Source organism: Rhamphochromis sp. 'chilingali' (genome assembly GCF_963969265.1).
Source record: "Rhamphochromis sp. 'chilingali' genome assembly, chromosome: 6".
NCBI classification, from domain to species: Eukaryota; Metazoa; Chordata; class Actinopteri; order Cichliformes; family Cichlidae; genus Rhamphochromis; species Rhamphochromis sp. 'chilingali'.
This window is the reverse complement of record NC_137933.1, coordinates 9,848,364-9,992,542: the sequence shown is the minus strand read 5'-3', so window position 1 is coordinate 9,992,542 and position 144,179 is coordinate 9,848,364. Positions and strand designations below refer to the sequence as shown.

The following is a 144,179-nucleotide window of genomic DNA, read 5'->3' as shown; positions in this document are numbered from 1 at the left end:
ACCAATATAACATCTCCACATTCACAAATATACATTTCTGACATTCAAAAACAAAACAAAAACAAATCAGCGACCAATATAGCCACCTTTCTTTGCAAGGACACTCAAAAGCCTGCCATCCATGGATTCTGTCAGTGTTTTGATCTGTTTACCATCAACATTGCGTGCAGCAGCAACCACAGCCTCCCAGACACTGTTCAGAGAGGTGTACTGTTTTCCCTCCTTGTAAATCTCACATTTGATGATGGACCACAGGTTCTCAATGGGGTTCAGATCAGGTGAACAAGGTGGCCATGTCATTAGTTTTTCTTCGTTTATACCCTTTCTTGCCAGCCACGCTGTGGAGTACTTGGACGCGTGTGATGGAGCATTGTCCTGCATGAAAATCATGTTTTTCTTGAAGGATGCAGACTTCTTCCTGTACCACTGCTTGAAGAAGGTGTCTTCCAGAAACTGGCAGTAGGACTGGGAGTTGAGCTTGACTCCATCCTCAACCCAAAAAGGCCCCACAAGCTCATCTTTGATGATACCAGCCCAAACCAGTACTCCACCTCCACCTTGCTGGCGTCTGAGTCGGACTGGAGCTCTCTGCCCTTTACCAATCCAGCCACGAGCCCATCCATCTGGCCCATCAAGACTCACTCTCATTTCATCAGTCCATAAAACCAGTCTTGAGATATTTCTTGGCCCAGTCTTGACGTTTCAGCTTGTGTGTCTTGTTCAGTGGTGGTCGTCTTTCAGCCTTTCTTACCTTGGCCATGTCTCTGAATATTGCACACCTTGTGCTTTTGGGCACTCCAGTGATGTTGCAGCTCTGAAATATGGCCAAACTGGTGGCAAGTGGCATCTTGGCAGCTGCACGCTTGACTTTTCTCAGTTCATGGGCAGTTATTTGGCGCCTTAGTTTTTCCACATGCTTCTTGCCACCCTCTTGACTATTTTGAATGAAACGCTTGATTGTTCGATGATCACGCTTCAGAAGCTTTGCAATTTTGAGACTGCTGCATCCCTCTGCAAGATATCTCACTATTTTTGACTTTTCTGAGCCTGTCAAGTCCTTCTTTTGACCCATTTTGCCAAAGGAAAGGACGTTGCCTAATAATTATGCACACCTGATATAGGGTGTTGATGTCATTAGACCACACCCCTTCTCATTACAGAGATGCACATCACCTAATATGCTTAATTGGTAGTAGGCTTTTGAGCCTATACAGCTTGGAGTAAGACAACATGCATGAAGAGGATGATGTGGACAAAATACTCATTTGCCTAATAATTCTGCACTCCCTGTATAAAGAATCCAATATGTGTGGAGCTCTGCACCCCTTTTCCTAATTTTACTGTTAGTTAAACCAGTGCTGCAATGATACACCAGTGAACATAAGCTCAGTTTGAAGGCGAGAAACTGATATTATTAAAGGTCCTGTTAATTTGTGGTATGCTGCACAGACTTTCCAATCATAAAATCTCAAATTCAGGATTTTTTCTTTACCATCCATCCTAAAAGCAAAAGACAACCCAACTGCCAAGAGATGGAAGAGCAAGTCTTCAACCCACACCTGACCTATGTACCACTACTAAATCATTTACAGACCTTACTTGAGTGACCTGTGTCTTTAGCATACTTTCTAAGACATTTACTCTCATTTATTTTGTAGAAAGGCAAATAGTTTTAACTCACGCTACAACTAGTTTTAGTCTACTAGAATCAAGAAGTTACAGCTGCCAGGGAGTCAAATGCTAAATTTCTCCTGTGTCACTTTATCAAGATTGATGTGGCAATGTGACACTTTTGGCCCAGTCTAAAAACAAATAAATTTGATACCTTTATCACAGATCATTAACCCAATATGTCATATTTTGTCTTCCATCAGACTAAAAATAGCTAAAGTTGAGAACACCAAGATAAAGGGTAAAAAAAAACTCACTTTTTGTGTTTTTCTAAGTTTCAGTTTTCATTGGCCATCTGCTCTCAATAAACACTAGAACCAATGTCAATTTTACACTAGCCCAAGCAACTGAATTTTCAGTTATCTATAACTGGACATTTGTAGCAAAATGATGTTCAGGGAGTATAATACAATATTCATTAACGTGCAATCATTTAATTACTAAATACAGTTCAGAGCTGGAGCAAAAGGGAATGTCGCTTATTTAAGGTGATTCCAGCATAGTCCCTGTGCCACACAATACGTTTATCATAACTGCAGGTTATTGTAAAGCATTAAAATCCATTTAATGGTTTTTGAAAATGGTTTTTGAATTCGACAAATTAAAAATATTCACTTAAAATATCTGTACAAAATCTGTACTAAATTGTGTGCCAATACATCCAATAACTCTTGTGATATTGATCTGAATATCTGAAAATTCTGGCCCTTTGATCATGTTAGACACACTTGGGGGATGTCCAAGTCAAAGCATTGATCCCATAGGCATAACTTAAAAAAAATTCTTGTAGGGATAAAAAAAAATCTCCTTTGATGTTATAGCACTAGTCTAGTTCACTTCATGTTTTGTAATCTATCGGTTGTCTTTCTGGACCTAACAAAGTGATCGGTTTTGTTAGCTATACCTGTTTACTGCTTGTTAGTGCAAATACCTAATCAGCCTATATGGTAACAAAGCAACCCAGTGCATTTGGGCATTTCAGAGAAGTCTGAAATAGAGAAAATATCCAGTGAGCTGCAGTTCTCTGTTATTCTCAGAGGTCAGCAGAAAATGGTCAGACTGCTTAGACTTGAGAGGAAAGCAACAGTAACTCAAATGATCATTCATTATAGCCAAGCTATGTAGAAGAGCATCTTTGAATGCATCACATGTTGAACCCTGAAACTGATGGCAACAACAACAGAAGGCACACTGAGTGTCACTGCTCTCAGCTACGAATAGGAAACTGAATCTCCTTCGTCTGGGTTCACTAGAATTGGACAATAAAAGACTGTCAAAAAATTGTGCTTTGTATGAAGAAGCAACGTCTTTAAGTATCAAGCAACTTAAAGAAGTCCAGACGCTTTTCTTTCCAAGTTCCTTAGACTACGATGACCTGGATGACTGAGAACCGTCACAGACATATGAAGAGCCTGGGTTTCTGCTTCAACATTCAGATGGTAGGGTGAGAATTTGAAAGCAACATGAACGCATCGATCCATCCTGACTCTTTCTAGTGGTTGTGGTTTAATGATGGGTGGGAGATTTTCTTGGTACACTCTGCGCTTCTTACCAGCTGAGTAGTGTTTAAATGCCACAGCCTACCTGTGTATTGCTGCTGACCTAATGCATCTGTTTAAAACCACAGTTCATCCATCCTCTGCTTTCATCAGGATAACACACCATGTCGCAAAGCTCATATCATCTTAGTCTGAACTCGTTTTTTTCAACAGTTCACTGTGCTCAAATAGCCCCCAAAGTCACAAAATTAAATCCAGCTGAGCATATCTGGGATATGCTGTAACAGGAGATTCCCATCATGGATGTCCAGTGGCAGCAAATGTGTTATGTTATCATGTCAATAAGGAAAAAAGTCTCTGGGGAATTTTTCCTGCACCTTGTTGAATCTGTTCCAAAAAGAGTTTTCTACTCTGAAGGAAAACAGGTATTAAATCCAGGTATGTCCGGGAAGGTAGTAAAAAAGTGAAGTAGTAAGTGTCCAGTGACTGTATGTGTACCGATTCATGATATAGAATGTTTACATATGTTATTAAACTTGCTGTAATGAATAAACCATCAGAACTTTGAACAGAGAGCAAGGAATGATGCCGAGAACTGTAGTTGCCAAGTTTTTAATATAGTCATCAATGTTGTCATTGCACAGTAAAGTGCTTAGCAACTCCCAAAGCAACTTAAGCATCTAAATTCTGAGACAGCTTTAAAAACAACAACCAAACTCATTTTATAGTTGCTACAAGACACCCTACTGTCACAGTTTAATTTTGTCAATTTAATTGCTTTTCTTTGGCAAGGTTACCTCTCATGTTTGAATAAAAGATTGATTCCAAATGCTGTTATTACAGTAATGTCTAAAAAAAAACATAATCCCTCCTTAAAGCTGCAGACACTTTGCCACAGTCCACCATATCTCTTAAACACAGACAGGTGAGCATGAGCAAATTTTACATTTACTGCAAATTTGTGCTTTAAAAGTCTCTTAACATTATGAGGTTTAAAGAAGCATTTCTCACCTAGTCCTTACAGAATGTTTTCATCCTGCACAATATTTGTGACTGTGTCAGTAATACAGTTTGTCTCATCCAGATGACATTTTTTAAACTTTCAAATTTAGGTCCATGTTTACACTTAAGTGAGATCATGGAGCACTGTGGTGACATTACAGAGTTAATGACAGATATTTGATATCAGAAACTTTCTTCTGTCTGACAGTGGTACATACTGTGCATGGGTCTGTTCCTCTTCTTGCTCCTTTCTCAGGTTTCTGCTGTCTTAGGTATTCACTAAGCACGTGATCAGTTTTGGTCATGTTATAGATGTATTCATTGTTTGTTGTTTCACCCTAGATCGAGGTTCTGAAACTCACTAGTCCTTCAGCTTAGCATACAGTCTTACATGGTGCTGGACTCCATGCATGCTATGAGCTTTCATATTTAGATGTCATTGGCTTATATGTCCGCTTATGTTTATAATCCCAGCAGGGTATCTGACGCCTGACAGGAGCTGAGGCAGATAATTGGCCTAGTTGAACTAGGGAATCCTTAGGGATCAGGATTGTTGAACCATCAGTTAGCCATTCTGGATATGTCTAATTGTGCTTCCAGGAATCTTAAAAAATATTCAGAGAAAAACGTCAAAGAATATGCACACAGTATTCTTTGTTTTCTGCATCAGCCAAAGGGATTTGCCATTTGATTTCCTATTCCAAGTTCATCTTGGCTCATTCAGTATAAAATATAAAACTATCCTCTAATTTATTCACATTGGACAGGCTAGCCATTCACCCAATGCCTGAAGGGAGATTTAAAAAGTATCACCCTGTGGTCTGTCACAGCATTTTATCTGGAATACTTTAATGCTCCTTTTATTACTTCACAGCTTTTTATGTTTGTTGTATTCATTTTTCCTCCCAGTCCTTTGGCAGCTACATTTGTAGTCTGGCATTCTTAATCCTAAGTATAACATATAATATTCTCAGTTTTAAAACAGAGAAATTAATGCACTTGTATAGTTCTTCACAGGTATATGCATCTGACAAAATGAACCAAAAACACAGTACATGTGCTGTTAGATGAGCTATGCTAACATTTATGAATTATGCCAGCTGTTACCCTCTGTCCAGTCATCAGTAATAAGCACATCAATTAGCAGTCTGATAATGTAAATGATATACAATATCACAATAAAAAAAATACAATTGTCTGACCCTAACAGACTGGCCCACATAGTGCAGCTACTTAGCAATGAAAGCTTCAGATTAACCTATCCAGGTGTTCCAGCGGCAAAAAAATCTAGATCTAAAATCTAGAGAGACAGTCTAATTTGCATTTGAAGTTAATGAGAGGTTTGTTCACACTTCAGAGTGAAACTTCTAATACTCACATGATAAATCATGTACACGCAATGTACAGGCAATAGTTGCACACTAGAAAGCAATGTTCAAAAGCATTGTGAATCAGTGCCTCAGACAGGCTACAGCAGACAAAGTGTTCAGTAAATCTGCCATAAGAGAGGCAACAGGAACACTATACAGAGTGCACACCTTCATTCAATTGAGAGATATCTCGGAAACTGTATTACAAAGAACACAGACAGAGAGGTCCTGTTTAGGTATAATATGATGAAAAGGAATGCTCTGAACCTTCCAGTGTCAGAAAAATTGTTTTTCTTTTGAATATATTTCTTTCCCATTGTCTGTTATTTAATCAAATTTTGTTGTTGCTTCAATTGAAATGTCACTTGAATCAGTTTTAGTGCCTAACAATGCTATAAGGCAGCGGTCCCCAACCTTTTTTGCGCCACGGACCTTTAAGGTGTCGTGGATAAATACAACAAAATAAAAGTAGTATCACTACTGAAAAATAGAAGTGTTATTCATAACACACGTAAAAAGACCCAGGAAAACCGAGTTAATGATAAAAATGATAACAAAATAACGCTGGAAACCGATAGAAACCCTGAAAACCATACATTTCACACCTGAGCCTCAACTCTCGCTGCCCGGTACCAAACGACTCACGGACGAGGCTGGGGACCGCTGCTACTTGGTAAACCTTGAGAATGAGTTTGGGAGTTTGAGCAAGGCGATGATGTAAAACAGGCAAATGTTGCTAAATAAACTTGGCATAAAAAGTAAGCAAATGTGTGTTTGGTTATTATTATAAATTTTTTGTACAATGCATCTTGGCAATACATCTTATACCTTTGGAAAGTCTGTTTATTCCCCCTTAAACTGTGCATTTGTGGGTTGAACTCTAGAGTCGAGTATGTGGGCTGTGCCCATGAAAAAGCTAAATCTTCTTTGCTGCTGCCAAGCAGCTCATTCTGCTTTTGACTCTCATTTGGTGTTGTTTATTAGATTGATTGGTTGTGTGAAGACACAAGATATGCTGACTACCTAACAACTTCTTCATTTAACAAACAGCAGCTTCAGTAGCATGTGGAAAATATAATACACACAACACACAGCCACACCAGCCCGGTACCTCCTCCTCATGCTGGTAACCAGTTTGATCACTTGCTACTGTTGGCCAGCCCATTCTTCAACCATTATTGTTGCAAGTCAGCCAATGAGGTTGTGTTGGTCACTCCAGCACAAACAGGAGAACCAAGCTCTCACATGGGTTCAAGTGTATTCAGTAAGTACAGTGGTCCCTCGTTTATCCCGGGAGTTACTTTCCAAAAATAGGTGAAATCCGCGAAGTAGCCAGCTTTATTTTTTACAATTATTATAGATGTTTAAAGGCTGTAAAACCCCTCACTACATGCTACACTTTTCTCAGACAGGCATGAACATTTTCATACTTTTCTCTCTTGTTTAACCTCTTAAGCCCCAAGCCTACCTGATCTCCTGCCTTTTGCCCCCGTATCAGGGGGCGTTGGGGCTTAAAAGGTCAAACACTCTCAAACCTTCAACTCCAGTATTATAGAATGAAACCAAAGGTCAAACCCTGTTTTTTTGGGTCCACAACATGGAAATAGAGCAGCTAAAGGTGCGAAAATGTGACGTCGCCAGCCATCGACTGGCTGGTCAGTAGTGTCACTCAATGAGTCATGAGAGACCTTTTCACAAAAATCAAAACCGCCATTTTTGAAACCCGGTAACGAGGGAAATGGCAACAAAAAACAACACTGTGGTCCCTCAAGTCTGACAAAAAGCCACAGACCGAGCAGCAGGTATATTCTTGCCTTGAACTCCACCTTTGTTGTAGCATTCATGTCACATATTAATTACGCTCGGATGTGTTGCTATCACGACAACCACACACCTCGGAAAACCAGTTGATCTCAGGCTGGTTTTCCGGGGTGTGTGGAAAACCAGTCTAGGAGAAACCAGCCATGGAGATCTGTGGTGAGTCGATCAAAAATCTAAAAGAAATCTAAAAGAAAAGGGGCCTAGATGTGATGCCAATAGGGCACCTGATTGTCAACACCTGAGGTACGAGAAACTCAAAATAAGAGTCATAAGCAGAATAAAGCTGTTTGGCATTGGCAAAGAAGATTTGGCAAGTTTTTGGCATCATTTACAGGGAGATAACTAGGTTTTCCAACACCAAGGTTTATTGCCAAGAAGCTTTTTTACAGCAAAGGATTAATCAACCAAACACAAGTTTCCTTATTTTAAGTTTTTAAATAAATAATATCAAATATTATATAAACAGTACTGTTCCACCTCTGCTCTGTTGTTGTCATGTTTAGGTCTGATTTTTGTGATAATATTGAGTTTTGATTTTATTCTCATTCTTTTTTCTGTCTCTAGTGTCTCGTGTGTTTCCCTGGATTTGGCTCCCTTCACTTCATCTGTGTTTGGGACTTCTTCTAACCAGGCCCTATTCCAGGAAGCATGTTCAACATTTTAAACTAAATTTAAACTCAACTCAAACTTTATTAACTCTGACATCGTCTACTCATTTCAGAAACTTGGCGTGTATAACTAGAGAAAAGAAAGCCATCATGAGCTGTGGCCATGATTCACTATGGTAATGTGTAAAGAAAGAGCAACAGCTAAATTTTAATCCAGTGGAACAAGGGATCTCAATATGTGTCACTAAGGAACATGACGTTTATCTTAAACAGGATGCAATTATTAGTTTGATGAAAATGTAGATAATAGAAGCTAATATCAGTCTTCACTGATTGATGATGGCTCCCTCACAACAGTAGAAGAGATATTTTGCTGAGTGGCTGTTAATAATAGAGAGCGTTAATAAAAGAAAATTAATGTTCAATTAATGTAAAGTTTTATAAATAAAGAAAATGTGTCAAAAAAAAGTTTTTACAAAACTATGTGCATGATAGCCTCCTAGATTTGAATAATTTCAATATGAATTTGGAAAGATAAGCCATTTTGAATAAGGAATAGAGATCGTGTCTGGACAAAACGAGGGCACAATGAACAGACCCAGTATGTCTCTATTTTCCTTATCTATTTGAGATCTCTGTTGCTGTCCAAATGGACTCTGACCAAGGCACAGTTTGCTGTCTGCATATAAGAGGTCACTTTAAAACATGTTTAGTTCGGTTTTATAGTCTTAAAGTCATTTCAGCCTCGACTTCACTTTAATGCACACACCATCTTGATGATCTCACCTGTGACAAACGTTTTTCCATCAATGTGACTGATTATAATAAGTCAGACTCGTTTCCATTAGGTAATAGACTCCGTCAGAGCTGCCCTTTATCAGTGATTCTGTTCGGAATTTTTATGGACAGAATTTCTAGGTGTAGCCAAATAGCCGAAGGCTTCCACTTCCGTGGTCTCAGAATTACATCTCTGCTTTTTGCAGATGATGTGGTTCTTTTGGCTTCATCGGATGATGGCCTCCAGCTCCCACTGGAATGGTTCATAGTAGAGTGTGAAGCAGTGTGAAAGAGAATCAGCACCTACAAATCTCACGCCATGGTCCTCAGCTGGAAAACATTTGAGTGCCCACTCCAGGTTAGGGAAGGGTTCTTTCCCCAAGTGGAGGAGTTCAAGTATTTTAGGTGTCTTGTTCATCAGTGCCAGGAGAATGGAGCAGGAGAGTGACGTGGATGCTGTAATTGTCTGCCGTGGTGAAGAGAGAGCTGAGTGTAAAAGCGAAGCTCTCGATTTACCAGTTGATCTATGTCACTACCATCACCTACGGTTACGAGCTGTGGGTAGTGACCGAAAGAATGAGATCGCGGATACAAGCGGCAGAAATGGACTTCCACCGAAGCGTGGCTGGCCTCTCCCTTAGAGATAGGGTGAGAAGTATGGCCATTTGGGAGGGGCTCAGAATAGAGCTGCTGCTCCTCCACATCGAAAGGAGCCAGTTGAGGTGGATGAGGCATCTGCCAAGGATGCTTCGTGGGCGCCTCCTAGGTGAGGTGTTCCGAGCATTTCCCAATGGGAGGAGTCCCTGGGGCAGACCCATGGAGGGATTCTATCTCTCGGCTGGCCTGTAAACGCCTTGGTGTTCCCAGACAAGCTAGAGGAGGTGGCCGGGGAGAGGGAGGTCTGGGCTTCTCTGCCTAGGCTGGCCCCGGATAAGCGGAAGAAGATGGGTGGATGGAGATAAGTTTTATTTAAATAAAACGTATTTATTATTTATCTTTTATATTCTAACTGGGCACTCAAAACATGTTTACAAGCCTCAGTCACCCAATTGCGTACTCGCTGATATATGTAAGGGTTTTTTTCTTTTTTTCTGTACCCAAGCACCTTGTCCAACATTCACACACACAGTCACACTTCAATGGATGTATTAGGGGCAACTCTGGGCTTGGTATGTTGCCCAAGGACATGCAAACTGGAGAGACCCGGGATCGAGCCATCGATTTTCCAGTTGGTTGATGATCCACTCTACCTCGTGAGCTGCAGCCGCCACGACAGTGATTGCTACAGTAATATACAGTATGGTAAATGATCCAGTGATGTACAATAGATGTTTCCAGTGCAAGAAAATGGGCCTAACAGCTCTTACTACTAACAGTTACAGACTGCAATGCAGTTGCTTTCTCTGTCCTTACGTTGACGACTGATTAGTAGAAAAAATAAAAATAAGAATGTCGACATGGGATTTCACGGATTGCAAAAATGTAAATTTATGCAGATTAATTCGCTCTGCTATGCTCTTTGATGGCGACTTTCTGAATGAAGACATTAAAAATTGTGTCAGTCAGAAGTTTCAGGTGCAACAGGAGGGAGGAGTCAGAAAGAAAGTTTGTTGAAGAAAACCTTCCAGGGAGCAGGTTAAGTTCACAAAGTCTGACAAAGTTTGTACAGTTTTACTTAACTCTCTTTCTGGAACAGAAAAACCCAGAGTTTCCCTCAACTCAGCCTTAACAATCAAGGTTGTTAAACCCGCTTCTTGGAATAGGGCCCTGGAAGAGGGCCCAGTTCTTCTTTATATGTTTCATTCTCAACAGCATGTATCACTCACTCTTCAATGCTGCTCCAAGTGACCTTCCAATTCATACTTCTTACAAATGCTCTACATTCTGAAACAGCACTAGATATTTATAGCAGCCATGAGAATAAAAGATAATTTAAAATACTATTTATTCTAAAAATCATTTTCAGTAGTGTGCTTACAATAGTTGATAGACATCAAAGGGCAGTGATCTCAGGATTTCTGTTGTAACTTACAGTTTTGTTCCCTTGTATTCTCCCCTACATATTCAGTGAAACTGAGACAGGCAATGGTGTGCTATTTAGTGGCTTTAATGACAAACTTTCAACTACAAATTTTCAAATGAAGCTTGGCAGGGTGTGTACAACAGAACTCTAGTTGATTTGCATTAACATTAAACATAGCTTACAGAAAAAATAAAACTAGCATAAATTTAAAAAAAAACAACACCTGTGAATTTCAGCTGAGGGGCATTTTTCTGGCACTTAGTCCTGTTAGCTACTCGTTTTACTGTGGTTCAATTTTTTTCCCATTTTAAAATAGAGTATCCAAAATGTTTGAGTTTGAGTACTCAGTCAAGGGAAAAGTTAAACTGAAAATCAGTTGAAAAATGTACAAGAAGCTGCTAGCATTATTTATGAGCCACTGGACAAAGAGAAGAGGTCATGCTGATAGACATGGTTATGCCACATTAGTCTTCTATCAGCAGGCACCTTCAGAGCCACAGGCTGTCCAGATACACTCTGCTGCCCATCGCATTATATAGTTTTCACAAAGTAAGTTAGAAACCAATTAGGTTTTTGTATGTGTAAGATCTGAATCAACAACACTTTTGAATCATACATAACACAGAAGATCATAGTTAACTTATTTCAAAGCATAGCTGATTGTATTTTTTTTTTTTCATTAATTTGATTCATTGTACCCATCCAAACTATTTGTTTTGGTTTAGGAAATGGTTCTGAATAAAATGTACCCTTTCTCAACATTAACAACAAGTTTAAAGGTTTTTCTACACACGAAAAAACAAAGGTTTTGAAGGGAAACTGGATATGTTGCTGGACATGGAGGTGCAGGTCATGAGATATGCACCACACTGGTTGTTGTAACTGACAGGAGCCCAGGGTGCTGCAAACAAAAAAAATCATGCCCACCTTTGTTGTCTATAAGGGATCCCTAAGAAAATGTCTAGATTTTAAAAAATTGCTGCTCCTTTAAATGTGACATCAGTGACAGTGTGAAGTTGGTACACACAGATAAAGCAGGTGTAAGCACTTACAAAGTTGTTTGGAGAGTAGAAACTCATTAAATAATGCTCATCTGCACTGGCTAGACACATGTCAGAGAACATTTATAATACCATGTCACATATTCTATATTTCATGTTATTTCAAATTATGAAAAGATAGTCTAATATGTAAATGTCATTTTTTGATTCATATTTTTAGCCTTTTCTACTCCATACAATTGAAATGCTCTCATGCATTATATGACTGCCACTTTGTCCTCCCAGTCTGATTAATCAATCATTTATCTTAATCATCTTGTTTTCCTGTCTTGTTTTTGGGGCTTTTTTTTTGTTAACAAATCTCTTTTGCCTATCAGCTGTCCAACATATTACCAAACATTTAAAATCTCCTCATGCACATTTAAAAATAATTAATTCATTAATGCAGCCATAGGAATCCTCCAATCACAGTGTAATTAAAATATAATTGTAAAGTTCTGGTTCCACGCTCAGTTTCATACTTCATCTCTACCACACACATATATGCATGCACATAATCACAAAATAGATGCAACATGCATCACGTAATGGAAGATTTTAAGGAAAAACTTTTGCCAACACCAAAAACACCACTTGATACACTTTATTTTTGGTGTTTAAGCCAAAAATAAAGTGTATAAAGTGGTGAAACATTTCATTTCATTAAGTAAAATAATTTGCATTATCTTCAAAATGGCTGATGTGGCCTTTTTTCAAAAATAATTAATACAATCTGAGACACTGATATGAAGCCATAAGGAGAAAAGTGATTGACCAAGTTGGGAAAAATGATAAAATAACGTACACATGATAAGACAAAAAAGTATACCTCTGAGGTCTGCCTGTCCTACCCCATTTGATAGGATTAACTTTAAATTAAATGGCTTTTCTAACTAAAAATGTCATGGTTTAAGGGGCTCTGGCAGCCAGCCCTAATATAAATTTCCATCTGTAAGGCTTACAGCCCCACAAAGTTTCAAGCAAACTGGCAGAAGCTGACAGTCTGTTTCTTCTCTCTGTGTCATTGTTTGAAATCCCAAATTTTGGATTTGTAAAAGGGGGAAATATTTGTTTGAGAGTGCAGCGTAGCCATACTCAGTAGGCAGTAGAAGGAGAGTGAGATGACATAGCAGGTGGAATCAAAACCAATTACAGCTTTTGGGTATTGGTTTTAGAAGTTTTACAGGTGGCAGCTGCAATTGGGATGGCAGAAGAAAGCAAAATAAAAGGCTGGATGGAAGGAGCAAGGGATGATGTAGATGACAGAAGAGGGAGTGTGCTCCTAGAAGCGCCTGTGAAAATCAGTGGCCCCCTGGGAGACCAGCTGAGCTCAATTACCAGGAGAATACAGTTGCAAGGGGAAGCCGAACTGATACAGCATCGATCTGTCACACAGTGACAGCAGGGAAGAGAGCACGGGCAGAGGGGGAGGGGTGAGCAGCAGACTAGAAACACAGGGTGGAAAAGAAATGAATCTGGAAAAGGGTGCAAGCCAGAAGACACATAGGGGCAAAAAGAGGCACGAGCAAAACAAATTCTACTATTTAGGGTGAATTACACTACCCTAAGTATGCTATTGTCGCTGTAGTTTATTTATTCCAAACAGTTTTCTCTAAACCAAATGAATCATCTGAATTATTAGATTGTATCTGGAGTATGATGGGGGAAGTAAAGCAGTCGCTTGCATAATGCTAAAAGATGAAAAAAAGCACATTCCTCGTGTTCCATTGCAAATAATAGTTAAAATAGGAGAGACACCCATTAGCATCTCTGCACTATCTATCTGAAAATATTGCTAGACCATAACAAGAATCATTTCATGACTGCTATTTTGCTGTTCCAATTTTCTCAGTTTATTTTGATATCTGCAGGTCTTTTTATTTCCTCTCTTGAAATGTTGGTGCCAAACACACTATTGGGCTTAGCAGTTTAACACATTATGAACTCAGATTTCTGTCAGATTTACATATTTTCTTTTTTAGCTATTAGTAACGAGTGAATTGTAATGTTCATCCACATAAATAATATATTTCAGGTGTGCTGTTTGTCCAGGAGACCAGGTGGAAGGGAACCAAGGCCACTGAAAGTGCATTCAAAGTGTTCTACAATGGTGTAGACAGGAAGAGAAATGGAGTAGGGGTAATGTTGAAGGAATGTGAATAGTGTTGTGGAAGTGAAGAGAGTGTCAGACAGGATCAGGAGTTCCTCAAAGGGGTGGTGTTAAATGTTGTCATTGGAAGAGAAAGAGGAAATATGGAATAAGTTGGATGAAGTAGTAGAGAGCGTCCTCAGAACGGAGAGACTGGTGATTGGAGATGACTTTTGTGGACTTTTGGTGTTAAGAAGAGAAATGCAGAAGGACAGATGGTGGTGGATTTTGTGACAATGATCGAAATGGCTGTTGTGAATAGATACTTCAAGAAGAGGGGGGAACATATCCTTTGCAGAAGGTGCTACCTTTAAAAAAATAGGAGTCTGCTAGGTGGTGTCAGGGGAGACTATAGCTAAGCATCATTGAATGGTAGTCTGTTGGATGACTGTGGAAACAATTGAGAGGAAGCGAGCCAAAGATTAAATGATGGAAGTTAAAGAAGGAAGAATGATGTGCAGAGTTTGCTGAGGAGTTGAGACGGGCTCTGGGTGTTAGGGAAAGGTTACCAGATGACTGGGATAGAAACTGCCAAGAAGGTCTTTGGTGTTGCCTCTGACAGAGGAAAGAGGACAAGGAGACTCGATGGCAGTTCTGGAAAGAAGAGTTCAGCAAAGAAAAAGTGAGATAGTCAGGGAGGTGAAAAAAGTAGACAGGAGTACTTTGAGGCTAGGCATACAGTAAAGAGAAACGTGACAAAGGCTGTATTAGCTATGCGGACAGACTGAGCTGAAAAGATGGAGGGCAGGTGTCTGTAAGAAAATGTCTTGGAAAGAGGTCGCTGCACTTTTTAACCAGTTAACCAGAATCCTGGAAAGTGACAGGATGCCTAAGGATCGGAGAAGAAGTGTACTGGTATCAATTTTTAAGAGCAAAGGTGATGTACAGAGCTGCAGTAACTACAGGGGGTAAAGCTGATGAGCAATACCAGGTAACTGTGAGAAAGAGTTGTTGAAGCTAAGCTAAGAAGAGAGGTGTCAATCAGTGACCAGCAGTATAGCTTCATGCAGAGAAAGCACACTATAGATGCAATCTTTACTTTGAGACTGTTAATAGAGAGGTACAGAGAAGGCCAGAAGGAGTTGCATTATGTCCTTGTAGATCTAGAGACAGCAGGTGACAGGGAGGGGAACTGTGGTGCTTACTGGAGAAGTCAGTACTGGCAAAGAATTATGTGATTGGGGATGTAGGACATGCAGGTTAGCGAGACAGGGGTGAGGTGTGCGGTTGGAAAGACAGATGGGGTGGTGAAAGAAGGTGTGGTGGGCTTGCATCAGGGACCAGAGATCAGGCAGAAGTCTCCGTGGACTATGATGTTCACAGATGACCTAGTAATCTGTAGTGAGAGTAGGGAGCAGGTGAAATAAAGTCTGGAGAGATGGAGCTATACACTGGAGAGAAGAGGAATGAATACCAATAGAAGCAAGACAGAATATATGTGTGTAAATGAGAGAGAGACATGAGGAGAGGTAGTGTTGGTAAATCAGTTTAAATACCTGGGGTCAAACATTTAAAGCTGGTAGAGTTGAAGGTGTTATTCATGATTTTATGTCATGTTATGGATTGCGTGAAGGAGGACATGCAAAGGTTTGGTGTGACAGAAGAGGATTCAAGGGATAGGGTGAGATGGAAGCCGATGATTCACTGTGGGACCAGTCGAAAGAAGAAGAAGTGATTTTTTTTTATTCTGTAATGTTTGGCAGCAGTTTATGTTTAGAAGGCAAATAACAGAGCCAGTACAATGTGATATGTCATATGGGAACTTCGCACATACCGGGAGAGACAAAGTGCACACAAAATGTAAAAGTTTATCAGAGGGGGTTCAGAAAGAAGAAAGGGGAAGGGGAAAAGTCAAGAAGAAGAAGTGAATTTTTTACAGACCCTTAAAAGTTGACATGTTAACCATTCATTTCTTTGAAAGGGTTTCATAATTAAAAGTAATTATCATAGCCCCTATGAATCCACTGCAAGTAATACAGAATTTCAATTAATGCCAAGAAAATCTCACAGTACAGTAATAACATACTTCAAAGCAAAATGCTTGGGGCAATTCTGTTTGTGTATGTTATGCAAATGCCCACAGGCACATTTCCTGTTTAATTTTATCCCATCAATTGAATCTTACCATCTCATTAGCTTTTCATGCTTCCAGCTCTCCACTTCTGCCCCTACAATCCCACACTGCCAATGAAGAAATGACCATGGGCCTTGTATTCTTAGAACTTACATGCGCAATTTTTTTCAGCTATATTTAATGAAATTAATATAAGTACACTGTTGGGAATGATGCCTCAAGGAGTCATCTGAGAGCAGAGTCCATGTCTGTTTAAATAAGGGATTCTCAATAACTTCATCAAACTATTCTGACAATAAAAAGAAATCCATAATTATGAAAAAATTGAGTAACTGGGTAGCACAACATTACACAATCATCTACACAATAATCTTCTGTATTTTTAACATTATTAATATTAACCACATCTCTTTTTGAATGTCTACAACTCCAAGGACAAAAATCTGTGAGTGTGTCAGATCACATTTTGTGCAAATTTACAAATGTAGGTTGAGGAAACTGGGTGTTGTTGATGTTTTTCCATAAAAATAATACATTTAAAAACATTGGCCGAGATGGTGCTTTGCTGAAAGCTACATAAATTGGAATCAGTCATACACTTACAGTTAGGCTGAATAATGGTGATCAAGAACAGCACAACACTGTAATAAGTCATGGAATTCACCTGGATGTTAGTCCAACAAACACCAATCACCTTACCATTACTGCAGTACCCCCCTTGGAAGCAACACTTCAAGACAATATTGGGCTCCCCAAGCAGAGCAGCACACTCAGCCACCTAAGTGATCAAGGGGCTGATTTACAAAATATTTTTAGATTCATACTTGAACTTACTTGCAATCCTTAGAAGTTGCTGCCGTTAAAGGTAACAGCTGTTAACGGGTTGTCAGGTTTGCAAAACCTAGCAAACTGTGGTATGGACGTGGAAGGGTTTGGAATGGGGCCAATCACTGTCAGTGCCAGTCAGTGCTTTAGTGAAAAACAGCAGACATGGCACACACCATTGTAAACAACATGTTTAAACAGAAGCTTTAAAAGGTTAAAAAAAACAACAACACTTGTTTAAAGAGGTTCTGAGAACCCTGTTGTTATGTGCACTATATGCTATACATTACCATACATTACTTTAATAGATCTTTTATTTCTGTTCATGCACAAAGATGTGTTTTAGCTATTTAGGTAATGCAGACAGATGTCCTTTCATGCACTCCTCCGAAAAGTCAAGAACACGCACACAGTTCTGTGACAGTGAATTTGCGTGTAGGTAGAATGCCGACTGGTTAAAAGGTACAAAAACATGGCAGCAATTGCAGTTTTTATTGTATTTAGAGCCATGGCTACTTCCTTCAAATGCAGAACATGGCATCCTGTTTTAAATTTAAGACATCTTGTATATGATGCTTAATTCCATAAACCTTTATTTGATACGCTTTTCTCTTCATGAATGACAAAGAGCCCAAGGCCTTAAGCTTGCTCCAGACTTCATACATCTCAATATATTTGGAAAAAGCAAGATACACTGAGGTCCAAACAATCTACTACCAACATTAGTGGTGACAGATATCACAGACACCACAGTTCCTCCTAAGTCCCTTGTGCAGAGCAGTGCTGTCAGCATAAAGAAAAACCTACACAAAACCTACACAGGTAGGTAGCTGTTTGAAAAGATGTGATTGAAATCACATCTTTTAATACTGTCTTTTGCCACTGCCTTTGTGTATCTACCTGGAGTAAGAAAAAATTACTCCAACAGTTAAATATGTAGTTCAAACCCACACCTGATCTGCAAGAATTAACGCAAGATGCAGTTGTTAAATGTCACATAAGGAGGTGCAATGGACAAATCTAAAGTGCTGACTTTAGGAATTAAGTAAAAGATAATCCAGCTGTAGAGGGAAGGAAGGAGGATACCATAAGCAAGTCTCTTAAAAATATAAATGGAAGTGAGCATTGCTAAACGAGAGAAAGAAATACTTAAAAATTTTGAATTACATGCAAGTCTGTTAGTCACTGCTTAAGAGCTATCCAGCACTGAGCAGAAACAAGGTACAGTAGTGTTCTGTTATGCAGCAGTAAGTCTTGGATCATTACCATGTGTTGTTAAATCGCTATTCCTTTGTGAAACTAAGCAGGTATTTTGTTATCCCTCACCAAGACCAATAGATGAAAGACCTAGAGCCTTTAAAAACTTAACCAATGCACCCAAGAACTACTGCTTACGACTTGTTTGTCACTTGCAATGTGCATGTCTACAAGCGCACTAGCTATTTTGGAACATGTATGTGCACTGCAATGTACAAAAAGGGTTGGCAGAAGTTGAATATGGTGGTGATTAATAAATCCACTCTTAGCCAGTCTCATTAATGGCCTCATCGTTCTGAAACAGCTGTGCCAATCACAGTGATGCATGGCAGCAGCTCAACAACAGCTCCAGGAAATCAGATTGGCATCTGGATGGTGCAGAGCACAACGACCTGAACACACAACCCCTGCTATCTGCAGCCAGAGGCAGATGGTGTGAGGGGGGGGGGTTTATTTAACGTGTATCATAATGATAGATATAACTAATAAAACATGTTGATGAAGCCATTTGTATAAGTGCATCAATCAAAGCTATTTCAGTTTCAGTTTGCAGTACATCATAAATTTAAATATCATAAATTACTACATAATACAATTTGACAGCAGGATTTCCCTTGTAAAGCATTTCAAAAACAAAAACATGAAACAATACATTGACTCAAAAAAAATGGAGAAAGGGCAGACACACAGTAACCGTTTGCCATTGAAATCCATCTTCTCTCCAGTCCATCTGTGCATGAAGAGCAGAATGCAGAGAGGTAAAGGATGTTGTAGATGCCCAGTTAGATAAATGTCAGCACACTGAATTTTCTGGACTACTTAATTTTTCTTGAATATATACCTCTTCAAAGGAGTTGCAAATTTGTCGTGATTGCAAAATTTGTACTGTTACTTTCAAAGAAATAAACTAGGCTTGCAGGCTTTATAATCACTCAATTTAGGTTTTGCATGTGACCTCATGCACATGTCGCTCAAGAACTGTCGGCCATGTTATTGTGATGTCAAACCTTTTATACATACTTTACATAGAAATTATTACTATTCACAATGCCTATATTCTGCTGCATGGTGACAGTTTCCTGTTGTTTCAGATAGAAGAATACAAAAATATATATTTATAGCTAAACAGTATAAGAGTTACAAGTTACTTGACTTTTTAAAATAACCAGCATCTGTTTTATCATGATTACTTAGTTTTTATACTTATATTTTCATTAGCTCTTTCTATTTTTTGTCTTCCTCATCTACCTCATCTGCCTCCTCCACCGCTACTCTTACCTTTTCATCTCCATCTCATCCTCTTCCTCCTCATCTTAAGCCTAACTCCTGAACTCTAGTTTGGGGAAGAAATCTTAAATGAACATAGTTAACTTAATCTCAAAACTGTCACAATTAGTTATTGTCAGCAGATGAGACATGTGACCCTCACATTTCTGGACAGCTGACAAGAGATAGTTAAACAACAACATAGCGTTACAAGCTAACGTTGTGCCAGCTAACATTAGACTCTAGCGTCCTAAAACTTTAAAACTACCTTCCCTTTGATCAACACTTTTATTATATTCTCACATCATGAGAATTTATTTGCTAAGTGTGGTTCTGCCCACGTTAATAACGTTTCAGTAATAGCAATGAATAGCCGCAAACAGGTGTGATCAGAAATGACCTACACTGACTTGTGTAAAGGATAATGCACAGAGACATGTAAATGTTTTAATTCCTCTGAGAGTATATATGCACTTGTTCGTTTACTCATAGCTGTCATAGTGTATCTCATCTACATAATGGTTTGCAGGTTTTCCACTATGTTTCAGGACTATTAAACATCCAAAATGGCCGACAAGTTAAATGTCAAGCGGTAAGCGGTCACATGTCTGCAAAACCTCTATAGACAATGCTTCAATTTTTATAGCATTTTAATGATAATCATGTATCCACATTCACTTTCATACTCAATACACTTCAATACTTCCAGTATTGTGCTTCACTTCCCAATACTGTCTGTCTGGTGATGGACTAAAGTGGTCAGGTGTTCACCTTACAAAGAATCTATTTTTTTTTAACCATTAATACTGTGGCTGAACATTTGTTTACGACAGGAGTCCTCTGCTATTTTTTTTAGATATATCCTTCAGTTATAATAAATCCCAAATTTCATGGCAACCCATCTGGGTTATTGTAACAACCCAGTTTGAGCCTAAGTGGCGGCGCAGCCAGCAGATCAATGAGATCAATGAGATCCACAGAACCATTCAGCAAGCATGGCCAGACATATTAAAAAGCCTTGAAAAGTGTTTGTTATCCATGCTACAGAATTCATAAACCAAATCCTTGGGCAAACAAATCAGTTTATTTTATACAGGTTTCATGAAGAAATTATGCGGGTCTCTGTTCAGCCTCTGCTACATTACCAAGGCACTTCCTTATGAATCAGAATGTCATGAGCTTTCTGTGGACCCAAAGGCAAAGGAACGCTGCTTCACCAAGGATGATCTTCAGCTGTTTGACTCACTGCTGCTTCATATCTGCTCATAGCCTACAAGAACTGTGGCATGCATAAGACTTGCATACTACAGGGTGGGCCATTTATATGGATACACCGTAGTAAAATGGGAATGGTTGGTGATATTAAAGTCCTGTTTGTGGCACACTAGTATATTTGAGGGGGCAAACTCCTCAAGATGGGTGGTGACCATGGTGGCCATTTAGAAGTTGGCCATCTTGGATACAACTTTTGTTTTTTCAATAGGAAGAGGGCCATGTGACACATCAAACTTATTGGTAATGTCACAAGAAAAACAATGGTGTGCTTGGTTTCGACCTAACCTTATTCTTTCATGAGTTATTTTGAGTTAAGTTTCTCTTTGTTCACAGCCATTGACATGTCGAAGAGGTTAACACGTGAGGAGCGGATCGAAATTGTGTTGATATCTCGTGAACGCAGTAACCGGGTCATTGCAGCAGATTTTAATGCAAGACACCCTACGAGACCACCCATCTCCCATGCTACAGTTAGCAAACTGCGTGCTAAGTTTCGTGAAACTGGTTCAGTGTTGGATTTGCCAAAATGTGGACGCAAGAAAATTGTCACTAATGAAGAAACATCAGTGGCTGTCCTAGCTTCATTCAGCAAGAGCCCACAGCGTAGCACTCGCCGCATGTCACTGGAGAGTGGCATTAGTCGAACATCCCTTCGGCAGATATTAGCTACTCACAAATGGCACCCTTACAAACAGTTAAAAATAACGTATTTTCTGTAAAACATAATAAACAATACCATCATAATATTCTTCATAACACTTCTGTGAAGCTACTGAGTTCATTTTTTCTTACCTTCCTTTCTCAGGAAAAAAAAAAAATAGGAGCGAAGCCCATCAAATTTCCTTTTTCCAATCTGAGAACAGTAACTGTTACGCAACGTAAGTTGCTCGCAGGAGTATAAACTTTATTGGCATCTGTTATATTTGGTTTTTCAGAGCGCTGCAGTCTACACCACACACTCCTTGACATCTTGCCATTCCTTTCGGACACTACTATAGATGGACATGCAGTGGCACCAGGGTGTTCATTTTTATTCTTTGTGCTGATGATCTTTGAACTTTACAGACTGTGGAGGCATTCATAAAATTATATATATACATACATATATATATATACATTTTTTTTTCGATACAAAAAAATGTTCATGCCTTTTTAATTTGTCATTTATTAAAATTATAAATATATATTTTAACTCAAAAGTACAGTTTTTAAATGTAATGTTGCTGAAACAACAAAATTAAAAAAAGAATACATCTATCTGATCGAGAAATCACTCATGTTTGGAAAAGAGAGTTTATTACAGAGAAATGGCTCTTTCCAAAATAAAAGCTATACTATACGCTTCTTCTGGGCTATATTCTCAGCAGCATATTAAACATATCAGGTCCCCATAAGGAGAATCATGTGCTAACAGCTGTCTAAATGACTCGGCTAAAGTTTGTAGCATGCGCGCTTGTTGTTTTTGTCTGCTTCCGCTTGTCTTTGCACTAGGATGATGTCAGCGTAAATGTGCAGTCATATTCGTTGTGTTCCCACTAGTGCTGTCAGGTTAATCTCGTTGAAATGACCTTTTTTTTTTTTTTTTTTTTTTTTTTCAGTGCGCATGCGCCAACCAGCGTGCAGCCTGTTACAGTCGCTCCTGCTTTTCTCTTAGTTTAGCTCTTTTTTCTTACGTATTCTTTTTTTTTTCTGACTTGTATTTTCCTCCGTTTTCTATCTCTTACTCAATCATGTGGATTGAGAGAGTTTTTGTTCTTCTGGTGGCCGTGGAACTGTTACTTTTATCATGGAACGGGACCGCGGCACATCTCCTACACGCACGGACTGTTTACTCCAGAGATCAGCTGATCGCCCTGATGCCGGCCGGCTCGCTGGCCAGGCCCGCAGAAGTGCCCGCAGAAGTACCAGCTGAAATTTGGAGGAAAACACATCGGGGATGCAGAGGTCAAGGACAGAAGAGAAGAAAAAAGGTGACGGTGAGACAGCGGAGGCTCGAAGCGAGGAGGAGGTTTAAACCGTGTCTGCCGTCTATCGTGATGGGAAATGTGCGATCGTTGGCAAGTAAAATCGACGAGCTCTCAGCACTGGTACGGAGTCAGAGGGAATACCGAGAGTGTAGCCTGATGTGTTTCACCGAATCATGGCTGCACCAGGTCATTCCCGATGAGAATGCTTCCGTGGAAGGCTTCCACACTGTTCGGGCGGACAGGGACAGCATCGCTAGCGGTAAGCGTAAAGGAGGTGGGCTTGCTGTTTTAGTTAACAACCGGTGGTGTAACCCTGCCAACATAACAATCAAAGAAAGGATTTGTTGCCCGGACACTGAACTGTGTGCTGTTGGACTCAGGCCGTATTATTTACCCAGGGAATTCTCTCACGTCATCTTGGTGGCTGTTTATGTTCCCCCCTCTGCTAACCCCACAGCTGCATGTGACACTATCCACTCTGCCATAGCTCGGCTACAGACTCAGCACCCGAGTGCCTTTATTGTGATCTCGGGTGACTTCAACCATGTATCACTGGACAATACACTACCAACATTCAAACAATATGTGGACTGTCCCACCAGGGGAGAGAAAACTTTAGACTTACTGTATGCTAACGTCAAGGATGCATACAGCTCCTCCTCCCTCCCCCCACTTGGTAGGTCAGATCATAACCTGATTCACCTCACCCCCCGCTATGTGCCAATTGTGAGGAGGGAACCTGTGACCACCAGGACTGTTAGGAGGTGGTCAGAGGAGGCAATAGCGGAACTACAGGGCTGTTTCGAGGTGACCGACTGGGAAACACTCTGTGAGCCTCACGCCGAGGACATCAATGGGCTTACTGAGTGTATCACAGACTACATAACTTTCTGCACCGACTCCATTGTTCCAGCTCAGACTGTTCATTGTTACCCAAATAACAAGCCGTGGGTGACTAAGGACATCAAAGCCCTCCTCAACAACAAGAAGAGGGCTTTCAGAGGGGGCAACAAAGAGGAGGTGAGGAAGGTCCAGGTGTTACTAAAGGACAAGATCAGAGAGGCTAAGGACAATTACAGGAGGAAGCTGGAGTGGAAACTCCAGCAGAACAGCATAAGAGAGGTGTGGAGGGGCATGAAGACCATCACTGGATTCAGGCCAACCAACAGCAGGGGAGCTGAGGGAGGTGAGAATAGAGCCGACGAGTTGAATCTGTTTTTCAATAGATTCGACACCACAGTGTCTGCTCCCACCCCCACAACCTCACCTGCAGTCAGCCTGGAATCCAGAGCCACACCACTGTGCCAGCCTCTCTCTTCACATGTTGCCTCCTGTGAGAGTCCTGACACCCCTCCCCCACCCATCACCTTCACTCAATACCAGGTTGAGATGCAAATGAGGAGACTTCACTCAGGCAAGTCTGCTGGACCAGACGGAGTGAGTCCCCTTGTCCTCAAGGCCTGTGCCCCCCAGCTGTGTGGAGTCTTTCATAAACTGTTTATGCTGAGTCTGAGTCTGCAGAGGGTCCCGGTGATGTGGAAGACATCATGCCTCGTCCCTGTACCAAAGACGCCTCGTCCCAGTGGCCCCCAGGATTACAGGCCCGTGGCACTGACCTCCCACATCATGAAGACCCTGGAAAGGCTCATCCTGGACCAGCTGCGACCCATAGTAAGACCACATCTGGATCCCCTTCAGTTCGCTTATCAGCCTCGTCTTGGAACAGAGGACGCCATCATCTACCTGCTCAATCGTGTCTACACCCATCTGGACCAGCCGGCGAGCACTGTGAGGGTCATGTTTTTTGACTTTTCCAGTGCTTTCAACACCATCAGGCCGACCCTCCTGGGTGATAAGTTAGCAGCGATGCAGGTGGATGCTTCTCTGGTGTCCTGGATTGTTGATTACCTGACAGGAAGACCACAATATGTACGTCTCCCACAGTGTGTGTCTGACAAGGTGATTAGCAACACAGGGGCACCACAGGGGACTGTCCTCTCCCCCTTCCTCTTCACCCTCTACACCACAGACTTCAGCCACTGCACAGAGACCTGCCATCTTCAGAAGTTTTCTGATGACTCTGCGGTGGTTGGATGCATCAGCAGGGATGATGAGACAGAGTACCGGGCTGTGGTCGACTCCTTTGTCACGTGGTGTGAGCAGAATCATCTGCAGCTCAACGTGGCAAAGACCAAGGAACTGATCGTGGACTTCAGGAAGACCAGGAAACACTTCACCCCTGTTTCAATCCAGGGGGTCAGTGTTGACATTGTGGAGGACTATAAATACCTTGGAGTACACATTGACAATAAACTGGACTGGGCTAAAAACACCACAGCACTTTACAGGAAGGGCCAGAGTCGTCTCTATTTTTTGAGGCGACTGAGGTCCTTCAACATCTGCCAGAAAATGCTGAGGATTTTCTATGAGTCTGTGGTGGCCAGTGCGATCCTCTATGCTGTTGCATGCTGGGGGAGCAGGCTGAGGGTCGCAGATGCCAACAGACTTAATAAACTGATCCGTAAGGCCAGCAATGTTGTGGGGATGGAGCTGGACTCCCTCAAGGTGGTGTCGGAGAGGCGGATGCTGTCCAAGATAAAGACAATGTTGGATAACACCTCCCACCCACTCCATGACATGTTGGTCAGTCACAGGAGCTCGTTCAGTGAGAGACTGAGATTACCGAAAAGCACCACTGAACGACACAGGAAATCATTCCTGCCTGTGGCCATCTCCCTGTACAACGCATCCACTTAACACACTGTTTGCTGCTACAACTACACATGTTTCTTTTCCAAATATTTATTTATAAGTGACTTATGTATGTATGTATGTATGTATATATATGTATATATTGTACTATTCTTAGTTAGCGTATTGTCTGTCTTGTCTTAATGTTGGTTTAAAATGGAGCACTGTAACAAAAAATAATTTCCCCCAGGGATCAATAAAGGATTCTGATTCTGATTCTGATTCTGATTAACGCCACAACACGGCAAATCTCCATTAACGAGCTACCCCTGATCGCTTCGTGCATGGGGCTAGATGGCCAACACGTTAACGAGCTAACTGCGCTAACACACTAGTTCCCGCCCATGTAATTGAGCATTGCGTGGCACATCCAACATACTGTTTTACTTTAGTCCATGACTAAAGGGTCATACTTCACATGAAAACCAAAATAGCTCCAAACACCAGATCTGAATGAGGGTGGGGGAGGTTCAATTTGCCATGTTGCAAGAAGAGCTTAACTTCTGTCTCGCTAGCTTGCCCTGCGCTCTTTCTTCTGACGATGCTGTCTGTGTTGAGCGCTCAGCGGATCTGCGTTCGACAGTGCAGCCTAGGCGGAGTAGTCGAACGCAGATTCACTGAGCGCTCAACACAGACAGCATCGTCAGAAGGAAAGTTGATAAAATAAATTGCAAATTTTGTATTGTTCGATACATATGCGTACCGAACCGAAAGCACTGTATCGAACGGTTCAATATCGATACGAATATCGTTGCACCCCTAATATATATATATATATATATCAGAGGTGGGACCAAGTCATTGTTTTGCAAGTCTCAAGTAAGTCTCAAGTCTTTATCCTCAAGTCTCAAGTCAAGTCTCAAGTAATGTCAGGCAAGTCAGAGTCGAGTCTCAAGTCACTGGTGTAAAAGTCCGAGTCAAGTCACAAGTCTGAAACTTTGAATTTCAAGTCCTTTCGAGTCTTTAAAAAAAAAAAACGAAAAAATAATGTTGCAGTTATGCTAAATGTAAATATTAGACCATGTAATTTTAAAATCTGTGTTTTTCTCAACACATGACAAAATAGTGAACTTAGAAAATATACACAAATTGTGAAATTGCACCTCTTTAAAATGCAGCTCAATTAAACCTAGCTCCAAGAATAATTTTCACCGACAGTTCTGAGATAAGCTGCATGTTATTCTTGGATGCGGTTGTAGGACCGGCTTTAAAAATCGCATGACAAAAATATCATACATATTAAAAAAAACTGAATCACCAACGTAGCCTGGACAACATTTGCTAGTTAGATGAAGTCAGCTATCTCATCGTAGCATATTTATATGCATATTTATAATCATACGGTTCTTGGAGTGAGTGCACACACTCATGAAGTTTAGTAACTTCCGGTCACTGCAACAAGCCCAGGTACAGTTTACCGACGGATGGGTGCAGGACCTTGAAATGCACCGTGTAGAACGAAAGACCATCGTACGTATCATAAGTTTACCAGTCTCACAAATCGTCGTCATAAATACACATTCCTTAACCGTTTATTAATAGGACCTTTGAGATCAACGGTAATTAATTTGTAGTGGAAATAATTTCTGGTACCTGAAGGAAACGGTTTCCAGGGCCTAATCCGTGGATCGACTTCCTTCGAGGCGTGGACGTCTATCAGCAGAGAATGTACCTTAGTCTGTAACACAGTCAAATATATTCTCAAGTAATATTCAAGCATGCCATTCAGCGTGTTAGTACGAGCTCGGGAGCAGCTTGGGAGAACAAGAAAACAGAGACTGCTTTAGATTGTCTTCCCAAAGTGACTCAACTTTATTCACAAGTACAACAGTTTATATAGAGGGTAAAATTCATGAGACAGCAGATTTATCAGTTTAAACCAGTACAGACCAAGATAAGGCAGCGTCTTCCTGCCCTTGGGTGAAGAAGCATCCTTTGTGTAGTGTATCAGTTCAGCTACAATTGTGATTATCTCAGCGACATATTTTCAAGGCACAAAACGAAGAGTTCTTTCATTAGTGAAATCTGAAACAAACCATTTGGCCTTCAACAGGCGTCTAAAAGATTAAGAAACTAATGTAGCTGAGGGAGTGATCTCTGTGGTATTTCAACCTTGTACCAGCCTGTGATTCTCACACATCAATTCTTGGGTCAAAGAGAAAAATAACTAAAACAAAGGGGCCTTATTGAATGACAGAGTTTTCCTGTATAATGTCACTATAAAACAATATCCAGTAAATGCTCCCATGGTACTAAAATACCTAACAGTACCCATCACAGAAATGTAGCAGTGACAATAATACTGTATGCTGTAATCGTACTGGGCAATTAGTGATACAAAAAACCTGTTTTATCCTGTGAATAAAAGTATATGTTTTTGTCAATGTACCATAATAACAGAAGCGAAACGCAATATTGTGTCAGGACAATTCACTATTTATGCACAATAAACAAAGGAGCATAGCGCGACAATTTCTGTTCAGCGCCAGACTTGCTTGTAACCTATATCACTAATTATGTTATGAAAATGACGTATTAACTACTAAAAGACACTGACCTTTGTGTAAATGCTTGGAGCAGACTAACCTGTGAGCTGGAGGGTTCTGGGATGTTATATTTGATCTTTGAATGGCTGCAATCCAGGCCATCCGTCGCGTCTTTGTTACTTCGGAAACATGGCTCGAACAATTTCTCTTCAACGACGTAATCCGATAACAACCGATCTCTTTACCCGTCGGCTTCCTGTGGCTGTCATGCGACCGGCTATTGCAGTTAATAATACAACAGCTTCTTGACATTTTTGTGTTTCTTTTTATCGCTGTGTGACTGATTTCAATTGAAAGCCTGCGTGCGCTAGTACCGCTTGCCACGAGTTCCCAGAATCCTTTGCGGTTCTACCCGTGAATGACGTCACATTTTCAATCTCTATATAATATGCATGTTAAATTTTATATTTGGGGTAAAATATCAAGTCTTTTCAAGTAAACCGGTTCAAGTCCAATTCAAGTCCCAAGTCATTGGTGTAAAAGTCCAAGTCAAGTCACAAGTCTTAGAACATTTTTTCAAGTCAAGTCTAAAGTCATAAAATTAATGACTCGAGTCTGACTCGAGTCCAAGTCATGTGACTCGAGTCCACACCTCTGATATATATATATATATATATATATGTAGAAAGAGAGAGAGAGAGAGAGAGAGAGAGAAGATAGATATAAATATAGATATAGCTATAGCTATAGATATAGATATTTGCCTTGAGGGCAATGCTGAATGTGTGGACTTAATGTTTGCTGTTGACTCTGTATTCAACCTCAGTTTGTTAGGATTGGAATGTTTTTTTGTTCTGTTTTTTTTTTTCATCTGTTGGCTTCTCACACTTTGACAATGATCTTGATTGGCTATGAAAATATGCAGGTATGATTTTGAGATGTTTTCCTCACAGATTGTTTCACGATGTGACAAGTTTGACAATCCATCTCACTCCACTGTCTCTCTGGGGAACTTCCAGATTGCTCATTATTTTTCATACCTGTGCTGAAGCAACTCAGGGGTTCCTTCAAGGGCAATTACTGATTTTGATGTCAGTGCTATAATTCAGCGAATAATTCTGTGCGAACAGAAACAGTCAAACATTATTGACGGCAGATGGACAATAATTAAGAGGACAAATGGGGTTTTTAACTTAATTGCTCATTAAAGGGCTACTCTGTTGAGTATTAAAATTGCATTGTAGTTGTAAAACCTCATGCTGTCAGAGCACTGATGCACCGTAATAGTCAGGCACACACACCAACCAATAGAGGTTTCCACATCCAGACAAAATCAATTCCTCATCTTGAAGTACAAATTGCAGAGTATTTGGCCTTCAACCTTTAAATCTGACATCCTGACACACCCATCTCCTAAACCAGACAGCTTCAATGGCTCAGATCAGCTACAAGCTTAATGCAGCATAAGCATCAGATGCCAGTGACAATCCTGTGTGGCTTTCATTACAATGTCCTCAAGACAGACGTGATTATGCGTGGAAGTAATACGACATCTTCAAAAAGGCGGTGTGACTTTGAAGAGCAGCATTTGTTTATGCATGAATTGAGCAAATGGACATTATATGCTACAACAATAATCCAAGCTTCTGCTGACAACAAAGCAAGCACTAAATGGGAGGAGGTACAAAATGTGTGTTTTCACATAATCTGAATTAGCAGCCTGTCCAGGTTTATACAAACAGAATTTTGTCGTTAACCATCACAATACTTCAATATCCTGAAAACTGCAGGAATAGAGATGGGGGAGGATTCAATTCCAGGATGTTTACCCAATCTGTGTGTGCACTGCACGAAGTGCGAGGCTATGAGTGTGCATGTGTACATCCGAGTCAATACACCTCCTGCTTAAGCATAGCTGTGTGCATAGGTTGTGTATTTTAATGTGCACACTGCTTATTCACCAAATGCTCAGAAACTCCAACTCCATTTTGAAACACTTTTGAAACAATAGAAACATTAGAAAGCTAATGAGTCTGTAGTAAGACATACAGTTAAAGAGCAATGTATGAAATAATATTACACAGCCAGTTATTTCATAAAATGTAAAAATGAAAACAGAAACAATGCAGTCATATTGCATAGCTCTGTACACCATGAAGGCGTATGAATGTTATTATGACTATGATTACGATCATGATTATTACCAGCAGCGATAGCAACTGCATAACTCTATTCTGTCAATATGGGCTAAATGTCTCCACACCTTGCAGAATCTATGTCATAAGGACAGTCATGAATGCAAAAAGGGGACCAACTCCAGTACTAGCAAGGTGTGTCGTCACTGATTTCTAGAATCGATTCAATTCCGATTCACAAGGTCCCAAATCGATTCGATCCACGATTCGTTTAAATTCGTCAGAAATATTATAATTCAGATCAGTACATTTACATATTTTTGTATCTATAAAAAGGAAGCTGACACACGCAAGACTTTATCAAAGGTGTAAGCATCACAGCAGATGCCTTTGTGTCAAAGTAGCTGAAGATAAAACACAGAAAAACATGAAGGTGATTTTTCCTGGCCTGGGATTTTATACAAATATTCTGCAGTACATCAAAAACAAAAGAAAACCATTAAGCAACATATGAACGTTACCTCTGAAGTTACAGCGGTTTTATTAGAGACACAGCTAAGCGTTTTGCATTTTGCATAATTTTAAAAAGTTTAAATTTGTTCAGTATTGAACAGCAGAAATTAGGTTTTCTTTTCGGAAGTATGTAAAAGGAAACAAACAGCGGCCGACAGCACTGTAAACAACGGTAGACTTGTGCGTAACAAGCAAGCAAATAATGCAGAAAACAGATTTTTAGACGGGAAACTGTTATTGAAGTACAGAGAGAGAGAGAGAGAGAGCTGTGTATGAAGTGTGATTTTATCGTGGTGGAAGCAAAACAGGAAAAGTCAGAGGAAATTCATGACGATGTTAATGTGAAGCGTAGTTTGGATCTTCTTTTGCTGCTGGTTCGGTCAATATTGTTTAGAGAGAGATAAAACTACAGCTTTAGAATCAGCGCAAAAAGGCCATAAACACAAAGCGTGACTCGCCGACAGATCAGAATCAGCAAGCTGTCGGCTTTCAGCCCCGACCGTGTCCGTGCCGTCAGGTGAGAAAGGCGACATCTCACTGATTCTGATCCGCGGGTCCGTGCTGTGTGTTTACGTCTTTGTGCAGAATCGGTGTTCCTGCTCTCATTTACTGTCTTAACTGTTTGGTGGTTGTTGAAATTTTGTGAGGTTTCACCTGAAATTCTGGCATTTCGGAAAAAATAAATTTATATTAAAAAATCAATTCAGGATTTTAATGAATCGGTTTCACGTTATCCAAGCCAGAATCGATTTTAAACGATAAATCGATTGTAAAAACCCACCCCTAGTCGTACATACTGGTATACTGGTTATAATAAAAATATAATAAAATTCAGTTAAATTTGTTATTTCAACCCACTACAGCAAGGATCTGGGGAGGAAACTGCATTTACTCATAATTTCAAAATTTTGAAACAACTTGTAGCTGTCAGGAATTAATGTGAAGAGGACCAGATGACAGAAAAACAACCACAACAGACTTCAATCCTTTTCCAGAGCTTTGATTATATTTCTCTTACAGAAACAAAGGTTCAACACTCTCACCAACAGCACATCTCAACATGAACATCCCAGCCCCTGCCCCCCAAAAACCTTCCTTAACACACCCACATACATCTGACTACAAAACAAATCCCCAGTTAAATAATATAGATACTAGCTAAATCAACTCAAACTGAAGATTCAGCTCGCTCCCACCCTCAGCTCTCATGTAACAGTTTACCCCACTAATAGTTGATAATTAGGAAATTCCTTTCAGGTGCACATCATTAGGACATAATCATGTGTGCACTCCATGGCTGTGTCCCAATTCAGGATCTGCACGCTTGAAGTACGCATTTTAAGTGCGATTACGTCACCGCCACGCGACGATGGCTGTCCCAATTCGAAGTGTACTTCAAATGCATACTCCAAATGCGCCGTCGATTTCCCCAAATATCAAGCGTGGTCCGGTGCACGCTTCGTGGTCCCATATATCCCACAATTCATCGCGTGGCGGTGGGCGTGGATAATTTTGCCGCAAGAAGGGAGCGGCCGAAGAGTGAACTATCAAAAGTAAGTACTGAATATGATGTCACTTATTCATGTGCGAATGTTTAATAATGAAGAACATTAAAACATTACTGTTGGCCACATGTCAGCAAAGTTATGTGACATTAGTGATGATATATATATATATATATATATATATATATATATATATATATATATATATATATATATATATATATATATATATATATATATATATATATATGAGAGAGAGAGAGAGTGAGAGTGAGTTGAGAGCTCTGCCCACCCGGGGTAAGTCTTCTGACTTATCCCACTTTAATGAACGGTAGCCGCTAAAAGAGTAGTTACTGTCGCTGTGTGTGTGTGTGTGTGTGTGTGTGTGTGTGTGTGTGTGTGTGTGTGTGTGTGTGTGTGTTTAGCGCGCCAGAGCGGAGAACACGGACAGGAAGGCGAGGACGCCGCCGGGTTTCCCCCTTCTGCACCGCTTGCCTAGATTTTTAATTTTTAGTGACTTTTATACTGTGGCGGACGCCACTGGGTTTTTAATGTTGTGTTCTATTGATTTCTATTGTGTTGTTCCCTGGCCAGGGTTGTTTTAATTCATTTTACATTTTTAACTGTTTAAATATAATAAATTATATTTTAGACATACAGTTTTTAATTCGTGTGCATTCCCTTGGCTGCTCCACTGCTCTGTCCGTTTTGAGGAAGGTTTCCCTCTTTTAATAACACTGTGCAAAAATCACCTTCGCTCCGTTACAAATACATATAATATTGGCCATATTATATTTACATTACCACAGTTAGATGGTATTAGCTAATCATGAACAACATTAGCTAATTGTTATTTACTAGCTAATCTTAAAATGACTGTTCAGTACAGAAATGAAGCCCAACAATCATGTTTTACAGTCCCGTGGTCTCAGCCTCAGATACTCAACTAATCAAAGTGGTTTCATGACAAAAATGAATGACCAACAAAACATTTTTTCTCCTTTTATTTCTGTCAAACAAAGCTGTATGTAACATTTCTCGCGGTTAGTATCATGGTTGCTAGGCAACCTGAGCAGCACGACGAAGGCTAGACCGTCCCCTTTCACAAGCCTCTCACTTCCGCACTTCTCGTACTTATAGTACGCACCGTACGTAGTACGCGTAGTGCGCGTACTTCTAGCGTGCAGACCCTGAATTGGGACACAGCCCATGAATCATGGCTCCAGGAAGTTGTCCTCAAAAGGAAGAGTGGTTAGTGGACTTCAAAATAAAAGCATAACAAAATCAAAACTTCCTTTCAGACATGTGTGACAAGTGTGTGCTTTACCTTAGTGAGGGAGCTTCTTCCCCACACCCTCACACCACTGTTGAGGAGATTGTATAACATTTTATGCATTCAATATACAAGAATCTACACAAGTGTTTTGATCAACACTTATTGAATGGAATGAAAACTGATACTGAGCAGGGATACTGTTTTTGAATTCATACTTTTTACCTTGTTAATAGGAAAATTGTACTTAGTAGTCAGTATAATACTTTAATGATATAAGTTTGCATATGGTAGAATGCTGCATGTAATCATTTGTGTGTAGAAGTATATAGTTGGTGGCATATTGAAAGAATGTCTCATCCTAGGAGGTCTGTAACATTCTAGGGTGTTCACCCCCACATCCTAGGAGCATGAGAGAGGTCGTACCTTGTCTTATTGTTTTACGGTAGGATTAACGTAGCTATGTCAGTTTTAGTTTAAGTGCTTTTTTACATATAGATGAACTGTTGGATTTTCCAGACCAGCAGGTTAAGGGAAGTCGTTTATGGGGCCACACTCTGACTCCACACACACACACACACACACACCTCCACATTCCAATGTAAGGAACAAACGCTCACTGAAGTATAAATAAAGACCGGGGCAGTTTCTCAGCGCGAGCCTCAGTGCTGGAGGCTGCCCTTGCTAGCAAGAAGTTCTGTGTGTTTCTCTTCTCTGAGTCTTTACTGAAGAAGTGTTTTAGAGTATATTTCTTAACATACCTGTTTTATTTATTTTGTGCAATGCATTTATTATCAAATATCTTGAAGGGACTGACCTTCAGTTGTGCTTGCAATCTAGAGGTTATGAGCTAATGTCTGCATCCTGAAATTAAGCTAAGATACTGTAGAAACATGGTAAACATTACCCCCAGAGAACAAGAACATGTGTTCAAGCTGATATTAACATTTAGCTGTGCATCCTCTCAGAGCTGCATGCCTGATTGTACACTAAGCTCACTGCTCTCTCAATATTACGCTGGTAGTAACGATGGAATGCGAAATTATGCAGGAAGACTATAGTGCAGTTGTTCACATCCTTTTCACTCACAGAAGTCGTAGTGTGGTGAGTTATATATGCTCACTCACTTTTATAGATCACACAAACAAATTCAATTTGAGCTAATCTGAACTCAGTGCATTTATTTCCCCCTTTTTTTTGTTCACTTTTTTAACCTCCCTCCCACATCTTAAACCTGGTATTGTGTAATATAAAAGTAAGAGCAATGAAAGAGACATTTTTATCTCTTTAGGTAATAACACTAGCATTCTAACCTTACTGTTGGAGTCCTAGTACTACTGAGTTGTTGCCTTTTTTTTTTTTATCTTACCCTCCTTAGCTCTTTCTAGAACAATTTCACAAGGCAGTAATTACAAATAAGAATGCTTTTGGCGTTACTAAGCTTCTGGACAGTAACAGATAAGAGAAAGGTTCTGGTCTGAATAATAATCAGGATTAAACACACACAGCCTTGAGTTTCCTAAAAGCAAGGCAATTGACAGGGCTTGGGGGACTTTTAAATATAATTTAAATCACAAACATTATCAATATGGATGCTATATGAAATATAACAACATTTTCTCAACAGATACACAATGTATGTTTATTTCTTTTTTTTAAAAAGTCAAATATTTTCAACATTTTGGAAAAAACAAGACACCCCCACAACAACAATAACAGTTAAATAATACATAAACACACAAATGCTACTGCTACCAATCTAACTACTAATCTATTTTTGAAAATTTCACAGCGGAGTTCCATAGTCAGTATTTCCAGGAAACTCAATTAGGACCGTGTCTGTGACCTCGTTCACTGACCCAGACACTGTTCCTAAACACAAAGGACATGATTTACAGACAGCCACAATGGGTGCACACACACACACACACACACACACACACACATACACACACCGATCCTTCCTGTCTGCTTAGCCATGTGGTCGATACTCACCAGTGCATGTCACTGTGTCTGGGGAAGTGAGACAAAGGTTAATGATAGGGTAAAAAGGGCAAACCTCTCCCTCCTCCACTATGTGCAGTTTGTGCCCATTTTAAGAAGAGAAACAGGCAACACACCACAGAAAGCTAAAAAGGCACTAAAACTGATGTACAGAGGGATTTTGTTCTTTTCTCCAAAAAATCTCAGAGAAACTGCATGTACCACATAATTGCAAACAGTTTCTGGCCCATGTGACTTGATTGTCTTGTCTAAAATGCAAACACATGATGCAAATATTTGTGTGGCCACGGGGATTTTCCTGAATGAAAAGTTTGCATTGTCCTTTGTTATGTGAAGATGTTGTTATTCAGCAAAGGTCAGTCTTTAAAATGGGTTATCCCAGTGGATGAAGATGGGTTTTGCACCCACTGCATCTTAGTGTGATGCTAAGGGATGCTGTCTGAGTTTCTATTGAAAATCAGTTGAAAGTAAGTCCTGTCTGACTTACCATGAGCAGTGTGTGTCACAGCACAGGCAGCAAACAAAACCCCATATGTTGTAGTGTCTGATGAGGACATGCTGTAAAACCAGGCTTTCTTACAGGTGGCATACAATCGTGGAAAACTGCCAGAAAATGGTAGCATGGGGTCCCTGGGTTGAGCGAGGGTTGTTTTCACAAGTGAGGGAGCTCTGGTATCTTGGGATCTTATTACTGGGTGATGGGAAGGTGGAGTGTGAGGTATACAAGCTGATTGGTGCAAGATGAAGAGATATCTGGGCCAAAAGCCAAAGCTTTCAATTCACTAGTCCATCTACATTACAACCTTCAACTGGTAATGAGACTTAGTAATGACTGGAAGCATAACGTCATTAATATAAGCACCTGAGCGCACCAGTTTAGCTCACTTGGATGAGTGGGTGACCATATACCATGTGGCAGAGAGTGGATGGCTTGAGTTTGAGTCCAACCCACAGCCATTTGCTGTGTGTCTTCCCCTGTCAGGGTGGCTTGGGCATCTGGTGTCTCATGATGCCTCCCGCGTGCCTCCTTTAAAGGTTTTCAAGTAATTCCTAGCCGGAAGGAAACTTATTAGGATATTTAATCTGGTCTGGGATCACCTCTGGATGCCCCAAAAGGAACTGGAATGTATTTGTGGGAAGAAGGATGTCTGAAATACCCTGTAATGTGATGTATATTTAAAATGTATTTGTACCACCTTTACATAAATTAAGTATTTATTCTTCTTGTATCAGTTTTAGGAATATGTTTCTTCCACCTTTAAAATTGAAACTATAAATAACACTGGTAATGAAACAATTAAAATAGCTATAGTATGTAATCTTATTATGGCTATACCACAAATAATAATAATAATGATATAACAGAGAATAAATTGTGCAAAAAACATACATTTTCATGCAGGAATGTCAAGTTTTGTTAAATGACCAGTTGCAGAATCTCAGACAGGAAACTAAGGACAGGACCCAAACCAAGAATAGACACTGGTAATAAAGTATTTGGAAGATGGAGGCTTTCTGAATAGAGTAAGGTGGAGATGGGGAGGATGTAGGTTGCATGAATGAGAATCTGACTTTTAAAGAATTGGGAACAGAGACTGACTGGCTTATCAGGAAAGAAGAATATTTGATCAGAGTGATGAGAGAATTGAGTTTGACAGCGTAGCAAAGCAGAAGTGACAAAAAGAACTGAACAACAGAAGAACTCAAACACCCAGGAACATTGGCAGACCAGAAAAAATATATACTTTAATAAACTTGTGTAAAAACTTTAAAGGGGTAGAAAAAACCCCACCTTTGTATAGTTTTCTTTGTTGTGTCAGTTCTACATTAATGAATCCAGGACTACAGTCAAAGCATACTCAAGTTGGAAGTCCCTGTGCCTTTAATCCTCTGTAACTGTACCCTGCTTCCCTCACCAAGAGAAACTGGACACAGAAAATAATTTTTCTACTGCTTAGCTCATCAGCAAAGACTTACATTTGGCTCACAGCTTTTCACAATTTGCTCATGGGGAGTGTGAATTAGCGAAACAGAGAGACAGAAAGAGTAGGAGAGAACATAACACATCAACAGCTGGTCACAAAAACAGGACAGCATGGCAACATTTAACGTCGCCGCAATGTTTTTATTCCAAACAAAGGAAATTTCTGCATTTATGTGAAGGCTTTACTAACTCTCAGTCAGGCTGTACACCCCAGCCATTATGAAAACAGTGAATGAGTGCTCTCTTAACTTTCAAGTGACCAACTGTGAAACCGTGTTACACAGGTAATCGTAATTCATATTCTGCTTTGAGACCTTAATTTAACTCGACCTAAAATTATTTTCTTCATGAATGAACTTCTTTGACACATTATATCCTCCTTTGTCAAACACAAGCTTGTTGTTGTGTTGTTGTTTTTTCTCAGGACAATCCCGCAATTTTGTATTCACCCTGTCATATGAACACTGTGCCTTCATTGAAACAATGAGCAGGGTACACGTTTTAAATGCTGCTAACAGTGGTCTGAATGCAGCCTTATTCAGTTAACCCTGCTGTGGGTTGTGAAACCTATTTAAGTCAAAGAATTTCTCCTGGAATTTAAAAATTACTGGGAAAAATCCAGAGGACATTTTAATACAACAATGCCACAATGGATGCCAGGTAAAAACAGGAAACTAAGGCAAAACTGCACAGGGTCATGAAAATTGGAGAATAAAAGTTTTAAAGAGCATCTGAGGAGTCTAAATTTAATTTTATCAATATCGTTATCAATACTAACATTCAGGCTTATGGCAATGTTGGTGTGTGGGGGGCAAATTATTGGCACAGTGAGGCACATATCTAACTGAGGATCATTTAAATCCTACTGTATATTTGTACCATGGCTGACATCTCCCTTTTTTAATGTTTGCTTTTAGCAGGATAATTCAGCAGCACTATCACAAAGTTCAAATTATGTTATAATTCTTTCTTGAACATGGCGGTATGTTTACAGTGCTAAACACTGCCTCAAAAGTCACCAAATCGTAATCCAATAGAGCATCTTTGGGTAAACAGAAGTTTTGTATTATACATTTGTCAGCATGTTGCTGGAAAAGAATTAAGGCAATTAAAGCAACAAGAGATTCAACCTAGTACTAGCAAGATAGAACTGATAAAGTAGCTTTAAAGTATAAATAATAAAAAGACACTGAGGGGAGTACCATCAGGGAATATACAATACAATCCGGCCTTGATTAAATCGTTTATTATTGCATTTTCTTTTGTAAATTATTATGGTGCATAGAAAAGGATGTTTTTGCTTGGATATCTACTGTTTGCAATGTGGAAACGCTCAAGGCCACAAAAGAACAATGTAGATAGTTGAATAAAATTCTTGCAGATATTTAAGCATCAAGGGAAAAATATAAAGAGAGAAAACTCAAGATCCATGTAACAACATGTTGAGACAGTCAGTGCTGACCAATGTTAAAAAAAATAGTCTTTGTGTAGTCTTTTTTGTAAGCGTATTAGGGCTTCTCCCTCTTTAGCTCAGCATTACTTCTGGGATGAAATACGGAATTTCCTATAGTGCTCAACCCAAAGCACTTTTTTTTTTTTATAACTAAAAAGTGCAGACACCAGATTCTTTTTCAGCATTCACACTTTGATCCTGAAGCAGAGATCCATGGTGTACAAGCCTAACTATGTGATGAACTTCAGTAGATCTAGTGGCAAAAAAAAAATCAGCTCCTTTTTGAAATATAGATTGTAGAAATTAATTATTATTGTGTTGAAACTAATTTTTGCACCACAAAGAAACGCTTCTTTAGCCATTTTGCATATTCAGAAATGTTATAACAGCATTAAACACAGATGTAAATTGATTAAACTGATCCATTACATCAAGGCCTTTCAAATACTGTATGTATACAGACGTATACACAGTTTGACATTTTCTAATCATTAGTGGTGTAAGGGAGCATAAGTCTTGGGTTTATTAAGTATGTTTCACTGTAACCAATTTTGACTTTACTCTTTAGCACATTAAAAATAGAAATGCAAAACAACTTGCAAAAGAACCAAAGTCCTCTGTTTGTAACCTAGAGAGATATTTCCCTCGTCCTTGAGATATTTTATATGTGTGTGTGTATTTGTGTGAACTAAAAAAGACAAAGGATGGACTAAAACTATATGTTGACAGAGTGTTGTGCAGAGAGAAATTAAAAATCAATGTGTCCTCCTTTCATCTGAGCCATTCTTCTTTTTAATCACAAACAGTGGTGACTGTTGACCTCCACAGATTTTTCATCATGAGATGTCAAGTGAGAAAAAGTCTGGAAAAACACTGGTTTGACCTTGAAGATTTTTTTTTCTCAAGCATAATTGAAAGTAGCCATTAACTGGAAAAAACTAGCCATTAACTGGAAATTCTACATAAATCTCTATTGAAAGCAAACCATAAAAATAATCAAGATTCCTCCTCACAGGTTTTAACCCAGGAGATTTATACACCTGTTCTTTTTCATTTCAGAATGTCCAGTTCAAGGACAATTATATTAAAATGGATTACAACTTTCTTCTCTGCAGTTTTATAATAAGGAAGAGGATTTGGGTTGCTCTTTTACTGAAGTGGAACTTTTCTGGCAATGCTGTATATACCCTATATACTCTGTTTACAACCAAAATTTAGCAAATAAATAAAGAGTTGCATGATAAGCCGAACTTGTTGAAAACCTTCAAATGTTAACAGTTAAATCTATCCCCAAAACTATCTTATGGCTGTCCTAAATATAGTATTAGTCACAAACTGCAGTTTATGAGCTTTATATCAGACCTTTTTTTTTTACTCTGGCAGAAAAGGGATTCAAATTTCAATAGTAGGTGTGAACAAAATAATACAAACAAAAGTATCTTTAAGCAGGATGTAATGCACAAAGGTATGATAAATCGTTTTCTTTTTTTCCACTGCAGGCATTTTTGCAAAGAAAACACAGCTGTTATTATTCACATTAGTTAAGGCTCTGAGCCTAATTAGAGCAGTACCTTCACCAATGTCATTAGTAACATTTGTGTGTACCTTCTACATCATGTCAGAAGGGTTGCTGAGGGAAAAAAAACTGTGTAATTAGAAGCTGTGTCATCAAAGTACTGTGTGAACTCTGTTTGGTGAAACATGTAACATCCACTGTGGGTCTTTCAATCGGCAACTGAAGTCACCTTTTTCACTATCTGAGTGTTTAGTATAATGTAAAGCCTTCTTACATGACACAATATGCTAAATGTGGACTAAATGCTTTTATGTCAACAATAGCTTTCCATCAGGGCAGATGGGGAAGCTTGATAGATATGCTGAAGCAAGGCTGAATGATTGGTAATGCTGGACAAATAGCACTGGACTTTCCAGTGTGTCTTCCCAAAATATGTTAAGCTTCCAGACCAATCGTTGATTTGTTTTGCATTGTTGCTTAAGTAGTCCCACAGAAAACATTTACACTTACATTTTATTGCCCTTCGTACACCTCCATGCTTCTTTGCTTGATTTTTCTCTGACTTACTGCTACCTCTCTTTCTAGATTACCTGAGCTTTGGTTTATTAGCCTTAACCCTTCTGAGGCCCTGGGCTCATTTTTGTACATTTTAGTTTTTCAGTTACAAGCTATTTGCACTGTGTTGAATGGAATATAGCCAAATTCTCTAAAAAAAAAAGTTTGGTATAATTTTACAGAGGTGGGACCAAGTCATTGTTTTGCAAGTCTCAAGTAAGTCTCAAGTCTTTATCCTCAAGTCTCAAGTCAAGTCTCAAGTAATGTCAGGCAAGTCAGAGTCGAGTCTCAAGTCACTGGTGTAAAAGTCCGAGTCAAGTCACAAGTCTGAAACTTTGAATTTCAAGTCCTTTCGAGTCTTTAAAAAAAAAAAACGAAAAAATAATGTTGCAGTTATATGCTAAATGTAAATATTAGACCATGTAATTTTAAAATCTGTGTTTTTCTCAACACATGACAAAATAGTGAACTTAGAAAATATACACAAATTGTGAAATTGCACCTCTTTAAAATGCAGCTCAATTAAACCTAGCTCCAAGAATAATTTTCACCAACAGTTCTGAGATAAGCTGCATGTTATTCTTGGATGCGGTTGTAGGACCAGCTTTAAAATCGCATGACAAAAATATCATACACATTAAAAAAAAACTGTATCACCAACGTAGCCTGGACAACATTTGCTAGTTAGATGAAGTCAGCTATCTCATCTTAGCATATTTATATGCATATTTATAATTATACGCTTCTTGGAGTGAGTGCATACACTCATGAAGTTTAGTAACTTCAGGTCACTGCAACAAGCCCAGGTACAGTTTACCGACGGATGGGTGCAGGACCTTGAAATGCACCGTGTAGAACGAAAGACCATCGTACGTATCATAAGTTTACCAGTCTCACAAATTGTCGTCATAAATACACATTCCTTAACAGTTTATTAATAGGACCTTTGAGCTCAACGGTAATTAATTAGCAGTGGAAATAATTTCTGGTACCCATCACAGAAATGTAGCAGTGACAATAATACTGTATGCTGTAATCGTACTGGACAATTAGTGATACAAAAAACCTGTTTTATCCTGTGAATAAAAGTATATGTTTTTGTCAATGTGCCATAATAACAGAGGCGAAACGCAATATTGTGTCAGGACAATTCACTATTTATGCACAATAAATAAAGGAGCATAGCGCGACCATTTCTGTTCAGCGCCAGACTTGCTTGTAACCTATATCACCAATTATGTTAAGAAAAATGACGTATTAACTACTAAAAAACACTGACCTTCGTGTAAATGCTTGGAGCAGACTAACCTGTGAGCTGGAGTGTTCTGGGACGTTATATTTGATCTTTGAATGGCTGCAATCCAGGCCATCCGTCGCGTCTTTGTTACTATGGAAACATGGCTTGAACAATTTCTCTTCAACGACGTAATCCGATAACAAACCGATCTCTTTACCCGTCGGCTTCCCGTGGCTGTCATGCGACCGGCTATTGCAGTTAATAATACAACAGCTTCTTGACATTTTTGTGTTTCTTTTTATCGCTGTATAACTGATTTTAATTGAAAGCCTGCGTGCGCTAGTACCGCTTGCCACGAGTTCCCAGAATCCTTTGCGGTTCTACCCGTGAATGACGTCACATTTTCAATCTCTATATAATATGCATGTTAAATTTTATATTTGGGGTAAAATATCAAGTCTTTTCAAGTAAACCAGTTCAAGTCCAATTCAAGTCCCAGGTCATTGGTGTAAAAGTCCAAGTCAAGTCACAAGTCTTAGAACATTTTTTCAAGTCAAGTCTAAAGTCATAAAATTAATGACTCGAGTCTGACTCGAGTCCAAGTCATGTGACTCGAGTCCACACCTCTGTAATTTTATTTCAAAATTCAAGTCTGACTTCCTTAAATAATGTTTGTTCAAATGGAAGTGTCCTCCAAGTTATTTGGAATTTAAATATTTTGATTTCTTGTTATCACTTCAAAAAACGAATGAAGTGATAAATCTTCTTTTCTTGCTCACATTCTGTGGCTGATCATTTATAAAAGCTCTAAGGCATTCTGGCTGCTTTAATCAATTATATAAACACTAAACCCACAAAGAGAAAGGCTGGAGAGAGCTTATAAGTGCTGTGCTTTAACAATTATTTATAAAAGTGATGATAAAAATGTGTTTTAAATCATTATTGTGGTTATTTTTTGTTCCAGTTAAACACTCACAAACATCCATCCATTCATATTAAAAAATAACTTTTTTATTATCAGTTTTGGGAGAAAAAAGTAAAGACTTTCATCCCATATAGTGACAGATGGTAACAGATGGAGGCAGTAACACTCACAAGTACAGAAAGCTCTTATAAGTTATGAGTAATAGATGAAAATGGTGTGGTTAATAGAACATTGGTGTCGAATTTGAAGTGATATTTTGCCACCACCCAGTGGACATTTACCAGCAGAGCGCAAAAATATTATACTCTGCGATCCTATTTTGAAATTTATCTAAAGCATTATGCAAAGTGTTATAAATGAGTTGTAGTGTATCAGTTATCCAAATATATATAATAATATAATAAGTCATTTTGATGAATTTGAAAACAAAGTTTAAAAGCCTTAGAAGAAAACATATAATATGAAATAAAAATAAATAAATACAGTACAATTTGAGATACAATATAAACAATCTTTCATGACATTACTGGTGCCATTAATTTAGAAAAAGATATAAGATCAAATTGAGCTTTAGTATTTCAATCTTTTAGCAGTTTTATAACTTTAAATGCTGTATCATGCAAGACATTGGATGTAATTTGAAACGGTGTATTGTAAAGTAAGTAAGCTTTAGTAGACATGCAGTGTGATGCACAGCTCCCTTGTCGGATCTGCAATATCATAAACGAGTCTTGTTTTGTGTAGATGGAAGGCACAAAAAAAATATGAATGCTTTTCTTGCACTCATTTTTTTGCACCTTCTATGGTATTAAGCAGTTTTAAGTATATGACAAAACAAAATTCTTCTGATAATGTTATATTATATGTAAATAAGACAGGAAAAGAGTAATGATGAATGATTCTATATTTGACAATAAGATAGATTTAATTCATTTTATAAATTCTGCCACAATTCAATTGTGAGCAAAGTTTGATTGTTGGGCTGTGCCTGTGTTGTCAGTTGTGATGTATTGTTTTGTGTTTTGGGACAGCTTCCCAATAGCATTTACTGTATATGCTACTTGCTTTCAGTGCTTTACATTATGAGAAACTTTAATAACCAAATCCATTCAACTTTTTTTCTTCAAGGTTTTTCTGAACGTGAAGCATTTGGATTGTTACAAACTGATTAATGGATCAGTAAATGCACAACTCACTCTGTGCTTAGTCTCAGAACCTGTATCAGGGGTACTTAATCCACACTGAAGTGTGGAGACAGGTAGCTCAAAAAGTGAACCAATGTCACCATCTGGTGGACACAATCTGACAAAAAAATAATTTTCTTTTTCTTCTTTTTTACTATCTTTCGATTTTTTTGTTGATCATAAACGTCAAATTCAAGCACAGTATAGGTGTAACCAATAAAGTGGGGCCTAACTGTTGTACACTAATGCATGAAACCTAATACTTTAACTTTATAATGCAACAGTATATTGTGGTTGAAACATAATCACATAAGTGTTCTGATCTTTCTTTCTTTTTTGTTGATATTTTGCCTTTCTTTAGCATCAGTCAGTAGAGAGCATAGAAGCACATTAATATAATACAAATTCAGACCACATGTTTTCTGTTATTGTTAAAAAATTATTTTGTTACTTGATAATACATTATATAACAGTGGACAAATTGAAAGTTTATATAAAAATAATGTTGGAATGCTCATTAGACATCACGATTAGAATCTTTTATTAAAGAGCATAATGTCAAAGGCAGCAAAAACCTTATTATCCATTTTGTTGTAGTTTTGTTGGTTTTTGTTTTGTTGCTTTATTTAAAATAAAGTAGCACAAGCTAATCGATTTTAAATATCCATCAAACTGAATAATTAAAAAGTTGAGCATACTTTGAAGTGCATGGTACAACTGGAATTGGCAGGACAACGTCAAGACATAAATAGAATAGTCCATGATGCCTTTCATTTAATCCTTTCAGACAATCCTTACAGTAAACTTCACTCAACATGAGCACAACTGTGTTTCTAACTTTAGATCTATAATCTTGTGGCTATTTAAGACCGTAGGGTGCTTGTACTTTTTTACGGTGTGTTTCCCGAATATCTAGAGGGCTTCTAAATCATGCTGAATAACTTACCATACATATATTAAAGCACTATTACCATGAAGAAAACCTCAAATAAAAGCCCAGATGAGGATTAAAGTGCAAAGTTCTGCTCATTTAAACAACTTGCCAAGCTTCATTACCAGGTCTTAACTGACTTGTGACCTTAGAAGCAGAGTCATAGCTTTCAGTTAATAAGTTAAATATCCCTTTGGCTAGTGAAAGTGAGCCAGAGCAGAATACATGATGGTATTTTCAGTAAGAGACAAGAGATTTGACTATGTTGTTTGTTGCTTGTTGTGTAATTTTAATTAAGAATTTGATTGACCTGCCTTCTCAATAAACCTAAAATTAAGAAGAAGAAAAAGATGAAGGAAAACAATCAAACAAGACTTAAGTCTTGTTTGAGTTTCTTTATGGAGCGCAAATGCAGCAGCATCCCAGACTGAACCTGGGAAAAAGTGTTGTGCACAAATACGTAGTTAGGGGGATGAAATTTCCAATTATAAAAATTGTTCATAGGCACGCTTTTCCATTTACTGACATACTGTGCTTCTACAACAAAGAAAGAAAAAAGAGAGAGGACTCTTTAGGCGCCATTACTCATTCAGTTATAATGACATCATGACGGGAGCGACAGAGGCACTGCGCCCTCTGGTGGTTGGTAGAGAACAACAACAAGAATTTATTTCACATATTCAGTTTTCTTTATCTTCTGATGATCTGTACTATAGGTACTCAGTAGTGGATTTTAGTTTATAAGTCTAACTACACACTGTACCCAACATTTAATGGAAACAGGCGTATAACAACTGAACAAAAAGACTCTAGAAAGGCACATTTCATATTTCTTTACAGAGAAAGGAGTGTAAGAGCAAAGTGTCATATTGTTGAAATAATTTTTTGTTTTGTTCTAGTAGCTACCAAATGGAATGTGTTACTCTAGCTTTCAGTATTTAAATGCATTTGCTCTCTTGTAGAAATAGAAAAGGAGGCAGATGAGGTGGTTCAGGCATCTGACTGGAGAGATTATCTTGGCTGGCTTGGCTCAGTGTGCCCCCAGATGACCTGAAAGAGGTGACTGTGGTGAGGAGAGTCTGAGCTTTTCTCCTTAGACTGCATGTCTCTGTGACCTGAACCCAGATAAGCGGTAGAAAATCGAAGGATGGATAAAACAGAGTCAGTAAAGTCTTTGACATGATTACATCAGACATAGTGGTGGCATATCAACCTCTGCTGAGAATGTCTAGCAAACCTTGAGCAAGCCAACTTCCAAATTATAATAAGTCATACACAAGAAATGGGGAGGGGGGGGAATGTGTGATTAATTCTATAACTAAGATTACATTTACAAATGATTATTTCAATTCCAGTGTTACGCCCCACTTAAAAACGAAGTGTTGACTGGGGCGAGGGGTAACACAGAGTGAAAGAGAAAACGTGAACTACTGGAGAATAGATGTCATTAAACATGATTTATTGCCCGAAACTACTACAGTAAAAATAAACACAGGGAAGCTCTCTTCTTCAGGGTCTCCAAGGCCAAAACAACAAACAAAACACCCCCTTTAGCTAAAAATCAAACCAAGTACTCTCTAACCAAAACAAAATACAATGGCTGAGCTCCCTGTCTAACCAAAAACAGGAGAAAACAGTTGAAACAAAAATGGCAGAGAACCCCTACCTGCTTACACACACACACACACGCACGCACGCACGCACGCACGCATACACACGCACGCACACACACACACACACCTGCTGCCCAAAACATTATAGCTCACAGCTCTGGCAAAAATGGGGGAAGTGGCAGGGGTGTGGCAGTTTAGGATGGCAGACTATATGCCGTGGCTGACGAGCTGGAACACACCTCAGCTGTGGCTCATGAGGCAGACCTGCAACACAAGAAAAAGGAGAAAAAAAACTCTTCCACAGAGGGAGAGCCACTAGAGGTCAGCGACCGTAACATCCAGTCAAGATGGCAAAGAGTTTGGAGCAAGTTTAGGGATGCATAATTTTAATTAGGATTTTGATTACTTTTATTTCTTAATCTATCTACACAAAAAAATAAAACAATTAAAGAAGAACACAGCCAATGTAATAAATAAATACAATAAATAAATAGAAATTTAAAAATTGCATTCCCCGTGTAACAATAGCATGTACTGAAATCCACTTTCTGAGTCACTGCCAGAGTCTGTCCCTGTTGCACGTTGGGGAAGTATGCTAATCTCAGTGCAAAAAGGGATTTGCAGATAAAGTCTAACACAACAACATAATCAGATCAACAAAAGAAGAAGCCACTGACCTCTTAAAGATTCAAGCCAGCGATGAAGCAGTGATGATCTGAATTTAAAACATTTATGGAAAGGCAGCAGCATGTTAAATATGGAGAAAGTTGTATGGATGGTTGTCTTCCTTCTCCTACAACCTTCCCTTTTGATGCATTCCAAATGAGCATTAAAACAACTAAAATACAATAACCTTTTGCCGCAACTTTGAGAACTGCTATGGTTAACAGACAGAAATACATAACACAAAAATACATATCATGACGATTGATACATGCAGTTACACATAGCAAGTGAACATATTTTTCTTTTGGACCTGTGTGATAATCTAGAGTAACCTCTAATCAGATCTCAGGGATTTAAGTGTGGATCACACTGTTAAACTGCCAGCTAACAAGTGAGACATCAGCAAAAAGGGAATTCCAAGTTACATCAGTGATCTTGGGCAGATGATGCTTTTAATACCACCTCATTGTGATTGAAAACACGATTAAACACTGCTTATCAATGCCACTTTTCCTGCAATACAAATGAAAAGCAACTGGACTTGTGTCTGCTTGTATATGCTGGAAAGGATTCAAGATACAATACAAAAATATTTTTATTTTTCTGAAAAGCTTTTTAATCAAAGTTCACATTTTTATTATTTCAAGAAGAAGAAGAAGAAGAAGAAATGATTCAGGGTACACCGTAAAAAAAAAAAATCCTATAAAAACAGTAGTATTCCGGCAGCTGGGGCGCCAAAATAATACCAGAAAATAACTTTCACATGAAAATACGGTTATTTTCAGAAATGACAATACAGTTTGTTGCCCTAATTTTACATGGGATTTTGCCTTTTTCAAGTGCTTTTAAACATTAAATTAGGAACATTTTAACGTGATTAAACAATGAAATTACCTGTAAACAAGGTCAATGAATGCGGCAATATGAATAATAATACTTAAATGTACAGAAATATACAGTTAACAGTTGGTTTAAATAATAATGGATTGCATTCATATAGCGCTTTTTGAGACCCTCAAAGCGCTTTATAATTCCACTTTATAATTCCCCTCTGGCCATCACCAGTAGGTGGTAGGTGAAGTGTCTTGCCCAAGGACACAACGACCGAGAGTCTTGAGCCACGATCGCCCTAAATAGCAATAATAATAATTATTATTTGATGTAAAAAAGTTTATAAGAATCATGTTATATACTTTTCCATAGCATTACATTTGAATTTAACAGTTCAATCTTTCAAATAACGGACAAATATTTGTGAAATTATGATACATTTGTGAATGTATTTTAACAATCTAAATATGCATATGTACAGACAAATACATTTAAAAAAACAAGAAAAATATGTTTTATTAGATTTACAGTGATTTTACCTTTAATTCACATTTGAAATGTAAAATCACAGTCTATTTATGTAAATTTAATGATATTCTAAAAGAACAGTACAAAACTGTAAAATACACAGTAAACTATTTTTATTACAATTTTTTTATAGTGTACACTTTAAAAAACTCCAGAAAGTCAATAGTTGCTGCTCATGCTTTGCAGTTAAAAACTGACTGACAGTGTGTAATATCATCTAACAGGGCCCTAAAATGACAATTTAAGTGAGAAGTCACTTCACGCTGAGGTTTCAGACATACTTCTCAGTAGCTATAGTCAAAGAAAATATACAAAATGTTTGTGAAAGGATCAGGACCCACACCAGCGTTTGAGTGTCAGTCGTAGCACTTTTAATTTGAAACAGCACTATCCACTGGTTCTGCACCTTATGTTCAACTGGGAAACAGGTTTTCCCACACAACACACTCCTCCTTCCCGACTCCAAATACTAAAAAGGGGCAGAGTTCATTAGTTCATCCATCTCACCTGTCCCCTACGACCTCTCAGGACCATCCCATGAGCTTATCATACCACCCCTCCATTGCAGTAGAGCCAGAGACCACAACCCTGTCACAATATTTTACAATCTTAGAAGTACTAAAAACAGAGAAAGAAAAAACTCAAAATAAAAGGAGAATTACTTAAAAACATATAATAAGACAGAGAATAAGAGATACAGAATATTACAAATAATCCCTAGCAACTATGTAAGTAGTTCTTGCTTTGTATTGCTTATGTTTTAATAGAATTATTAAGCATCAAACAAATAATTTTAAGCTATTCTTAAAATGATGCAACATACTAATGGCAAACTTGGACACATTTAGGGATGTTTTCACTCTATAGGATTTGGCTCTCTAGCCTGTGGTGCTAATGCAATCTATAAGATGACCTAAAGCGTCTTAGTTGCTTAGCTTCTTTTTTCTAAATAGAAAAGAAGCACTGGTTAAGGATTGCCACGTGAACATGACCCAGTCAGCAGTTACATGAACACGTAAGTCAGCTTTAGAGTCAGCCGAAGCTATATGTCTGTATAGGAGCTTTAGAACAAACCTTTGGTGATTCCTCTCGCATGAAAAGTGCAATCGTGAACTGCAGCTGAGACTGCTGCTGGAAATGATTTGGCTATTTGGTTAATAATTGAAACAGTAAAAAGGAAAATAATATATCTTGAAGGATCTCCTTTGGGTCGTTGTTTTGCTATTGTCTGCAAATTAATGTGACAAAACCTAAACTGCTCAGCAAATCTGCAAAAGAATTTATGTAACAAAGCAGCACATCTATCTATTTCTTTATAGTTTGAAAAAGACTACAGAGATAAATAAGTGTAAATTTGAAGTTATTCATTTCAAAATCACTCAACAACGACATTTGAAAGGTTGAAAATTGGTTGTTTTTCGGAAAACAATTTGAGCCCGGAGTCCAAAAATAAGGGCAGGAGCACCAGCAATGTTGGTCATGATTTTTAACAACACACTGTGTTTGGGAAGTACAGATGACCAAAGTTCAAGCTTCAAACTTCCCATTGTGGCTAATATTGCATTTCAGCTTGTTGCATTGTTTTTGCCTCATTGAACCAAATTGTGCAAGCTTTTGACTTTCTTTTTTCATTTCTTTATTTATAAATTAATACATTTGAAAAAAAGACAAGATGTGTCCTTTGTCCCTTGCTATTTAACTCCCATCTATTGCTATTACACTAATATTCGCTAATTTATTTTTGTTCTTTTTACAGACACCAGTGTACTGTATGCCAATCTGAATGCACACACCTTTGATGTTAATGTTGGAATATCACTGGTGTTGCTCTTCTGAGTTTGGCCTAGACCCACAATTAGCTACAAACCTAATTAACTCAGCAAGAGGAAACCCTAGCAACGTATTACCACAGTAATCCCAAGGCCACTAATCACCTGCCCCATAAAGAAAGTAGAGCTCTGTGATTCTAGCGGGTTATAAAAAAAACACCTAAGAGTGTCAGACGTCCATTTTAAATCTGTCCAACTCGTCGTGGAAGCTGTACAGAAAGGTTTCAGGACTATGGACTGAATTACATGACAGACATGGGGCAGACGCAGCAAACAGAGAGCACTGAGCAGATAGACATTAAAATCATCCAGGATATGTACAAAAAGTTTATTTTGGAATGCCCGAGTGGATTACTTTTTCTGCATGAGTTTAAGCGTTTCTTTGGTGTGGAAGCTACAGGAGAAGCTTCTGATTATGCAGAGAACATGTTTCGAGCGTTTGATAAAAATGGGGTGAGAGAATGAAACCTGCTACAGCCTGGCTTACAGTCATATCATGAAATGTGATAAAGTAACCAAAATGTTCTCATCTAACCTCTCTTTTAGGACAATACAATTGATTTCCTTGAGTTTGTGGCAGCACTAAATCTTGTTTTCCGGGGAGACCTGGAGCATAAACTGCGCTGGTCATTCAAGGTGTACGACAAAGATGGAAATGGATACGTGGATAGGAATGAACTACGGTCAATAATCGATGTAAGTCCTAAATGTGAACCAAAGGAAAAATATTTTCTTTTTATAAAATAGAAATTTTATGTTCAGAATGATGCATCTCAGTGTATTTATTTTTTACATTTTGTCTATGATAGCGTTTACATATACTTAACAAGCTGTGGTCTTTGATATGTACTTCCCTAGCAAAGTTCCTAATATTTGCTTTTACTGTCAAGTGCTTTAGAGAGTATGCAAATGCTTTAAAAGCACTGTATCCTTGGGATTTCACTGTATTTCCTAACAGAGTAAGTGCTGAGAATATAAGTACAAAAAAAGACAACAAACCTTTTTTTTAACCAAACGTGACTCTACCAAATATACATTTCAAATTACTTATGGTAGTCTGTAACTCTAAATACGTGATAATTAAACTGTGTTATATGTTTAGCCTGATAAATCTCATATACTGTATTTTTGTATTTCAGAAGCTAAGGACAATGGAAAGAGAGAAAAAGAAAATTTTTAAGATATTTTTTTTAAGAATGAATTTTAACTATTGGACATTTCTATTTCTGATGAAGAATGTAATGGCTTCTGGTGATGCTGTTATTTATGTGATGCCCATAATATTTCCAGTTAATAAATGAATTTCTTTGTCTCTTATTCTGCTCATTTCCAAATCTTCAGTTCAATATTGTATTGATTTCTGCTATCATTATTATTATTGCCTTAATTATTGTTTTATTTACATAACGATGTGTACTAAAATTCCTAAGACCTAACTATATATTTTCTTATTTTATAAAAATCATTGCTTTTATCCAGAGCATCTATCGGGTTAAGAAAATCTCCAAGGACAACACAAGTGATTCCTGTCTTACTGTCGATGAGGTTGTTGATCGAATATTAGCAGCTGTTGATACTGATGGGGATGGTGAGCATTTTTTAATAATGATAATTAATTTGCAGTGAATGCAAATGTAGATAGGACAAGAGTGGAAATGGTGAAAAGGTGAGAAAATGAGTCGGGTTTTGCTGTTTTTTGTGTTTTACAGGTACTGTGAGCATGGAAGAATTCATTAGAGGTGCACAGCAGGACCCCTGGCTGCTTAATATTTTAAAGCTGGACATGAACCCTGCCAGATGGGTGATGGACCAAAGGAGAAAGAGTGCACATTTCTGAACTATCCAAGCAGCTTTTCCCAGAGAGAACAATCTTGACTATTATCAAGGGACCTTGTTTATGAAATGGAATTAGATTCGCTTTTGGTCTTACTGTAAGGTAGAAAATATCTTTTCTCTAAGCAATCTCTATACTTGACATATAAGAGCTCTCCTGGATGGTTATGGGATTGCAGAATGGGATCTAGAGTCATAGTTCTGTATTTCTGCCCCACCTACTTTAATGCAGAGGTACCAAAAACCTCAAAGCTGCATGTTTAGCTCTGTTTGTCCACCTTTTTTCTATACCATGTGGCCTAACTTTAACTCCCTCAGCCATCATCTTCCCTCAACTTCATTGGTGCTGTCATTATAATATGCTCTTTTTGTTCTTCATACACTGTATACATTATTTGAAATGATTTGAAACAGCTTTAATAACTCATACATACACACACACACATATAGAGAGAGAGAGATAGCGAGCGAGAGAGACAAGTACAGCCTTCTTTTTATAAAGTTTATGCTGTAAATAATGATGTAATTATTGAATCATTTGAAAATATATATATATTTTTTTTGATAACTACATGATTATTGTGCATATCAATGAAAGTGTAGTACAGAAATATTTTTTTTCTTTAAGAAAAACAAAAACATAAGATAAATAAGTCATGCTGCCATGCTGTATATATCCAACATGTATAAACCTGTTCTGTGTGCAGAGATCCACTAGTTTATGTTGTGAAGATCAATGGTGCCATCTAAAGGTGAACTGCAGTCCTCTTACCAAGTGTCATTACAAGTTGGGATTTAAAGTGGATAAAAAATAATAATAAAAGAGAGAGAGAGAGAGAGAGAGAGAGAGAGAGAGAGAGAGAGAGAGAGAGAGAAAGTAAAAAATACAACCTGTGATTTGTGTGATTTTTTTTTTAAATCAAGTATCCTAAATACTAAAGTGTTGTCTTTGATTGGCACTCTTTATTGAGACAGAACAAATGAACAAATTGCAAAGTAGTTGTCATGAACTGGTCAAAATGAGAGCGTTGGACCCAAAAGCAGACTCAATGGACTAGAAGAACTGTTTACAGGTTTTATGAACAAAAACAGAAATTCAAGACTTAGAACATGACCCAACCTATAACATTCACAAACGGCCGAGAAACGAGGAAGGTAACGAGGCCAAAGAATGCTACACGAGAGGAACACAGTCTGTTGAATCCTGGTCGCTGTGTCCGTGAGAGTATCCTGGGAAATGAACCGGGGGGGGGAGAGTTGTCCAGTTCCAAGAGAGTCACGATGGGCAGAAGGGCAGATGGGAGAATAAGATGAGTATGGAATCCTTGGTGGAGGTCTTAGTGTGTTAGCAGAGGCATTATGACTAGCGCCATGGAGTAACGCAACAGGAGGTGGATCTGCTTGTGGCTTTTTTGGGCTGTTGTCATAAAACATTCTGTTTTAAATTTTACACATGATAATGGAAAAACTAATTTAGTATGTGAATTGACCTGATCTTGTCATGAACCGGCTGTGTGGAGGCAGATGAGGACCCAAACGCAAAACTCACGGAGGCAGGAACTGAACTCAAAATCACTGCTTTATTGCAGGTTTCACAAAGGAACAGAACTAAACTGGGAATACTAACAGAAGACCGTGGGAACACAGAAAGACACACAGGTTCGGGGAGAAGACATTGACGACGCGACACTGACCTGATGGAGACATGCACATAAATACACAGAGGGTTAACGAGGGAAGTGGGAGCACACGGGGAACACAGCTGACACAGATAATCATAACGAGACAGGGCAGGAGTGAACACAACATGACACATACTGACGAGAGACTGTCAAAGTAAAACAGGAAGTACACAGAGGTTCAGACAGGAGGAGAGAGAGCACGGGGAGAACACAGACATAACAGGCTGGGGAAAACATGGAATAAAACACAAGGAGAGACGAGGGCTCACAGATACACAGGGGCACACAGGAGGTAACCAAATAAGGAACATCTTAACTAAATAACCTAGGAACCAAGGCATAAATAGGGAACAAAATACAAAAACTAAGAATACTGGGCCAACATGGCCCAGGACCATGACAGATCTTCCAAAATAGATACCAAATCAATCCATTGCTTCAATCTTTTCTATAAAACTGCAAAACTGAGAAGACACTCATTCTAGAGTCTGCACTCTTACGCATTATTCTCACACAAACTATGAATTTAACGCAATCCTTAACCTTAACTGATTGTCAAAGACATATATCAGGCATGTAAGACTTTAACCTTGAACACAATCTTACATCATTGTCTTTTGTCCTCTCTATCTGCTAACTCTTGCTATCTTTGGGAATGAAATAATATTATATTTACATTTCCATCCATTATCTTCTGCTCTTTGCTCTTTTTCTGCTTCTGTAGTGCTAGTTACATGCTAAAGATAGTAAAACACAAACTGCATCCAGGACACAAACAAATGTATAACACTGCTAACACAACTTCGACTCTTGACAAGCACCTGCACAGACCGAATGCACGAAGTTACACTAACACAATGTAAGCCAAGAGCCCAGAAGGATGTTAAAACTGAGTGAATGCCTAAACCAGCTGAGCAGTCAGACCCTGAACTATAGACCAGGTCACAAATGTACGTTTCTAGAGTACTCTGTGGGAATCACTTTATAGCACTTTAGCCTGGTTTTATCCTTGCTTTGTGTTGTCATTTTTGTGTTTATACATAAAAATTTAAATAAAGATTGTGTCCTCATTAGGAGAGGCATTTGTATTAATGTGTGGGACTGAAGCATAAGGGTTCAGGGTTAAATATATGTTAAAAAACAAAAACAATTTTCAAATTTTTTGTAATTTATTGCATTTTTTGCAATTTATGTAGTTACTATGCACTTAATGCAAACATATTATTAAAATTTGGGTTATAATGGTTGTATTGATGTATAGCAACTTGAAATGCTCCCAAAAATGGCACTATAGCATGTAAAAATATAATATAAGATCTGGCAGACTTGGTTCTATGGTAGGTCTTAAAGGGTTAATCAACTCAGCTAAGGTGATTGCATACTATTATCAGTTAACTTCCCTTTTTCTGCTGCGTGAGATATAGGCCTGTATAATGAGCAATAAGCCCTCTCTGTTTAGCAGCTTTCCTAAAATCCTCATATGACCTTAAAACACACAATGTTTCAATGTGCTCTGTATTCAAAAGCTACCTCCTTTACACACTATGAGCTCTGTTACTATAGTTAAGTGCAACAGACCTGTAACTTTCACTGTCTTTGGATTGTGCGTCATAGATGCTGTCAGCTGAAACAAAAATCCTGTTTAAAAATATGTATATGATGCCACTGGTTAGTGTTGTACATATAGGGAAGAAATCTCAAATGTGTTATAAATGCATAAGGTATGATCCACAAGCATAATTGCACACGCACTGCACAGTGTGGGGTGGTTGGTGGTTCAATTCCTGGCTGTGTTGTATAGAGCGCTTTGAGTACTTTAGGAGAGTAGAAAACGCTATACAAGAAAGAATCAGTCCATTTACGGTAAGGTTTTGTAAGTGAGTGAGAGGGATATTAATCATCAGTGACCTGTTTGCCTCAGAATCAGGAAGTGTGCAGGAACAGTCAGAGCTGTTCACTTCCTGATATAAACGCTCAAGAAGTAAACCGTCCTTCAATTGCATGAGAAGAATTCCACAGTCAAATGGCTGGTAGGTAACTTAAATTCTACTTCTAGTGCTAATATTGTTTAGGTCTGTGACAGTTGTTAAATGAGACATTTTTCAAGGTGTTGTCCCATAATGTATTCTAGAGAAAGCTGAGATTGTGTGGCTGTGAAAACAGATGTGAAGACAATTTTAAGGGAACTTCCCTAGCATCAGAGAATTTTCATGTTCCAAAAACACTTTTACTGTTGTCATTGTGTTAGAAAGAAAAAAAGAAGCTGTCTTGCCAAAATACATGTATGGTAGTGCTATATGATACTTTACAATACCCTATAAAGGCAGCTTATGTAGGAGAGAACATTGTGTCATGATTTATGAGATGAAACATCATTAATTTGCAAATTCTGCAAAAATTTGTATGACCACTAAATCACAATAATTAGTTAATACAATACAAACTCAGCTTTCATATTTTAATGTATGATGAATATTTGGATCAATCAGCCTACCTCTAGTGCAGTGGTTCCCAAAGTTTTTTTGCTAGGCCCCCCTTTGTTTTACAAGAAAAATGCTGCCCCTGCCTCCGCACCTACACAGGTATTTTTGAAAACGCAGCTGTTTCGTCCACACGTAAACGGCGTTTCGAATCACCGAAAACAGAGATTTTTTTAAAACTCCTTTTTTGCGTTTACGTGTGGACGAGGAATACAGAGTTTGTCACACAACGTCAAAGGTATGTGCCTTTTTTCACGTCATGCTGTGCACCACGTTATTGTTTACATGAGATGAATTGCAGAGTAGCAGATAGAGACAAAATACTGTTAATCTGACTATCGTCAGGTTTTACAGCTTACATATACACACGCAGTTACTGTCCCTCTATTTAGAAAGGCAGAGGCGTCACGATGTGATTATTTTACGTGTAGTTGTTTTTTTCCTGTGTAATAATATTCAACATTGCTATCAATACATTTTTCAAAAAATGTCTCTCTGTGCAAAATGGGTTCAAAAACATAAACAACTGTGGGATATTGTTTGTCGGTGATTTAGACAGGGGGAACAAATCGTGGCAGGATCAGCCTGATGTTATTTGTATCCCACTGTAACTTTACTGTATACTAGCTAACATCTCCAAAATGTCAGGAGTAGTTAGTTATTACAACAAGTGTTTGTGAACTAAAAATCAAGAATGTGGGATACTGTTTGTCCGTCATTTGGAGAGCCCAGCGCGTGCTCCCGACAAAGGGAAAACCAATTCTGCAGGGGAGACCTACCTCGGCACTTGTGCAGGTGAAGCCAAAGGAAAGACCACCATATTTCACCATATTCACCATATTTTCTAGTCTTTGGCTTAGAATGAAGTTGGTTTGGAAACATATTCAGTGATGCTTCATCTCCTGCTTTGCGTTTCTGTAGGCGCCCCGTGCTAGCAGTGTCCAAGCGTTTTGTTTCCTTTCCCCCCTTTTCACACCGTGCCCCCGCTGCAATGGCTCTGCACTGTCTGTGTAATTTGTGCCAGCCATGTTCCCAGGTATTTCCTCTTGCCCTTTCCCCACTTGTATTTGTCTTCATGTTCCTTTGCTTCTTGTCGTGATCTCCATCATGCCTCACTCTGTGTTCGGTCCGTCAACCTGCCTAGTTAATTTGTATCTGTATTTCGTTTTTTCCTTGTTCAGCAATAAAGCTGGTTTTGGAGTTTACATTTCATTTCCTGGAGTCTGCATTTTGGGTCCTTTTCCTGCCTGCCTGCCCACAGCCAAAACACCATATATGAGATGGAGGAGATGGCTGCAAAGCTTTTAGGTAGATCCAGCATCTAGTCTATGGTTTATAGGGTTGTACCACACAAGTCAGTAAAATTGCTTTATGAAACGGTGCCTAGTTGTTAACCTATTTTTGTAACACAGCAACCAATTGGGAGGTATGGGATCTATCAGGACAAAAACTGAAGTACCTTCCTCAGGACCTTCTGGCACCAGTTACTTTGTATACAAGTGTGGATTTGCAGAGGAACAAACTAAAACGTGTCACCGGCATCTCCAAAAACACCAACATCACAGAGCTTAATCTGTCCAGGAACAAGATAATCGAGTTTTCTCAAGAAATCTGCAACTTGAAAAATTTACAGACACTCTATATGAATCATAACAATGTCAGATCAATTCCAGAAGGAATCTTCCCACATCTTAGAAATTTAAAGTTCCTAAAACTCAGCACCAATCGCCTGGCAAGGCTTCCTTCAGATATAAACCAGTGTACCAGTCTTACTTACCTGGACCTTTCCAAAAACTGCCTGCAAAACATCGAACCACTAGTTGGGCTACCAAAACTGAGGGAGTTATTGGTTGAGAAGAATCAGCTTACAGAGCTACCATCCCAGCTTTTCCAGAAAGGTAGCTGTGAGCTGACCAAGTTCAAGGCCATGTGTAATCCACTAAGGTGTCCACCAGAGGAAGTCTGTGCTGGAGGGGTCATGGACATTCAGAGCTACTTCCTTCAAATGGAGGAGAACCCCAATGCTCACACTACCTGGACAGTTAAAGCAATGTTTCTGGGCTCTTCCATGGCCGGGAAGTCCACACTCTGCCACAGCCTTAGGGAAGGGAAGCCTGTGGCAGTTGCAATGAAGGATCGGACGGAAGGAATAGATATCACTCGGCTATACACCCATGAAGTCCGCTTCCTTCTCTGGGACTTTGCAGGGCAGGAGGAGTACTATCTGACACATCATATCTTTATCACACCAAGAGCACTTGTTATCCTCACTGTCAATTTGGCCAGGTGAGACAATTATTGTTTCTTTTTTTTATGGTTATTTTGTTAAATTATATGACTAATAGTCAAATAATATGACTAATGTGACTATAGTTCTTTTGTTGCCCTTCCAGCTATCTAAAAGTTATCTTTCTAAAAGAAATTCTTTCACTAGAAAGTCTTTTTAATGCTTTGCAATTGTATATTCAGTCTTTATTTTAGAAAGCAAGGGAAATCTGTGGAAGTTAACATATATATATATATATATATATATATATATATATATATATATATATATATATATATATATATATATATATATATATATATGTGTGTGTGTGTGAACATATATATATATATATGCCAAGAGTGAATCGATGTCTCGTTCACTCTTGGCATACAGGAGGTGGTCCTGTGGCATACACAGGTTGGTCAGTCTGACTGCTTGGTCTGCCAGTAGCTGGTGTTTTGCGCCTCTGGTATTCTTGCCCATGCTCATGTATTGACCCATGTGTCAGTTGGAGGGGACCGGTCCTTGAGGATCAGGACTGTCCGGCCTTCGGTTAGCCATTTTTATTGTTCCCTTGGTAACCGGCTACGGGGGGGGTCCAGGTTTCAAGCTTGGCCATGATCCTATCTTGATCTCAACGATCCTTCTCCTATCGCACTTGGGGCTTGGTACCCAATCTCGGGTGGGGGTGATGAAATCTCCCCCCTGACCTGGCATCCTGGCTCCCCCTTGCCGTAGCATTTATGTTGTACCTCGTCAATCTCTAGCTGTGAGAGCAGTCCCTTCTTTCGAATGTTGGAACAGTTGTGGATGTTGGGTATCGAAGAATCCATAGGTCCCTCATCCTATTCATGTAACCCCTTCCGCCAGGGTTACTTGCGTAGTAGCATTCCAACTACGCCTTGTTTTCGTCTCTTGCCCACCAATGCCTTCTTGTTCCAGTAGCCCACTTCTTGTCAGGGTGCCCTGGTTCCTCGACACCTGACGCGGTGCATGCCTCCATATTTATCTGTCTCGCTCATGTCTGCGGTAGGCTTGCTTAGCATAAGGGGTCTAGCCTATATATATATATATATATATATATATATATATATATATATATATATATATATATATATATATATATATATATATTAGATAACTAATACATACACACACACACACACACACACACACACACACATACATATATATATATATATATATATATATATATATATATATATATATATGTGTGTGTGTGTGTGTGTGTGTGTGTGTGTGTGTGTGTGTGTGTGTGTGTGTGTGTGTATGTATTAGTTATCTAGGTGACAGCAGCAGTGGATATTTTCAATATTCACATGGCTGCCATATGTCGCTTAGTTTATGAATGTTGTACTTACAGCTTCAAAAAAAACCCCTACTTTTTCAGTCAAGAAACAGTTTTTTTTAATGTACTTTATGACCAAACACCTTCCACCCTACTGATATTTACTTGAACAAAAACTATACATTGAGTTTAGTGCTAGTTAGCCAAGATATGACAAATGTGAAATTAATATTTGTGTATGCCAGTTATCGAGCAGCAGCATTCTGACATTATGTGTAAGTACCAATGACACCCAGCATCTTAGAGACCAATAGCAAAAAAAAAAAGACAATAATGATTCTGATTTTCTATCAGCTATAGCACTGTAGACCCAGAGTCTTTCAAAGACCAGATTTGGTTCTGGTTAAACAACATACAGCTACGTGTGCCAAATGCAGTGGTCATGCTTGTGGGAACACATTGTGATCAGTGCAGAGACCTGGAAGAGGTAATGGAGAAGAAGAAAGACATTGATGAGAAGATTAACATAATGCTGGTAAACAGAAAGATGGTTTTAAAGTACCAGAAGAAAAATCTGGAAGAAAATACAGACCCATTTCTCTACATGGATCAAGTGGATGAGATTGATTCCCTTTTAGAATACAGTTTGAAGGTAATGATTGGTATGATTAAAATATACCATTTTAAATGCCACACAGGCCCAGTGGGGTGTTACTGTGGATGCAGAACCTTTTACAGTTTTCCTTTACCTTCCCTTCAGGTGTTGGATCTTCTAACTCTTGACTGCACAAAGACTCAGGATATTGTAAGATTCAGAAGTCATATTTTGAAATGCATTCAATCAGAAAGCGCTTTCCTGTGTTCTGAGACCATCTTACCACAAAGTTATGAAGAAGTGGAACAAGCCATCCAAAACCTTGTTACACTAGAACAGATTCCTCAACATGGTAAGTCCAGTTAATGACTGTGCACTTTATTTAAGTAACACGGAGAAGTTGTTTTTGCTTTGTAATAAAAAGTATCCATTTTCTATGTCAGGTATTGTTCTACTTGAAGAACTCTGTGATTTAATAATGAACCATGTAACACAGAGCAGAGAGCACCTCCACTCCATATTGCAATTCCTCTTGCGATATCTGCACAGAATTGGGGTTATTATTTGGTATGAAGATATTGATGTACTAAGTGACCATGTGTTTATCCAGCCTTCATTCCTCATTTCTATGTTCAAGGTCAGTGGCTGTTTTTCTTTTTTCAGACCTATGTATGCACACACTACCCTTTCGAAGTACAATGGTTTCCTTTACAAGCATTAATGTGAAGATTCCTGGTAGTGTCGCTTCCACTTTAATTTTAATTCCAAACAAATTACCAATAAATATAATGTATACATGGATCAGAATGCAGTTAGGTTAAGACCAAAAAATAGCACTGGCCACGGTCAAACAAGCAGCTACACTCTTTTGATCCCTTTGCCTGAAGATTTCCACAGAATTTACAAACTACACTAAACTACTGTTACCACAGTTTCTCCTAACTTACTCTCCTAACTGCTTTCTGTGATTGCAGACCATTGTGAGACATGACCTGGTGCAGCAGCTTGAGAGAATCTCAAGAGACCTACTCATGCAAGAAGGAGCTCTGATGAAACAAAGGTTCATCTGGGTGGAGGACTTGCGGTGCAGAGGCACCCTGCACAATGCAGCCCTGCGCATCTTAGTCCGGAGGGAGTTAGAGAAACTGGTCATAGATGATGATGATTTGGTCAGAGAGGTAGTAGGTAACAAAAAGGAGGAAGGCATAATTCTCACCCTGTTGCAGCACTTTGAGGTTACCCTCCCAACTCTTGTCAGAAGCCCCATGAACCCCCAAGCACCAGACTTCATCCCAGGAGAAAATCACTGGGAGTCAGTCAGGGAGTCAAAGAGAGACCCTGATGGAGCTTGCCTCTTCCCCATCTATCTGAAGGATGACCTCATAGTATGTCAGAAATGGGGTGAGAACAAGCAGGATGATGTCAGAGTCCATGTGTACGTCCTTCCTGAGGTTCCACATGGCTTCTTTCACAGGTAGCTTGGAAAAAATTTAATTGTTTGTCACCTTTTATAACAGGGGTAGGCAACTCCAGGCCTCAAGTGACAGTGTCCTACAGGTTTTAGATGTGTCCTTGATCCCACACAGCTGCTAAATGACCTCCTCAACATGTCTTGAAGTTCTCCAGAGGCCTGGTAATGAACTTATCATTTGATTCAGGTGTTTTGACCCCGCCTACACCCTTTACAATCACAGGTCAAGGATGACCCTTGGTTTGACCACTCGTCCTGATCTGGTGGTCAGGGCAGGGCTAGTGTCCATGGTTGGTGTTGCAGTGTCTCTAGATGGCGACAAGGGCTCTGCTTGTTGTTGAGCTGCACTATCAGGCTGGCTTATCAGATCGGGTGCTGGTGCTGAAGGTGCTGGTCACGCCTTAGCGCCTCTCAGGTGTCGTCAGTTACGCCGACGTCTGCCCCTCGCCAGTGCGGATCACAAAAGAGCGGGCAGTCTCTGCAGGTCGGATGATGACAGCCGGTTTCCAACTTCTGGACTCATCCTGAAAGCAGATGTGCTCCCTCTGCGCTGCATTTGTAGTATCGCCTCTGGTGCTCTTCTCTTTCCATCCGTGTTTTTTGCACCACCGTCTGGCTTACGACGCTGGGTACCAACTGGTATACGGTGATGGGAAGCACTGAGCGCAGACATCGACTCATGAGGAGCTGCGCGGGTGATCTGAAGCCGTCGACTGGTGTGTTCCTTTGCTCCAATAGAGACAGGTAGGGATCTACTCCCTGAGCATGAGCTTTATCCAGAATTGCTTTGGCCGTTTTGACTGTTCTTTCGGCAAGGCCATTATTTTGTGGGTACAAAGGGCTTGAGGTTGTGTGGACAAAGTCCCATGTGACTGCGAAGTCCTTGAACTCTCGAGAGCTGTACTGTGGGCCGTTATCTGAGATAAGCTTCTCTGCTTTACCGTGTCTGGCGAATATGGCCTTGAGCTTTTTGATGACGGACCCTGCGGTGGTGGAGAATAGCCTTTCGACCTCAAAGAAGTGGCTGTAATAGTCCACAACTACTAAATAGTCTCGTCCACGCCATGTGAAGAGGTCTGAGGCCACAGCCTGCCATGGTCTCTCAGGAATCTGTTGTGTAATGAGAGGTTCTTTAGGGTTCGCTGCACACCTCTCCTAACATATGAAACAGTTTTCCACTGTGGCAGCAATGTCCTTGCCCATGCCTGGCCAGAAGAGGGTGTCCCTCGCTCTCTGCTTACTCCTCTCAATCCCCATGTGCCCAGTGTGGATTCTCTCCAGCATATTGTTTCTTAGGGCTGTTGGCACTGTGATTTTGTCACCTTTAAAGATGATGCCATGGAAGTGTGAAATTTCATCTCTGAAATTCCAGAAGTCCTAAAGGATATGGGGGCATTTTTTCCTGTCCTCAGGCCAGCCATCATGCACGGTTTACTTCAGAAGGGTGAGCTGCGGGTCGCATGCTGTCGCAGCCTGTATCTCTGAGAGCTTTTGGTCACTTACTGGGAGGCTGTTTATCACTGAGTGGACCTGATCCTCCATGCCTTTGCTCAGCGTGCTGTCTTGGTCGAGCAATGGTTTCCTGGACATGTCGTATCTCTGCAGCTGTAACAGCATATGCTGCAGATGAGCAGGGGCTATGGAGATTGGCTTCTTCAATATGTGCTCCAACGGCTTGTGGTCTGACTCGACGATAACTCTTCTGCCATACATGTAGGTGTGGAAGCGCTTGCATCCAAACAACACTGCAAAGAGTTCTTTTTCAATCTGTGCATAGTTAACCTCTGTCGGGGTCAGTGTCTTTGAAGCATATGCTATTGGATGTCCGTCCTGCATCAACACAGCTCCCAAGCCATACTTTGATGCATCTACCTGTAGGCATAGCTCCTTGGTCGTGTCGTAGTATGCCAGTATGGGGCCTGGTTCCCTGGTTATGAGATCCTTTATTTGCTGGAAGACTCTGTCATGATTCTGATCCCAGACGAACTCAGAGTCTTGCTTGAGCAGCTGACGCAGCGGTGCGTTCATTTCTGATAGTCGTGGTGCGAATCTGGACAGGTAGTTCGGCATACCAAGAATTGTCTCAAGCTCATTCTTATTCTCAGGAGGTGGCATGTCCTTGAATTTCTGTAGTTTCTTTGGGTCTGGCTGGATGCCCTCCCGGGTGAGTTTGTGTCCAAAGTAACTCACTTCTGTGGCCCCTATGACAAATTTCTCTGGATCGAGACGCACTCCTCGCTCCCTTGTGCGCTCAAGCATGGCACGGAGGTTCTCGTCGTGTTCCTCCTTTGTCTTGCCAAACACGAGGATGTCATCCACGATGGCTGCCACCCCATTGAGCCCTTCATATGTCTCATTGATTTTCCTTTGGAAAATGTCCTGTGGTGATATTATCCCAAAGGGAAGGCGCAGAAAGCAGTACCTGTTTTGTGCGATTTCATAGGAACGTGCAATGTCTATGCCTTTTTCTAGAGTCAAATCTGACCCTTGGCTCAGCAGCTTTTCTTTGACTTGTGGGAAACTGGTTGCAAAGACAATCCTGTCTTAGACCATTTCATCACAGTTAACATAGCCACACTGCTTGACGAGTAGCTTTAATTAACTCTGTCACAAAGTGTTCGAATGACTCTCCTTCGCCTTGGAGTCTTTCATTAAATTTGTATCTGGCAAAAACGGTGTTCGTTTTCAGCATGAGGTACTGTTCAAACCTGTCAAGATAGGTGGTCAGCCTTTTAGCTTCTTCATCAGACAGCTGCCATGTGTTATAAATGTCTCTGCCTCTTTTTCCTACCCACAGAAGAAGATAGCTGCACTGGGTCTCCTCGGGCTTGCCACTTAGCGGGCCGCTAAACATTAGCTTCACATGTTGCACAAACCTTTGCCAGGCATCGGGAAGAGTAGCTGAATCCCAGTCCATTCGTGGTGCAGGAACTCCCGACGAATCCATTTCGCGGTGTCAAAGGGCGTTTAGTTCGAATTACTCTGACACCATGTAATATTCTGTTCTTTGACTTATGAATAATATATTCTTAAACTGCTTCGTGAGTCTCCATCTTCTTTATTTACCACTCGCTCGGTACAACATAACACACCTCCACTTCCGTAACCCGCCCCACTGCCACTACGGCAAACCCCAAGGGACAATAAGCACGAAGTGCAAACATTATAAACAATACAACAGTGTTATCTAAAATCTGCAGGACACTAGCACTTAAGGCCTGGAGTTGCCCAGCCCAATCTGTAAGATAAGTATATTTTCAATTGTATGTTGGTTTTCACAATTTTCAAGGCAGAGTCTATATAAAAGACTCAAATATGTACAATGAAATTCACAGACACCACTAGCACCACAAAAAGCTCATTCAATAAGCTACAGAGAAGATGTATTGTGTCTTTATATATATATATATATATATATATATATATATATATATATATATATATATATATATATATATATATATATATAATGGCACACTTTTACATTTACACTTTCTTTGTAAATTTCTTCAGTTTCCAATGTTTTCATTGATTTATAATTCTATTTTTTTTTCTTATTCTTACTCCACTCAAAAACCTCATGAACCATAAATCTTCTGATCTCTCATGGTTGCCACATGTAACCCTTAGACTGATCATTAAGACGTGCTCTCTTTACTCGACTCACTGGGTGGGAAAGGAGCAGTGTCTCCTCTGCTGTGGAAACAGACTTGCTCTGTTTAGACAGGGGGACAACAATGGAGATTCCTTTATAGAGATACGCTGCCGAAGACCTGAGAAGGATGAAGGTAAAAAAAAAATCTGTGGTGTCTTTTGTTTTAGGACCAAAAAGAGCTCGACAGCAACAGTAGAACTACATGTAGCTCATTTCTTTTCTTAGAGTTTCGGCAGATGTGGGATCTGATCTTGGCAGTGATGTCCAAGCTGTTTGTGCTGTCAAGGCAGTGGCCAGGACTGACCCAGCAGGTACACACTCCCTGTCCAGAGAGAGGCTGTCTGCATTATTTTACCTGGAGGGACTGGCAGGAACTGAACAACACCAACCTTTACAGTCTGTAAGTGTTGTATCTCTTAAGACTTCATCCCTGATGGCTTTTCAGAATCTAGACTACAGGGAGTGCAGAATTATTAGGGAAATGAGTATTTTGTCCACATCATCCTCTTCATGCATGTTGTCTTACTCCAAGCTGTATAGGCTCAAAAGCCTACTACCAATTAAGCATATTAGGTGATGTGCATCTCTGTAATGAGAAGGGGTGTGGTCTAATGACATCAACACCCTATATCAGGTGTGCATAATTATTAGGCAACATCCTTTCCTTTGGCAAAATGGGTCAAAAGAAGGACTTGACAGGCTCAGAAAAGTCAAAAATAGTGAGATATCTTGCAGAGGGATGCAGCAGTCTCAAAATTGCAAAGCTTCTGAAGCGTGATCATCGAACAATCAAGCGTTTCATTCAAAATAGTCAACAGGGTCGCAAGAAGCGTGTGGAAAAACCAAGGCGCAAAATAACTGCCCATGAACTGAGAAATGTCAAGCGTGCAGCTGCCAAGATGGCACTTGCCACCAGGTTGGCCATATTTCAGAGCTGCAACATCACTGGAGTGCCCAAAAGCACAAGGTGTGCAATACTCAGAGACATGGCCAAGGTAAGAAAGGCTGAAAGATGACCACCACTGAACAAGACACACAAGCTGAAACGTCAAGACTGGGCCAAGAAATATCTCAAGACTGATTTTTCTAAGGTTTTATGGACTGATGAAATGAGAGTGAGTCTTGATGGGCCAGATGGATGGGCCTGTGGCTGGATTGGTAAAGGGCAGAGAGCTCCAGTCCGACTCAGCTTGTTTCTGATTTTTATGAGGCGAAAGTGGTGTGTAAGTCTTCTGATGTACTAGCAATGGTCAGAATTCCAATGTTCCGTGCCCTCAGACTTTTACCATTAGCATCGGTGCTAAAACAAATTACTGTTAGCTTGTAACAGATAGCACACAGAACTAGAATTAACTTGTTTTTCTCCTCCCCCTGTTTTATTATGTATTTTCATCTGGTTATTGTTTATATCTCTTTATTTTTTACAGTGTGAAGGAGGAAAAATTAGTTTGCCAGGGAGGCCATACACGACGAACGGAATTCATTTTTCCAAAAGGTAAATTGATGTCTTCTTTATTCTGTAAAATAAAGGGGAAAATACAACAACAACATGTGCATTGTTTATATTGTTATTAATCACCACTGTGTTTTCTCTAAAGCTGCCACTTCGCAGTGATGACTGATGAGAATGACGTCGAAGAAGACAAACACAGCATCACAACCTCTTAAGCAATATGTTTAGTGGCAAAATGTTTTTTGTGCTAGCCAATTTTATCTTCTTTTTTAGTGACTGGTATGAGTATTATTTGGAAAAGTGTCACCAAGTATTACGTTCAGGGCTGAGGCTGATTTTGTAATAAATGTTTTGTAATAGATGTATTTAAAAATACTCCAGAAGACTACTTGCATTTCTATTTTTGATATGCAGCGTTTCAGTGTTTATGTGTACAATGACAGCCTCTGCTGGCTCTTGAAGACTGTCAGCTATGTTTTTCTTTGTGAAGACAAGTTGTAGACCTTACAGTGTTACATGAAAAATTACAACTGCTGCATGTAAAACATTTAAGCTGATCTTTAATAATATGATAGTCCAAATCAATCCGGTCATCTGCAAACTCCTAAAATAGGCTTGCTACCCCTGTATTTCTCTAGTTTTTCATCAGTTCCTCAAAACTCTCTTCTACGTGCTGGCTCATGCTGCCTTCAGGGTCTACTCGTAAATGTCAAGAAGAATGTCATGAAGAATGGTTAATTGTTAAACCCCTGTAGTCAAAAGAAATGACATGTTATTAATTACATAAACTGTCGCTGTCATATAAAAAAATACATGTCAGATTATCATATATTTTTGTAGTCTTTTTTGTAGCCACTCATGCCTGTATGAAAAAAAAGTCCTCACAGCAAACTGAACTGTGTAGTCTGAGTTAAATCCAGATAGAACAGAACCCAGTGAGTTAATGTCCTATAAGTCATATAGCAGTAATTTTCTCTTCTCTTCTGTCTAAAGACGGAAATCGACTGTCTGAAGTCTATTTTTGTGTCTTCTGTTTTGGAAATAACCTGCTTAAATGTAAATCTGACACTTGTTCAAGTGAAGAATGAGGTAATCGAATTGATCAACTTCTGGACGTACACAACTTACATGTTTTTCAGAAATATTTATGCAAATGCTTAAGACCCTCCTGAAGTTCTAAATTTAGGTGATGTTTTTAGGAAATTACATCTCAGCTATGTAACTCTGTTTAAAAACGAGAGGGACAGAATTATAAGACCATGGCACCTTGGTCAACATTCACTTTAACGTTGTGCTGAGCAGCTATAGAAGTCTACATAGAGTATATATATATATATATATATATATATATATATATATATATATATATATATATATATATATATATATATATATATATATATAAATATATATATATATAATTTAATGAAGGAAAACACAAACTGGATAATTTTACAGGGCGAATAATTTCCAAATACATCAAAATCTTTGGGCGTTACCAGTTTTGATTATTCTTGCCCCACTTTAGGTAGTTACTATGTTTCCCACAGTCTTCGAAGGCAGCATCCTATCGCGGCATCGCCGGACCTCTCTCAGGTGTCTTTCCCGGGCAGCTGCACGGCGGAACGGAGAAATGAGAAAGGGGCAGCATGGCGGACAGGGAGAAGAGGAAAGCTACCCCGCCGTCTGGCCGCAACATCCAGGTGAAGTCCCCGGCCAGTTTCAGGTAGGTCCCGGCGGACACAGGGTTGGAGGGAGGGAGCGACCGAGCTGCCAGCCTGCCCACCAGGCTGGAGGCTGTGAATGAGGGATGAACCACTGCGGTTTTGCATATCCGAAGGTGCTGATGCTGGCTGGTTGGAGCCGCTGCAGCAGCAACAGTGTCTGTCTCCGCGGAGCTTTCCAGCGTTCCGACTTGCAGTGTGTTGTTGAGTCGCATGTTTTGTGCTTGGGCGTGTCTGCTCCCGGTGGACAGACACGAGCGATGAGCTCCCTGCTGCAAACATGGTTTAAATATGCCCTACTTTCTGCTAGTCTGCTTCAAAATCCTCACAGTACAAGGATACTTGGTCGTAGTGCATGTTTAATACATATTTTTTCCTTTGCTTTGGTACTCCTTTACGACGCAGTCCAAGTCTCCATCATACGTTTGCATCATTTTGAGCTTGATTTGCTGCTAAAACTCTTGATTCGACAAACCCGGCACTGATTTAGTGTCATATTTTCGGATTTTAACAATACAGACAAGGAGTAAAGCATATGCCTCCAAAAGAATATTTAAGGGACTGATTGTGTTGATGATTTTATGGAAATGTTATCAGAGCCATACGTCATCATAAGCTGACTTTTGTGGTTTAACAGTAAGTAAACTTTGATATTAAGTGGAAAGACTTTAAAACATTATTGAATCATTCTTCCTGAATTATTATTCTTATACCAGCTTAAAAATAAAACACCAAAAAGACAGAACAAAAAAAGAAAACAAGTACACTATTTGTCCCAATTACTCACTTTTACAATGCATAGATTTGCCACACAGTCAGACTGATTTTGAATAGCCTAATGTACTCAGTAAACAAAATATTCAGTAAAATAATTACATCCTTACAATAATAATTTAGATTTTGGTTTTGCTCCTTGGGTTGATTTTCAGACTGAAAAAAGCAGTCTGGGGAATCTTTGTGCTCTACAAATGGACATGTAGATATCAGCTGTTTAAAAACGGTAGGTCAGGTGACCAGTCAGAGGGATTCAACCTGTAGAGCTGAGCACTGCAAGAGATTAGCTCCACGCTGATGTCTGCTCTCACATGCTGAGTGCCTCACACACTCGGAGACCATTGCAGCTCTGCTTTAAGAGAAGCTGTGGCATTACCTCAGGGTGATTATTGTGAGGATGGAGGCCTGTGATCAATATTCTCTAGTGAGACAACAACACACACACACACACACACACACACACACACACACACACACACACACACACACACACACACACACACACATTCCTGCAAACACCCAGCCTCTGGCCCAGTCTGTCCTTGTCTCATTAGCTGAGCTGAAAACAACCACCAAACATCTTTGTTCAGGATTTCATGATGATCTGTTATTGGGGATTGAATGCTGCTGATTGGTATTTGGGAAATGTGACTGACTAGAGGAAAGAAGCCAGATAATCCAAAATCTCGGGGGCTGGCCCAGTCCCAGAGCGGCCATATGTTGTCATGTTTTTCTCTCTCACCTCCCTGCCTGTGCACGCTACAGTGAAATCCTATGTCTCAGCCCAAGCCACTGCAGTTAAGAGACCAGCTCTTTGTGTTGGAGATGTTCAGTAAGTGAGACACATAAACGCCTCACCTTTATTTCTGGTGTTTTAGTGGCGCATTAGGATTTGTGGCATGAATCTGAGTGCAACTGAATTATGTATTAGTCATAAAGAACTGGGTTATACAGAAAGGATGACACCCATTCGATTTTTATGCAAGTCAGATAAATGGCCTGTATTTGTATAGCGCTTTACTTTGTCCCTATGGACCCCAAAGCCCTTTACACTACATTCAGTCATCCACCCATTCACACACTGGTGATGTCAAGCTATATTGTAGCCACAGCTGCCCCGGGGCAGACTGACAGAGGTGAGGCTGCCAGACACTGGTGCCACTGGGCCTCTGACCACCACCATTAGGCAACGGGTGAAGTGTCTTGCCCAAGGACAGACCGACCGAGACTATCGGAGCCAGGGCTCGAACCGGCAACCTTCCAATTACAAGATGAACTGCCAACTCTTGAGCCACACAAAGTCAGATAGCCGCACAAAATCATTCTGTATAACAATAGATTTCTAGTAAAGGTTCTAGGTTTTTAATCCAAAATGTACAGCAGGTAAAATTCTTTTTGCCAAAATCATTTATTTCTATTGGTTTATCAGTATGCAAATTGTGTCTTCTGCTTTACTGAAAAGTTTGTTCTCACTGGGTGTACCCTGGATGACTCATGTTACCGCTAAGGATGGAAACTGAGTTCCCAGTAGTTCAGTTCCTTGGAATTGTTAGTCTGCTTTCCTATCGATTCTGCTTATTGGTTCCACTTCAGTTGGTGTCCTGGAGGAGGAAAGTAGCGGTGCAGTCTACAGCATGAATATAGACATAACTTTTATTTTTATTACACAAAAGGACGAGAGCACAATGGTAAAGTGCAAACTGCATACAGGACAGAAACCTTGTGCTGCTAAAAGAACTTCAGCTCTTTGCAATTATCTGCACAGATAGCATGCTAAGCTAGCCAAGAACCCAGTGTGATGTTAAAGCTGAGTGTAGAGCCCAGCCCAACAGTCAGACCCTGAACTTCAACAGGCAACAAATTGATGAGCAGTCAGGCTCTAGCATTTTTCTCCCTGTTCATGTTTCTAAAGTAGAATCACTGTGGCGATCGCATTAAAGTCTCTCTGTGCTAGTTTTCATCTTTTTGCTTTGTGTTGTCAACTTTGTGTTCATACCTTAATACTGAAAGAAACGTCATGAGTGTGTCCTCATTAGAATAGGGGTTTGTGTTGGTATGTTGGCCTGTAGCCTATAGGTTTTTATTGTTAACTGGTAAATTATGAGACAATGATTTTTCATGTCATTTTACAGAGAATAGTGAAAGTAACATAATGAGTAGTAATACATCTTTTGACTTTTAAGTAATGACCCCAACACTAATCAGAGCCTCCAGCATGCACAAACATTTGACCGCACAGCATACAGTTATTTCCCACAAATGTGATGTCTTTGATGTGTTGGCTGCTGGTGGTGACTCTCAACCCAATGACAATTGACAGGAGAATCGATAAGGACACTAATCGATAAGTGATCTTGATAATGGAAATCTGAATCTCTAAATTCATATCAGTTCTTATCTAGTAAGAGTTTTACAACTCATGATGTGGTTGTTATAAACACTGTGCACTATAACAACAACGAAACGTTTTCCTGTTAGGCAGCTTTGGTAGAACGTGTGTAAACTGTGGCATGTGGTGTTAATGATATTCAAGCTGACAATGAGCCGTGACAGCAGAGTTAAAAAAATAGTCTAAAGTGATGTTGAATTCTGCATTTGAACATCCTTTTTATGTTCATCCTGGAGATGAAGAGAAACTGTTGAAATGTTCGGGAAACCGGCAGTCATATTGTAACTGATATTAAGCAATGGACAGCAAAATGCTGCACAATGTAGTCTACAAAAAAAGGAAAACTAAAAAACTTATAAAGGCTGCATAAAATAATTAGACCTTTCAACTAGTCATCCCCAAACAGAATTTAATCTTCAGCTATCCTGTAATATTTAATGTGAAATTAGGTGTTCAGGAAGTCTCAAACCTGGATTGTATTTTTTCATTTTAGAGGGAGTGGTGTGGTGAGGGCTGGGCTATACATTTATGTGAACTTTTGTTTTAAAATTACCTGCCATGCATTATTCACATAACTCACTTGTGGCACAAGAGGGCGTAGTGGGAAATCTGTATCTGTGCAAGTGTGCGTAGTTAAGCATAATTAAGAAGATATGAAGCAGAACAACAGTATAGGATTGCAGACTACTCTAGGGTGCTTTAAGGGAAAAACTCATTAGACATCAGCCAGCTGAGATCCCTGTTGATGGATCAGGTAATGCCTGTCTTTCTCAACAGGTGCAAGTTAACTGTAATCACTTGTTAGAGTTATAAAATAGCTTTCTGTGAATAGGGTTTGAGAGTTCTAGTAAGTTATTTGATTGGTTTATCATACAGTAGCATTAATTTGATTTGGTTAACTTGTCTAAGCTGGAACTTTCACTCTGTTAGCAACAACTGGAGCTGAAATAAAGGTATTGTCATCACCCCGTTGGACAGATGGACAAGGCGGGTGGAGTGGACATCTAAGTTTGTGAATGTAATAAGTCGAGAACAAAGATACGTAGGATTTTCAAATTGATGCCATAGGTGCATCTACTAAAAACCTTGGATAAGTTTGAATGTCAGTGATCTTGACCTCATGGTCAGAGTATGCTTTCTGAAAATCTTGTGAATGCAAAAACTTGAAAACGGGACTACGTAAGATTTTGAAATTGGCAACTCAGGTGTGTTGCCAGTTGCCAGTAGTTTTTGTTATGTATTTCATTAAACTGGCTGTCATTTCCAATATTGCTCATAAAAGTTTCCACCTTAAGGGCACGGAAAATACCTTTGTAGGTCATCATTCATCTGTTTCGTGTTTAAAGAACATAAGTAGAAGGCAGCTGGAGTTTGTTCTAGGGATGTCATGATACCAGAAATTTAGAAGTTGGTACCAGTAGTATTATACGAGTCTCCATGCCCAATTCATTACCAAACCACAATTATTATCCTATGTACTGTACTTAAACAGACTCCTTTATTAAAAGGTATTTTAAAACACTGACATACTGGCATAATTTTAATTTAAAATGTTAACATTAAAATTTGCTCACAAAACACAGATTGAAATGTTAGGGTGGTTGTCGAATAGTCTAGTAACGTTACAGCAAGGATTGTAACCTGTGGAAGAAACTGATTTCACAACAGTATTGCCAGCTATGATAACATATATTTCAGGATTAAGTAAGAAGGATAATACTTTGAATGATGTTAGCATAAACTGAAGGAAAAGTCTTTACACATGATTATGTTTAAAATAATTAGGGATGTTTCCCTCAGAATTAGATTGTATTTGTGGCAGCGAGGCAGATCATGTGTGCACATATTTTAAATGTTGTTGAGCACACTCACAAATTTCATGAATTATTAAATAATAGCATATACACTAACCACATTATAAATAATAAAGAAATAATCAACTGCCTTGCTAATAAGTTTCCAATCCGTTGAATGAACTCCACAGGTATTTGCCTGTTCTGCTCTACAGCCGTAGTGAGATAAAGTGGCGAGAGCTTTTCTCGTTCCTCAGGCTCTGGTTAGATATGCCTTTCCAGCTCACTGTAGATCATGTTTACTCAGATTTACTATGCCAAGGAGGACCCTAGCTGGCTAGCAGTTTGTGAAATTTCAAATACAATTACTGATGCTCTTTCATGGTCGAAAGGATGCATTGTGCAGTTGGTTAAAAAGGTTGATCCAAATTCAGCATCCATAATAGAAAATATTTTTCAATTTTAATATGTGACAATAATGCAAAAGCAGAAGAGTTACATCATTAAGTTACTTTAACTGCAGCGTTAAGCAGTCATATTATATTTTTACTTAAAATTAACATTGACAACAGTACTTTTATGCTTACATTTGACTTATGCTGTGTCACTACTGTTGCTATAATGCTGCTGCTGCCACCTTGTTTCAGTAGATTTACATTTCAAATTAGGTAGTGTGTCATCAGGGACACTAGCTCTCTGGTAAAGAAAGTTGGAAAAGGCCCTTCATTTCTCTTGTAAATGTTGCTGCAAACATCAGTTAAATGTTGTTCAGGATTTTTTCTAGTTTTTTCTTGAATCATTGTGATTTAATTTGGAGGCTATATTGCCCACCCATACTCTTGCATTTTGCATGACTTATGTCCCGAGGAATCAGAACTCATAGGCACATCTTTCCATTTTTTCCCCAAATTACTTAAAAATCAAAAGTTTATCAGTAATCTCTTAATTATAAATCCACAAAAGTGTTTGAGTCATTTATCCATTGACCCTCTTTCTCTACTTTCACCTTTTCATTTGCAGCTTTAATGTTGGTTGATTTGAATTTCACCTGTAGTAGGAGCTAGTGGACAGTAATTGCCCTGCTTGCTGTTCCCAGTGGATGATCATTTACTGCTGTGTCTCATTTCTGCTAACAATGCATGTTTGACTTGACAGCACTCCGTTCTGTTTATACAGTACAGGACCCTCTCTCGCTCTTCTTTTTCTGTCACTCTCTCTCTCTTTAAAAGCAAGTACAGCACAAGTAAAACCTAATTTAGGAGTTACAGTTATATTTAGAGAAAGATAAGTTGCTAACGTTCCCTTAGTTTTTCTAAAAGATCCCTGCTTCGCTTGTGACATCTGGTTTCACCAAGATGGTGAAAGAATTATGACAAGGTGTCTGTTTTACCTATGGTAGGTCTTGATGCATTTTCAATCATCCAGGAAAGAAAACCTCCAAAAGTTGATTCTTTTCATCTGGACGTAGCATTTGGGAGAAACGTTTCAGCACTCATCCAAGTGACTTCTTGAGTCTCAGCTGACTGCAGGTTTCCCCAATCTTATAAACAGTACATTCGCATAATGACTGAAACCAGCCCACTGAGGAACAATGGGCTGGGAGGTCAGTTCCTTAATCTTAATTATGCAAATTCTCATGACCATTGATCAACAACCACTGACCAAAACCCACTGATCAAAGACCACTGATCAATGGCCATGAGTACCATTCACAGAGAGTTGGGGAATGGCTGCAATCACAGCATTGTAAGATGGCGAAAGATGTACCCTTAGGCCCCCTCCTCGATTCAGAGATGGTCTTTCCCTTTTCACATAAATGGCCTCCTTGACGCCGCGCTCAAATCAGCGTTCCTCCCTGTCCAGGATGTGAACATCCTCATCCTTGAAAGAGTGTCCACTGGACTGTAGGTGTAAATAGACTGCAGAGTCCTGGCCTGACGAGGTAGCTCTTCTGTGTTGTGCCATCCGCTTCACCAGAGGTTGTTTGGTTTCCCCGATGTATAAATCCTGGCAATTCTCCTGGCACTTAACAGCATACACTATGTTACTCTGTTTGTGTCGGGGGACCCGATCCTTGGGGTGGACCAGTTTTTGGCGCAGCGTGTTTTGGGGTTTAAAAGCCACAGTGACCCGGTGTTTAGAAAAAATGCGTCTCAACTGCTCAGATACTCCTGACACCTATGGGATCACTACAGGTTTTCGCTTGGGCAGCGGTTGTCCTTCTCTCCTGGATCGGCTGGAGCTTTCTTTAGATGCCTTTCCAGCTTTGACAAAAGTCCAGCTGGGATAACCACATTTACTCAGGGCCTTCTTGGTGTGCTGTTCTTCTGCCTCCCTGGCCGCTGTGTCAGTGGGGATGGTGTTCGATCTGTGTTGTAGCGTCCTGATGACACCCAGTTTGTGCTCCAGTGGATGATGAGAGTCAAACCTTAGATACTGATCTGTATGTGTAGGTTTACGGTACACGTCAGCTTTTAGATGTCCCCCATTACTGATGGAAATCTCACAGTCTAAGAAGGCTAACCTGCCACTTTTCATATCCTCCCTGGTGAATTTGATGTGTCAGTCCACTGAGTTAATGTGATCCGTGAATTGTGGTACGTCCTGAGATTTAATTTTCACCCAGGTGTCATCCACATATCTGAACCAATGGCTTGGTGGTGTTCCAGGGTAGGATAGCAAAGCCCTCTTTTCAACTTCTTCCATGTACAAATTGGCCACGATGGGTGAAACTGGGGAGCCCATGGCACACCCATGTTTCTGCCTGTAGAACTGACCCTTGTATGTGAAGTAGGTGGAATGAAGACACAGTTCCAAAAGCAAACACACTTGGTCGATGCTGAGAGTGGTCCTGTTGCTGAGGTTGGTGTCATCCTGTAATCTCTTACAGACTACCTCCAACACTTCCGTGACTGGGATGCACGTGAAGAGAGATGTAACGTCTTGCAAGACCATGGTTTCATCTGCCTCCATAATGACATCTCTCACCTTCTCAACAAAATCCAGGGTGTTCTGGATGTGGTGTTCAGAGCTGTCCACCAGCGGGTTGAGGATCGAAACCAGAAACCTGGAGATGTTATAGGTGACCGAGTTGATCATGCAGACAATCAGTCTTAAAGGTGCATTAAGGCATTTATATATACCTGGCAGTTCTTTCATCCATCCAATCATTTCAAATTTAGAGACACCTCTTTGGTTTCAAAAAACCAAAGTGGAAACAACTATATGCATATTTTATCTACAGTCCATGCAAACTGGTATTATGATCTACAGCTGTGTGTTAAAATGAAGTTTTCAGCCACACGGCTAATGAGAATATGATTGCATATACATTTACTGAGGCTATTTCTTAGCTTCAATTTACAGACATTCTGCTTACAGCAAAACAGTGGGGGGTTTTTTAAGGAAAGAAAAACAATTGTAAAATTGTGAAAGCTTGGCCAGTTTAGTAATGAAGTAATCTTTTAATTTTTGCACAATGAATGTCAGGTAATTCTCACCCTGTGTCCTTTACATTTATGCACTGACCTGCACTTTTTACCATCCTATTATGCTTGCATTAGCAATATCAAAAGGGTTTCACAGCAGCGACAGTGGTGGGATAACATCAAGTGGGAAGCTATAAAAGACTGTGAAAAGCAGACTGTAGATTTATTCTCGACTAGAGAAATGCTACATCCCTAGAACATGAGAGGTAAACGGGCACCCTGGAAAATAAGGGAATGGAACTTTGTAATGTGTCTTTAACATGGTAAAACCATATTGGAACTCATTGTGATTTCCTAACCTAAATGCTCACAACTGAAAATAAAACTGAAACGCTAGTGAGAGCGAATTTTAAGAACTTCCTTGTCAAAAGTTGGGATGTCCAAAATGGGAATGCCCCTACATGTTTTCAGAAAAAATGTTCCAGTTGGTGAAAACAAATAAACAGTAGTACAGGGAGTGCAGAATTATTAGGCAAGTTGTATTTTTGAAGAATAATTTTATTATTGAACAACAACCATGTTCTCAATGAACCCAAAAAACTCATTAATATCAAAGCTGAATGTTTTTGGAAGTAGTTTTTAGTTTGTTTTTAGTTTTAGCTATTTTAGGGGGATATCTGTGTGTGCAGGTGACTATTACTGTGCATAATTATTAGGCAACTTAACAAAAACAAATATATACCCATTTCAATCATTTATTTTCACCAGTGAAACCAATATAACATCTCCACATTCACAAATATACATTTCTGACATTCAAAAACAAAACAAAAACAAATCAGCGACCAATATAGCCACCTTTCTTTGCAAGGACACTCAAAAGCCTGCCATCCATGGATTCTGTCAGTGTTTTGATCTGTTCACCATCAACATTGCGTGCAGCAGCAACCACAGCCTCCCAGACACTGTTCAGAGAGGTGTACTGTTTTCCCTCCTTGTAAATCTCACATTTGATGATGGACCACAGGTTCTCAATGGGGTTCAGATCAGGTGAACAAGGTGGCCATGTCATTAGTTTTTCTTCTTTTATACCCTTTCTTGCCAGCCACTCTGTGGAGTACTTGGACGCGTGTGATGGAGCATTGTCCTGCATGAAAATCATGTTTTTCTTGAAGGATGCAGACTTCTTCCTGTACCACTGCTTGAAGAAGGTGTCTTCCAGAAACTGGCAGTAGGACTGGGAGTTGAGCTTGACTCCATCCACAACCCGAAAAGGCCCCACAAGCTCATCTTTGATGATACCAGCCCAAACCAGTACTCCACCTCCACCTTGCTGGCGTCTGAGTCGGACTGGAGCTCTCTGCCCTTTACCAATCTAGCCACGGGCCCATCCATCTGGCCCATCAAGACTCACTCTCATTTCATCAGTCCATAAAAGCTTAGAAAAACCAGTCTTGAGATATTTCTTGGCCCAGTCTTGACGTTTCAGCTTGTGTGTCTTGTTCAGTGGTGGTCGTCTTTCAGCCTTTCTTACCTTGGCCATGTCTCTGAGTATTGCACACCTTGTGCTTTTGGGCACTCCAGTGATGTTGCAGCTCTGAAATATGGCCAACCTGGTGGCAAGTGGCATCTTGGCAGCTGCACGCTTGACTTTTCTCAGTTCATGGGCAGTTATTTTGCGCCTTGGTTTTTCCACACGCTTCTTGCGACCCTGTTGACTATTTTGAATGAAACGCTTGATTGTTCGATGATCACGCTTCAGAAGCTTTGCAATTTTGAGACTGCTGCATCCCTCTGCAAGATATCTCACTATTTTTGACTTTTCTGAGCCTGTCAAGTCCTTCTTTTGACCCATTTTGCCAAAGGAAAGGACGTTGCCTAATAATTATGCACACCTGATATAGGGTGTTGATGTCATTAGACCACACCCCTTCTCATTACAGAGATGCACATCACCTAATATGCTTAATTGGTAGTAGGCTTTCGAGCCTATACAGCTTGGAGTAAGACAACATGCATGAAGAGGATGATGTGGACAAAATACTCATTTGCCTAATAATTCTGCACTCCCTGTATTGTTTAGTCAGAGGTTTTGTTGAAGTGAAATTTTTAAATTTTACTAATAACAGTATTATTATTTATGAAATAATACAGCAATACATCACACAACAACATCTTTTTTGCGTCAGAAATTTCACAGACATAAAGGAATGACGTCTTTTACGATAAGTGCTGCAGACTATCTGAATATACCGTGTGACTGTTTGGGCACCTGTCTACGTTTGCTTTATGGCCTGTCAGCCTTCTTATTTTGTCACTGTCACCATGCTGCCAGATCTCAGCACTGAGTGCAGTAGTTTCATGAATGATGATAAGCTAGAATCTTCTTTTAAGAAGATGAATAGGGAAAAAGAGCGATGGAAAAGGGAAAATTAGAAGTCTTCTGTGATCAATGAGCCCCATGAATAATTGAGGGTGACCGTGTTTTACACAGCTAGAGGAGAGAGAGAGAGCGAGAGAGGAGTGTCCTCCTGTGCTGATGTTTTTCCTGTTTGGACTTCCCGTGTTGTTAGATGATCTGCTAACACCAGCAGTTTCCAGCATTGGCATAGTAAATCTGAGTAAACATCAGAGAGAGGGAGAGAGAAAGAGGGTTATATAATACTACTGTTCTCTGGTGGCTTCAGCTCCTCTCTTTGGGGGGAAAAAAATCCTCCATCCATCTCGCTTCCCTCCCAATGAGCAGCAGCAGCAGCCGGGCTCTGAATCAGACGCCGCTTCCATCGACCCTGGACGAGCTGCTCCCCTTCTCGCTCTCCCCCAGCTCTCTTCCTACACTCGCTCCTCCCTCTCTGCCTCCGTCACTGCCTCTTTCACTTTCTAACCCTCTTGCTCCTTCTTCTCCTCCTCTCCTCTTGGCTGTGGATGCCCTCCTCACTTACAGCATGGATTCGGGAGGGGAAGGAGGAGAGGGCTGGATGGAGGACCAGTGGGAGAAATGGTAGGACATCTGTCTTATTCTCTCTCTCTCTTGTTTTTTCTTTTTTCAGTTTATTGGCATGCAGCAACATGGCTGTGTGTGACCTTGCAAGTGTGTAACTGCTAATGTTTCTTCTTCTTGCTATTTGGCATCTCCTCGGTACAGCATGCCCTTGAAGGAGATCGCCTTTATATGACTGTGTGTACGTTTGTACCTAAACAAGAGAGGTAGAACGTGCAGCGGAGGTTGCTGCCTTATGATGACCAAAAATAGGACCATAGAGGCAATCACATGTTATCCTGCTGCATGTGTATTACAGTGGAACTGCCGGTGTAGGAGAAGCACTGTGTAGACGGATTGTTGTCTTCAGAGTTTGTTTTCATGCAGCTGATGATGGAGAAGAGGGTGATTGTACTTGGATCTGTTGAATTGGACGGGACGGTCCTGATTGTGCTCCTGTCCTTGCAGGAGGGCGAAGCTAATGAATGACAGAGAGCATGCAGCCTCATAATTCCTAGTGGTAGTGTAAACGTGAGTAAGGAAGGGAAAAGAGTATAGTTGGAGCTGCTGTGATGACTAAATACTGGGCTGAAAGGTAGAATAGCACGATCAGAGCAACACAACACAGAAACACATGTGATCGTAGCATTTAAGAGAAGTATTATGTGGGGAGCATGGTTTTCCTGTTTTCACTGTAATAAAAGATATAGAAGCACTATTTATTTCTCATTGCTCTTTGTCAGGAGATTTAATTCCATTCTGCATATTTTTCTTATCTCTTTCTATTAACAGAAGTCGTCTTCTCACTGCTGTGTGACCTTCCTTTATGATAAACTGCAAAATGTCTTTTTATCACAGAGATTATATCAAATTCAGATCAACATAAAAAAGAGTTAAAAGGAAAATACCCGTATTTGACCTTGTTTGCCATTTGTGAATTTGCAAGCAAGCCTTAGATAAATGTAGTTCTATCAGGGTTATATTGGGTTGTTTCTTATATACATACATATATAGAGATATTTATATATTACTGAGCTGGCCAAGCACATCATGGCCTGAGCGTGAGGTCATTCTGCCCTTCATTAACACAAGCAGAGAGACAGGCCGAGGAGACACAAACATGGCAGCAAGCTGCCCTGTCACCACCTGCTGTTACAATAATGCTGCAGTTTGTCCCACATCCTTAGCGATATAAAACTGAAACATCCGTCCTGCAGTGTTGTTACAATCTGAAGTTGTTTTACAACATGAGCTGATGGGACTTGTCTGCAGGGACCGTTTAAAAGCTGAACAGTTTAAAATCCACATCACTTAAAGCGAATAATCAAATTAAATAATCTCAGCAGAAAGATAAAATGTGCTGAGAATGGGATCAAAATCACAGATCTGAGCAGGAAATGCTCAAATCAGCCAAGGAGAGGTGAACTTAAGTTTTTTTTGACATGTTGTAGAGAGAAATTTATGTTTTGAGACATATTAGTCAATTTTCAATCCTTGAATGTGTTCTTTTTTATTACAGAACTACTTTTGAATTGTTCTTTCTAAACTTTGCCAAAATTGTTAAAAATTGAAAATATGAAGCCTTTAGTTTCCAAGTCGAATCCCGAGTCCCGTCCTATGTGAGATGTTGCTGAATTTATTTGGTTTTCTCTGCTGTGTCATGGTGATGATGTTGATGTTGGCCGGTTGTTACTACATCTTGACCCTATTTGCCATGTTTCACTTTCAGTAATGATGACACAGTAAATGTGTCACAGGAATCTCTGACCTGGACAGCCCAAGCAGTCTGCTGAGTCAGCCTGCATTGATCGCTGGTAAGGTTGTAAGTGTAGCGAGATGATGAGTATACATAGTGCAGGAATATAATCCCAAGGGAATTCCATTTGTTTTCAGTTGTATTTATTCATTGCCAAACCACAACAACAGTTGCCTCAAGGCAAAGCTAGCAAAGGTGCATCGAGTGTTTGCAGACATATGTTGAAAGGTCGATAGAGCTGGACTGTGTCAGTGGGCTGGGGGTCAAAACCTTACCATTACATACTGATTAAGATCAATCCAAACACTGTATACTTTTGTGGCACTATGGAACAATGACAGTCTTCTTACCACATCAAGTACTGCCTAGATAATCTGGTCCAGCAAACTTCCTGTTGATCAGTGTACACATTTAAATAGAATTCAATCTATTAATATTACAATTTTCAAAAATACAAATTCAATTTCAGGAAGGTGAATTTTAAATTCAGTTGTTAGTGTTTAAAAAAATATTGTATTTGAGTATAAAAATTGTATAAAAGTATAAAAGTATAAAAATTGTATCTGACTTTATGTCCTCTACAAGAGTTTGTGTTGTTTTATCTTCAAATATCCAACAAAAACATGTATCGCTAATTCATAACGAAGAAAGCTTTGTAACTATCCCCACTAGTGAAGACTGTGTCATTTCCACAGCTTTCCCCCCGAGGTCTGCAGCGCTGTTGAAAAGGCTCTGGAGTAGCCCATACTGGAGGTTTCTGCATAAACGCGTAAACCTGTGACACAAAAAACCTGTGACCGAACTCAGACACACACAGACTGTTTTCCTTCCTGGTGATGAAGGAAAATGGTGGGCTGGCATGTAAAAGGGCATTTATTCTTCCAGGACCTGAAGCTCAGTAAAGCATCACTCCAACAGCCAAACCCATCTGTTGTCTGATTGGATTGTCAAATTTGTAATTGACATGACATTGACCAATCAGCTGAAAGGAAGAAAAATCAGGTCAAAATTTGTACTTCTAAGTTGAAATCCACACGCAGCCAGGAAACCTGAGTGCAGAGGTTTACACGTAGTTTTTTGCTTTGTATCTGTAACCAGATCTTAACAAAACATTTTGTAACTCGTGTAAATCTTTTTTACACACACACAAATTCTCATCTGTAGATGCACAAACACAAAACTTTCAGATATTTTGGTTTACCATGTTACAAAACTCAGTACACAAATATACATTTGATTTACACATACAAAATATTTATGACCACAATTTGAGCCCATAAATGGACAGCTGCTGATTGGATTGTGTGAAACTGGCAGCTGTTTCTACTGCTTATCCCATTTATAATGCTTAGGCAAAAAATACATGATTCATAATAATTTATTCTACTACCTAATAAAATTCTTTAGCAAAATTTCCACTGAACTGAAAACTTAACATTGATGAAGGGAGGATTTATTGGAGAACTGTTGTATTATCGTCTTAGCTTTAGCTGAGTGTACCTAATCAACTGTTAAATGAGTGCATTTGCAACTCCAATTTTAGAAAAGTTGGGATGCTGTTTTGATCACAAGCACCCATTACTGATTCTTTGAATCTTTTCATGATGTTACTGTATATACTGTAGATGATGAGATATTCAAAGTTGTGACAATTTTATACTGAGTAACAAATTGTTGCAGAATTTATATCTGGAGTTTTTTTGCAGATTGGGGAACCTGTGTCCTTCTTTGCTTGTGAGACTCTACCGCCACAAGATTTATTATTTTTTTATATATATACCCAATCATGTTACTCACCTGTTGCCAGATGTTTTGTTTTACTACCACATAGTTTTACAGGTTTTTGTTTCCCCTGTCTCAACTTTTGTGATACTTGTTGCTGCCATCAAATTCAAAAAGTTATCTGTTTTCTACTTTGAAGAAAATATGTGGGATTATAAGATTTGCAAATAATTGCATTCCGTTTTTATTTAACTGCGATGTGACCCGTGCAGCCCATCTTATCTGAGAACTGTTCAACCCTTCACCCTGTGAACCTCGACGTGTGACAATGTAATTTGCTTTGTGGTATAGAGTCTGTTGGGATTTCTCTTTGGCTGCAGACAAAGAGGTTTATTTTTTAAATTATTTCTTTTTCCCACCTCCCTCCATGACTCTCTCCATCTTCACACTTTTCTCACTGTTGACTTAATTGTTATGGACTCAGTCCCTCTCACTTATAACTCTGTAGACTCACCGTTTCATAATATCCCTTGAAAAGCCCGGATTACTGCTCAAAACTTGCAATTTAAACCAGTTAAAATGTTGTTTTTTGATAGCTTTGGTCAGAGGGCATATTCAGTCTGGTATTTGATAACTTTTCCTCAGTTGTAGTTTAATAATATATGCAAACCTGTGGTGAAATAGCCCAGGGTTACAGGTTGTCTTGGACAGGTTGTCAACCTGTTGCAGGACTAACATTATTAACATTTTGTATTTGCCCCTGTACACCACCACAGGGTGCTTCAAACCAAACAATTAAGATGTGATTAAAGTTCAGAATTTTGGCTTTAATTGAGTGGGTTTCCAAAAGTACTGCATTAACTGTTGAGGAATTATTGCCAGTTTTCTACACACTCCCCCAAGTGCTCAAACGTAATTGGACAAACTAACAAGCTAACATTATTTCATCATTTTAAATTTAGGTATTTTTACCTATAGGTTAGTCAGAATAAAATCATTAACCTATGATATATAGGTTTTAGTGTCAGAAAAAGATTTAAGGATAATGATGATGTAAATCAATATTTCCTCACCACAAATTGCCTAAAAATGAAAATACCAGTACAAGTAGTTTTATTTAAGGTCATCTAAGTTACTCACATACACTGTGTATAGCTGTGTTGTAAAAAGTTTTTTATTTTACATGTATTCCTTTTTTTTTTTACTTTCCCATTGTCTTCTTTTCTTTTGTTCACTTTGTTCTGTCCTTCCTTCAGTCTGTATCTCCCACCTCCTTCAGGGCTTCATTATGGAGGTAACAGATGCTTTTTCTCAGGCTATTTAACTTTCTATTCCCATCCTCTGACATGTGATGGCTAAAGACTGTAATAGCTGTATGTACACTCACGCTAGCAGTCAGAAATGACATTACCATGATGCATCAGTGGGGGGATGGTAGCTGCACAGGTTTACAAGGTTTATTTGACGGCTTGCTCCCATGCTCTGTCGTCTTTGTCTTGCATCTCAAATAACATTTTGCTCTGACTCAGTCTGTTATGCCCGGAGGCTGCAGGGTAAAGGGACAACATGCAGCCATAATTGCAGATGGGGAAAACTGAACCATTGTTTACTGGATGTTAATTGAATCCTGCCACAGACAGCAGGACCGTACATTTCCCTTTCTGCTGCAGGAGCATTCAAGACGTTTGTACTTCTCTGCAAAACACAAGTTCACTTTTCTTAGTTTCCTATTCTGCATTTTTGCCAGCGGTGGCTTTATGTGACAGTGAATCCAACGAGTAATCCAAAGGTAATGCTACAAGTGGTGTAAGGCATTACCTTCTTTAAATAAGTAGCATGATACATTATAATGAATTATGTGTAATACATTACTTTCCTTGAATAATCACCCTATAGCTCATTGTCACTGACAAAGTATGAGAAGGAGAAGAAAAAGAGTTATGCTGTGTGTATTAATTTTAGTCCCACTTGTGATGAATGAAGTGTAGTGGTGCCAAAAGAAAATCACTTTTACAAACAGCAGATGGAGATATTCACAAAATAAAACAGGCTGATAAAATCCTGGATGCTCATTGTTTTCTGCTCTAAACGAGCAGGTAGTGCTTGATTTAGATCTGCCTGAAATCAGTGCTTGAAACATTTAGTAAGTGCTTTAATACTAAATATAAATCCTTTAGAGGTCTGAGTGAAGTGTATAAAACTATGTGGTATAAGAGTCAAACGCCATGTTTCCATTTGTTAGGAACAGTACTATGACACAAAACAATAGCTTTAGATCTGTTTATCTCTTATAAGTATTAATGTAGATGCCTATGCTTGTTATATTTTGGTCATTTATAGCGACCTATATTCAAATTGTCATTGGACTGAGCATAGGAGATACAAATAACTGGGTCAACAAGAGATTCTGAGATGTACTATGGCTTGAGGATTATATATATATATATATATATATATATATATATATATATATATATATATATATATATATTTTTTTTTTTTTTTTAAATATATATGACTCATCTATGCGCTATCCTCTTCTTGTCCCTCTCACCCTAATCTACCCTTTCACTCAGGTTGACCCATGACATCAGCCTTGATGAATTTGAGGACGACGACCTCTCCGAAATCACAGAGATCACAGATGAGTGTGGGATGAGCCTCAATTGCAATGGCCCAGATATAAAGGTAGGATGGCCCCATGAAGAGCTGCTTCTTGGCAGATGTCTTGTCATAGCTGCAGATGTAGTGTTCATCTTCAAGTTATTCTTTATCAGCTGCTGGTGAAAAAAATAATCAGCAGCTCTGAATGAGAGCTGCAGTATACTAGAGGATCCGCTGAGTTATGTAAAGCTGGGTTGGAGGTTCAAATTGTTTGTGTATGCTATTTGTCATTTATAGAAAGCATTCGTGAGTCCTCCTGCAAAGATTATGACATTATTTTTGTGGTGGGACTTTGGGAACTTTCTGAGTGTCTTGGGAAGCTTTTAAGTTACATCAGATGGTCGTCCACTTGAAAAGGCCACTGACAAACAAGGTCAAAATGATCGTACACCAAAGCCTTTTAACTTTATCTAACAAAGTTTTAAAAAAAAAATTATATCGTATTGTACGTTCCACTCATGCATAACCTCCAGTGTTATTCGTCAAACTCATCATGCGATCCTTCAAAAATTGGGCTTGCCTCCTTTCGGTGACACTCTGTCAAAGTTTGAGTACAGCTAAGGGTCAGTCTCTCCTCTCTGTAGTGTTTTGTAATGAACAGCTGCTGCATTCAGCTTCCTGCCAGCAGAGAACAGGAGCCCGAGGCAGACAGGCCTGACAGACGGTGTCGGAGGCGCTCGCTGAAAGAACTTTGAATGTGATCGCATGCGATTGCCCCGATCCATCCTGGGCATCTAAATAATTCACTCTGAGCTTTTTACTGTTTGTTGAAATCCACCAAGAGTTTTTTTTTGGGAGTTTTTATTTTGTTTTGTTTTTAAGAATAGAAATGAGGGGGTCACTAACAGAACTGAGTAAGGAATATATACATGTAACTATAAGAGAAATAGTAGTGGAGTGGTGCTGAAAGAGAAAATAAATAGAGTTAAATTTGTTATTCTGTCAGATCATCATCTTCTATTTAACTCTACTGCTGTAACCAAGGCAACTAGAGGGCGAGAGGCTTTTCACAGGGCATTTGTGTGAGTAAATAAGATTCTATCTTTCTTTTCCTTTTTCATTATTTCTGTGAGTTATATTTTATCATTTTAGTGAGGCAGTGACTTGACTGATGGGACAAAAATGACTCTAATAATGCAGAGTGGTGGGAATATTTTGGGGTTTTAAAAGCCAGTACTCTTTCACACAGTACTCTTTTTTTCTTGTCTTGCTATCCTGGGAGCTAATTATAGCTCACATTGCTGAATGTGAGCACTTTTTGCTGGAAGTGTCTATGTGTGTGAAGACAGATGACTCATCTCCTTGAAGAGCCTCGCAGAATCCAAAATGGCCCCATGGATGGCAAAAAAGACAAATCTCACAGCGCAGCCAACAGCAAATCTCACGTGTTGTCACTCTCAGGAAGCGCAAACAAACTGTTTTGCTGCTGGAAGAGACAGCTCACTGGTCCTAGTAATGTCACTCCCCTCCATTTGGAAATCTCATGTCCTTTGGTCTAATTTACCATATACCTGCAGTTCATTGCAGTTGGCGGGATTTTGCTGTGCTACAGCAATTCAGTTGGGTTGACGTCTGGACTTGGACTGGGCCATACGTTTTCAGTCTTTCTATTGTAGATTTGCTTCTGTTGTTGTGATCACTGTCCGGTTGCATGTGCCAGTGTTGGCCAAGCCTTAGCAAAGTACAGTCATTCATTTCTCTGCCATGGTGTTATAATTGATATGGGGTGATTAGGGTTTGTTTATTTTTCTCCAAATGTTATATTGTCCATTATGGCCAAGCATCTTCACTTTTGGACATCTAAGCATGTTTGTTTTAGAGCAAAGCATTTGGCATACATACATCATTTTACATATCTAGTCTAAGAAGATTAACTTTCTTTTGGAGCAAGGAACTGGTCGAAACTTGCAATTTAAAGTTAAGGCTGTTAAGGTTCTATAAGAATCAGGAGATTGTGATCCGCTCGCACTGCTTCTTGTTTATCTCCTCAGTATGTCAACCAGTGATTAGGGGGCAAAATAATTGCACTGTTGTTTTATTTAAGAAAAAAAGAAAGAAGGACAGAAATGCAATCCCCTTATTGTGCAATTTTCTTCTAATGACAGTACAGATCCTGTAGGAGACCATTTAGGCTAAAAATTTAGATGTTACTCAAAAGTTAAGGTATAGTTAGTGTGTAGATCGCATATAGTATATTGTTCTTGTTCTAAGATCATTTTAGCAGCTATATGTTGAAGGAGAAAAATTGCAAAATGTCCAATTTAACAATTTCTTGGCGATCTTATGGATAGATAACAGCTACAACAGTCACACGCTTGGAATTGAGTCCAGCGCTTAGTGAATTGTGTATTTAACAATGCTGGTTTCCCGAGCTGTACAGTACATAACCGGACAGAGTCGTATAATCTTTTGTGGTAGTCAGTAACAAGATGTGTTGATTTTCTGAGTGTTTTCTATATCTTGCAATGACTCACCAGTGAGGATGCAGTTTGCTTTTTAGATGGTGTTGAACCTTACACTGAAGGCACCTAGCAGAATAAAGGAAATTGTTGTTTTTGTCACCAGCATGAAATCGTGACAGACACCAGACAAAGGGAGGTTGTAGTAATAAAAAGAAAGATGTCACAGTGTTTATTTTTTAACCACTGCTATTTTCATTGAGGTTTTTAAATCACTACACCCACCCCACAGTTGTACACAGCTTGATTCTTTCAGTTCATGTTTTTTGTTCTATATTTGTCTTGTGCCCAACTTCAATCCCATCACTTAAGACTAAAGGAAGCTGTTTTTAGGAAACAAGCTCTGATGACAAATAACAAATGTAGCCACTGGCTAACAAACATTTTTCGTTAAGAGTTGGCAGAGAACAAGTTACACATAACAGAAGAGATTTACCAAGTGGCGAAGACGTCATTTATTGAAGTAGTTGATTGCTTAGTTTTCAACTAATTCTCCCATTTATAAGTTAGATTTAACAAAAAACGTATTTATGATTAAGTTTAGAGGTTTTAATAATTTTATAAATTATTTTGGTAATTGATCATAGAATCTTCTAATAGACAAAAGGTACAACAATTAAAACAATACCCAACAATCTACATAGTTTCAGTAATATAGAAGAGGAGCACTTTGGGCGTGGTATTTAGCTGTGCTAAAATGGCTAATGTGGCTATCAGATAATTACTACAAGTTAACATGTGCACCAGCCAGGGTAGCATTTATAATACTGGATTAATACTTCATTGTTCTTAAAGTAGATGCTTTCCTCTTTAAATTCCTTTAGCTGTAAGTGATGGGAGGGGCTCTGTGCTTGTTGTGCCAGTTGGAGGAGGTAAAGATGGCAATTTTTAAAAAAAATCATTTTTGTTGCAAACGATTAATTTAGTATTTAAACATTAGTTTTATTATCAGTTAATATCTGAGGTTTTTTGACAACCATAGTAGACACAAATTCAACAAATGGCATATCATCTTCCTCAGTATGCTGGAAGTGTAAATGTTCAGCTTTTTTTAAATGACATTAACCATAAGAACCTTATTAGCCACTGATTTGGTCTTTGTGTCCTTCTTTTCCACGTCCTTCTAATTTTGTTCAGTTTGTCATGTGAACTATGATGTGCTTGAAAACATTTCTTGTAGAATGTTTAACCATGGAAAACAGAAGCAAGGATCAAAGACTGAATCAGCTTGATGAAACAGACTGACATTCTTTATGTTTCAGCTGTAATCACAGACCTTAGGGGCACTGCCTTGTCTTTGCTTCTCATTTTAAAGTGCACAGAGTTTTAGAGGCCCAGTCTGTTTTAAAAATTTATGAGGAGGCAGGGCAGCTTTAGAATATTTGGTAGGGAGCCCTCACACACACACACACACACACACACACAGAGCTGAATTCATCAGTGATCTCATCATCCGATGGGAGACTGAAAATGTATCTGGTCTCATCAATAATGAACGGTCACATGGAAGGAACATCACACACACCAGACATGTGTGGTGCCTACCTGAGTAGGGGGCCACAGAGGTGTGCACTGTGGTATTTGCTCGGTGGGTGGATGGACAGTGGGCTAACAACATTATAAGGACAGAAGTTTTCCACCTGACCTTTTAATCTTTAAGTTCAGGTGTTTTGAGTCCCATTGCCACAGGCGTATACCATCAACCACATAGCCATGTCTCCTCTGGGGCTTGTTCAGTCCTGTAGCTTGGCTGATTAAAAATAGGCCCAAATTGGCCACCAGAGGCAGAAGTAAGCACAGATTGAAAGTAGTGTTAATAGTGGTAGGAACAAGATATTTTGTACAGTACTTCAAATAATTGATGGGACGGGATCCACCCATTCTCATCTGCTTATTCTCATCAGGGTCGCGGGGGGGTATCCCTGGTACCACAGGGCAAGATGCAAGGTTCACCCTGGACAGGTCCCCAGTCTGTCGCAGGGCTAACACAGGGAGACAGATGGGTGTGTTTTTTTTCCTTCTGTATCAGAATCTCTCTTTGATTTATATCTCTTTTTATTAGACTTGGGTAGAAAATATATATTTTTTTCCATAATTTCCTGGCATTTTATTGGGGTATACAGTATATGATAATAAATATAAACTTAATATAAAAGGACATAAAAGCTGAGCTAACTGATATTAATCATTGTAGCTAACCACGTGCATTTCACCCATAAAGTGTCTGCCATCTGGAAAACAACACTCCTGCGCCTGAGGAGATGTCATGATCAACAAGATTGTAGGTATATTTTTGAAGAAATCCAAATTACCACCAAATAGGCCTGAATTGTTAGACTATTTAGGTGCTTTTATCCCAAAATGTTCTTCTCAAACAAAACTTCTGCTTCTTTTGCTCTTATGACAATGTAAATAAATAGATTCTTTGATTCATTTTTGTGGTGAACACACAAACATGAAACAAAAGTCACTTGTTATTCCACAGTTAAGAAGCTTCTGTTGAAGAAGACAGAGAAAATGGGCTTTTATCTAAATTAGTGTGCACATGGCTATTGTGAAGGGTTCTTGAAGGGTTAATGGAGAGCAGCTGATGTCCAGAATGAGACTTAAAGATATTTAGTGCTTCTGAGAGACATAAAGTGACAACATGCATTATAAAAATCAGTGAGAGAGAATGGGAAGTGCTTTCATGCCCAAGTGTAAGGGTGAATGGATTTGATTAGGAGTCATTTGCTGTGTGTGGATGGCTGAAATGTCGTATGTCAGGGTGGAGTCAGATAGGATGGCCAGTTATATTTAAGTGACTGCAAAAACACACAAAAAGCAGCATCTACACACAGATTTACCACACATGGAGAATCAAGGCTTTGTATTATGTCTAGATTCTGCTTTATTTATATTAAATTCACTTGCTTAATGTAAATATTTGAAATGATTTCTTTTTTTATTTTACAGAAACAAAAAGAAAAAAACCTTTTAGAGAAAGTTGGAAAAATCTGAGCTATTGAACTTCATAAAAAGGTGTCATGTTCCTTGTGTGTTATTTTAATTACTGATATTTGTAATGCACTGCAATGCACTTCAACAGTATTGTCTTAAAATATAAGGTGCCCATAAAAATGTTTTAAAGGTGAACCTGTATAAATAAGTATCAGTGAAACAGATCCCCTTAATCCAGAAGGGTAGAAGGAGAGTGATATACTGAGGGAGAGTGAGGACGGAAGCAATAGAAAATAAATGGAGCAATGAGAGAGAGAGGGAGTGAAAGAGGGTCTAGCAAAACACCAGTGGAGAAGCAGACCCATTTCCATGGCAACAGTGTTTCTCTCACCTACTGCACATGTCAAAGCTGAAAATACATGCAGTGTTGGCACTTATACACACACAAACACACACACGCACACTGCCCCCATGGATACCGCTCACGTCATCTCATCCACACATGGTAACAGTGGAGAGGAAGCTGCTTCATCAATGCAAACAGAAACAGGAGAAGCCCTGTTTGGCTCTGCTACTGTTAATAAAGAGCAACTGATATGACAGCAGTGTTCTGATATTCAGCCTTGTGCTTACCTTTATGTATTCCCATTGACATGAACAGACACTTACAAGGCCCGACCCTCTCCTGCATGATTCATTTAAGCCAAATTGATATATATATATATAGATATCTATCTATCTGCTCGTTTGTTAATAAAAATGAAATAAAATGCAATACTTTACTGTATTTTATAAGAGCAGAGTGAAGCCAAAACTCTGGATTTGACAAACACATACAGGTCCTTTCAAAGTCGGCGTGGTTCAAATGTTCTCTTTCTATATTTTATTTTTCTGGCATTCGGTTTGCAGCTGAGCAGTACGTTTGGGGTGATTTGACATTTTCAGTCTTTCCTTGTGTTTCCCCTGCTCCGGCTGCTCTGATTGGGAGAAAGAAGAGCATCACGTCTTCAAGGCAGCATCATTTCCTTAGTCACTGATCCCCTTGTCTCCTAGCAACAGGGGGCAGGGCTCTTCAGAGTCCAGTAATAATTTCTCATCATAAACAAGAAGAGGAGAAGAGCATTTGCAGGCTCCATTAGGAGGCATTGATTTTTAGCAGGTGAAAAGGTGAAGTGAAGGAGAGTGAGGGTAGACAAAAGAAAAATATTGGTGGGAGGATTGTTGTTATTAGACACAGACAGACACTGACATGACGTTGCTGCCCTACAACACAAACTCACTGCTCATCACATGCCACTTACAGGTGTTTGCAGTGTGTGTAAATGGTTGGTTGGATATGGCTGTAGATTAAAGATGACCAATTGATAATTGGATTGTTTAAGGAATAGATAGCTGGATAAATCATGACTGCATATGAACGATGAACAGTAGTGACCATGACAACACTAGCTGGGAAGAAGAGGCAGCGAAGGCTGCAGGCCCCAAACTGTGCCCTGCTTGATCACCGGTATTACTATAAGTCTATCCATAGTTTACAAAATTGACATCAAACTGTATTAAAAAAAAGCATCATTTTCCCATAATCTCTGCTGTGAAAAAAACACAGGTTTAAGACATCAACAACATCAGTTATTTATAAACAGTATAACTGTTAGACTGAATGATGAAAGGTGGTATATAGATGGGATGGGATAAATGCCAGCTAGACTGAAATGGATGGATGAATGAACAAGAATCGAATATAGAACATTAGACTGCTGGATGCTTGATAAATGGGTGGATAATAGATTGATGGAAGATTATTAAGTGGATAAGAGGATGGAAAGGTAGATAAGCATACAGATAGCTATGTAGCAGGAGTGGGCAATTAATTAACCGAGGAGGTCACATGAGAAACTGGACCTGTTGTGGAGGGCCACACCAATAAACTGATCTCAGATCTGCTCAGTATTAATATTATCTTAGAGTGACCTTCAACAGCAGTCCCAATCCCCCCTGTGCCTGATCCCTGCTATACAGGATGATCAAAAAAGGATTAAAGATATAGTCAGGCATTAAAAAAGAATTATACTCATAAATATACATTGAATAAGGTGTGACTGTGTCTTCCAACAAATTGATGCATTCTCACAAATAAAGAATTAATCTAGTAACACTATAAGAGCTGTAAGCCATCATGTTGCCCAGCCACAGTTGTGGAGATGGACATGGATGTTCTGTCTAATCACATTTTATGTATGTGGCTGGAGACATATGTAGCATGCCAAAGATGGAAGGGAAGAAAACTTGTAGGTGTTCAAGTTGCAGGGAGGAACATTTTAATTCATGGCTGCAACTTCAGACATAAGATATGAAGGGTCGTACCTATGTTTTATTGTTTTATTTATGTGTTTTCACTATGTGTGTGAAAACACATAGGAAAAAAGACAATGATATCCTCTTCCTCCTCACTTCAAGCCTCTTCCCATGAACTTAAGTCATGGCTCTGTCACATGTAAATGCATATAAACATGCTTATTGCAAATATTGTTGCAGTTACTTATTGTCAGCATATTAGACATGCAACCATCCGATCTACGACAGCTGGCATCAAGCTGACTAAATAATAAAAACACCTCTAGTAGAGATTACATGTAAACTCACACTCCAAACATAGAATTCATGATTGTCTGCAATCTAAGATTATGGAAAATATATATATTTTTAAATTTTTACATGTTGGTGTCAGTCCTTTCTTGTATCATCTTTGAAAGTAATCCATGGTCTGATATATACTCGGCAGTAAACAACCGATCTCCATATACAGTTAATATCTGCATCTTGGCAATCTTTGTGTTTGGCTTATGTCTGTATTTTTAAAGGAGCTTTTATTCTTGCTTTTGCCCTCGTTTTGATTCAAAACAGTTGTATGGGTAAATGACTAAACCATATAAGTCTAATAAATGTGGACTGAGTATGAATGCAATTAGATGAACATTTTCCACTTTAGCTTTTGGCTGTTCAGCAAACCATTATAGCAGTCCTATTTCAAAGACAGGCAGGCTTCTTTCTTTCTTGGGAGTGAGAGACCTCTGGATATCTGGGATGAGTGTCTCACTGCATACAAATGTGCTTGAAGGCAACACTTAGCCAACAGAAATGAATTAACCTCCATTCCATTCAGCAACTGTTACCTTACAGTCTGCAACAAGTAAATTCGGTTAATAGGAGTGCTGTCTGTTACAACAAAGGTTTAAATCTTTACGATATTGGTTATAATACATTCCTGGTACTTGTGATTTCTCGGTGTATGAAGTATTTACAGAACAGTAGCTTATTAAATTATGGGTTTTTTTTCTCTTCCTCACAGTTTCCTTTGTGAGGTTTGTTTCCTAAAATAGTTTAAGGTGACTGTGACTGTGTTTTGTATGGCAGCTGAGAATTACACCAGTGTTTCTCCTACCATTGCCTTGAGGGGGCGATCCAGTACTGCAGCCTCACCCCACAGTCAGCCTAGAGAAAACACCGTTAACTTTAATCTGGACTAGCACAGATGTTTAAAAAGAATATGACTTGGATCCAAACTAAATTTTATAGATGCTAAAACTGACAAAACAAATGAACAAACAAAAATGAATAAATAAATAAATAAAGGTTTGATAATACTATATTACTTAGTATCAAAAATAAATGTTATAGCATTAAGTTTAATTAGGTTTTAGTTCTAGAGCAACTATACTGTTTTTGTTTCATTTTGTTTTTTGCTCATGTCTCTCAAATTGTAAAAACGAAATAGATTATTTTAGATTCATAACTTTAAATAACTCTAAATAACTTTTTTTTCTGATTGTGCTGTAGAAGGTGGCAGACCTCCAAAACAGTTGTTCAACATTGTTCATGTTCTTGTTTTATTTGCATTTGTTTTTTTACAGGTTTTTCTGTATGTGAGGCAAACAGAGAGCACTAAAGACTATAATAGGCTTAGCAACGACTTGCCATGTGCTGTGTGTGTGTCTGTTTTGTATGTGTAGCTGCAGGGATAGTGATGATAAGTGAAGCAGACTGTACTGTCCCAGTGCCCTCTGACTTACTGTCTCTCAAATGCTTTGCTTGTGTGTTGTTTCAGCAGCAGTGAATCTCTTCTTCTTTTTTGCCAACAAACTCATATCTTGCACACTGTGTATGATTAGCGTTAGAGTAAATAAATGTGCCTAATTTTCCAACTCTTGTTTTATGAATTGATTGTTTAGCCTAACGGAGTCATCGATTTTGAGAGGTTTCATCATCAAAGCAATTAACAAATTGATTCAATTGCAGTGCTGCACGAAAGGCCAGAGGTATTATATCTGTTTCTTTTGGGGGCGTGAATATTTTTAACAATTTCCTGTTTCCAGGGTCAATATCATGAATTTGTTTTGAAATTTTTGTACTAATTTTCTTAATAGAATAGGTTTCTTAGCTTTAAAAGTAAAAAGATAAAATGAGAAATAGCAGAGCAGATTGAGTTTTTACTCTAACCTCATTACTGCAGGTAAATTCTGTCAGGTAGAAAAGCTTGATGCTAGAAATAGTCCGTCTCAGCTTTAAACGGCACTGTGTGTTGGCAGTGAATGTGTTCCTGTTGAAGACAGAGTTGCTTCCAATTGGCTAGCTAAATCTCCTCATCCCATCCACATACACTCTCTCTCACTGTCTTCCTCTCTCTCTCTCTTCCCTGTCTTGACTGATGTCGGGCTTATTCCAATCCCTGCAGAGCCGTGTGAGACGAGGAACCAATAGCATGTCGGGGAAGGCGGAGCTAGGAGCAGTCGGCCAGCTTCAGGCAGAGATGCTGCATTTGGACCTCATCGATGGTGCTGACGGTTACCGCGGTGACAAAGAATCCTCGAAGGCGTCTGCAATTTCAACTCCGCCAGTCACCAAGGACCCTGCAGCACCTGTTACCATGGATACTTACCGGCCCAAGAGACCCACGACCCTTAACCTCTTCCCAATCGTGCCACGCACACAGGTATAGCCTGAATTAATCTTATCCTCTCGCTCTCTCACACACACACACATTCACTCACACAGTTAAACAGTTTGTGGCAGGTGGACAAATATTGATGAGTAATTCTGGAGGACTGTGGGAATGTTTCAGTGTTTTTCTTTCAGTGTTTTTTCACTCCACCTATATTGGAGCCTCCTCTCGCACAAATATTATGTTTGAAATTGTAAATATAACTGGATAACCTACTTGACATCACCACTGGATTCACTACAATTGCTTCTCTGACAGGATGTGTTTTCTCCACTGAACAATAGCCTCAACTGTCATTTCTTTTTTTCTATTGGTGCCCGTCTCTGTTTGCTTCAATGGCGCTTGAGCTCGTGACCATTCGTGTCTGTGTGTGTCTGTGTGTGTGTGTCCATGTAAATCAATCTAAGTGAGGACCAGCACTAAGAAGGAAGACATTTTAGGGTAGTTTTAGGCTTTAGTTTTGGAATGGGAACTAAAAAATGTAAAGTATCGATAAAGAGCAGCGGTGTAGCCATACAAATGTGTGCAACCATGTTCGGGTTTACTGCGACAGTGAAGGTGTGTTTAAAAAATGTATTTGCACTATAGAGCACACATTTAGATTTTTCTTTTTTTGTTCAGTAAAACCTATGAATTAAAAATTGAGCATTACAATCTGCTAATTAAGTTTTGATAATGACAGTGGTATAGTTATGGTTTGAGTAGGTGGTAGACATCAGAGTGAAAGATAGTGATGAGGGCTGAAGTACTTTGTTCAGATAAGGAAAACATTATGACTTGGATCAAAAGGTTATAAAAGCCTTGGTTGTCATGTTAAAGTATGAACTGATTTGGTTCAGATAGTGTTTGTAGTTTGTTAATAATTACTTATTGAGTTACTTGAAGTTGAGGTCCTCATCTTATTGTTTTCTTGACTCCCTCCTTTATATCCGTAATGATTACTAGACCAGGACATTCATCATTATAGCCTCTTGCTAATACGTTGATCTTCTTGACTTGAGGACAGTGTCCAAGTTCAAATAAGACACATCTAATGTGCACAAAATCAAAACCTTTAGCTAGCTCCAGGAGATGTTTCAACACCTGCACAAGCGTCACTGATGTTTCTTTCAGTTCTGGGAAGGAAAAGTAGCATGTAGTGAGTGGATTAGAACTTGTTAGGTGAAAAGAGCTTCAGAGAATATGGTTGGATGAACAATACAGATACTTTGCCTTATAACCGAACAAAATACTATAAAATGGGCTAAAGAGTCAGAAATAATGTTACATGATACATTACACTGTTAATTCAGATAATAAAGGATTTGTTGCCATGACTTGTTAATGTGATGGAATTAATTTGAGAGAAAAAAGGCAAAACCATGTCATTCAAGAAAACAAATTAAATCATTTTATTCATGTTTACATTTGAATTCTAGAAATATTTCCTTTGATTCACTGAAATGTAGAACTACCTCTATGTCATATACATAGTAATGTATACAGTGAGTGAGTTTGGCCTCCTTGAGTGCAGGCAGTCAGCGTGATCAGCCAAGCGTCTACAGCCTGTTTGCCTTTGCTTTGCACTTGATCTGGAAGCAAAGTCTGCTCTGCTCAGTGCTCCGCTTTGTTCCTGTAGGTTGTTTGAGCTGTCAAAAATGAAAAGTATAAAGGAAGTAATTGGTCTCAGTTATGTTTCAACTGGGGAAATCTTCTTGTCTATTCCAGCACTGTTCATTTTTACCTTTTATACAGCAACTAGAAAAAAAAACATTTAAACCAGTGCTGAAATACTTTACTGTTGAGGTTTCTTTAAAAAGTTTAATACATGCAATGAAAGTGAAGACACAGATCAACAGGCTGCATTTTATACCAGATAAATTCATTAGCAGTTGCGGGTGTCGCGTTTTTACTTAGATACTTATTATTTAAAATACTTTTTGGTCATAAAAAATATCATCAGGTGTGATCAAGGAAATCGGGGTAATATTATGTTTTAGTAAAACGAAACACAAAACAAAATCTGTGTCTGAAATACCATCAAAATTGATAGATTGAGAAGATCACATGGCATTATAAAAAAAAAAAAACGGATCTGTCATCGCTGAAGTAGATTTATTAAAGTATTGTTCTGTTATTGAGACAGCATGGCTAAATCAGTTGAGGCAGAGGTGACAGTGAAGACTTTCACAGTGTGCATCCTTACACAGCAGGAATGAGACAGAAGATTTAGGATGATTTCCAGTCATTAATGTTTTTTCTCAGACCTTGAATTGTTAGATGAGGAGTAGGTTGTGTACACTGGGCGACTGTTTCCAGGTCAATGAGTGTGCAGAAATGCAAAAGTATACGGCATATTTGCTCTGCATCGTTTTGCAGCGAGTCCCATGTCTGAACAAAAGCATCTCTGATCAGCGTTAACACACTGAGGGTTTTTTCAAAAGCAGTATTTTTTAATCCAGTAATGTCAATAGTGCCACATCGAGTCAGACTGTTAAGAGGTTGAATTTCATCATTAAAAACCTTTTTTCCTTGTGCAGTGGTCAAATAAATGAGGTAAAATTAGTTTTCTTTATCCATTTTAAAATGAATAACCAGTTCTGATTCTGTCCACCTTTTAGTTGTTATAGTATTTGAAATATCGAGTAGTCAAAGATGCACAGTATAATAAATCTTTTGCAGTACTGAGGAGGGTGCTGCTTTACAGACTGTCTCCACTTTTGCTTCCCAATTGAAGTGATTCAGTGGGCAGAGAGACAGATGTCCCTCCGAGAAAGGATTAATCTAACTCTAATTACTTATCGGGCATGCTCCATATGTTGAAGTGCATGTGTGTTTGTGTGGCAGTGTGACTATAAGGAAGGTCTGCTTAGATACCAGCAAGAACAAGTAGCATGTTGTCATTTAAAATTGATTTATAAAGTTTCAAGCTGACCTGGTTTTAATAGCTAGCTCAATTTGCAATGAAATTCATGCAGAAAATCCAAATATGGCAGGGTGACACAAGATGCAGCTGTGATAGGCTGAGACAGCTGTCAATTAAGGCGCCCCATCTCATTCATTCAGCTTCCAAGGTCTCCAAACACTTCAACTTGGCAAGCTTGTGTTCTGTTGTATCAAATTCACACAGATTTTAGTCATGGACTCTGAGTCCTCAGATATATGCAGTTGTTTCCTACCTGCTGATTCACTCTTTACCATGGCAACAGCCCTGTCTCCGCCTGGTACACGTAGATGGAAAAGTGAGTCACACGTAGTGGGTGGACGGAGGAGGAAAAGATGTTATTTTGTGCGTGCTGTCGTCACAGGAGTTTCCAGCTCTCCATCTGTTAAAATCTCTGTTTAACTCTTCTGTTATCTACAACTGAGTGTTAAACCATAGTCTTTCTGTGGAAGCCGTTAAAATAAGCCACTGAGTCACAAAATATATCAGTCGTGATAATGATTAGATTCATAAGCGTGTTTGGCAGGTTTTGAATAATTCCTTTTAAAACCTATTTGGTGGCTAAATGCCAAATTTTCTGGAAACACTGCTGGCTTCTTCGGCCTATTCTAGATGCCATGATCAATTAGTTTATTGGTTGCTGCATTTTTATACATATATTTTAAAAAGAGATTAAAACATGGCTTAAGAACAACTTTAATATCATGCTGAGAAGTGTTTCAGTCACTGTGTTGTGACTGATTGTGGGTGTGGACTGGATGCACTGAGTTGTATTTAATTCAGCAGAGATGTCACTGTGAGCAGCCACACCCTTTATGATCTGTTCACCAATCACTGATAAGCTGCTCTTTAAATGACTCCTTTCATCAGTGACAATGATCAGCAACCTCTCTTTTTCTGTACTTATAAATGAAAGTGTCATATAGATACCACAAAGATGTTCATATAGATTTTTGTAACAAGGTTGATTTTGCTTTTATTCTTTCTTGATTTCCATATTTAGAAATGTATAGAAAGAAAGGAAACCTCACAAGTTTCATGACTTCAATCAGCAATTACCCCCCCAAAACAGCCTAAAGAGGCTGTCTGACTGCGTGAGTGTGTTTCCCAGTGGCTTGTGTAAATGTCAGGTCCCTTTAAATGCACACCACGGAGCATGGACAAAAGAGTTCCTGCTCATTCAACAGAATAAAAGGTTTGTGTGTGCATGTGTGTATATGAAGTGAGAGAGAAGCGAGAGGAAGAGAGAGACACACACACTCACACACAGAGAAGTTGTATATGTTGTGTCAGGATCCAGAATTCAGTGAGCAAACCCATCTCTGTTCCTCTTTTATCCATCTGTTGTTCCTTCTCTCAACTTCCTTCCTCTTCTTCTTTTTTCAGGACACGTTAAACAACAACTCCCTTGGTAAGAAGTACAGTTGGCAGGAGAAGGTTTCAGGCTCATCCTCGCCCCTTAAAACAGGTGAGCTTCCCCACATCATGTTTATGAGTCATGTTTTAGTTTAGACACATTTTCTCATTTAGTTGATGGTAACTGGGATGTGCTGGACTGAATCCATTGTTGTGTTAGTAACATTCAGTCAGTGTCGGCGTGTGTGATTTGCATTGAGTCTGACAGCTTGTGTGTCCCTCTGAACCTTGGGGACACTGCTCAGCCTTGGATTAGCTGCTGGGACAAGTTGAGCTAGCTGAGGCTATGCTGTATATTGTGCGTGTTTGGAAGCCAGCTGAGGCTTAAAGCTAGCTAGAGGCTGTCATAGCCCATTGATGCTGTTCTTTGAAGAGCACCATCCAAAGCTAGAGTAACCAGATTCACAGCCAACAGTTAGAAAAACGTAAATATTAGGTGTTAAGTCGACCTTTTAAAGGCAAATCTGGGGAACAAGCTTCCAAATTCAGGCGAAATGAACTTTTATGTTCTATTCAAGTAATAGGGACAAACTTTAGAGCTTTTAAAGCACATTGTTGTGAGATGATGCCCTTTTATTCCATGCCCTATAAATTATATAAATTGAAATAATGGCAAGTGTTACAGTGTTGCTGTCTGGGTAGTTTGGTTTTATTTGGATTGGATTGAATTTCATTAGGTGTGACTGCGAGCACTATAGTCGATTTGTCATTTGATATGTCAGACTCACTGAAAAAAACAAATGTAAATCTGTTTGCCAGATCATTGCTCGTATTCATGCTGCCCCGACGTCATGCCAGCGCATATTAGGAATGGCATAGGCACCGATCGGTTTTCTATCGCCCATTTGCTGGGAGTAAGGGCGCCCTCCGTTTGCGAGGTGCGCCTGGTGCTTGCGGCACAGGGAGGAGAGGGCGGGGCGGCGGGGGATTCTCTGGCTGGCTGGAGCAGCATCTAATAACCAACTCGCAAAATAAAAACAACCCAACAAACACGAAAACACCAGACATTATGATACAGACTTATAATTTGCACCAATGTTTTTTCGAAATTCTGTACGTGAAAAGTGAGCGCGAGAGCCCTCGGTGCGCCTGCTTACTGCTGAAGTCAAAGTAAAACTTTGTCATCTCCGCTACATACAGTACAGTAGGCTTCAGTTACAGCAGTGCAAGTAAACAAACAATATATATAAGAAGAGTAAGAAAATAAATATACACTTTAGGACTCGGGGTAAAGGGATCAATAACAATTAAAAATTTATATTTTACAGTTTGATGATTTAAAGTCTCACACACAACCCGTCGAAAGGGGAGGGGCCCTGCTGCTTCCAAGTAGAGCACATTTCATTCATAATGTTGTAAATCCAAGCCCATTATGTATTCATGATTTGAATCCTGGGTTGTGTGAAATCCCAGAAATACACCTTAGACAAAGTCAATCTGTGAACTAAGGTTTAGGTCTATTAGGTTAATTGTGATGATCCTCGATATGGGGGATTTGTGTTCATACTGGAGTGCAAAATTAGAACCAGAGGGTGTGTTCGCCCAGGGCGCCAAACAGGCTAGGACCGCCACTGAATGAAAAGATTCTTTCAATTTTGCAGTGCTTCTTGTGTGCACAGCTTTAACATTTAAATGAAAATGAAACAGATTTAATTTGAAATCAGTCCTGTCCTGAATTAGCCCCTCTGTTATTTAAATACCATTTCAAAATACTCGGGAATGATGTCTGAATCCCCTGCCAATGGATTATGACATAACACGTCAATCACCTTCTCCTGGCCACACTCTGAATTTGATGAGTAATGGGGATTTGGCTGTGTAATCCTGACATCCGTTACCTAACCATTTCTACTTTTCTCTCTTTCTGTGTGTGCTTTATTTTATCTGCCTGTGCATTCGTTGCCATGTCTGTCTTCGTGCATGTGTGCGCATTTGTTTGTCCATCATGTTTGCGTTTCTGCATCACGTATGTTTGCTCCGTGTGCGCGTCTGGGCTTTGCTTGTGCATCTGCGTCTGCATGTGTGTTTGCTTGGGTGTCTGCATGTTTCTGCTCACGCCCGCACTCCCTCTAGGTGACCTCACCCCTCCACGTGAGCACAGCTGTCTAAGCGACGAGGACAAGGTGCACGGTGGGGGAGCGCAGACCAAAGACCGCGGGACCTCCACCGACGCCCCCTGCAGACACAGTCACACCTCGGGACACTCGCACAGCTCATCTGCAGGGGCTGGGACACGGTCCAAGATTCAGGAGAAGCCACCGGCACCACCACCACCACAGAACTATACACCAGCTCCTCTATATCCTTCAGGGAAAGCGGATGGCAGTGGGTCCCACAGGGAGAGGATTAGATACCACACAGATGTTCATATAGAGCCAACAGAGGAGATCTATCTGACTCCTGTGCAACGTTCCGCAGATCCCCTGGAACCCCCCACCGTCCAGGACCGGCCTTTCCTCTCACAGCAGACTGAGCAGGGACGCATGTCCATTAGCTCTGACACAGAGGGACCACCTCCTTATCAGCCCCTCCCGGACCGGACCAACCCCTCCATCTATGAGGAAGACGAGATCTATGTCCCCCCACCGTCATACGCTTCCTGTGTAGAGTCCCTCATCACGCCACCTAGCATGGCTGTGTCAGCTCACTCCTCCCATGCACTGGACCTCAGCCTAAAGGGGACAAGTACAGGAGCTGGGGCAATGCTCAGGGCTGGGTCATCAGTTGAGTACGTTGATGCCACAGATGAAAGCTACTGTGGGGACGACGAGGATGTGGACAGGTTAATAATGGATGCAAAGATGAGAAAGGGAGGGGTAAAGGGAGCTGCCCCACCGAGGACTTCCATGAGCTCAGAGGCCAGCGGCCTGACATATGACTCAGTTAAATATACATTGGTGGTGGATGAACATGCTCAGCTGGAGTTAGTCAGTCTCCGGCAGTGTTACCAAGGCTACAGCGATGACAGCGACTCGGCCACCGTCTATGACAACTGTGTCTCGTCTCCATACGAGTCAGCCATCGGAGAGGAGTATGAGGAAGAGGAAGAGGAGCATGACCCTCGTATGGGAGGAGTGCGTCGAGAGGCCACAGCGTGCCTATCTGAGGATTCTACTCCAGAGGCGGACCTCCACTTCTCCAAGAAGTTCCTCAATGTCTTCATGAATGGGCGCTCTCGCTCCTCCAGTAAGTCTGGTAAAAACTCAATTCCAAACATAAATGGTGGCGATGGCTAGCATTTAGCTTTTGGTTTGTTTTTTTGTTGCGTAATAGTAGTAGTAGTAGTATAAAGACTTCTTGAAGAAACTCACTTTGGTTAGCAAATGTGGTCGTCTGACAGTGCTGATGGCAGTTTGGGGTTTTGTTTTTGGTTTTTTTTTTACATTTTTCCCCTTAATCCATTAACTACATTTCTGAGACTTGCTTGTAAATGCCAGGAAGTTTATCAGCACTACTGGCTGGTGCTCTGCCTAATTCTCTTTAAATATACACTGTCAGTGGTGTCTAGCCAAACTGGCAACAATTGCTATTCAAGGCTTAAAGCAGCGCAGCTGATGAAGCAAAGCCACAGGAATGTTCAGGAATCAAAATTTTGTCATACACTAAACACAGTCATCCACATGGCTGTCCTAACTGTGGAGTAATACAATACTAAGCCGTACTGATACACAGTATAACCATTGGCTATTACATTTACTATGTACTGTATTTGCAAAGCAGTAGTATTTTTTTTATTTATTTTAAAATTATGTCACTTCTGCTTTTAAGTCTCGAGAATAAAAGCAGTAGACTGGACATTTAAATTACCTGTTTAGTGAAAAGGTGCTCAGCCAGCTTGTTAAGGGGATGTGAGAAAACACACATCTAGAAAGAAGTTAGTGAGGCATTTGAAGTTCTAGACATAACACTTCCATAAAACTGTAAAACTTCCCAAACTGACTAAAGGCGCATTGCTTGATGTAATTTTGTGTCACTTCCACTGGAAGATTCATTCATTTTCAGTAGGAAGCAGAACAACAATGCACTGATTGTGAAATTCAGAAAATATCTACTCAGATATTCTACTGAGTATTAATAGCCTAGAAGAGACTTAGAAAGTCTAATTGAATTGTAAGTATTACCTGTTTAATTAGCTATTAACTACTACTTTTGTAGTAGTATTCCAACAGCACCCAATGCCCACTTATGTGGTTAAGTATTTAGCCGGGACAAAATTGATTTCTTGTGTCACCATATTTAGTCAACAAGGTTTATTTTATCAGAGATATGATATGATTTGTCAGATAAATCAGTGCTTTGCAAATGCTCAACATCTGTAAAACGACTGTAAAGTTTTGTTTTAACACAGTTAACTTTTAGTGAATTCCATTAAAACCTAAAAATGTTATCTAAGTTGTAAGATTTAAGAGTAAATTTGGACTATTTTGATGATAAGGGGTCTAAAGAATTAGAAATCTTGTGGGGACAATGAAGATCCCTTTGTCATATCTTATTAAAGCTGCAGGCTCTGTCTAAGAGATGTTGCTTAAACAGACTATCTGTGATCTCTCAATGAGAAAGAGCGCTGCACTGAGAGGGAGATGAGAATTCTCTGTTTGAGGACTGCAGGACTGATTCAATTGCTGTTGCCAGCCACACATTGACCCTCATCATAGTGTCTGTTAAAGAGCCAGCATTAATGGGCACAAGAGGCAATTCATGTTATGGAGACAGAGATTAGGAGATACGCGTGTTTACAGTATTTGCTCTAATAGTCCAGGCCGGTCTCTTGGAAGGGATCCATGTATTTTAGTCTCATTAGAAATGCTGCAGCAGTTTTTCTGAGCAGTTCAGGCAGCAGTCACAAAGGTCTCAGGGGAATGTAGGTAGAAATACACAATGCACGTTTGCTTCATGCCTGATTAAAGTGTGATTTATGTCTCAGAGAATGCATACATGTAAATGCTGCATCTCCTAATTATGTTCTCTGTGGTCTTTTTTGGACTTGTGTTACAAATTATAAGCCTGTGTCATTAATCTTTTTGCAAGCCTGACACAAAGGCTGACATTGCATACTGTTTACTTCCTATTTTAAAATAAATCTCTCTTGTTTTTTTGTCCTTTTTTTGGTATTCAAGGTGCAGAATCCTTTGGTTTATATTCCTGTATCATAAATGGTGAGGAGAAGGATCAGAGCCACCGAGCAGTCTATAGGTAATGACAGTTACACTACCATCCTCGCTGTAATCCCAACAGACATTGTAAAACCGTGAAAAATGACAGTATGTAGTGTGTGCTGTCACTTCTGTTGATTATGATGTTAATGAATTGTGAAAACCATAGTAAAGAAATGGGAAAAATAAGTCTTAGGGTTTGATATTGTAATAATGTTTAAAACTTGTGTGGATTGATGAAATAACACTGCGGTAATATCAAATGACACACTATGCTTATATTATCAATAAAGTGTGGCATTCATCTCCCAGTCAGTTACCGTTATAAACATTTGAGATTCTATTTTTCCTATCCAGCCTCTTATGTCTTTGGTCAAACAGACCAGATTGTGTAAGCAAAGATGATCACCTGAAGTATTAAATGCTTGGTGTTCATCTTTACTAATGAATCTTTCGTAGAAATGAGTAATTCATCCAGCAGCTTTCAGATAACTCAAATAAGTCAAACAGCATTTTTTTTTAGAATGAGCCAATCTACAGGCATTTAACAGAAAGGTGTGTTTTTTAAGTGTTTTAATGATAAACCATCATCGCAATTTTTCCATCCTGACCTACTTACTTATTTATTAAAATAAATAAGTAGATTTTACAGCACATTTAAAACCAAAGTGCTTCAATAAAACTAAAAAAGGGTTCTTAAAACTCCCTGTACTCCCTGTTCTTTTAAGAAAAGATTTTAGTCTGCAGATTGTTGACTACAGCATTTATTTGTTTGGTAAATTTCCAATTTGTGTCAAAGATGAGGTTAGTTTAGAATTATATAACTTGTAATTTAATAGTATCAAAGAGCCCGGGTCATCTTCCAAGCACTCAGTTAAAAGTAGAAGGCCAAAGAGTATGACCTCAGTTTTGCATTAATTTAACTGGAAGAAACTGGGAGATCCTACTTTTTTATTATCCAAGAATGACGTAATTGTAACTGGGAAAAGAAAACTGAGACTTTCCTATAACTGCACCAGTTGCTTTCTGGGGTTTTTTTCTGTCATATGGAAGTTTTCACCACTGGAAAAAAATGCCATCCATAACTTGACATTTTGAGTTATTTTCTCCAAATTTTTAGTTAATAAGTTGACATTTCTTTGTTACCTGAAAACAGATGGCAGTGACACAGGCACACTCAACCTTGGGTAGTGATAGTATCCATGAGCTACCAGTGTAAACATGTACAAACTGCTGCGTGCTGATAATAACAGCATGCCTTTTAGCTAATAACGCAGAGATTTCATCATTTCTGAAACCATGCTGAAAGAACTCAGCAGTTGACTCAATCAATGAACCTACAGCTTCAGCTTTGGTAGCTAATGCCTTCCACCTTTTGCTTACAGGTAACAAGGAAATGACGTACCTTCACAGAGCTTCCTGATTGACTGAGCTACCTTAAAATCTTGAGTTATTTTCTTGAAATTTTAGCTTGGACATATAGCTCAAGATGTTGAGTTATGGATGGCAAAGAAAAAATATACAAATAAATTTAGTGGCGGAAATAAGGTATGTCAAACATAAGGCCCAGGGGCCAGATTCAGCCCAGAAAAGACTTCAGTCCAACCCAATGGATGGCTTTAGAAAAAGGGTAAGGAGGGTGTAAATTTTGGATTTGTAACTGTATTTGCATAGGTTTTACAGCTTTCCACAGTAATACAGACCTCCCCCATAGCCATTCATACTACATCAAAGTAAACAAGTAACATGTAAAACATGAAAATGACAAAAATTCCTTTTTTTTTTCCTTTTTCTGATATTACTGTATTGGAGATTAAATTTGTGGTTAAATGTCTTTAGAAAGGGGAGTTTTTAGATCTGTCCCACTTAACATCAAAATGACCTGCATGTGGCCCACAGTGTAAAATGAGTTTGACAGGCCTTCTTTAAAGTGTCCTCACACTGTACATCAAATGGAAAAATACAGTGTTACTAATATATAGCTGTAAGCAAGGAACTGATTGTAGTTCATTTTTACCCTGGGTTGTGTGTAATATTGTGTAGCAACACACCTGACCAGCTAACAGACATAAGTTGCATTTAAGTCACTGATTTTATTTTTTTCTTTACACTGTTTAAAAATTTCCTTGTAACGACAAGCAGGCGTAGGAAACCCGTGTTTGACTTTTAAACCTTAAATTTCATTTTAAATTCAGAGCTACTTTGTGGAGCAGTTAGCACATAAAAATCTCACATCTTTCTCGACAGGTTTGTCCCTCGGCACGAAGATGAGTTGGAGCTAGAGGTGGATGACCCGCTGTTGGTGGAGGTCCAGGCAGAGGATTACTGGTATGAGGGCTACAATATGCGAACTGGTGCTCGTGGGGTCTTCCCGGCCTACTACGCTGTAGAGGTGACCAAGGACACGGAGAACTACAAAGGTACCAATAGTGCTGGGATTTGTAGGAGTGGGCCACGAATATGTTAGTAAAGAGAGAGATGGCTGCTTTAGGCTTAAAAAAAAAAAAAAAAAAAAAGGGGGGGGGGGGGGGGGCTGTTTACATGCCATGAACATCAGAAATGTCATCAGTGATCAGATTTTCTAGATTCAGTACCTCTGGCATAGTTGTGTTTGTGGATGTGAAGCCTATCAGGGTTCTTGCATGGAGTGTGCTCTGATATGTGGGGTTAATGTGCACTCCAGGGAGTGTTTTACTCTACTTTTGAAATCCCAAGGTGGTGTATGCAGCAAGCAACAGGGGATAAAGTATGAAATGATGTGAAGTGCAATGCTATAACAGATTATTAGTCAGTGGTACTGATCGACAGCTCAAAAATGTATTCTTTTCCCTTAAAGGAGCTAGTGACTGAATTGTAGCTGGAATATAGTGCTGTATGAAGTATTACATTTTACACATCTTGCTTCTTGTGTTTATTGTCATTGTTGTTTTTTTTCTGCTTTTCTCTGTGCAGTAAAGAGCAATGAATGGATTGACAGATACCGCCTAAAGTTTCTGGGGTCAGTTCAAGTACCCTATCACAAAGGAAACGATGTTTTGTGTGCAGCTATGCAGAAGGTAAGCTCATGTTTTTCACGCATGTGTAAGTTATAGGAGACGAGACATGTGGGGGGAAAGAGGAGCAAGAGACGCGGAAGGGAAAGAGAGAGAGGGACAGAGACCAAATACAGACATGACTGGGAGACATACACAGAGAACATGTCTCTGTCATAGGAGACACAGGGATGAGACAGAGACAAGAAAACAAGAGATGAGAGATACAAATAAACTCAGAGGCATAAAAGAACTAAACTCAACACCATAGGGGTTTAAGTTGCATTTGTGTGCCTTTGTGTTGTTTTGCTTTGATAGCTCAAAAAGTTGTGATGTTAACAATCCATTAAAGCCTTTACAACTTAGTAACTATTATTCTTGGAGTTGTTTTTATCTTGTCACATTTGACCTCTGACCTCTCCTTTAAGTTCAACAGAAGACTATGTCTCTTACTTATTGACGACATATACGCATATAGGGAATGATATATAGGGATCATAAGTTTTGCATAACGTTACTCTGACCTCTTTTTTTTAAGGTCAAACCTTTGAAAAACGTCTTTTACCTTTGTTTTAAATTCTAGTGCCTTTTGTTTCAGTTGACCTCACTGCCTATATTTTACTTTCAAGTTAACCCCAAATTGAATTTTTTTAATTGCACTTTAAAGTTAATACATTCAAAATACAATATTATCCCCTTAAAAGTAAATACTGCCCAGAGCTAGAGCTGCCTTGGCAGAGGTTTGCAATTTGTTTGTTTGCATATTCACAGGTAAAGGAAACTTTTGAAGAGCTTTATTCTAGTAACATTTTCAAAAACAATCTAACACGTGTCTTACAGATTGCTACTAACCGAAGGATGACAGTCAAGTATAACCCACCTTCCTCATGCATCCTGGAGATCAGTGTGAAGGGCATCAAGCTTTCAGTTCAAGAGGATTATTATGCTTGTGACAGAGTAAGACGTTTACTGAGCCTGTGTATGTCTACTGTGAAATAATTACATGCAACTTCACAGACTAATCAAATAAAAGCTCATCAGCAATCTTTTGGAAAGGTGAAAAGGTTAAGGATCTCACTTTTTCAGTGATGCATGGTTTGGTTCATGTGTTTTTAACTGATAAAGATTTTCTTTCAAATTAAAATATTTTGTTTCTGAAGAAGAAAAGGCTCCTAGTTGTTAGCAGTACTCAAACCAGCCTGTGTGGCAGAAATAACTGGGATGCTCAGTTTTACCTCAGCATGTTGTCTAAACAATGTCTACATCTAAATGCATTGGGTTACTACACTGCGATTTGCTATTTAGATTTTTGCATTTTTTTGTAGTTGAACAGGTTTACCTAATAAAGAGGTTGGCGAGTGTATATTTGAAGAGTAAGGCAGAGAAAGAGAGCGAGAAGCTATAATCTATCAGCACAGTGTTGAAGGAACACATGAGACACATCGCCACCATGTGGCTGCCGACTGATACTGCAGACAAACGTGTTAGTGTCAGGCCAGAGTAATTACTTCAGCGAAAAGAAACTAAGAATTCTGTGGGAATTCTATGTATGTATATGGGATCATTATCAATTTAAAGTTCATCTGTTTAAACAATTGAGAAATTAATGTTTTACTTTTATCAAGATCTGATGTTCAGATAATACAATGTGATGCACAATCTTGATATATTTTAATATTGCAGTCGCCAACTAGTCTAAATTAAAAGCTTTAATTATTTTATCAGCAAGCAAAAAAAAGAAAAATCAATAAAAGTAAAATATATGAAACAGGGTTTGAAATGTTTGCTTCTTGGTGTTAATCTTAGACGTTTATGGATCCTCTGTTGACAGAGTAACGAGTGCAGTCACTTCTTCCAGTTAAAGAACGTCTCCTTTTGTGGCTATCACCCAAAAAACAGCAAGTAAGTAAAAACTGAAGCAGAGAGAGCAGTTATGCTGCTCTCTCTGTCGAGACTAAAATTGCCACAAGGTCTCACTATTAGATAAATATTCAAGAATATTGGACCTCTTCCTGCTCTCTGATAAAACAAAGCAGGAGTTAATCATTATTAGGTGTCAAAGTAATATACTGAATGTCTTTTTTAAAACTTCTCTGCAGGTATTTTGGTTTCATTACGAAGCACCCAGCAGACCAGAGATTTGCCTGCCACGTATTTGTGTCTGAAAATTCTACCAAACCTCTTGCAGAGTCAGTAGGGTGAGTTGTGTTTTTTTAGGTTTCCTTTGGGCATCAGTTGGTGGTTTTAGTGAGATACGGTTTAACAAGTTGCATATATAAATACATCCCGCCAGCAGAGAATCTTTACAGCACTGAAACTTGCTGTAAATAATACTTGTATAAGTTACTATGGTGTTTAAGCCAGGTACACTAACCCATTAATCTTGATTCAAACTAGGCCCTTCAGATCCTTAGTGTGTCCACGAAAGTGCACTGTACTGCAGGTTAAGAAAACAGGCAAGTCAACGTAACCCCCATCAGTCTCACAATACGGGTGCAGTATTTACTAGAAACATTTTACCTTTTAAGAAATTTGACCTGACAGGATCAGCCAGTTTTTCTCTTCTCAGCAAATCTTCTGTTATTCTGAAAGTGATAAGTGATCTTAAACAATCACTAAAACAAAATGGAACCAAATAAATACACTGCAGAAATCAATTTAAACTTAATTGAGCTCATTCAAAGGAATAAAAAATAGAAAACTGTCACAGGTTGCCGGGGCAAGCCGTGTGTGAATTATTTAGGACCCAAGATGCGGCAGCTCTGGTGCAAGTGAGTTTATTTAGCCAATGTAGATACAAACAGAGATGGCAAGGGTGAGCTTAAAACTAAGAACACCTAAACAACAAAAAACAAACCTGAAATCTTGAGACATGAAAGCAAGATGCAGGGAGACGTAGAGAACATAGGGAAAACCACACAGGATGACGGCAGGAGAAACACAGACAAACCAGCAACTACTATGACAGAAGACACGACTTAAATACACTCAGAGAAACACAGGGAGATTACACACAGGTGGGGGACACAGCTTGGAGTGATTAACGTGACGAGACAAGGGAGTCAAACTGAAAGCACTCACATAAGACGCAGACCTTCACTATAAAACAGGAACTTACACATGCAAGGACACAGACAAAGAAACGCGGACTTGACACACGAATACACGGGCAGAAAAGAATAAACACTAAACTGAGGAGGAACAGCACCAAAATCCCAATAATAGAAAACAAAACGCTGGGTCAAAAGACCCAGGATCATGACAAAAACAAAACCTTAAGGCTTTTCTCAGGCATGTCTGGCACTTTGTAATGTTCTGCACCTGTTGGCTCTCGATTAGAAATGTTTATGTTGTGATTAAGTTTATGTGACGTGATGTGTTTTTCTTTTCAGGAAAGCCTTCCAGCTGTACTATAAAGAGTTTGTGGAGTTCTCATGCCCTACAGAGGACATCTACCTGGAATAGCCTTGCCTTTAACCACAACCCTGTAAAGTACGCTGTATCATAACATAATGTTGCATGAAGGACAGATATACATTAATTGGTAAAACAAAAACAAAAAAAGAGAAAAATTAAATATTAACACATCTGACAAACGAACAGGTATAGAAGGCCCAAGTTTCAGACCTGTGGTGAAAACCTTGTGCAGCAACCAGAGATGAAAATGAGCCAAAGGAGGGGTTTCCTGGCAAATGAAAATATGCAAAATGGCATCAGTGATGAGGCAAAAATGGAAAGCACAAATATTTTAACTCATCAGTTTCTGCAATGCTTGTTAGCCTGTAGCATCATGTCAGCAGAGGCAAAGCTGAAAGCCCAGGAGTCAGTCTGGACCACTTTGTACGCTGGAAAAAAGAAAGAAAAAGCAGAATTTTTGACTTGGAAGTGAACAAACAAGTGATGTTGGTTCATTTTGTCTTGAAATACTGTAACCAGGGTGTGAGCACGAGAGAGGTGTTTATTTACTAAAGACGTAACAACCTCACAATGAAAAAGGAGTACTAAACTAAATAAAACCCATGTAGGAACAGTTAATTTTATCCTTTTATCACACCTAATATGAAGGCGTATCCACATTTATTTTAAAAAAAAAACAAAGAGAGAGAGAGAAATCTCAATGAAAATCAGATGCAGTGATGTGCTCTGCATTTTGAGGGTTCTTGCCACATTTTTACTGCTTTTTGTTAAACCCAGACACAGATCTGTACTGCATATTCAAGGTACAGTAAGCACAGTGTGAATACACAAGAGTAGAATAGGTTTGCTTTTCCATTAAGCAGTTGGAGCTAACTAGTAAAGGAACAGCTGAGTATCTAAAGTTAATTTCAAATAGTTTTAGTTGAATAAAATTAAAAGATGGTTTCAGCTTCTCACTTTTCAGTCAGACAGGCAGAAGGTAAACTTTGCCGATTGATTTATATACTTTACATGCTAATGCTTAATTAAAGTAGACTTTAAACTACTTTTCTCTTGCATGTGTGCGGCTCAGTATTTGGAGATTCACACTGGTGGAGTTTTACTGGTGGATTTTTTCACTCTCGCCACTTGTGTAAGTTTGCTCCTGGTGGAAAACTACCAAAACAAAAGATTGACGGACAAACCATGGATTGATGATTTCACTTCCTGATGGAGGCTAGTGTGACCAAATGCACTGGAGTTTTAGGTTAAAGCCTAAAATGAGGGTACAAACATGTAATGTAAGTTAAATACTAAAATCTCATATTCCCCCTTTCCACCAAGGTGAGCCAGGTGCTGGCTCAAGTCTTTTGTGCTAGTGGTAGTGTGCAATTGGGCTTTCCAAATGTTGGTCAGCTTTTTCACGAGCCTTTGTAGTTTTAACTTTACAACACATGTATAAGACTATGAACACATCAAATGATTAACACTTTACTCTTTGAAATGTTACTTTGGAGTAAACATTGAAGTTCTTTTCATGACTGAATGGTTTCTGTTATTTTGTGGCATTAGAAGTTAATGAGAAATAACCCCCCCCCTCTCTCTCTCTCTCTCTCTCTCTCTCTCTCTCTCTATATATATATATATATATATATATATATATATATATATATATATGTATATATATATATATATATATATATATATATATATATATATATATATATATATATGTATATATATATATATATATATATATATATATATATATATATATATATATATATATATATATATGAAAGAGAGAGAGACTTATGTGTCAAAAACCATCGTTAAGTTTACAGGGGACATTGACAAATGTCATCTCTAGGGGAGAAAGCATTACAGGTCTCAGCTTTTTGCTGAAGTTCTGTTGAGAAATGAAGTGAAAAGAGACAATTTGTCTCTCTCACTAACTACTGCTGGAAAACTACAGAGGTGTATTTGTATAACTGCTGCTGCTTGATTTTTTTAATTTAATATTGCCAGTCTGCTTAAATTATCATCCATACTGACACTTGGGTTTTTCTTCTAGATGATGTACTAGTTGTATTTTTTTACTAATGGCCCCAGCCCCTTTTGTACTTTTTTTCATAGTTGAAAAACAGCAAAGTGTTGATGCTACATTGAATAGTTCTTTGTGACAAAGGCAGAATAAAGAACTCCTTAAATGTACTGAGCATTGTCCATGCAGAGAATGTTTAGAGGTACACAAGTGTGTACTTTAAGCAAACATCTATTGGTGCTATCGTGCACAGCTCTGTCCATATGTTCAGTAAAGCCTTAGTAATTCCTTGTCTAATGTCAGACATGCAATGCTTCTTTACTGTGTGCTCTAATTAGGTGTGAAATTAGTGATAAAGATGTTTAACAGAGAAAAAACCCCATCTGAGTTCGGCTGTTTACTCCTTCATACGACATTTTTCTGCAACTAGAATATGACACATTCTCAGACTTGTAGAGACAAGAAAATGATACTTGGTGCAGTAGGTACAGGTGCTAACGAGGGAGCAAAAACAAAACTGGTGTCTTCAGATCTTCACTAGTAGTGCCTCTTTTTCATGAGATCATTGTTACTTTTTTGAGTCAACATTATTAAAATCTTTTAAGGGTTTTCCATTGAGTGTGTGTTGACTTTAAGGTGATGAATGCAAATTGAGTTGTTTTGCTGTGATTTGCTCTTCATTCCACTGCACTACACATTATTTGCTGTACATGTGCTGGTAATAGTCAGTTTTTCCTCTATTCATCCTCGTTCTACCATTTGTTGCCATCAGAGAGACCAGTAGAGAAGCTCCTCCAGCTCCTCTAAGGTTACACTTTCAGCAAACCTTCATTTCTGCAGGCCATCCTCAAACAGCAAACTCAAAACAGCTCCTTTCAGTGCAAAGTTGCAGCTCTATCGTTTGCGCCACTGTCCCGGTGAAGATTGAGGTGTGAGACAAATAACTGGGCTCCTAACTCTGTGCCTGGCAGAGCCAGGATGGCCTTTAGTGTAAACACACTGCTAACACCCATATCAGTGATCATCTTATTTCTGCTCATTGCCATAGATGATTGTAGAAACATGGATTGAACTGTAGGTTAACAATTTTGTGACACTCAGCTCACTGTTCACAGCAACAGTGTTTGTAGTTTCTGTTTCAAAATTCCTTTCAGATCATACAGAGTGAATATTTTATCCAAAAGATTTCAAATACACCTTCTCATTATGTCTCTGGTATCCCCAGGAGTCTACATAATACTTGGGAAATTATGAATTTTATTATTAGAGAAGGAGCTGTGTTTAATAGCTCATGCCAGAGATTTCACAAGTTGGGCTTGATTGAGAACTTAGTCACAATGAAAAGAAACAAAAACTTGACCCAAGTGTTATGGAAGTCTATTAATGTCCTGTTTGTGAACATGTGAAACCAGTGAAAACGCATACAGTGGATAATCACTGAGACTTGATGTTGTAAAATGTGCCATAATGGTTAATAAGCAATAATGATTTTTGAGCTGTTATACCAATTATTCGGAGGAAGTGCTTGTTGCAGAGCTTTATAGACGTTTTAGTAACCCAGATTGTTCATGGTAATCTGAATTATTGAAATGAACATTAAGTTACACCATTTTTTGTGATAATGAGATTTTTTTTATTTATCAGCACACGTACAGCACAGTTGTTTTGCAGTTAAAAACAAAGTATTCTTTCTACATCATTTGTCACTAACACCGGTTTGTAACTAAATATTTTATGTGGTCAATATTTATCAGACAATTAAATAAATGTAAAAGCAAGATTCACTAATGAAGAATATTGAAAATGTTCTATTCAGCAGTTGTCTCACCAGTTGTCAGTTTTTCATTGTCAAAAACAGAAAAAAAATCATTTTGAAGAAAACAAGTTGTCTGCTGTTGTTGAAAGCCATTGTGTTTGTATCAGGAGAGATCAACACTCACTTTTCTATGAATTCCCCTCTTAAGAGCCGATCAGACTGACAGGAGAACGTGGACTGCAGCAGGGGCTATACAAAGAGTGTACAGACATGGGTGTATAAATCAAGAATTTAATTTCTGTAATTATAAATATGACATTGTATTGATTCAACATGTAGTTTGTGAAATTTCTCTTTATTTTGGACTTTTCTCTTTCAGCTGTGAATTATTCTGGATTTAAAAGTTTTACTGCAGATCTCATGGTGTGCTGTCATTAATGTGCTGGGATCAGTTATACAAACATATATTGCTGCCATGCTCCTGCTGCCTGATTCAAACTCCAGTGACAGTGCTGCATCTCTACATAAAAGAAAGATAAGAAAGGTTAATGAAACTTGCAAGAGAATTTGTGCTTTTATACTGCTTTTTTATTACATCTTAATGGGTATTTATGTATAAATTAACAGTAGGCCTACTGTAATGTACTGCTATGCACCTACATACCAGTGATGCCTGCACAGCACAGCTTGAAACTTGGATACAACTTTGTGCTCAGTGAAGCGCTGGCCTCACTGGGAGTAGAGGCCCCATGACACCATCTGTCATCTGAGTAGGAGCATGCCCCAACGTAGTCAGGCATGCATACAAGAATGTAGGGGCCATACAAACTACTGAGTGAAATTTTGAATTATTGCAATGAAATTTGCAGTTGCTGTACTTTAGCATTTAGTACTTACCATGTTTTACTTCACAGTAGAGGAGAAGTCCAGTGATATCTGATCAGGTCACAGTCTAGTTGAAAATGGTGGTTTGTAAGGAATGATTTGGCTCTCTCTGAGGTTTGTCTTCAATCCAAACAATTGGGTAAAATTTTGACCCAATATTTGATCAAAGTCACCCAACCTATAAACAGACAAAATTATTCAAGCCTGGGAGTTAATTAAAGAACCCAGCACATCGCCAACCCAACTCCTGAGTCACAACTTTTGAACCAATTTTTGGTCAAACTAACCCAACTTCTGAACCTATAAGTGTCAGAGTGAATTATTAAATGTTGTCATTTTTATGCTTACCATCTCTACATTGTTTTAACTCTGTGATGAAAGGAATTCTTTTGTCCCCCTCCCCAGATTCTTGAGGTTCTGGGTGGGGGCTGTAGTGTTATCACAAGCACATCCTTGTGACTGTTTGTTTGATGTTTGGTAAGCTTCCTGCCCTTTTTGTGGCTTCACTGTGTTATCTAGGGTGAACCATAAATTGGGTGTGGTGGACACTACCCTCTTTATGCCTTGGATGTTGCTTCCTGCTTTTATGACCCTTTTGGTCAGCAGGAGAACACACATACATTCTCACATAACACACACATCCTTACCTATTCAATTCAATTCAATTTTATTTATATAGCGCCAAATCACAACAAAAGTCACCTCAAGGCGCTTCATAGATACAGAGAAAAACCCAACAATCATATGACCCCCTATGAGCAAGCACTTTGGCGACAGTGGGAAGGAAAAACTCCCTTTAACAGGAAGAAACCTCCGGCAGAACCAGGCTCAGGGAGGGGCGGCCATCTGCTGCGACCGGTTGGGGTGAGAGAAGGAAGACAGGATAAAAGACATGCTGTGGAAGAGAGACAGAGGTTAATAACAGATATGATTCAATGCAGAGAGGTCTGTTAATACATAGTGAGTGAGAAAGGTTACTGGAAAGGAAAAACTCAATGCATCATGGGAATCCCCCGGCAGCCTACGTCTATTGCAGCATAACTAAGGGAGGATTCAGGGTCACCTGCTCCAGCCCTAATTATATGCTTTAGCAAAAAGGAAAGTTTTAAGCCTAATCTTGAAAGTAGAGATAGTGTCTGTCTCCCGAATCCAAACTGGAAGCTGGTTCCACAGAAGATGGGCCTGAAAACTGAAGGCTCTCCCTCCCATTCTACTTTTAAATACTCTAGGAACGACAAGTAGGCCTGCAGAGCGAGAGCGAAGTGCTCTAATAGGGTGATATGGTACTACAAGGTCATTAAGATAAGATGGGGCCTGATTATTTAAGACCTTGTATGTGAGGAGCAGGATTTTGAATTCAATTCTGGATTTAACAGGAAGCCAATGAAGGGAAGCCAAAACAGGAGAAATATGCTCTCTCTCTCTAGTCCCTGTCAGTACTCTTGCTGCAGCATTTTGGATTAGCTGAAGGCTGAGTTTTTTGGACATCCTGATAATAATGAATTACAGTCGTCCAGCCTGGAAGTAATAAATGCATGAACTAGTTTTTCAACGTCACTCTGAGACAGGATATTTCTAATTTTAGAGATGTTGCGCAAATGGAAGAAAGCAGTCTTACATATTTGTTTAATATGTGTGTTGAAGGACATGTCCTGGTGAAAAATGACTCCAAGGTTCCTCACAGCGTTACTGGAGGCCAAGGTAATGCCATCCAGAGTAAGAATCTGCTTAGATACCATATTTCTAAGATTTTCAGGGCCGAGTACAATAACCTCAGTTTTATCTGAATTAAGAAGCAGAAAGTTAGCGGCCATCCAGGTCTTTATGTCTTTAAGACATTCCTGCAGTTTAACTAATTGGGGTGTGTTATCTGGCTTCATGGACAGATAGAGCTGGGTGTCATCAGCATAGCAGTGAAAATGTATGCTATGTCTTCTAATGATGCTGCCTAAGGGAAGCATGTATAATGTAAACAGAATTGGTCCTAGCACTGAACCCTGTGGAACTCCATAATTAACCTCAGTGTTTGAAGAGGACTCTCCATTTACATGCACAAATTGGAGTCTATTAGATAGATATGATACAAACCACTGCAGTGCAGTACCTGTAATACCTACAGCATGTTCTAATCGCTCTAATAGGATATTATGGTCAACAGTATCGAACGCTGCACTGAGGTCTAGCAGGACAAGCACAGAGATGAGTCCACTGTCAGAGGCCATAAGAAGATCATTTGTAACCTTCACTAAAGCTGTTTCTGTGCTGTGATGAGCTCTGAAACCTGACTGAAACTCTTCAAATAAACCATTCCTCTGCAGATGATCTGTTTGCTGTTTGACAACTACTCTTTCAAGGATTTTTGATATGAAAGGAAGGTTGGAGATTGGCCTATAATTAGCTAAGACTGCTGGGTCTAGAGATGGCTTTTTGAGTAAAGGTTTAACTACAGCCAGCTTGAAGGCCTGTGGCACATAGCCAATTATTAGAGATAGGTTGATCATATTTAGGATTGAAGAATTAATTAATGGCAGGACTTCTTTGAGCAGTTTTGTAGGAATGGGGTCTAAAAGACACGTTGATGGTTTGGAGGAAGTAATTATTGAAGTTAACTCAGAAAGATCAATTGGAGAAAAAGAGTCTAACTTAACATCGATGGTACTAAGAGTAGCTGTAGATAATATTACATCTGTGGGATGATTACTGGTAATTTTTTCTCTAATGATAAAAATTTTATTTGTGAAGAAGTTCATGAAGTCATTACTAGTTAACGTTAAAGGGATGGTTGGCTCAAAAGAGCTCTGACTTTTTGTCAGCCTGGCTACAGTGCTGAAGAGAACACACACACCTACACACACACACACACACATACAGTGCCTTGTCTTTGTAACCAAGGGGGGTTACGAGGGGAGGTGCATGTAAACTATTGTTTATTGTGTGAACGTTTTCAATAAAAGGCAGCGAGAGGAGGCCATCGTCGGGGTCATTCGTAATGAGATTCGAAGTGCATTTCTGAGTGTCAAGAGATGTATTCTAAGACAATTCAGCTGAGAATCAGAGAGGAGAAACACACAGTTTTTACTTGCAGCAAATGCAGCCACAGAGCGCTCGCACGAGAGTGAGAGCTCAGGGACTCGTGCTCTGCCATTGCCCTAGTCTTTATTTATACATCAGTAGGTGCGTTTGTTCCTTACATTGGAATGTGGATGTGTATACGTTGGAATGTGGATGTTTATACGTGTGTGTGTGTGTGTGTGTGTGGGGGGGGGGGGGGGGGGGGGGGGGGGGTCAGAGTGTGACCCCATAAGGACTTCAGTTCATCTAAACAAAAGGCACTTAGACTAAAACTGACATAGTTACATTTATCCTACTGTAAGGCAGTGACTGGAATAAGTCACAAGGTGTCGCTGTTGAGCTGCATATGTATGGTAGAGCTAAGCAATTTTGACTATTTGTCCTCTGCAGGACACCGTAGTTCAGATTTCTCATTCGCGCGGGCGCCATCTTGGTTCAGTGTTTACTGTGATTTGCAAAGGGCCAGCAGCAGAGTTGGAGTGGTGTTTGCCCCAGCATCTGAATAAACGGCACGGTCCGAGCCACAAATTGAACGCCTGTGTCCGACTGGTCTCTCTACTGTGCACCCCAATCCAACACAAACTTACACAACGCAGAGTCCGGGGTGTAGGGAGGCCCCTGCACTGGTTGGGTTACACTACCATAAAACAAAGAGAAGGTACGACCTCACCAGAGCTACTCGGTGTTGCATCACTGCAATCCGTAATGCATCGCTTTCCTCATTCTGCTGTTCGTTGATCTTGCACGAAGCCTTCAAGAAGAGTACAAAACAATAGTCCAGAGTTTCAATCCTCAGCATGTTTTTCCAGTTCCCACCCAGGGGAACAATGAATGGAGTACTTACTGTCCGGTAGTCCATAATTTGAATTCCTTGGGTACGTCGCTTCCCCATATCGGGTCATGTGGTTGAAGTTTAGGGAACGTTGATCTTCTTTTCCGGAGTGCTGTAGAAGTGGTGTTTACTGCGGTCATCCTGAAAGTGTGGTCTGACAGGAATATAGGAGCACATGTTCCTGTCCAGCCTGGGGGCAGTATGAAATATGCCCGTTGTCCACATAGCCAGGCCATTCCTTGCACCCAGTACATGCCGTTAGAAGGTCCACTCATATTCACAGGGGCGCCCTCTCCATGGCCTGCAGTTTGGACACAGTTTGTGGTGTTTCCAAGGGGTCTGTTACCTTTCTCTTGTTGATAACACATGGAGTGGTTCTTCCCTGGGAGTTGGTCCAGGAACACTGGGAAGTGGATGGATGTATAATGTGTTTGTCACATTGAAATCGATCCAGAAGAGTTGATCACATGTTCCATTACTAAGTCCAACAGCATGTGAGATTGTATTGTTGGTGGTGATTTGGCTGTGTTGGAATCCAATGCCAGCAAAGCTAGCTGCACACTTTGCTTGAGTGTTGTTCATATATTCACCATATAGTGTGGGGTGTGTCGACGCGCTGGGCATATGAGAACAGACATAACAGTGTATTTGCAGATTCTGCCTTTGTCCTGTTGTGGATAAAACGGTACCAGGCATTGTTCATCCACGGGTGGATGTGGTCTTGTGTCATGTCTCTTAGATGAGAGTTGTCGTGTGTCCATCTTTTCTGTCTGCCTCGAGGTTCAACGGTTTCCGGCATCAGCTGGGGTCCTGTAAGGGTGAGCGTCGTAGTCAAGGTAACCAGGAGGGTCCACCTTCCCATGGCTGTGTACAGGTCCGTCACACCCTCAGAGTTGGCCAATGGCTGGAGGTTGAAGTGCAAGCAATGCTCAATCAGCACTTACCCCTCACCACTGAAGCAACCAAGTGAGGGTGAAACTTTCCCTTACTAGTTGACTTCTGTGGAGGAAGTGGAATCCTCTGGGACCTCGACCTTTTTGCAGTGGCTCTGATGTATCCAGGAGGGTCTCTCCACTATTTTGCAGGCAGTTGGAGTGGTCAGAAGCACTTGGTATGGACCCTCCCACCGTGGCGAGCTCCAATTTTTCCTTTGGAGTACTCGGACAAGGATCCAATCACCTGGCTTCAACCTGCAAGAAATAGGTGAAAAAGAGTCTTGTGGCAGTTTATTGTTTAGAACAACTTCTCTGTTTATCAACAATCAAGTCATCCATCCGCCAGAGTGGTTTCACAGATTGATTTATCTAGTGGCTCGCTAGTAACTGGTAGTGGAAAAGGTCGCCCATGTATAATTTCAAATGGGGACAGTTTGTTACTTCCTTGTGCTATTCTCATCCACATTTTGACTAGGCCTACACATTCTGACCATGGTCTGCTAGTTTCTTCCATCGTTTTCCTGAGCCTTTGCTTTATAGTGCCATTTGTTCTCTCCACTAATCCTGCACTCTGTGGATGGTAGGCACAATGGTGTTTCAAACTGAAACCTAGTGCTTCAGATACTTTGCTGATCACGTCATTTACAAAATGGGTTCCATTATCTGATCTTATCAGAGTAGGAATTCCATATGTTGGAATGAAATGGTTGCATAGACACTTTGCAACTGAGATTGCGTCTGCTTTTTTCACTGGGTAGATTTCTGGCCATTTTGAGAAAACATCTATAATTACTAGAGCGTATTTTGAGCTCTGACACTCATTCAATTCAATGAAGTCCATGTGAATTGTATGAAATGGGTGAGGTGGTGTAGGGAAATGTCCTCCTTTTGGTCTTAAGTTACCTTGGGTATTGTGTTTTTGGCAGGTCATACATGTTCTCACATATTCTTTTGCTGAAGTTTCAAAATTTATAGTGTAGAATTGTTGGTTTATTATAAAGATCATCCCTCCTAATAAGACATGGCTTAAACCATGGCTCACTAGAGCGGCTGTTTTGTGTAATGATTTGGGAAGAATGGGTTTTCCTGCTATTTTCATTATGTCATCAGTGTCTAGTACTGCTCCGTGTTTTAGCCATTGCTTTTGTCCTTTTGATGGTGCTCCTTTTTGTTCGTCCTGCATTACAGACAGTGGAATGGTGTGATTTTCACGAGTTGTTAATAAGACTGTGGTTGCTATGGCTGCTGTCATCCTTCTGATGTGCTGCACGTTTGCAAATTGCTAAATGTCGCGGCAGTTGTACTGTTTGTAACAGTTGCTTCAGCAAATCTGCATGCTGAACTGGGTTTCCAGAGGAGGTAACCATTCCTCTGTTATCCCATATTTTTGCAAAGTGGTGAACTGCCGCAAATACATACTGGCTGTCTGTGTGGATGTTAATGTCCTGTCCTTCATGTATTTCACATGCTCTGATTACTGCAGTCAGTTCTGCACTCTGAGCTGAATGTGTGGCAGGGCTCTTGCTTCCACTATAGTGTCTGTTGTGGTTACTGCATATCCTACACAGTTACGCCCCAGTGCATTTTTTGATGCTGAACCGTCAACAAAGATGTCAGTGAAACCTTCTTGTGGTGTACTGTAAATGTCAGCACGTGGCTTAGTTTTCCTTTTCTAATTTTTCAACGCAGCAATGTGCTTTTCGCTCTATGGGCGTTGAAAGAAATCTCGGTCCCCGGTTTCTCCGTGGATCGGGTTTCCTCCGAGGCGTGGGCACCTATAAGCAGAGTTTTGTCTTTACCCCATAAGATTCAAAATTATTCAAAGTAACACTCAGGTATGCCGTTCAGCAGGTTAGTTACAGCGCCGGGAGTAGCTTGGGAGAACAAGGAAACACAGACTGCTTCAGGTTGCTTTCCCAAAATCAACTCAAAGGTTTATTCATCAGACAACAGTTTATATAGAGGAAAAAGGTTCGTGTGTCAGCAGATTCTCAGTTCAAACCGGTACAGACCAAATAAGGAAGCGTCTTCCTGCCCTCTGAGCAAAGAAGTATCCTTTGTATAGTTTATCAGTTCAGCTACAATTTATGATTATCCCAGCAAAATACACTCCTAGACATAGAATACAGAGTTCTTTCATTAGTGAATTCTGAAACAAACCACCTGGCCTTTAACAAGCTCTTTTCTAGGAGATAAAGAAGGGAAGATGGGAGTAAGGAAGTGATCTCTGTGGTGTTTTCGACCTTGAGGTACCATCCTGTGATTCTTACACATTAATTCTTGGGTCACAGAGAAAGAGAAAAACAACTAGTAAATGGGCCTTATTGAGTAACAGTTTTCCTGTATAATATCACTATAAAACAATATCCTGTAAATGCTACCATGGTATCAAAATATCACAACAGGCGTTGGCAACAATGTGCTAGGATTTAAAGGTCCACATCTCACTATGTTGATGTGGGATTGCAAAAGCAGTGTGCCAGCATAGGAGAGTTGTCTAGCATGTGTTAAGAAAGGCAAATGTGCTTGTAGCAGTATAAAAGTTACTGCTTGAGGTACTCTAACAGTCAGAGTGTGTCCTAAAACTATGTCAGCAGATTTTTGCACTGCCTCTACAGCTGCTGCACATGCTTGTACACAGGTGGGTAGGGATGGGTATCGTTTAGGTTTTATCTGATACCGGTGCCAAACCGGTACTTTTGAAACGGTGCCGGTGCTTAAACGGTGCTCAAACCGGTGCTTAAAGAATGGAGAACACAAAATTGGTCCAAAAACCTCTCATGTTCAGCTGTTTTTTTGTAAAAAGATAACAATGTTAGCCTTTTCTGCAGCTATAGGGGATTTATGGCATCACTCTTGGCTGGAAGCAGTGCTTAAACAATGGAAAAAACACAAACTTTGTCCAAAAACCTCTCATGTTTAGCTGTTTTCCACCTTTTCTTTGATCATTTTAGCCTTTTTGGCCAGGGTGAAGGGAGTATCTGCCATCAAACAAGAAGACAGCCGCATGTAACTACGACAGTGTTTGCTAGTTCACCTTACATGCATTAATTTAATAACGTGGTTAGCCTACTCAACGTAAATTACACACGAACAACGTTAGGCTACTCATGCAGAGAAGAACGGCTGCTGCTGCCATCATCATCCGTCATCATTTCTGCTACACTGGCAGGGCTAGGGGCCAGGACTCTACTCTTCGGGTTTTTGGGGGATGTTGCTAACTCTGGGTCAGACAACAGGCAACCCACGCGCAGTCGATGTGCACGGTGTGAGGTCTCGCAGCAAGCTATCAAATACGGCGCATTTCTCGGCTTTTAACAAAATGCTATACGTCGCCAGGTGTTTCATCAGATTCAAGGAGTTACCTCGTTTGCACAGTATCACCTTAAAGCACTTGTTGCAGGCTGCTGAGTTTGCATCTTTTGCTGTGAAGTACAGCCAGACTTTGACCGCTTCACTTTGGGAATTTTTAATCTGTAGCTCTGCTCTAAAAGAACGTACGTATCTGGGCCCGCCTACTACGCTCGCAAAGGTAAAATGATTGGCTGGAATCCAAAGTGTATGACATCTCAGGGAAAAAAAAAGCACAGAAATAAAGCACAGAAATGTGCGTTGCTTTTCGGTCTGGTTACTACCGTTTATGTCAGAACCAATACCGGTACCCATCCCTACCCTTGACTAGTTGTAGAGTCGATAAAGAAATGTAGAGGGACTTCACTCCTCTTTGCTTTAGAATTATAGTAGTGCCTATATGGTCAAACTACACATGGATACATATGGAGTACTATATCACTGCATAATTCAACTTGCTGTTGTATTCTTGTTTGACTCTGATTCAAACAAAACATCGGTCCTCCTTTTTGTACCACTTTCCTTGGTGTACACACGAGGAGAATGGTACAAAAAGATTTCCATACTATTTATCTCTGGCTGAAGAAAATACAAGAAACTCATCAGTTTCTCTTCGCTATCTATTGCTAAGCTCAGTGAGTCACAGCTCTGTTGACCAAATCATTCCTTTAACCTTAACTAGAAATGACTTAATGAATGTCTTCACAAATAAAATTTTAGCCACTAGAGAAGCAAATATTTCTAACCATCTCACAGACACATCATTACATACAGTTATGGATTTTTATCGAGACTCTTTCTCTCCAACTGATCTTCAATAGTCACCTTCTCCAAAACACCAGCATGCTTATTATACCCCATTCTTTCATGACTGCTGCAAAATTACTTAAAAAGTAGTTTTTAAAAAAGAATTTAAAAACAATCCAAAAAAGGGAATATCCACAAAATTACCTTTAATTGCAGATAGAATGTCTTATTTAAGTAATTTACTGTTATCTGCAAAGGGTCTTATAGTCCTCTTCTTCTTTTCACCTTTCCTTCATGTCATGGCCATCATCCAGTGTTTTGTCAGTCCAACCATTTGATGTTGAGCACATCTCAGTGTTCTTTCTCTGCCTCACTTTATCTCTGTAGTAAGAGTTACTTTATTACAATTGTCACATTTATTCAACATAATTTCACTTCAGTTTGCATAATTTTAGCCTGATTTCTTATCATCTTCTTATCATCTTGATTAGAAATACATTGCTTTGTACTTCACATACAGTTTTCAATTCTGATTACTTCATTGTAACTTAGAATTTGCTTTCTCTCCTTATCACAATACACCCAAAAATTACTTCTTCTGATTGCCCATGCATAATAAAATCACTTCGTTTTTAAATTATTACCTCTTGATCATATTTTGATTAGAGTCATGATTTGATTAAAGCAAAAATAACTATCAGCAAAAGCACAAGCATAAATCTCTGTCACTGCACTCTTTGTTACATTACACCCATGAAAGTTGGATTTTAGGCCTTTTAATTCACTTCTGTCTGTCTTCTTGACACCATAAATATTCCACAAAAACCTACTGGTCAGAGGATATGCTTCTCTTTATGGTATTTTAAGATTTTAGTACATGAGCAGAATTTTCACCTTTGTTAGCCACCAAGCTATAATTAAAGTCTCCAGATTTAGTCACAACCTAAAATATTTACAAAATAATATATAATATTGCAACATAATTACAGAAAGGAACAACAGTCCTCCAAGCCTAAGCATTTAGATTTACCTAGCTGGATTAGATGAGTTTTCAGAAAAGGAAGACAAGCTATTCTACTAGCTCACTTGTCAAATAATCCAATAAAAATAAGTCTATATATACGTTTAACAAGCTAGCCCCTTGCTTATAAAATAATTCCAACTTTGATTTTCGATCTAGCCAGTGTCATAATGTTTTGGTGCCCACATTAGGCGGGTGACAAGTATATCCTGCTTGTCTCAAATGCTCTGGTCCCAGCAGTACTCTGGAGACAGCAGCCTGCTTGGTTTATGAATCCAAAAGTACTTGTTTAGATGGCTCTCATCGTGCCACAGAGCTTCCACATCATTTATTTCATCCTCCATGATAGCCAGATAACAGGCATCTACCAAATGCTTTACATTTTGCCACGTTCCTCCAAAGATAGCAGCATGGTAGTAGAAATCGCCAGTTTCCATGAAGGCTTTAGATTTGGGGTTTCTGTCGTAGGTAAACCGGGCTTTTGGTAATTTATAATAGTGGGCATGGAGCAAAGCCACAGAATCACCCAGTGCCTCAGACCCAAATCTCCCCTTAAACTCCTGATCCACATCAAAACAGAAGACATAATGAAATCTGTGACGGATCTCTGACTGTATAGCTTCTGATATTGTCCTCATTCGCATCATAGAAATGTCTTGCCACCTGGTGTGCTTTCCCACCTGGATAACCTTTATGTTTCTGTGAGAAGCAAGTGTGATGTTTGGTACTTTGTCTGGTAAGTCTGTAAACACATAATACGTCACTGGTAATCCCAACATAAAATGTTGTTCTGCTGAGATGAGGAAAGTCTTGAGGTAGGCATCCAGGTACCTTAATGAGAGACAGAGAAAAACAAATGATTTTTTTATTTGTAAATTATTGCAAAACAATACAAAAACCATCCTGTTTGTATATTTCTTCACTATCTTTGATGCACCAAAAGTAATTATTTCAATCTGAGCCAAGGTTCAATCGTCCACACCCAACAAACAGCAAGGCAAGCTGGTGTTTATTGGTTATGGGTCATAAAGGCCAACTACTCCAGATACTAATTACCAATTACATTTTTAAAAGCTAAAAAAAAAAAAATAGCAACAAAGAAGGCAACATGCAAGAAAGCAAGAAAAGACCTAGACATGACTATAATGCTAATAATAATAATAATAATAATAATAATAATAATAATATTAACCGTTGATGTCTGTGCGCAAATTTATTCAGGTTTAGATGTCTGGATTTCAAAACAGTTTGGTCAAATTTGGCCAAATTTCTTTGTATTTGAGCATGAATTGGAGCACATATTTGTGACTCCTCAAAAGTTACACAGAAATCCATGTACACATTTGTAAACATTTGTTTGTGTTTGTGGATCTTATCGTATGCATTTGCAACCCTTTTGCAGGGGTATAAGGCATATTTCCCCCCATAAACTAAAACTAGAGTCACCACCTCATGATTACTTATGTGGGCTAGTGAATTTACAGTTTAAATTCGCCATGTTGAACTGATTCAGCCATGTAGGCATGCCTACATTTCTTATTCATTCTATTCAATTCTATTAACTAGAAGGCACCACTGTATAATAGCCAAGGAATACAGTTTTTATGGAGGAACCGACCGTCCCACAGCAAACACAGTAAGGGCCACTGATGACTTTTCTCCTATGTGCTTTTGATCAAAAAGATTTGGATCAAACATTCCCTCCCAGATGATAGGAGCATTCCAAGATGTTGATGTCTGAACTGCTGGTCTGGCCCTGGATTAAAAGAACAAAACAAATTAAAACACAAAAAAATCTTAGTTATGAATTAGGGCTGCCACAAACGATTATTTTGATAGTTGACTAGTCACCGATTATTTTTGCGATTAGTCAACTAATCAAATCCATTGGACGTAAAACGTACAGCTTATCGCACCAGCAGCATCTGCTCTTATATAACTATCATTAGCTTACAGCTTTAAGTGTTTAAGGTATGTCAGGGCTCTAGACTAACTTTTTGCCATGGGCGTACCAGCACAAAAGTTAGGCGCACACAAATTTTATAATAATTTATATAATATAATGTGTTTTTCTGGATACACTGTGCTTTTTCAGCATTCAAAGATTGATGACACCGTGTCAGAGCACTGGCTATGAATTTCAGAAGGATCAGGCCTTAACAGAAAAGTTAGCAATAGTTCTTTTCCTATTACAGCTACATCCACTTCTGTCGTGCCTAGGCTGCTCACTAGGGCTGGGTATCATCACTGATTTCTATAATCCATTTGATTCCGGTTTTCAAAGTCCCGATTCGATTCAACTTAGCCTCAGAGAGTCAGAAATATTATAATTCTGATCATTTATCAGTACTGACTTCTTCAGAATTGTGAACATCACAGCAGATGCCTTTGTGTGAAAGTAACTGAGAATAAAACACAGAAAAACATGAAGGAGATTTTCCTGGTCTGGCTTTTTATAGCAGATAACCTTAAAAATATTCTACAATGTTCTGCATATAAAGTTTAAATTTCTTCAGTATTGAACAACAGAAAAAATAGGCTTTCTTGTCCGAGGTCATTTAAGTGAAAAAAAGAAAAAGAAAATAAAAAGACAGCAGCCACAGCGCTGTAAACAACGGTAGACTGGTGGGTAATAAGCAAATGAATAATACAGAAAACAGAGATTGGAGACGGGAAACTGTTCTTGAAGTACAGAGAGAGAGAGAGAGAGAGAGCAAGCTGTGCATGGAGTGTGGTTTTAATAGTCGTGGAAGCAAAACAGCAAAATTCATGATGACATTGATCAAATGTGAAGCGCAGTTTGCTGCTTCTTTTGCTGCTGGCTCGGTGAATTTTGGTTGGAGAGAGACAAAACCTGCAGCTCAGAATCAGCGCAAAAAGACGTAAACACAGCGTGGACCGGACGCATCAGGATCGCTAAGCTCCGACAAGCGTGTCCGTCTGCGGGCCATCGGGTGAGAAAGCCGAGAAAGACAAAGCTGATTCTGATGCGTCAGGTCTGTGTTTACGTCTTTGTGTAGAATCCGTGTACCTGCTCTCATTTGCTGTTTGGTTGTTGTTGAAATGGTTTTGTGAGCTTTAATCTGAGAATCTGGCGTTTCTGGCAAAACACAGTTATGTTTAAAAGTCGATTCAGGATTTAATGAATTGATATCGCTTTATTCAAGCTACTCACCTCCCACTTCCACCTGCACTTTCAACTGGACCACGGCCAATCAGAGAGGTCCCGCCCCTGACTATCTCTGATTGGTTTAGTCCACGATAGGGGCAAAATGTGTGTCTGTTGTTGACCACAGGGAAGGTTGCAGATTTTTTTTTTTTTTTTGCTACCCGAACAGTTGGTCGCACAGGTGCAACCAAATATTTTTTTTAGTCGCACCACTGAAAAATTTGGTCGCATTTGCGACCAAATTGGTCGCACTCTAGAGCCCTGTATGTGCTAACTAAAAATAAAGACGAGATGATAGTTTATTAAATTTTAATGAAATTTGCAGATTGTTTTGGTGAAGTTTAATAAACTCCTTGCTATCTAAAATATAACAGGAAACCGGAGTAAATTCTCGAGCATCTCACACTTCTGATAATCAGTTGTCTGCTCGAGGTTTATTCAGCTGTGTAAAAACTATAACTTTAATCTCAGCCAAACCGATTTACTCAGGAACAAATAAAATACAAAAAAAAAAAAAGCCAAACTATAACATTTTCAAGTTATCTAAGTGACTTATATATCATGTTTAACCTGAGTAGCGAAAGACGGCAGTGGGTTTGAAAATGATTAGCCGGGTGTCCGGTGTTCTCACAGGCTCTAGTGAGCCTTGCCCCCGGCTAGCTATCGAGCTAGTGGGTAACAGACGTCTCCGAAAACGTCGGAGCGCTTTTGAAAATATGTGCCGTCCTGATAAACTGAGCAGATATTTGAAGTTTACACAGCTACATTCTCGCCTAAAAATATGTTAAACTTTATTTTGTGACCCAGAAAGAATAATAAGAGTAATATTAAAACTAACTAGCTGCCGCCATTGTTGGAAACTAGGCTGGGCTGCGCTATGAATTCTGGGACACAGCTTCTTCTTCTTCGGGGTTTAACGGCAGCTGGCATCCTTGTACATGCAGTGCTGCCATCTTCTGTTTCAGTCCGTTATTACACTCTTAAATCCTACTACTTATTCCTGCGTCTTTTGGGATCTTGGGATCTAGTCGACTAATCGTGGCAGCCCTATTATGAATACTCCCAAGCAGGTTATTTTATTCTATAGTTAGTTTGTGTTTTATTGTGTAAATGCTTCTTTAATCATGTCGCTCTGGTTTTTCTTTCTTCTTTTTTTAACACACTTTCAAATTTGGTTACTGTCTGCTTGTCACAAGTGCTATTGTAACATTAACCTCCAAAAATATTTTATTTTAACTGTACTTTGATGCAGAAGTTTCCTAAATTGTGTGCACAAGCTACATGTGTTTATTCTACTAAAAACAACATCTTAAAAATCAAATACAAGTATGGGACATTATAATTACCAGACAATGGTGTCCAAATTTTGAATATCTCTTACCCAAAGTCAAATGTGTCATCCAAATTAATGCGCTGGCTTGGTTCTCGTTCAGGGTGCAATTTTATCATTAGGATAGTGTTCCTTAAATATCTGATACTGGAAAAATAAGCACCACAAGACATAACAACAAAATAAATTGTTTGAAAAGGTTGCTACATCATATAGATATTACGTATCAATATGTTTTTGAAAATAGTGCCTTAATACATACCTTGTATATAAGGAAGTAGAACCGAGGATGACCAACAGCAGACAGTAGAGGATTCCATCTTTTTTACTTAGAGAAATTAATAAAAAATAATAATATAAAAAATAATACTAAATAAATCAAATAAAGTTTGGGCCTCACTTCATTGTTTTTCCTTTGACAGGTATACCAATATTTAGCATCAATTAACAGATAAATGTCTTTACATAGGTAATTCATGAAGATTGCTAAAGCCCGAGTCATGCAGGCTTACAATGCTGTTGGTGAACATTTTGGGAACCATCAATCAATGGGGAAAAATGTGTATTCCGCTATTGCTTGCAATGCTAAAAGCCACTGTAGTGAAACTAGTCAAAAAGCTGTATATGGTACTGCACTGAAAACCTCCTTGCAATTGGTTAGGTCACTAGTGGGCTAGTAGGTAGTAATAATAATGTCTGGCTCCAAAACACTGACATGGTGGCAGCCAAAATGTTTTCCAGAAAGTCTAAAATCAATTGAGGACATTATGGTTATTTTTATGTTTTTTATACCTACAGATAAAACAACAAGGTAAGGAAAACAATAAGTTAGAAAGATTTCTGGAAATGCTCTCTCCTTCACTTGATACAAGTTTGTATAAAATAGAATCAGGCAAAGTGAAATCAATCCTCCTCTGATTACAATGGAAGAGTCTCGTTTGTTGTCAACTCACAATTCAAAATCCAGTTTCTGTAATAATAATGCCCCCCCCCACCCCCACACACACACAGACACACACACACATTCCTACCAACAGCACCACCATCTTGGCCCACGCTCCTACCTCATTGTTAGGGAAAACAGCCCTGTCATTTTCTTCTTAAGCGGCGTTCTGATGGAGGAGAAAGGGATGGCTGGTTGACAGAATTAGACCTTATTGAAAAGAAAAAAAATAGTGAGCCCAACCTTGGGATAAATAAAGTAAAGTAATAAAGTATCTTATTTCATGTAAGATATTTTCATTATCTTACATTCATTTCCTGCATAACCTGCCATATCCATAAATTATAAACTGCTCAAAACTGTTTTAGACCAACAAAGTCTATTGCTCATTTTTACAATTAAGATCAATTGATGTAAATCCGTGAATGTGAAAGCTTGATTCATTTTATCCAAAGTCTAAGCTACATCTGCAACTCCTCCTATACTATCCTATACTTTGACCCAAACATCAAAATGATCTAGTGGCATCTAGGATTATGTCTGTGAAGGTTCTCAATCATCCAGGTCATCGTAGTCAAAGGAGCTTGCAAAGAAAAGCGTCTGGACTTCTTTAAGTTACTTGAAGACGTTTCACCTCTCATCCGAGAAGCTTCTTCAGTTCTAAGGTCAAATGGTGGAGAGTCCCAGATATAAACCTAGTGGGAGTGTCCCCCCACAGAGGGACAAAGGGACCCCCTGATGATCCTCTAATCGCCTGAGCCAAGGTGGGAAACTGGGTGTGGGTCCCAATCAGCCAGAGTTTCGGGTGTGTTCATTGTGAAACCTGGCCCCACCTTATCATGCGAATTCCTGAGGTCAGATGGCCCAGGATGTGAGTGGGCGTTAAGGCATCTGGGAAGGGATCTCAAAACTGGATTATAGATGGCAGAGAGTTGGTGTCGTAAACCCCCACCTCTGTTCAAAGATGGTCGCTCACAGTGGACATAGATGGCTTCTTTCACTCCTCTTTCAAACCATCTGTCCTCTCTGTCCAAAATGTGAACATTGGCATCCTCGAAAGAGTGTCCTTTATCCTTAAGATGCAGATGGACTGCTGAGTCTTGTCCTGTGGAGGTGGCTCTTCTGTGTTGTGCCATGCGCTTGTGAAGTGGCTGTTTGGTCTCTCCAATGTAGAGGTCTGGGCATTCCTCGCTGCACTGTACAGCATACAGCACATTGTTAAGTTTGTGTTTTGGCGTTTTGTCTTTCGGGTGAACCAGTTTTTGTCTGAGCGTGTTGCTGGGTCTGAAATGCACCGGGATGTCATGCTTGGAGAAAACTCTCCTGAGTTTTTCTGATACACCGGCTACATAGGGGATGACAATGTTGTTGCGTCTGTCCTTCTTATCCTCCCTCGCAGAGGCGGGGGTTTACGCTTTGCAAGCTCCTTTGACTACGATGACCTGGATGACTGAGAACCTTCACAGACATATTGCCGTACATTTTGGGAGGAACACCCTTCAACTGGTGCGGGAGTATGAAAGGGAATCAAGGAAACTAGCGGATTATAGGAACCTTGTCCACAAACTTGTAAACCTCTTCTAAGATTGGAGAGGGTAGAAGGGTTTCCAGTTCCTGCAGGGTCTGGCTGATCTTGATCTGGAGGGCATCTATGGTGAAATGGACCTGTCTTATCCTTTCACTTAAAAGGTGATTTTGTGCTCTCTGTAGAATCAAGTCTGCTCTGTATCCCCTGACAGTGGATCCAAGGCGCAGGCTCTTAGGAACAACTCTGCTTTGTCTACATCTTAGGTTGAAACGGAGATGGTTCCTATAATCCGCTAGTTTCCTTGATTCCCTTTCATACTCCCGCACCAGTTGAAGGGTGTTCCTCCCAAAATGTATGGAAATATGTCCACCATTTGACCTTAGAACTGAAGAAGCTTCTCGGATGAGAGGTGAAACGTCTTCAAGCAACTTAAAGAAGTCCAGACGCTTTTCTTTGCAAGCTCCTTTGACTTCTCGGATGAGAGGTGAAACATCTTCAAGTAACTTAAAGAAGTCCAGACGCTTTTCTTTGCAAGCTCCTTTGACCATCTAGGATTAATTTCTCCAATCTATAGCTTGTTTTTACCATTAATGTTTTTACCATTGAAACTTAAACCATTATGTCATAAAATTGTGGCTATCTTAATTAAGGCAGATGGACATTGGTGGGAAGTAGCTTTAGAACTGAGTGACAGTATAGTGTAGCATACAGAAGGTGAAATGAGTATTGAACACATCACCAATTTTCTAAGTAAAAGTATTTCTAAAGGTGCTACTGGCATGTTGGTAGCAACCCATCGAATCAACACATTCAAATAAATCAACCCATAGCTGTCCATAAAAATTGCGTAATAATGAGAACTGAAAAACCAGTCAAGTATCGAATATGTTTACAGAAATGTATTTAATATTTCATACAAAATCCTTTGCTGGTGATGACAGCTTCAACACACCTCCTGTATGGAGAAACTAGTCGCATGCATCAACTGTGATTTTAGCTGATTCTTCTACACAAACAGTTTTCAAATCCTGAAGGTTCAGTTGGCCCCTTCTATGAACTTTCCATAGATTTGATAATGTCTGTGGGTTCTCAAGAAATTTCATCGACATGTTCAAAAATGTTTTTCCAAAAGACAGGGAGCACAAAATGGAGTGTCTTAAACTGGTACAACCTGTCTTATTAAAAATATGAGGAACATACATATTTTTTTTACATTATCTCTGTCATGATACGTTGTGTGGCAGGCAGGAGAAGGACCCAAGATGCAGATTCACAGACACGGGGATAAACTCAAAAACACAGCTTTATTGCTGGCCACGAGAAGCAATACAAAATAAACTAAAACTGGGAAAACTAAGGCATGAGATGTACAAGGAACCGAACCACGGGGAGAATAACACACAACATGAGGGAGAACGCGACGCCGAACAGAGGGAGACTCAGACAGAAATACACAGAGGGTAAACGAGGAAAGTGGGCACACACGGGGAACACAGGTGACACTGATAATCATAACGAGACAGGGCGGGGTGAACTGAACATGACATGTACAGGCACAGAGGTTCAGACAGGAGGAGAGAGAGCACGGGGAAACACAGACATAACGGGCTGGGGAAACATGAAACAACCACAAAGGGAGACGAGGGCTCATAAATACATAGAGGGCACACAGGGGGGAGAGCCATGAAGGGAAAACACTTAGGGAACAATACAACAGGGCAACTCAGAAAACATGGCCTAAATAAGGAACGAAATACAAAAATACAAGGAACTAAGAATACTGGGCCCACATGGCCCAGGACCATGACATCACCCCCCCCTAAAGGGCTGGCTCCCGACAGCCCAAACCCGAGAAACAAAAACAAAAACAGAAAACAACCCACCCAGGGCGGGAGGCGGGGGACCAGGACGGAGGGACCAGAACGGGAAACAAAACAAACAACAGAAAGCACAGGAGCACATGACCATAGTCAAAATAAAGTTCAGGGGGCCGACCCAGAGCCCACAGGCACAAGAGTTCACGGGTCACACGGTCGGGGGGCCGACCAGGCGGGTGGCACAGGTGACAGAGCTGGTCCGTAGGCCGACCGTGCGGAAGGCAGCGGCGGCGGCGAGGGAGACGACGGAGCAGTTCAGGAGGCCGGCCGCGCGGAAGGCAGCGGCGGCGGCGAGGGAGACGACGGAGCAGTTCAGGAGGCCGGCCGCGCGGAAGGCAGCGGCGGCTCTCCAGTGTCAGGCGTGCTGGCCATGGCCCGGTGGGCACAGGACCAGACGAAGCACAGGCTGAAGACTCAGAGGCTGGACCAGACGAGGACGAAGGCGCTGGAGCTGCAGCTGACGAAGCACAGGCCGGAGCTGCAGCTGACGAGGCACAGGCCGGAGCTGCAGCAGACGAGGCACAGGCCGGAGCTGCAGCAGACGAGGCACAGGCCGGAGCTGCAGCAGACGAGGCACAGGCCGGAGCTGCAGCAGACGAAGCACAGGCTGGACCAGGCGTAGCAGAAGGTGGCTGGATGGGCTCCTCGGGCCCTCCAGCTGATGTGGCATGGTGCTGGACGGGCTCCTCGGGCCCTCCAGCTGAGACAGGAGGCTGAACGGGCCCCTCGGACCCTCCAGCTGACGTGGCATGAGGCTGGTGCGGTTCTCCTGAACCCCCAGCTGACGAGGAAGGTTGCTGAACGGGCCCCTCGGACCCTCCAGCGGAGACAGGAGGCTGAACGGGCCCCTCGGACCCTCCAGCTGACGAGGTAGATGGCGGCGTGGGAGCCGCGGAGTCCTGGATGAGCTCATCCGAGCTCCCAGCAGGAGCTGATGCAGAGCCAGAGAGATTTGAGACCCCTGGCTGAATGTTAAGCTGACCAGCGGACCGTACTGCTATCGGGGACTGGGCTACAGGAGCTACTGGGGCCTGCGCTACAGGCGGCACTGGAGCTACTGGGGCCTGCGCTACAGGCGGCACTGGAGCTACTGGGGCCTGCGCTACAGGCGGCACTGGAGCTACTGGGGCCTGCGCTACAGGCGGCACTGGAGACTGAGCTGAGGGGGACACTGGAGACTGAGCTGAGGGGGACACTGGAGACTGAGCTGAGGGTGGCTGCGAGGGAGCTAACTGAACTGAGGGTGGCTGCGAGGGAGCTAACTGAACTGAGGGTGGCTGCGAGGGAGCTAACTGAGCTGTGGGTGGCTGCGAGGGAGCTAACTGAACTGTGAAGGGCTGCGAGGGAGCTAACTGAACTGAGGGTGGCTGCGAGGGAGCTAACTGAACTGAGGGTGGCTGCGAGGGAGCTAACTGAACTGAGGGTGGCTGCGAGGGAGCTAACTGAACTGAGGGTGGCTGCGAGGGAGCTGACTGAGCTGTGAAGGGCTGCGAGGGAGCTGACTGAGCTGGCCTGGGAGGAGAAACACGAGCAGGAAAAGGAGCAGGCTCAGAAAAAACTGTCCGAGAAATGGCAGGCTCAGGGTCGACAAAAATAGCTCTATCAAAAATGAACCCGCCGTCCACTTCATGTTTTGTAGTCTTAGCATTGTCCGGTTTATGGCGGCGGGCGCGCCGCCTCCTTCGAGCAGAGGAAGCTGGCGCGATGGGCGCTGATGGCGCCAACACAGAGGGTGACGTAGTGGTGAGTTCCCCGTCGTCCGCCCCCATCCTTGCCAGAAATGAGACAGGCGAAAAATAGCCTAAGCGGATTGGAGATGGCGAGCGGCTGGTAGGCTGTGCAGCAGGTGAGAGGTCCTCCTCCGGGATGAGCCAGGGTTTCCGCCGGAGCTCGTCCTCCCGATAAGCCCGTAACACCTGCTGCCGCTCCTCCTCGCCAAAGTCTATGGCTTCCGTTGTCTCCGTGCGCCACGCCGTGCGGCCAGACCACGGTGAAGACGCGGAAGCCGGCGGGTGCGGGCGGAAGGTGTGTCTGTGGCGAGCCTCACCATTCCAACTCTGACCGCTACTGGCTCATGAGACAGCGGCGATGACACCCGTTCACGGGACGGAGGTGTGGGTGCTGAGGCGGCATTCAGGACCCTCTGGGCCAGCGCACGGGCACGAAGCTCCTCCTTAAGGGGGCCCAGGGAGTCAAACGCCTCGACGAGGTGGGGGAGCTGTCGCAACCGTGGCTCCCGCAACAAAACGGCGTCCACGGCCGCCAATCCTGTGGAAACCACACTTGGATCCGCGCATCCGATGATGCGATCCATAATGCGGCAGAGCCGGTTCAGCTCCTCCCCTACCTCCTCTGAACTGTCCGCTGAGTCCGACATGGTCGCGTCGTCCTGGAGGTCCGCGGAGGGGTTGTGAACTGCTGGGTCCATATCGTGGTCGCGTTCTTCTGTCATGATACGTTGTGTGGCAGGCAGGAGAAGGACCCAAGATGCAGATTCACAGACACGGGGATAAACTCAAAAACACAGCTTTATTGCTGGCCACGAGAAGCAATACAAAATAAACTAAAACTGGGAAAACTAAGGCATGAGATGTACAAGGAACCGAACCACGGGGAGAATAACACACAACATGAGGGAGAACGCGACGCCGAACAGAGGGAGACTCAGACAGAAATACACAGAGGGTAAACGAGGAAAGTGGGCACACACGGGGAACACAGGTGACACTGATAATCATAACGAGACAGGGCGGGGTGAACTGAACATGACATGTACAGGCACAGAGGTTCAGACAGGAGGAGAGAGAGCACGGGGAAACACAGACATAACGGGCTGGGGAAACATGAAACAACCACAAAGGGAGACGAGGGCTCATAAATACATAGAGGGCACACAGGGGGGAGAGCCATGAAGGGAAAACACTTAGGGAACAATACAACAGGGCAACTCAGAAAACATGGCCTAAATAAGGAACGAAATACAAAAATACAAGGAACTAAGAATACTGGGCCCACATGGCCCAGGACCATGACAATCTCTGGTGCCATTGACTCAGTTGAATGCACAAGTCCAGTAAAACCAGTTTTATTTGTACCTCTTGAGAGACAGCAACCATTTACCATGAGATTCCTGGCCAAAACCTGTGTTAGTGATAATGATGAGAATAACAAGAAATTTGTTAAAAATGAAATGAAAAAAAAGTACTGTAGTCTAAATCTTCCATGCTTAAAATTTAAACAAAATTCATACATGGTTGCCAGTTGAACAACACTCAGTATTTATAGTGCATAAAATGTGAAAATTCACTAAAGGATTGTGAAGGGTCATTATTTAAATTGGACTTCATCTCCAGAGGGCCCCAAACTACAAAAACTACAGTATCACAAGTGTTGTTTCCACTACATGAAGAACAGGATGAAATACCTACTATCTGCTGTGAACTAAATAATAATACATCCTATTAATTCATTTTACATTTTCTACATTTTTTCCACAGATAAAATTTGTTACTATATAAGTCACAGAGTAGGTGAGTGACAACTCTTTTATGTAGAAATTTAATGAGGAGTCAGGAGTACATTTTATTTTTTAATTTTATTTACATTATTATTATTATTATTATTGGCAGAGTTACTTTGTACGTGTTCACTTGTAGGAAAGTAAAGTAAAAAAGTAAACTTACCTGGATTCACAGATATATCCAACACCTCGATTTAACTGTATAAAAACTCTTTGCCGATCACAGCCCGACACACACCAACACAACAGCATATAGCACAGACGTAAAGATGGCGAGGCGTGATTGCAGGTGCCGCTCAGGTGCGTCCGCCTCCCCTGCAGCAGCGCTGCAGACCACGCCCCGCCACACACATTAACCAGGTAAAATACATATTTAGGCAGAATTTTGCAAATATCTATTTTTCATCTTTTAGCAGCATAGTGCTTTTTTTTCCAATTATTTTTTAAAAGTCAGGTCAAGGCTCCAAAATCCCAAAGGGTGGCGGCTGACAGCAGTTTTTGTTTGCTGGATCATTTTAGTTCAGCTGGGTGTCTTTCCTTTTGTTATATTTCTTTAATAGTTCAAAATGTGTTAATTACATAAATAAAATGTAATTTTCTCTGTAGCACTTCATGGATTCATAAGCAATACACCTTAGTTGTTCACCCAAAGCATAAAGGTAAAAAAAAACAATATATACAGTGTTATCTTCATTTTAGATGTCAAAAGTATTTGCGGTTCCCAGTGTTTTCTTTTGCGTGGACCCGGATGTGAAAGGTTGCAGACACCTGGTCTAACTGATATGACACGTATCATGAAGGGTAAACATTCAGTGTACTTTAAGACTGTACACTGCTGGGAAAAAAAAGTACAGACCACAACAGGTGGCAAAAGTACAGACATTCTGTATTTATGAAATACAGATACTAGAAAAAGAAAGTTGAAGTTGAACTGAGCGTCTGTACTGATGTAAAAGTGAAAGTAAGTACTTTGGAAGATGTTTTTACCAGCTATTTCTGTCAAAACCTAATGGACCTTGTGTTACCTTGTGTTATATTAATGTAATAATAAAATGCTATTATTAGATGGAGATACAAACTTCATTTTAGTCAAAATTTTAATTCTAATAATATACTCACCTTGAATCGGTTAAGTAGAAAAAGAATAAAATGCTCCATTTTAAAAGATAGATTACCTCATTTTTCTTTGCAGGAAAATTGTCAACAAAAACAAAAACATAATGGCATACATACTAAAAAATGCTGGGTTATTTTCATAACTCAACTTCTTGGTAGTTTGACCAATTTCTGAACCTATAAGCCTTATTGTTGGGTCTAAACTCAGACCCCGCTGTATCCAGGACTTATTCCCGTGAAAGAAAAACAAGGCAACAGCGATCGATCGATTTACTTGCAAGGAGGCCTCGTCGGTATCTCAGTGTCAATAGAAAATTGCACTTAGTAGTCAGTATAATCTTTTAATGATATAAGTTTGCATATGGTAGAATACTGCATGTTGACCTTTTGATGACTTAGGCTGTTGTTCACTACAAGACTTTGTGTGCATTCCAGAGTGCTCGGTCATTCACACCCACATCCTTGGAGCATGGGAGAGTTCGTACCTTCTCTTTGTTTTATGGTAGGATAAACGTAACTATGTCAGTTTTAGTCTAACGGTGTGTTCACACCGAACGCGATAGAGGCGGCCAGAGCGTCAGGTTTACATGTAAAGTTAATGGAAAAGCGCGATGACCCGCGATTGCGGCTCCCGCAAAAATTCGGAAGCAGATTTGCGTCGCGAAAACGCGAAAACGCCTGAAACGCGCTACACTGACGCGCGTTTCAGGAGTTTGACTGGCCATCCTGGTATCCCTGAAGAGGCCACACCAGTCTCCAATGGAGCATTTCCTCCTCAGCCTTGTTCCTGCTCTGGAGAGCAGCTGGTCCTTTTTATTCCTGTCTCTCTGTAAATTCTTATATTTCATATATTTATGTTTAATGTTTTTCTGTTTGAGAATTTTAATATTATTTCAAATAAATTTTTTATAATGACTAATGTCTCAGTTCTACTACACAGCAAATGTTGGCACACGACTTGACACATGTAGAATTTATTTCATATTATACTAATGACAAAATATACTAATACAGTGGGATGCAAACGTTTGGGCAACCTTGTTAATAGACATTATTTTCCTGTATAAATCGTTGGTTGTTACAATAAAAAATGTCAGTTAAATATCATACAGGAGACACACAGTGATATTTGAGAAGTGAAAAGAAGTTTACTGGATTTACAAAAAGTGTGCAATAATTGTTTAAACAAAATCAAGCAGGTGCATAAATTTGGGCACCACAAAAAAGAAATGAAAAAAATATTTAGTGTATATCAATGTGTGTGTCTCCTATATGATATATTGGGTGCCTTTGTCTGGACGTGCTTCCCATCCAGAGCTCCACAGCACAGAGGAAAGTTCCAGCGCTCATGGAATCCCTCTGTGATGGACCGCCAGTCTCCAAGTGAAGGCACAGCCATGAAGTCGTCCACTAGACAGTCCCAGATGGCCGTCGCTGCCTGGGGGGTGATCTGGCTCACCGTGGACACACCGACTCTGAAACTGAACGCTTGGTCCTGAAGGAGTCCCCGGTGACCAAGGCTTGGTTCGCCCCCGGGGCATTGCTGGAGGCAGAATAGGTGGAGGTGAAGTGTGTTCATGGTGATGTTCACAGGTATCCCATAGTGCCGCTGTTATTAAAGTATAAGGGCAAAACGCATAGAGTAACGGCTGCGGTTAGCCCGCGCCTGTCACATCCCCTAATTCTGGGCACAAATTGGCCGGGGTTTCATCATCTGTTGGGACAGTATGCGGGGATGCGATCACGACCGTTAGTAGCATGTAGTGTCTGTGCAGCGCTCAGCGGTGACGCGGGGTCGTCCGACACTGACTCCGGGGAGGGGGAGACGGCGGGTCCTTCACGGGAAGCCCCGCCGGCTCCGGAGGTTTCCCCCATGGGTGATTTCCCACTGGAGCAGTCTCGTGATGACACCCTACGCTCAGCCTTTGACCAGGTGATTGAGATTGATGGTCACGTGGTGCGCCCTGAAGCCGTGCGGACCTACCCGCGCTTCATTTTATCAAAAGATAGGCTATATCGAGTGAGTCGTGACACTCGCACGGAGGAGACTCACACCCAGTTGTTGGTGCTGCAGGGCCGCCGGGAAACGATTTTCCAGGTGGCTCATTATAACCCCATGGCAGGGCATATGGGATACGAAAAAACTCTGATTTTATTGGCCGGGCATCCGAGCGGATGTGCGCCACTGGTGCGCGTCCTGCCCGGATTGCCAACTTGTTAATCAGCCGGCCATACCAAAAGCGCCTTTGCGCCCGCTCCCACTCATAGAGGTCCCGTTTGATCGCATTGGCATGGACCTCATCGGGCCGTTTCATCGGAGTGCACGCGGCTACCGCTTTGTATTAGTCCTGGTGGATTATGCAATTACACGGTACCTGGAAGCAGTCCCGCTGCGCACCATCTCTGCAAAGAGTGTGGCGCAGGCACTGTTTCAGGTCATCTCCCGAGTCGGAATCCCGAAAGAGATACTGACTGACCAGGGCATATCGTTTATGTCTCGTACACTGCGGGAACTGTACGAATTACTGGGCATTAAATCTATTCGGACCAGCGTCTACCACCCTCAGACGGATTGGCTGGTGGAGCAGCTGAATAAGACTTTAAAGTCCATGATTCGTAAGTTCATTAACGAGGATGAACACAATTGGGATCGCTGGCTAGACCCTCTGTTATTTGCAGTGCGGGAGGTGCCCCAGGCCTCCACGGGATTTTCTCCCTTTGAATTGCTGTTCGGCAGGAAGCCGCGTGGGGTGCTCGACCTGATTAAAGAAAGCTGGGAGGACGGTCCGAGCCCCGCTAAGAATGAGATTCAGTACGTGTTGGACCTGAGAGTGAAACTCCACACTTGGGGGAGGTTGTCATGGGAGAATTTGCTCCAGGCTCAACAGCGTCAGCAACGCCTGTACGACAGAGGGGCTAGACTCGGGCAATTTTCACCGGGAGACAAAGTGCTTGTATTACTCCCTTCTTCCAGCTCAAAGTTGCACGGCGAGTCGGGGACGTTGACTATGAGGTCGCTCGGTCGGACAGGGGAGGGGCCACGCAGATTTATCACCTCAATCTCCTTAAAGAGTGGAGAGAGGTTGAGACCGCTTCTCTGGTAAGCCTGGTTAAGGAGAGAGATGAGTTGGGGCCGGAGGTGCCACATTCCATCATCCCCGCCTCCCTCCCTTGTGATGACCATCTCACACAGGCCCAGAGAGCGGACGTTGTCG

General features: G+C 40.0%; 4 protein-coding genes across 5 annotated transcripts; 3 read left to right on the top strand and 1 right to left on the bottom strand.

Annotated features, from left to right (window-relative positions):
- Positions 1-50,765: 50,765 nt before the first annotated feature.
- On the top strand, positions 50,766-52,748 carry LOC308398378 (guanylyl cyclase-activating protein 2-like). Its single transcript, XM_080884954.1, has 4 exons — positions 50,766-50,996; positions 51,090-51,239; positions 52,023-52,131; positions 52,253-52,748. The coding sequence occupies exons 1-4, from the start codon at positions 50,790-50,792 to the stop codon at positions 52,378-52,380; spliced, it is 594 nt and encodes a 197-aa protein (XP_080741080.1). The 5' UTR covers positions 50,766-50,789; the 3' UTR covers positions 52,381-52,748.
- Positions 52,749-57,818: 5,070 nt separating this feature from the next.
- LOC308398461 (malignant fibrous histiocytoma-amplified sequence 1) lies at positions 57,819-67,608 on the top strand (the record flags this gene model as incomplete). The annotated part of the gene is made up of 10 exons (XM_080885118.1): positions 57,819-57,846; positions 57,951-58,824; positions 60,471-60,768; positions 60,877-61,063; positions 61,155-61,348; positions 61,686-62,185; positions 65,813-65,970; positions 66,063-66,237; positions 67,265-67,332; positions 67,436-67,608. The coding sequence occupies 10 exons, from the start codon at positions 57,819-57,821 to the stop codon at positions 67,450-67,452; spliced, it is 2,499 nt and encodes an 832-aa protein (XP_080741244.1). The 3' UTR covers positions 67,453-67,608.
- A 1,268-nt stretch (positions 67,609-68,876) lies between these two features.
- On the top strand, positions 68,877-114,427 carry mapk8ip1b (mitogen-activated protein kinase 8 interacting protein 1b). 2 transcript variants are annotated; one of them, XM_080885564.1, is made up of 12 exons: positions 68,877-69,016; positions 86,433-86,544; positions 96,652-96,909; positions 101,228-101,309; positions 103,331-104,443; positions 106,375-106,450; positions 108,658-108,830; positions 109,363-109,466; positions 110,283-110,399; positions 111,274-111,344; positions 111,542-111,640; positions 112,835-114,427. In XM_080885564.1, the coding sequence occupies exons 1-12, from the start codon at positions 68,940-68,942 to the stop codon at positions 112,905-112,907; spliced, it is 2,355 nt and encodes a 784-aa protein (XP_080741690.1). In that variant the 5' UTR covers positions 68,877-68,939; the 3' UTR covers positions 112,908-114,427. The 2 variants fall into 2 exon arrangements, with proteins under 2 accessions (XP_080741690.1, XP_080741691.1); XM_080885565.1 differs by lacking the exon at positions 68,877-69,016 and adding an exon at positions 80,329-80,399.
- Positions 114,428-127,699: 13,272 nt separating this feature from the next.
- Positions 127,700-129,179, bottom strand: LOC308398263 (N-acetyllactosaminide alpha-1,3-galactosyltransferase-like; the record flags this gene model as incomplete). The annotated part of the gene is made up of 2 exons (XM_080884795.1): positions 127,700-128,312; positions 129,100-129,179. The coding sequence occupies 2 exons, from the start codon at positions 129,177-129,179 to the stop codon at positions 127,700-127,702; spliced, it is 693 nt and encodes a 230-aa protein (XP_080740921.1).
- Positions 129,180-144,179: the final 15,000 nt, after the last annotated feature.

What these genes read in the sequence shown, in the direction of transcription:
- LOC308398378 (XM_080884954.1), top strand. Translation starts at nt 50,790, where the DNA reads ATGACAGACATGGGGCAGACGCAGCAAACAGAGAGCACTGAGCAGATA. An exon ending in GAGCGTTTGATAAAAATGGG is followed by an intron (nt 50,997 to 51,089) that starts GTGAGAGAATGA and finishes CCTCTCTTTTAG; the next exon opens with GACAATACAATTGATTTCCT. An exon ending in AACTACGGTCAATAATCGAT is followed by an intron (nt 51,240 to 52,022) that starts GTAAGTCCTAAA and finishes GCTTTTATCCAG; the next exon opens with AGCATCTATCGGGTTAAGAA.
- mapk8ip1b (XM_080885564.1), top strand. Translation starts at nt 68,940, where the DNA reads ATGGCGGACAGGGAGAAGAGGAAAGCTACCCCGCCGTCTGGCCGCAAC. An exon ending in AAGTCCCCGGCCAGTTTCAG is followed by an intron (nt 69,017 to 86,432) that starts GTAGGTCCCGGC and finishes CCTTTCACTCAG; the next exon opens with GTTGACCCATGACATCAGCC. An exon ending in CCTCTTGCAGAGTCAGTAGG is followed by an intron (nt 111,641 to 112,834) that starts GTGAGTTGTGTT and finishes TTTTCTTTTCAG; the next exon opens with GAAAGCCTTCCAGCTGTACT.